At 47.5% G+C, this 113,884-nt stretch overlaps 1 protein-coding gene and 1 long non-coding RNA gene across 3 annotated transcripts; one reads left to right on the forward strand and one right to left on the reverse strand.

The window, feature by feature from the left end:
* Positions 1 to 7,129: 7,129 nt before the first annotated feature.
* Positions 7,130 to 66,929, forward strand: LOC109262396 (xanthine dehydrogenase/oxidase). 2 transcript variants are annotated; one of them, XM_053891031.1, is made up of 36 exons: positions 7,130 to 7,261; positions 13,635 to 13,692; positions 16,554 to 16,650; positions 18,075 to 18,183; positions 20,180 to 20,306; positions 21,265 to 21,326; positions 24,435 to 24,503; positions 24,829 to 24,918; positions 26,051 to 26,192; positions 28,869 to 28,961; positions 29,567 to 29,718; positions 30,768 to 30,861; positions 32,218 to 32,327; positions 34,633 to 34,817; positions 36,492 to 36,666; positions 38,381 to 38,464; positions 39,920 to 40,089; positions 42,180 to 42,303; positions 43,920 to 44,039; positions 44,507 to 44,603; positions 45,554 to 45,678; positions 46,463 to 46,596; positions 47,015 to 47,102; positions 48,220 to 48,306; positions 53,524 to 53,715; positions 53,884 to 54,029; positions 54,823 to 54,904; positions 55,457 to 55,552; positions 56,846 to 56,974; positions 57,643 to 57,717; positions 59,206 to 59,258; positions 60,948 to 61,062; positions 62,094 to 62,159; positions 62,423 to 62,611; positions 64,145 to 64,321; positions 65,951 to 66,929. In XM_053891031.1, the coding sequence occupies exons 1-36, from the start codon at positions 7,220 to 7,222 to the stop codon at positions 65,999 to 66,001; spliced, it is 4,005 nt and encodes a 1,334-aa protein (XP_053747006.1). In that variant the 5' UTR covers positions 7,130 to 7,219; the 3' UTR covers positions 66,002 to 66,929. The 2 variants fall into 2 exon arrangements, with proteins under 2 accessions (XP_053747006.1, XP_053747007.1); XM_053891032.1 differs by having other exon boundaries at positions 24,832 to 24,918.
* LOC128773668 (uncharacterized) lies at positions 27,436 to 28,108 on the reverse strand. The gene is made up of 3 exons (XR_008418053.1): positions 28,007 to 28,108; positions 27,677 to 27,765; positions 27,436 to 27,623 (listed from the first exon to the last, which is right to left on the reverse strand). It is a non-coding gene; the product is annotated as an uncharacterized LOC128773668 (long non-coding RNA).
* Positions 66,930 to 113,884: the final 46,955 nt, after the last annotated feature.

Here is a 113,884-nt window from a genome sequence, read left to right on the forward strand (position 1 = left end):
ACACACACACACACAAGGAATAGATGATGCTAGATCCTAGGTGTGCTTTGGTCTGGGTGTTGAAAGTGGTTTGACAGATTAGAGGAAAAAAAAAGAAAAAAAACAGGGGGGTGGGGGAAAAAAAAGGAAATCATTTGAGAATTTGAAAAAATGAATACACTGAAGTAGACTAAAATGAGATGATGGGGGTAAAATAGAATTTGAAAAAGTATAAACAAAAGTAAAGAATACAGTAGAAAAAAATAAAGGAAAATATTTTTGATAAAAATTAAAAAGAAATATGAATTTTTTCATTGTCTGTTTTTAAGAAAAAAGAAAAGAAAAAAGAGAAAAAAGATAAGAAAAACGGAAAAAGAAAAGAAAAAATCATTTGAAAATTTGAAAAAGTGAATACACTGGAGTAGACAAAATAAAATTAGTAAAATAGAATTTAAAAAATTACATATAAGCAAAAAATATAGTAAGAAAAATTAAATAAAAATATTTTTAAAAAGGATTGAAAGTAAAAATGAAGTTTTTCTCTTCCTGCATTCAAGAAAAAGAAAAGAATTTAAAAGAGAGAATGGAAAAAGAAAAAACAACTGAATAGATGAAACTGCTAACAGATTGAAGTAGGACTGAAATTGCTTCGTTTCCCCTAGAGGTGAGTCCACGTAGCTCTTTAAATTCCATAAATTAGCGCGCGGTGAGGCTTGTGTTCTTGAAGAGCCAAGTTGGCCCAGTGGGCGGGGCTCAGTGTAACAGCTCTGCTCTCCACTAGATGGCGCTGCTAGCGTACCGGGTGAGGTGCTCATAGTTGCGTATGTGCATGCGCGGGTTTTGGGACAATGGCGCCCTCCAGCTAGTCTGTTCTCCCGGATCAGCAATCGCGCACTGTCCTCTGTCTTCAGTTCTTGTCACTCCCCACTTTTTCACTGTCTGTAACCAGACCCCAGGCAGTACCTCTCTCCCAAGTTTTGTCTCAGAGGCGGCTGTTTTCCCCGGCCCTTTACTTCCGAAGGACTGCGGCTTTGACCCGTTCCCCCCTCTGTGGGAGGGTCTCACTGAACAATGGCTGAATGAGCAATGGCCCAATGCCGGCTGCACCCAGGAACGCCCGCTGGACCCTGCTGTTGCTGGTGTCCTGAGACTGCGGCCAGGTGCCACCCACCCCAGAAAAGGTTCGCGAGATAGTGTAGCAGCAGCGTTTCAGTGATTATGGAAAATCACAACGCACATCTGGCACCAGGTTTCACCCTTAATGACCTTGTTCCAGCACCAGCGAATGTGGCCGTTCTCTGGGGTCTTGCTGGGCCCAGGTTGTCTCACAGCCGCTACCAAATGTCCTTCCAGCCGTGGAACTGCTCTTCCCCTTGTGGCCCAAGAACCTCCCGCACCCCACTCTGCTCCTGGGGATTTGCCCTTCCCACCAGAGCACCACCAGGTATCGAGCTGCAGAGTTGCACTCTAAGCTCCCCTTGTTTACAGTCTTAATGGAATTTAATCCCTCTCCTTTCTCCTTTCTCCTTTCTCCCTTTTTAGTTCAGTCCCTGCGGCTGTTCCCAAGTTTCCGCTTTCTCTCCAGCTGCTTTCAGGGGTGGGGGGAGGTGCTTTTCTTCTATTCTCCCTCCCCTGTCTCTGTCCTCTCCCTGCACAGAAAAGCACCTCCTACCCTCAGAGGTTTCTCTCTCCCCCAGTTCACCTCTCTGCACTGTATACCTCCTGAATTCTGTGGTTTAAGGTGTGCAGATTGTTGTGTTAATCCTCAGATCAGTTTTCTAGGTGTGCAGGATGGTTTAGTGTTGGTCTGGCTATATATCATGGACGCGAGACAGACAAAAAACTTCCATACTGTTTCGCCATCTTGGCTCCTCCTAGATTGATTTTTTAAAGCACTTGGGCTAACTGGAAGTTCTGCCATTTTCAGTGTGTGACTTCCAAGGTCACCCTGGGCATTGACATTAGTGATCAGACAGTGAGAGAGAGAGAGTGGGAGCCAGGATACTGTGAACACCACATTTGGGCATATTATATTCGTGAGAACCCAGTCATAGGGCTGCCTCGCATACAAGGGGATGGGAAATGGTGAGTGACCTCCCAGCAGAAACTCTTCATTAGAGAAGGAGGGCATGAACATTTGGTGAAAAGGTAGACATGTCTGCCATACTTACATTCTCTTGGGTGCAGAGAGAATAGGGTGCAGACAATAAACACGTAAGTAGGTACATTGTATAGTATTTCAGATGATAATAAGGAAAACAAGTCAGGTGAGAGGAATAGGAGGTGCAAACAAATTGTGCAAATAATTTTCCTACATGGCTACTCATTGGGCCATATTGTCTACATAGCAAATGTGAGTTGATTCTTTGCATGAGCTACAAGTAAGGACTCTCCTTCCTGCTTTGTGCTGGAGCTCTCAGATTGGAAAGAGAGACCTTACATTCTGTCCAGACAAGCCCATATTGTCCTCCACAAATGCCCCCAGGGTTACAGAGTTTATTGAGTACAAAAGACGTTATCAAAAAACATAACAGATGCAGACATATAAAGTGGGTTTAAATTGCTTCTGGGCTTTTTCTATTCCTTGAGCTTTTGTGTGCCTGCAGTAACTGACCTAGGGTGAAATTCAGAAGCTTTTAGTTTTGACTCAGTTCCTTTTTCGATAATACCAACTTCTTGATTCTAGAAGGATCTACTTCCCAGATGTGTGTAGAATATCAAGGGTTGATTTCCTCCAAAGTAATAAAGGATGACTTGTTGCTGACGAATACTAGCTGGTTACCTAATATCAACAATAGAAGGTTAGTTGGAAAGGAGCTAGGAAGGAACTGAATGTTGCTAATAACATGGAAGAAAGTTCTGTTATTCAATGAGAGTCAGGGGGACCTAGTGGGCATTATGCTAAGTGAGAAAAGTCAGATTGAGAAAGCCAAATACCATATGACTTCAGTTATATGGGGAATCTAAAGAAACAAAAGAAGTGAACAAACAAACACAAATCAGAATCGGATCTATCCATACAGAGACCTGCTGGTTGCCAGGGGGAGGGCAGTAGAGGGATGGGCAAATGGGTGAAGGGGTGTGGGAAGTGCGGGCTTCTAGTTATGGAAGGAATAAGTGATGCAGATGACAAGTACAGCATAGGGAATGTAGTCAATGATATCGTAATAGTGTCATATGGTGACAGAAGGGAGCTACGCCTGTGGTGAGCACAGCACAATATACAGAGGCATTTAATACCTACGTATATGGTTGAAACCAATGTAATCTGTGCCAACTATACTAAAAAAAAATCTAATGAATCAAGAAAAAAGTCAGGGGCTTAGACATTTCTGAAAATACACCCTATGCCTTGCATCGTGGGCTCACCCAATAAGCATTTATTGATCCTTCTTGCACACCTGGCAGTACACTAGGCCCCGGCGACACAGCAGTGACGCAGTTCTGCTCCCCCACCCAGGGCTCACCACCCAGGCGTGGAAGACACTTCAGCCACCAGCAGGCTGGATTCCAGCTGCACTGAGAATGCCACGCTGACAGTCCTGCGTGTATGCTCCACGTTAGGGGAGAACCGTTGAAGAGATGATTTCTCTGCTGGGGAGTGGGTAACAGACAAGCGTGCTGTGGCATTATTGGCAAGTCAACCTCTTTGCCCCTCATCTTCTTTGTCTGGAAAGAGGAGATAATAATAACTTCCCTGCCCATCTTGCAGGGCTGCTATAAAGATCAAATGAAATCATAATACGCTATTCAGGTGTCAAGAATGTGATTAGGGCTGGATAACAATCTAGATGTCTGGGAGCACACGGGAAGGCAGGTCCTGCACAGCGATGTTCCGGGAACATAGCAAAATCTTGAATCCAGCATGAGCATATCTAAGAGGGAGACCAGTCTTAGGAAAGAAACAAAAAACAAAAACAAACTTCATAAAAGAAACCCACCTCCCCCCCGCAAAAAACAAACAAACAAACAAACAAAAAACAAACAACCTGAGTAATGGAATATTTTGCAAGAAAAGTGATTCTTTTTTTCTTATCATTTATTTGCTATTGAGAGACAGAGAGAGACAAAGCATGAGCATGGGAAGTGCAGAGAGAGGAGGAGACACAGAATCTGAAGCAGGCTCCAGGTTCTGTGCTGTTAGCATAGAGCCTGACACAGGGCTCGAACCCATCAACCACAAGATCATGCCAGGTACCCCTGTTTTTTTCTTTTCAAGTGAAGTTTGTCAAAAGTGAAAAAAAACAAAACAAAAAGAGAAAATGCCCTAAGGTACAGATCAAAATGCAAATTCAGGTGTGAAGCAAAGAAAGGAGCCCCCCATGGAGTGAGGCAGCCCAGGCTGGTTCAGGACTGGCAGGAGGACTTCTGCAGGCATCAGGACCTGCCAGGACATGTGTGTGGCCTGCCTGCCCGAGAACCCCTCCAAAGTAATAGAGGCTCGACAGCTGTTGTCTGGCCCTGAGCAGACCTCCAGAGAATATTCCAAAAGTTCTCCTGAATTGCTTTTCCTCCAGGGGGTGCTTGGACCCAAGGGAGCTCACTGTTCCAGAAATAAGGACTTCTCTTGGCAGTGTTTTCATTCTTCACTCTAGTGATTTCCCACAAGTGTTGTTCCAGAAGGGAAGATGCTTCTGTTCAGGGGGCCTCAGGACTCATTTGGCTTTTCTGTGGACTTTGAGACTTCACGTGCCCACACAGTGTCTATTATAAACCAAGGCATTCCTTAGGGAAAACAGGGTAAGTTCACATAGCGTAAGCCATAGTGGCCCTATTTCAAGCACCGAGATCCCATTCATTCAGCCCAAATTTGAGAATTCATCCTAACATTGAAAGCATATGCAGGAGATCTTCAGCTTGGGGATGTGGGGGGAGGAAATGCTTACTTTGGACTGTTTTCTTCTAATTTGTGACATGTTGAAAACTTACAGAGAAGGAAATGGTCCTTGTTTTCTGTTGGATAATGAGCAACCATAGAAAGTCAAAGTTTTGCCAAATCTCAGTATTACGGAGATAAACCAGTTACTATAGTTAGTACAGAAATAAAACCTGAATGACAACAAAGGCCCTTATTAAAAATTTATTTCACTTTTGTTTTTTTAATGCTCACAGTAACAGAGGAATTTCACGTCTAGATAGAGAAAGAGGCTGAAGGTCAGTTGCCTAACCTGGGTCTCATTTAATTCTTACTAGATGGGATTCTTACAAAGTAGGCAGTCACCCCCATTTCATAAATGAGATTGAGACCAAGAGAGTGATTTTTGCCAAAGGTCACACAGCAGTTCTAGAGCGATTATTTAAGCCTGATTACCCAACCCTCAACACTGAGCTCTTTCCTCTGCCCCCCACCTTTACATTGAGAGTCTCCTAGGACTTTGGCTGCAGTCTAGCCAGGAGGAAGTAAAGGGCTTGCAAAACTGGTTGGATCAGTGGATAGAGGAAAAGCCTGTCAACCACAGAGATGTGAGTGTGGTCAGGGAGTATTGCCCTAGTATGAAATACCACCCAGACTCAGTCCTTCTACCTCTCCCCACCTCCTTCCTCCTTCTTCCTTTTGGAGCACTTCTCAATCTTGCCTCTATTGACATTTAAAGACCAGATAATTCTCTGTTTTGTGTGTGTGTGTGTGTGTGTGTGTGTGTGTGTGTGTGGCGGGGGGGGGGGGGGGTGTTGTCCTCTGCATTGCAGGGTGTTTAGTAGCATCCCCAGCCCCCAATTTCTTATCCACTGGATGCCAGTAGCACCTCTCAGTCATGGTAAGGACATGGGAATATTTCCTCCCGCCAACCCCCCAGTTAAGAGCCATTGTTTTATGGTGACGGGTCATCCCACTTTGTCCTGGACTGAGAGGTTGGTCCCAGTATGAGTGTTTAAAGCAGGATAGTGGGGACCAAACAGGGACGCTTGGTCACCCTACAAGTGAGATTTCATCTCCTGCTTAAATAAAGTCTGTGGAGCAAGAGGGCATTGTGTTGACAGTGTCCTGGCAGTCTGCGGTTTCAGTGAGCTGTTGCTACGCCGACTACTTCTGCCTGATCCTCCTTTCTTCCTCCAGGTAGCCTGCGAGGGGCTCAGAGGAAGTGACTTCCTTCAAGTGACCTCCATCAGAGAGGCTGGCTGAGTAGCCATGTGCGTTGTTAGAGGACTGAAGAAGACGGGCGGGAACACTCGTGTGTGTACACGTGTGTGAGCTGGGAGGCACAGGTGGGTGCTGACCACAGAGAGCCTATGGCGCCGTCCAGGTGGGCGACGTTCAGGTGTGTTCACACCAGAAATTGATACTGGATGGGAGAAGGCTTTCAGCTCTGTGTTAAGTTGGCCTGTGCCTCTATGGTGTGGCTGTTTTAATTTATTGATATTGATATTGGTTTATTGTTGATATTTTGAAATATTCTTAGGAGTTACTCTGGGAGCCAATGAGAGGCCTTTCCCTGAGAGAAATAAACAAAAGAAAAACTTCAAAAATCGTTTGTTATCAGGATGATTTTTCTTGTGCTGTTGAGAATACAGGTGCAATAGTTGGAAATATTTGGGTTCTTGGCAAACTTACCAAGTACTACTAAAACGTATCATTTGCCTCTCAGGCACTCAGCTCTTGGGGTCATGCATATACCCATTTACAGGATGAAACCAGCTGAGTTCTGAAGACAACAATGCTGAGGTCCAATGCTAGGTTTTGCTTCTGGATCACTGGGCTCCGTGGCTTGTGACCCCTGTGGTCCTCCAGGCTGTGGGAGAATGAGTCCTTTGTCTAAGTGCTGAGTCTGGGTTGCTGTAAACCTGAATGGTAAAATGACAAGTGTGGACGTGGAGGGTGTGGGTCATTTCTACTACCGTGGCTCTGCACATGGCCCTTCTTCCTTCTGTGGCTGCAGCAGCAGGGAGAAGAAGCAGGTTCCATGAGGGCAGTGCTAATGACAGCAGGTCACCTGGCGGCAAGGCCCTCCCCTTCCCGGTTTCTGGGTTTCTTCACGGTCCTTCCACTGTGCTCTTTGACACAGGTGTGGGGAGGGCGATTTACCATGTAGGAGTGTTTGCATTTTTCTTGATTATGTAAACCGGTAGCTTTTGCCAAGAACACCCTGTGCCCTGAGGCTCTAGGCTGGTTTCTTCCCATTGGCTGGCCAGGTTTTATTTTATTGGGAGGTGTAGTTTCCAAGTTGTCAAGGGGCCATACCTGCTGGTGCCTCTTTGGAGCAAAGCACCTGGAGGCAGGGGGCCCACACCCCACCCCGTAACAATGACAGTGGATGAGTTGGTTTTCTTTGTGAATGGCAAAAAGGTAAGATCGAGCTGGCCTTTGGTCTGGCTTCTCCGCTCCCCCGAACGGAAGTTTGTCCTTTGGAAGAGGCCTGTTCTCTCTTTCCTATTCTCTTTCTCTCTCTCCCCTCTTTCTCTTTCTCCCTCCAAAGCCTTGCTGCATTTGGGGTAACACTGGGGAGAGAAAACCTTCTCAGAGCTAGAACACAGTCAAAACACTCCAGGGGCAAAGGAGTGGGGGGGAGGCAGGCGAGAAGAGCGGTCTGAGTTGCCAGCGACTCTGCAGCAGCAGAGACCCTGGCACAAAGCCGGAAAAGGGCACAGGGTCCTTCCTGGGTGAGACTGGAGGTCACCCACCACGCCTCTGTCTTTGTGTTTATTCCAACACATCCTGAGGCTTTCGTTGTTGTCTTTACTGAGAGAAGGAGCAGGAACTTGTTTTCTTGCTAATACCGGGATAGAAGAAGTTCTTAGCCTTTGATTCAGATATTTCACATACGTAAATGTGACAGCTAACTTGTGAGGACATTTACTGACATCTTGTGGCAAGCCACAGGTTTTTGTTGTTTTTTTCCTCCCGTAAGGGGCATGTTTCTCTCCCCTCTCCCCCTCCCCAGTATTGCAATAAATGTTTCTAGTCTCTTACTTTGATAAAATTGCCCCTTGGGTGACCTCCATTTTTACATAGGGATGTGGAGAAGGTAGGGGTTGTGGAGCAGAGGGGGCCTTATGATGTGGGTACCAGTCTTCCAGGCACAGCAAGGCTATGAATCTTTGCCAATTTCACTGCAGGTGAGGGGTGGGGGGGTGTAAGCACGTGCCTAGTCACATCCCCTTCCCCCCACCACTGCTGGGGTACCCTGGCCTGCTCCGGAAACTCAGTAGGGAATGAGAGGGACAGTAAAAGGACAGCCATAGTTTTATCTTGTAAATGGCCATGTGTCCAAGGTGCCCAACCCCCTCCAAACAAGGGTAGTTTTATCTGTTTTGCTCTATTGGCACTTTTGAGTTGAGAGATTGGGTGAGAGTTTGAGGTAATTTTCAAGAACGAAAATGTACTTCACAGGGCGGGTAGTGGTTAAATTGTCAGGATGTGTTTGTGTGACTAGCAAGGGAATTGCATGAGCCATGGCAACATCCATGCTCTGAAGACCGTCGGGTTCAGTTTGAGTGGTGCCACCGGGAGGCACTGAGGATGAGGTCAGCCGTGTTCTTCCGGGTTCTTGTGTCTCTCCCTGTAGATTTCTTTTCAGGACTGGCATCTGGCAGCTAGCCATGAGGCAGGGCAAACTTCCCTGTTGACGCTTGTGAGACTTTGGCATCTGACATTTCCAACAACTTTGTTGCACTCAGCGGTTGCGTTGGAGAGTGTCAAGAAACAGTAGAGTTGGCCTTCTGGAAGGGTTACCCGCACAAAGCATCTTCTGTGGCATTTTTCTGGTCAATGTTTGCGAGTGAGCACCTGGATTCAGTGACTTCCAAGGCCGTGTCTTAGTCTCAGATTCTATTATTTGTTATGCCATCAGTTTGTGTGTGACAGGACAAGATTCTGCTCTTCTTTGGGGATGGTGTGCTGTGACCCACTGGATCTGAAAAGGACATTTCAGGGTCCAACTGGCTTGGCAAAGCTGTGTCCCACGTATTTTCGTTTCACTTTAGAAGAGCAATTTCAAACTTCTAGATGGTGTCATCACATCAAACTCTACTATCCCTGGAAGCTTTTCCTATTGTCAGTGTCTGTGATGCATACTCAGGTTCTAAGTTATAAACCTGTGGCCTCTTGAGAATCTGCTAGAAAGGGGGAGAGGCAGTATAAGAAGTGATGAGGTGAAAGCATTGCTTGGGAAACAAGACCAAGCAGGGATTCCCAGGCAGATCAAGGCAGCTGTGAATAAGTTTGTTTCCATTTCTATTTCCAAGATCTTTCTATATCTAACTCTTTTGGTGTTGGATATTATGCAGAGAACTTACCAGAGAAGCCGCTGGAATTGGTGACTCACTCTTTTTTTCTTTAAAATTTTTAATGTTTATTCCTGAAATAAAGAGAGAGAGAGAGAGAGAGAGAGAGAGAGAGAGAGAGAGAGAGAGAATGAGCGGGGGAGAGCAGAGAGAGAGACACACACACACACAGAATCTGAAGCAGACTCCAGGCTCTGAGCTCTGAGCACAGAGCGCGATGCGGGGCTCAAACCCACCAACCGCAAGGTCAGGACCTGAGGCAAATTCAGAGGCTTAACCGACTGAGCCACTCAGGCACCCCAGAAATTAGTGACTCACTCTTAAATGTAAGCCTCTTATTCTCCCTGTGTGAGATCGTCCAGGACTCTGTCTCCACCAGCTCGGGTTCTGGACAGGGTATAAGATGCCACTGATCAAATACCTCAAGTGTTTTCTGTGGCAGTGATGGGCCTTGATGACCAGTGTCATATCCTCTGTTGTAGAGTCAGAGTTGGAGGGAAAGAAAGAACTGCCAAGGATTTTGGTGTTATCGTAGTGACAGTCATTTTGGTGGGTGGGATTCTAGAGGCAGTGACTCTGTTTCGTGGAGATTGAGGCACCTGGAGGAATCTGGCAGCTTTGGCACGTAGGGGGCAGCCAAAGGTGTCCACGAGTGATCCCCACAAGAAGCAGGTGGCAGCTACAGAGAGCCTCTCAGTGGCTTCCACTCACTCACTCACTCACCCCCATTTACAAGCTCCTCTGTGGACTAAGCCTGTGGGGTATGTACACACTAGAGGAATATGATCTCTAAGACCAGGCATCAGCCATTCAGGAGCTTGTGAACCAGTTAAGGAGAAGGATTTTCATTCGGCAAAGTAATATATTGCAAAATGTGTTTCACAGAAAACTCTCCCCATGAGATCCTCTTTTCAGATATTCTTTTTCTTTTTTAGAAGAGGGTGTATTTGTTTATTTTTTTTTAATGCCTGCCCAGAATTTTATTTTATTATTATTTTTTAATATAATTTATGGTCAAGTTAGCTAACATACAGTGTATACAGTGTGCTCTTGGTTTTGGGGGTAGATTCCCATGATTCATCACTTACATACAACACCCAGTGCTCATCCCAACAAGTGCCCTCCTCAATGCCCATCACCCATTTCCCTCCCCCTACCCCGCCTTCTTAAACCACTTAGCACAGTGTTGGCACGTAGCAGGTGCCCAATTAATGAGGACAGAATGAGTGAATGAGTACTAAAAGCCCTTAGAAATCCTCTACTGAAGAAGTTTAGTTTGTAAACTTTGCACTTTGAAATTATCTTAAATTTGCCTAAAACGTTGTAAGAAGAATACAAAGAGATATTACAGACTACTCACATTCACCAACTTAACATTTTGTCACATTTTACTTTATCATTAACTTTGTCATTCTCTCTCTCTGTACGTACACACACATACACCCACGCACACACACACGTCGAGATGTTTATATGGTACACACACGTATTAGATTTTTATGTATCTATTTATAGATATGCATGTAGATATATAGATGTATATAAGTACCTAATTAATTTTATATATTTATTTATGTATGTAATTATAGGAATAAATACATAGAGTATACAATTTTCTTCTTGAACCATTTGAGGGTAAATTTCTGATCTAATGCCATTTTACCTCTTAAACCAAGCGTAAGAATATTCTTATAGAGCCAGTGTCTCTAAAAATCAGGGAATGTGGTATTGACCTAACACTATTATCTAATCTGCCACCCCTCTGCAGCATATTCCAATGTCCCCAATAATGTCATTTTTAACTTCTCCTAGGGTCCCAGGGTCATACCACGGCAGGGTCCCAAGCCCGGGACCCAGGGTCATACTCCGGCAGTTGGTCGCCATGTCTGTTAGTTTCCCTCGAGCCAGAATGGCTCCTTAGCTTTCCTTGTCTTTTGTGACACTGAAGTTTATGAAGAGACTAGACCATTATTTCTTAGAATGTCTCTCATTTTGAGTTTGTGTCATGCTTTCTTTTGATTAGATTCAGAGTCTGCATTTTGGGCAGGAATTCCAGAGAAGCGATAAGTGGTTCTCAGTGCGTTGCATCAGGAGGCACATGGTGTCAGTCTCCTCCATTATTTGGGATGCAAACTCTGATCACTTGGTTATGGTGGCATCCACCAGTTTTCTCTAATGTAAGATTACTTTTTTACTCTTTAGAGTTAATCAATAATCCATAAGAAGATCCTCTGAGTCTATGAAACTATCTTGATCATCAACCTTTCACCCACTAGTTTTAGCTCCCATTGATGTTTCTTGACTTGGTCAGTTATTGTGCTGATTGCAAGATTAGGCTAACTGTATTCATTAATTGGAATTGTTCTGTCAGAAAGAACTTTGTTTCTCTCCAATCTGTTTATTTATTAGTTACCACTTTGGACTCATTAATTTTAGTTTTATTTAATGGGTTATAACCCATTAGAGCTATTATTTGTTTTGATGCTTAAATTTTATCAGAGCAATCTGCCGAACCCAGCATTTCCTAAGCTCATATCCCCACGAAGCGTCTGTCCTTCCGAATGCCCACTGGCGTCCTGTCGAGAGAGGATTCTGTGGAGTTTGCCGGAGCAACCCTATAGCTGTGCTGTGAGAGTGGTGCAGCCATTCTCTGTAGGAATTCAAGGAAGGTGGGACCAGGTGTGCCTGGAGTGATATAAAAAGTCTTTGCTGGAGAGGTTCACTGGAGTATAAAGTCTAGATTGTCAGGAAAGTAGAAGAGGAAAAGGCTGAAAATGAAGATTAGTAACATAATGGAAAAAGGCTTTGGAAGACAGTCTAAAGAACTTGGATGTTATCTTGAACATATGGGAAGGCACGGAAGGCACAGAACAGGGGACAGATGTGATGAAAACCGAATTGGATGATAAGCAGAAGCTACAATTTGGGGGGTAGTAGTAAGCTAAGAGGTTTCTTCCTGCAGGAAAGGAGGTAGGAATCTTTATTTGTGTGTTTATGACTTCTCTGAGAGAAAAGAAATAGCTCCTTGTGTGCACTTTGTAACCAGGACTTTGGACAAACTGGATCTGTGGGGTGTAATAAAAGAAAGCTAATTTGTTTTTCTACTTTCCTTGAAACTTTCTTCAAGGGGCAAATTCTGTCAGTTTTATGACTTGTTGGGTTTCTCCTAATCAATAAAGCAGTGCTGTGGTCATTTCTAAGTTTCCATACACAGTCTCAGTTCAGGATAGAGAGGTGAGGATAGCAAGAAAGTTCTCATCTAATCAGTGCTGGTTAAGATGGCTTCCCACCACGGGGAGCATTCAACTGTAAGTCTCACGACATCGGGCATGTGCTTTCCTCTGGCCTGCAGCTCTTCCTCAGTCTCCAGTTTAGGGAGGACTACTCCACACAGACTCTGTTGGAGGTCCCATCACCCTCTGCAGTCAGCGTTCTGGGGATGATTTAAACAACTCCACACCAACTTTCCCTCTTCTGCATGGACTACACTAGGTCCTCAGGCAACCCTCCACATCCTCTGCTTTCCCAAACTCTGAGAGTGCTCACCAATTCCAATGCTGCCATTTCTTCTTCAGTAAGCCTATCTCTAGCTTTTAGATATGCAGACCGCTATATCCCCTGTCTACAAGGGCTGTATGTTAGCTTCACATGTAGGGCTATGGAAGCCCCTCACAAAGTTTGAGGTGTGAGATACCTCCTCTCCTCAAGCTTAAGAAGATGTAAGTCTCACAGTACCATTCTCTGGAAAGAAATCCTTGTAACAAAATTCTCTTTAATCATCCTAATCACCCAAACCCTATTACCCTTGATAACATATGATGAATGTGAGTAGTGAAATAGGTTGTCATGGATTTCCTTTGACTATTTGCACTGAAAACTGGTACCTCACTTTGTAGACCACATTTTCATCTTGTTGAATATATCATTTGTGGACCTTTGGGTTGAGATCTCCTCCACATCTCACATGTGTTGATGTTATTGACTGTGCTAGCCCAACACACACAATACTCCCTGTGACCACAGGCCAACAGACTGGCTCTCTACCGTCTGAGAATGTACATGCTGGGAGGCATAGCCAGAGACCTGCATGCTGCCATTCTTAGCTGTCCCTGGCATTCACAGGTGTGACCTAACAGCTGGAAATGAGATGTTTGACTTTAAGGGGGCTCTGCCTTGGCCAGCCCAACACGGCAGGTGCAATACCTAAGCCCTCCGTGGTAGGTGCAGAGCAAAGCACTAAGACTTTTAGATTTGGAAAATATCAACATGTACACAGAACGGCTTGTAGTTCATATGTTCATTCTTGTGGAATTATCAAGAAAAAGACCTTGGTTTTCATGGTATATTTAGCACATCCCTATTAACTCCACATTCTTGGGCGAGACAATGGGTAAGTATACCTAGGATATCTTTTCTTTTTGTTTTTACTCTTATAGGTGGTGGAGAAGAATGCGGACCCAGAAACAACCCTTTTGTCCTACCTGAGAAGAAAATGTATCCTGACTTTGGAGGGGGAGGAGGCGATGGGGACTCATTCTCTAGGCCTTATGTCACTTTCTAGTGATGGGTGGGAGGCCGTGAAGTGTGGAGGACAGAGCCCTAGAGTCTGGCTCTGGGCCCCTGTATTGTAGCTCTGTCACTCAGCAGCTGTGTGACTCTGGGAAGTCATCTGAACTTTCCAGGTGTAAAATTATCAGCTGTCCAATGAGAGGATTCTTCCTGATGTTTCTTAAGATCTCTTCCAGGTAAGACTCAAGTGATGCCAGGGTTTAATCCAGGGCATGTAAAATGAAGAGCTGTGAATGGCCCTCATTAGTCTGGTAAGCCATTCCCCTTGAGGAGGGGGCCTTCCTCAAGAGATCCCTGTGGACCCATAGAGGGCTTCCTGGCAATCTTCCCAGCTCTGTGAAGACAGAGGGAAGGTCGGAGGAAGGGGTGTTCTTTGGGAAAGGATGCCTGAGTTGGGGAACTGTATAGAGGTGCCATCCATTGTGGAGATGGTGGGCCCCAGGAGGCACGGGACAGTGGAGTCCCGAGGGGCCCTTGGGATGCTCCTCTTCTCCCTCAGCGCAGGCAAGGTTCTGTAATATCTAATACCTTGTGGTCTTTGAAGGTAGGAAAGTACTCTGAGACCCTAGAACAGAAACAACAGAGACAATATGATAGGAGGTGGCATTTAAAGAGCATTTACTATATGTAGGTGGAGTTCAAGGTGATTTTCATACCTGATGTCACTGATGTCCATAGCAATTCCTTTGACAGAGGAGGAAGTGAGGCTGGCACATGAGAAGGTCCTGCTTCTTGCTCATGTTCTGGGCAAATGCTAACAGAGCCCAGGCTAAAGCCCAGAGCCAGGCTCTTAACCTCCCGACCATACTGGAAACTATTCAGGGTTGGTTGCCGGGATGATGCTCATCCTGACCTCCTCTCACCCCAGGGGCAGGGATGTCCAGTGGCTCATTCAGGTGATACGTCCTGGGACAACAAAGGATTTTTTCAGTTCTCACAAAAACAAGTCTGAAGTCCATGGCCTTACCTCTAGTTCACTCACCTCTTACCGGATGGTGTCTGGCTCTCGTGTACTTTGTCCTGGATTTTCCATCTGGAGAGCGCAAGTCTGGAGTTTCACAGCACATGAACTTGGTGGCTCTTTTGCAGAGGTGGAATCACTCAGTAGGCTCAGAAGACTGCACAGAAGTCTATTTCCAGCCTCTCTACCTGGGAGGTCTGAGAAGAGAGGCACATTCTCAGAGATGGTTGACATGAGATTTAGTTTTCTCATAAGGTGTCAAAGGCCAAAAATTCTCAGAAATGTCTGATCATAGCAATTGCTAGTTTAAAGGTCGAATCTTAAATGAAATCCCAAATGAAAGTTTTCACATATATGAAGGCCAGGTGGCTTCTTGATGTTGGTGGGGAGACTTCATTTCTGGGAGTTCTGGGAAAGAAAGAAAGAAAGAAAGAAAGAAAGAAAGAGGGAAAGAAGGAAGGAAGGAAGGAAGGAAGGAAGGAAGGAAAGAAAGAAGGAAAGAAAGGAAAGAAACAAAGAAAGGAAAGAAAGAGCCCAGTCTTGATCTCTACCCTGGATTCCAGAAAGATCCCTAGGCTAGAAGATTTTGTTAGACTTTGGGCTCCTACCATTGGTTTCCATGTGCCTCTATATTGTCTGAATTGCTGCTAATGACATATATTCTGATGAGTGAGAAGAATAACTTAGGGCACAAAGAGCATTTCCCAAATGTGTTTTGAAAGAGGTAGCTGCATGGTGAAAGAGGAGCCCCCAGATCTGGAGTCAGATGATAGTGTTTAGGCCCTAACACAAGGGAAATTGAAGGTCTGTGTTGCCTTGCAGGGCTCACATTACGTCCTGGGCCTCAGTTTGTTTTGTTTTGTTTTAATCTGTGGGGAAATAGTACCTCCTACCCCACTTGCTCACGAAATTATTGTGAAGATCAAATGTTCCCATGGGTGTATTTTTCAAGTGTAAGATACTATATCATCATTAGTTATTAATTTCATCTTGCCAGTGTGGGAAATGACCAGTGATAATGAACTCCCTCTTTGGCAGATAGCTGGATGGCTTAGAGGCCTGCACCCTACTGGGAAAGCAGGCACATAGATGGTGTGTCTCAGGCAAAGGGGCTGCTTTAAGTGCTGTTCTCTAGAATAGCCTATTCCTTAGGTGTGTTAACAAACTCAAAGTTATCAACTCCTGCCAGTGTATGTAAGAGATGGCTCCAATAGTGGTCCCCAACCTCAAAGAATCTTCCTTTTAATTTATGTTCACATAGCCTATGGGTGGATATTCAAAAGCCCCTCATCCAACCCTAATTTTGGTTCCTGGACTTCATCAACCCAAAAGGTTCAAGGTGAAGAGTTGGGACTCAGTAGGTCCAGAAGAGATCAAAGTCTCTTTCCGGCCGGAGTGGATTCATTGCATACCCAGCCAGGATGATGTGAGGGCTGCCCCACATGCTCAGCCTTTTAGGTGCCAGATTCACCAGCCCAGTGAGACCACAGGGTTGGGAGCCTAGAAGAGCATGCCAGGAAGACCCCGCAGTCAAGAAAAGTCTCCAGGATTGGAGAGCATTGGGACCCCAGTCCCAGGGAATACTTGGGTGCTGTCTGATGGGACCCTGATACCTTTCTTCTGTGCAGTGGGGATGATCCCATTCTCTGCCTTCCGGGGTGCAGTGCAGGCTTTTCTGGAGACAGAGGCTGTGTGGGTCTGCTACCTCCTTGGGTTGAGGGGCTTGAGCCTATGTGGGGCGATGGCTGGCTCTGCACATGCACTTCCCAGTGGCCCAGCAAAGACACTTCTGTGAGTTCATGTTCCTTAACCCTTGACCATCCAGTGGGGCTGAGCGGGACCAAGCTGGGCTGTGGAGAAGGGGGCTGCGGGGCTTGCACGGTGATGCTTTCCAAGTATGATCGTTTCCAGAACAAGATCATGTATCCTTTGCCGGCTACCTGATTGTCCATGCAAGGACTGTGATGCAGGGGTCAGGTTGTGAGTGTGTGTGTGCATGTGTGTGTGTGCATGCACACGAGACCTTTCTTGATGTTGATTTATTTTTGAGAAAGAGAGAGACAGAGCATGATGGGCAAGGGGCAGAGAGAGAGGGAGACACAGAATCCGAAGAAGGCTCCAGGCTTGAGCTGTCAGCACAGAGCCTGAGGCGGGGCTCGAACTAACAAACTGCAAGATCATAACCTGAGCCAAAGTCAGAGGCTTAACTGACTGAGCCACCCAGGCTCTCCTGAGACCTTTCTAAGATCCAGATTAATTTCCCATCCCACGAAATGCTTTACTTGGTCTCAACTGCCTATGGGATAAAGTCCAATCACTGTGCTTAGCACTCATGGCCCATAGAGGAAGGTGTGCCCCACCTTTCCATCTCCAGCTTTCTCCCTTCGTGGGACCAGCATCCCATCCTTGGGACAACTATGGACTCCTAACACTCTCTTCCCGCTGATTTCCTGGTCTTTGCATAAGTTGTTATACAAGTCTTAGAGTGCCCTTTTTCTAGGCCTTCTTTACTTGGCTAACTCTTGCTAGGTCTTTTGGACTGGGTAAAATATTACCTCCTCCGGGAAGCCTTCCTTGACCTCCTAAGGTTGGGTTGGGTACCCCTTGTCTGTGCAGGTCCCACAGCACCCTGTGCTCAGCCCTCCTGAAACGCTTACTATAAACTCTTTAGATTGCATCTTTATGCTGGCTTCTATTTTCCTGAGTTGACCGCAGACTTCTAAAGAGCATTGTACACACCTCCATTTCCTCAGCCCCCAGCAGAATGCCTGGCATGTGACTGGCCCTCAGTAACTGATGTTGAGTCAATGGATGAGGGGTTCATAGAAAAATGGATATCAGGAAGCTCTGTGTAAAGGGCTGTTGTCTCATGTTCCCCGGGGACTGCCCCTCCCTGTTCCCCACAGAGCATGGGAGAAAAGGAGGTAGCTGAGAGCTGGGGAGCAAAAGGGACTGGAGCTTCTGAAACTGCAGAGAGGCTTCAGAAGGGCCCTACAGAGAGAGGAGCATGCGCTGTGCCTGGAACCTGTGGCAACTTCCTCTTGACTCAGCCTCCAGGGTCGGGCTAAGAGGTGACTGCGGGTAACCCTGGCGCCCGTACTCCAGCTCGGAGGCCTAGGATGCACTGATGCATGCTCCATAGGACCCTGCAGGGGCTCGTGTCTCCCCGGGGCATGGCGGGGGGGGGGGCTTCCTTTGTTGCTAGCCCAGAGTCCTTGGTGGAGGCTTGAGGACAGCTGCGGAAGAGGCCAGAATGTAACGTAGAGTGAGGAGTAATGACACAAAGCATCTCAAAGTCTCTGATGGCCTGTGTGAACAATGAAATGACCTTAATCTGGGGCTCCAGCCACTTTTCTGTCAATGCCTGCCTGGCCCCCATCTGTTCTTTGCATCATGTTGCCGTGACGACTGTGGAAGGAATAGGAAGCACCAAGTCGAGGCTGCATCCTGTGCAGGTAACTGGAGGAAACAAAAGCTCAGGCCAGGGCTACAGACTTTCTTGGGAATGTGAGGCTGAGTGTCACTGCCAGGCTGGGAGGCGCTGTGGCCCCGTCACCTCTCCATCTCCTCTGGGGGTGGTGAGGTGGAAAGATGAGGCCCCAGGTCTAAAGCTCCCTCCTGGGACCATTACATGACCCCGAGGGAACCACGAGGTCAACCAGATCTGGTGGCCAGGGCAGTCGGGTCATGCCAGACCCGGAGGGGGGAGCGGCGATGGATCTCCCCACCCAGTCCCCCGAGTGTGCTTAGGGAACCCCTGTCATCTCATATTCAAGATTCCAAAAGCTCTGTGTTCTTGATTAAGAAGCCTGCCTATTCCCTGCTCCCTCAAATGGTAATCCCATGGCTCCTCTCATGTCCTGCCTGCAGAAAATACAGATGTGAGCTACAATGCCTCTATCGTCACTAACATGGAGGTTAGGATGGGCTTAAGAAGAGAATAGAGGCATCTGAATGTCTGACCGAGGCTTTTTTCCTGATGGTATCAGGCCACCTGGCAGTGGATGGAAATTAGGTACAAAGAGTGGACAGTAATCTGAGAGGTTTTGTGGAGAGAATCCTATGCTTTGGGGTAACGTGGAAGGAAATGACAGCAGAGCACTGTGGGAAGGGAAGGCCATTGTTTCCAGAGTTCTTTGTGTGGGGAAACTGATGCAGGGCTCTTCTGGACATTATAGTCACAGAAGGTACCAGAGGCAGGCCCACTGGCCGTTTGAGGTGACATGTTGCTCAGATCGTGCCTTTCTTGGACACTTTTACGTGAATGTGGGGCCAGGGCCTCTGGCTGAGCAAGCTGGCTGTATTCTAGGGGAGGCGTGTCCTGACCAGTCACCTGAGGTCACAGGAGTAATGGTTCACCTCTATGGCTTCCTTTCTTAGGGAGCAATAGGAGGAAATCATTAAACTTTTCCAACCAGCAGGAGATGTTAGAGGGTTAATTCTAGCCTTGTAATTTGCTTTGAAACAAGCAGATGAAAGACAGAACAGTTTAACCACAGGGATCATGTCTGAATAATCAGCCAAAACCCTCATTTCCAATGGTACAGATTCTTATTCCCAATGCACTTATTTTGGCCCCAAGTAAGTTGTAGAGCCATATTTCACTTCTGCTTTTCCATTGGCTTTTTTCTTGTGGTTCCTATGACACTACGCTTTGCTCGAATTCCTCCTACTTCCAAGTTGGCGCCCACGTTCATCTCATTCTTAATAAACGCTGATTGAGGGGCGCCAGGGTGGCTCAGTTGGTTAAGCCTCTGACCTCGGCTCAGGTCATGATCTCACAGTTCTTGGGTTCGAGCCCTGTGTCGGGCTCTGTGCAGACAGCTCAGAGCCTGGAGCCTGCTTCGGATTCTGTGTGTCCCTCTCTCTCTGACCCTCCCCTGCTCACACTCTGTCTCTGCCTGTCTCTGAAAAGTGAATAAACATAAAAAATGTTTTTAAACTGCTGATTGATTTGGATTGCAGGCTAGTGTATTAAAAGAATATGACACAGCTCTTCCATTCACCATGTGCGATTTTGGCTAAATCTTTTAAAACTCTGGGCCTGCTTCGTCCTGTGTTCAGTGCAAAGAATGGAGGGTGAGAAGCCCTTCCGGTTCTACTGGTCAGTTTTCTTTGAAGAGGCTTTTCTGTGAATAACTAGCATCGGTCGACTACCTGTTATGTGCCAAGTGTGATAATGTCAAGGGTGTCATGTGAATTATGTCATTAAATCCTCACCACAGCCCCAGAGATAAGTACTAGGGTGGTCGTCATGATACAGATGAGGGGCCTGTGGCTCCCGAGAGGGTTGGTAGCCTGGCCAAGGCCACAGTCAGCACTAAGACTGACTTTGTGCAGTGACTGCTACCCCACGCCACCTGTCGACGTGGACTGGCTTCAGCTGGGTCATCTAGAGAGCCTGAGAGCGTTTGTGCCAATGCATATGTCTACGTGGTCTGTCCCTTTTAGGAGAGAATTGCCAAAAGCCATGGCTCCCAGTGCGGGTTCTGCACCCCTGGCATCGTCATGAGCATGTACACGCTGCTCCGGAACCAGCCTGAGCCCACCATTGAGGAGATTGAGGATGCCTTCCAAGGTACGGGCCTGGAGGCACAGCCTAAGGGGTCGAATAGCAGCTGGGGCTCTCGGAGGTTAGGGAAGGGCCAGAGTGTCAGTCAGGAATGGGTTGGGATATGGGGCACTGCCTTTTGGAGGAAAGGCTCAGGTACCCAGCGTGGTGGCTACGGTCTGCTGGGAGCTTAGCCTCAGGGCTCTCTGAGAGCCCTCTCTGAGAAGAACACTCACATGGTCTGGAGACCTCCTGGGTCTCCTGCCTTAGTGTTCATCTTCCCAGGGTGTCCTTCAGTGCTCGGAAGGGGTAGCACTGCCTGGTTGGCACAGGAGGAGATCATGTGGAAAATTCCACAGAGGCTAGTCACGTGGCTTCCATTCTTCTCAGCTTTTATTAGACAGGATCCTGCAAAGGCCACTTAATGAGGATAGTGGCTGTGATTCTGAGCCTTGGGCAGGAACTGGCTTCCCACTTGGCCTTTTGTGAATGGGTCCAGGACCCTGGGCATGGTGTCTGTGCCTCTGAATTGAACACAGAAGACTTGCGTCCTTTCACCATTTCAATTCATCATTGACTCAATCAGTTGTATCGAGTCCTATCATATGTCAGACACTATACAAGGTACAAGGGACACAGGGATGTCCCAGGGGATGAAAGATGGTCTCTACGCTCACGGAGTTTGCAGTCTGAATGGGAAGAGAGATTATAATGTAGTTTGATAAACTCATTGAGAAGGCCATGACCAGACACCAGGGGAGCGCTCAGAAGACACCTGATTCGGTCTGGGCAGTGTAGGAAGGCTTCCTGGAAGAAGTGATAGATGTTTTGAAGTCAGAAATACGAGGAGGAGGACAGGGTGTTCCAGGCAGAGACAACAGAATATGTAAAGTGAGTATTCAACTGAGCCAGGAGTAAAGTCACAAGCCCCTCACCTGCCCCCGGTGCCTGTGCTGACAATGCAGCTTTGTCCCTTGGCCCACAGGAAACCTGTGTCGCTGCACGGGCTACAGACCCATCCTCCAGGGCTTCCGGACCTTCGCCAGGGTAAGTGGGGGCTCTGGGACAGCTCCTCAAGCAGCGACACTCCACAATCCCAGTTGGCAGGGTCCAAGGGCCCCTGGAGGAAGAGGAAAAGGGGGGATGGCCAGCTGGTGGATCTACCTGCATTGGACTCCGTTGTCTTTGTTCCATCCACGTCAGTAGCACGAGGACTTCCCTTCCAGGGAAGGCTTGTTCCTGGAAGAAGCACGATGCCCAAGGCTAATTTCCTCCAGGGCATTTGGGTCTGACAGTGCTCTTGTGGCCCAGGTGCTGAGCCCTGGTGTTAAGTAACAACCCAGCCCACCCCGCAGCTGCGCCTCTCCTCCTTCCTCTCCCAGCTGCTTTCCGTGGTTGGCACTCTGTGGGGCCTATAAACCTGCTAATGAGGTCTCCAGACAGTGTGTGAATCCCTGCAGTGTTCGTACACCTCCGAGGGAGAAGTCTGGGGCTGGCTGTGCGGGCGCTGATTACATAAACACGACACACACCTGCCATCTGCCAGGGGAGGCGGACAGAGGGCTGGCCTCTCCCTTCTTGGCTTCTCTCCCCAGCTTCTACCTGGCCCCCCAACAGGGTCGAGTTGACTCTGACCCCAATCAAACCGTCTCATCTCAATTTAATTTTGGGTTGGGGGCAGAGTCAGATGCCTTTCACTGACCTTTCGGGGTGCTACATTAGGAAAAGGATATTGTATCCAGATGACCACAAAGAGTAGAGACACAGACAGAGCCTATGGGAGGGAGGGCAGCCCACTCTGCTGAAGGCGTTTGATGACAAAGAACAAGGAGGTGCGGATTTAAATGAAAAAGATCCAAAGACTCCTCCAGTCTTGGAGTCTGCAGACCTGGGTTCAAATCCTAGTCTTTCACTTACCCGATGTATGACCCTGGGCAATTTCCTTGTTTCTCAAATGGGGATTATAATGGCACATACAATATTATAACGTTATAATAATACATATATAATTATAATAATATTACGAAATTATAATAATGCCTATAATAATTCTTATAGTGTTTGTGGAAAGTACTTCTTGTAAAGCCCTTAGAACAGTGCCTGGCACATCTTAAATATTAAGTATTTCTTCTCTCACGCAATATTTGATCTACATAAATTGCTCAAGCTTCCCTGAGAGCCAAGGATTGTTAATCTCGCCCACGTATTTATTTCTTAAGAGGCTTCTCAAAGAGCTACAATCTTATCAGCCCTCCTACTTTCTGAAAAAGTGAAGGGCTTTTGAGTGTAGTAGATGGTTATGTCCCTTCTCAGGGTTGGAGTTTTATCATCGTTGAAATGGTCCTCGACCAGCTGCCAGGCGGTGTAGAGCTGAGTGGCCTGAGCTCCCCAAATGACTCGCACACAGGGTGTGCTCAGAAGCTCATGCACACCAGTCGTTGGAGACCCCTAGACCCCTGTCCCCAAGGTCTTATTCAGAGCCTTTGAACTCTGACTTTACCCACCATTCTAACAAACCTGCCTACCTCATTTTCATGCCCATAGCACACATTAGGTAAGTGAAGAGGATTTGCCAGAAGGAGGCACACTGTTCACAGCAAGAAATGGCACTGTCCATCTAGCAGCAGGGAAGGAAATGGAGGAACAGTAAAACGAGCACAAGCCTAGTAGTCTAGTACGCTGAGAAAAGGAGAAATCTCTCCAGGGGAGAAAAACCCAGCCTTATCCAACCTCATTGACATTAGACATTGAGGGAGTGACACATTATTGTACATCCCAGTAATTTATGTCATGGCCATGGCAATGGATTATCAAGAAGAACAATGTCAGGAAGAATGAGCTGACACTTCATCCGGAAAGGGTACTTTGGTGAAATATGTCCTTCCCCTGCCAAGCACCGGGTGAGCGAGGCCGATGGCTTGCTGTATGCAGGTTCCCTTGCTTTGGTTAGGGCCTGGTGATTCTCCTGCATCACCCCTCTCCAGGAAGACAGCTGAGAAGAGACACTACAGGGACATTTATTTCTTCCAGAGGAAAAGGCAAGGCCATGGTGGGAGGGTCCAGAGGAGACAGCACTGTGACATCCAAGGCAAGGCTGTGAGTGCAGAAGGTGGCTGTGCACAGGGCAGCATGTGCAGGGGCTAAGGCCAGGGCAGGGTTCTCTGTTGGTGACAGGTCTAACAGCACTTTCTTAAAGGCCATACTTTCAGCCTCCGTGGCCCTTTGGGGACTTTTCTGGGCCCACTAGTGGGGGTGTGACTCATCCCTTGGGAACTGGCAGCACGGAATGGTGTTTCCCATGATTCAAGTGCAGAAGGGCCACCCCAGACCTGCTGCTGTAGGAACTGGCTGCCTTGGAGGGGTGCCCGGGGCAATGTCTGGGAATTTCTCCCACCTTTGTCTCTGAGCATGATTCCATGATTCTAGAGTGTCTCCCAGGTCCTGAGCTGAGACTCCCGTCTTCTCAGGATGGATCACTCAGGTGGACCCACCCCTTCCCCACCCTCATTTCCTTCGTTCTGGGAGCTCTACCCTGTGCTCTGCCCCTGGCACCCTGAAAGATCTTGAGCTAGTCTTTCCCCAGGGTGATGGGTCATCAGACCTGTACCCATCCTCAAGCATAGGATCACAGTGAGGAAGGAAGTATGTCTAGCTTTCGTGAGGTCATCTGGTACACTGGCTGGACACCTCTTTGAACCCAACACTGGGCCCAGACATGCTTTGAAGGAGCTCCACAAGACCCCAGCCTGGAAAGAGGCCATCCGGGCCCCCTCAGAGCTTGACTGATGTAGAAGTAGAGGCTCTTGGGGGCCCAGAGAATAAAGGGAGAAAATGGAGCTAAAGATATGTTTTGGTAGAGTAGGACTTAGCTTTAATAGAGACATTTTCTCAAAATTTCCTGGTGCTTCCAGGAGAGATCTTACTTGTCTAGTCATGAGTGACTTAGTCTCCATCAACCAAGAAAGGGAGAGTGGTTAGAGCAGAGGTCTTCCGTCTGCGCAGAGGTCAGTGGAATGGGAGCGGCTGGCGGCTGTTTCTACTGATGCTGGCACAGCAGCAGGCCTCAATTTCGTTGAGTATTCACGATCCAGCATCTGTAGCTTCTGTGCAAACTCTTTGCAAATATTTCTGTGTGAATATCTGTCATCTTTCTAGGATGGTGGGTGCTGCGGAGGAAGTGGGAACGACCTGAACTGTTGCATGAACCAGAAGACAGACCACAAGGTGAGTGGGACCTCCTTTCTCTGGAAGCCTGGGGGCCAATCTCAGATCCAAGGAGCAGCGGACTCTCTTCACAACCTCAGCAGTGCGGCCAGAAGAGGAAACGTTGATGCCCACCCTGAGTGGGGGGTGAATGTGCACATTAGCCCCGGGGCCTCTGGCAAGACCTCCTTGTTCCTGCCTCCCAGGAGCAGCACGGCCTCCCGCCAAGCCTGCTGGGGTGGGGGTGGGGAGGTGCAAACAAGCTCGCTTGGACAAAGGATTGGGTAGATCATACAGGTGTTTTAGAGGAGGAGATGAGGTATCACTCATCTGTTCCCTTTCCCAGCAGATCACTCTCTCGGCATCTCTATTCAACCCGGAGGAGTTCATGCCCCTGGATCCCACCCAGGAACCCATCTTCCCCCCAGAGTTGCTGGTAGGTGATGCCCCGCGGAGAGGCCCCGCTAAGTCTGTGTGCCATGAGCCCCTGGAGACCCACTTTATTCATACCAATGGGGACCTTTGTGTCCTTGTCCTTTGGGTTTTCCTTTCTCCTTCTGACACTGGAGGTCAAGTCCCTCTGTCACATACTCCCAAAGGGACCCACACTTGTCGCACACATGTCACTCTGAGCACAGAGAGTGGATCCCTCCAGGACCCTGTGTAGAGTAACAGGTGCTCCAGAAGCATCTGCTGACCTGGCTACGTCGGATGTAAAAGTAAGTCCCTTAGCACCCATTCTCCTCCTTGCAAGCAGTCCATTATTTTACAAACCAACCACAAAGAAGCAAAGCTGTACTCAGAGGGCACAATGCATGGCTTGCTGCTCTGGTTTAAGGGCACTCTCACACCCACCCTCCCACCGTGACGATTCTGCTTCTTCGCTCCCACATTCATGGCAAGGAAAGAATCGTGCCTCTCTCTAAGTTCCCGAGTGCAGATTCCCTGGGGGTGTTGAGCACATGAAGACAGCCTGTTGAGTCCAATGGGACAGAAGGAAGGGCTTTGGGGCAGGCCACCGGCACACCTTTCTCTGGATCGTGCAACCTTGAACAAACTGTCAGTTTGATTTGGGGTTTCTCTCGCCCAGCCCCACGTCACCCCTCACACACTAGAACCAGCCTCTGCTGCGTTCCCTCCTGACACCCCTTCCTTTGCTACCTCGTCCCCCCCACACCTTGTCCACTGCACCTGCTGGGGACAGCGGGGGTGGGGCAGGGGGCACTGCACTGAACCTGGGCTTTTGGTCCGAACAGTTCAGGTCACCTGGTGGCAGGTGAAGGTCCCATAACCTCCTGGGTCCTCAGGTTCATCCCGCACCTGTGAAAGGTGGGGCTAACGATGCTTCCTCCCCGGAGGTCTCCTAAAGCCTAAGTGAGATCATGTGTGTGCCACGTCCTCCCTGCCTCAGTACATGCAAGTTCCCCTCCCTTCTCCCCGGACCTGGATCCTCGTTCTGAATTCAGTATTGAACGAATCAGTAGAAGACTAGACCCCTTTGGGGACCTAAATTCATCAGGGAATGGCCGTAGGAAGGAGACTGTGTGGCAAGAAACTACATTTTCCAGAGGCTGAAAGATACTCCTCAGAAGCAGCTGCGTTTTGAAGGCGAGCGAGTGACCTGGATCCAGGCCTCAACCCTGCAGGAGCTGCTGGACCTCAAAGCCCAGGACCCCGAGGCCAAGCTGGTGGTGGGGAACACGGAGATCGGTGAGAGCGGGCCCGGCCTGCAGCCTGCAGGGGGCCAGTCTGCCTGGGCAACCCCACACTGGCTGTGTGTCCTCAGGAAACTTGCTTTTCCTCCCCTGGCCCTGGTTCCCATTATATACAGGGAGGAATAACACCTCCTCAAAGGGCTGTTCTGAGTATTGGATGAGATCCTTACTGACCGCTCTCCGGAAACACGTCAGGTGCCAGCTATGTGCCGGGAACTGTGGGAGGAGCTGGGCTACCCAGATCAGTGTCTTCGTTCGTTCTCTGGAGTACCTCCCAGTGGAAGTGAGGGGGGAGCAGTGGAAGTCAAGGTTCTAGGCCAGTGACAGATGCTAGGGGTTCCAGAAATGACATTCTCTCGTCCCCCACTTTTTCTGGGGGGTGATGTGGTAAAGGGAAAGGAGAGATGTGCCAATGTGACTGTGTCTGTGTTGCCAACAACTGTGGCCACCGGCCCTGTTCCTGCCACCACCTGGGACGTGAAGCTCACAATACGTGAATGGGCCAGGGTGGCTGGGGGATGTGTAGCTCTCTTCCCCAGTGCTCGAAGGGACGGAAGCAGAGGTGCCCAGGTCGCTGCTAATGTCCATCCGTTCCTGGAGCTGGCTTGGCCCTTTTCTCCTTTGCTGGCTCCCAAGCCCAGGGAGGCTCCAAGGAGAGGATCGTGGCATAGCCAAGGTCTTAGAGGACCTCTGGTTTCGGGGCAATCGACATACTTTTAAGCCACCACAACCATCCTGTGGGAGACTCCTGGCTGTTGTTCTGGAAAGAGTCCCCTGGGTCCTGGGTTTTTGTTGGATCTGAGGACACAGAGAGGAGGGCCTGGCTTGGCTCTAAGCTAGCAGAGTACAGATGCGGCCCTGGCCCCGTGAGCACAGGTGTGGCACAGAGACCCCATGTGCAGTAACGTGGACACGCTGGGATGGCAGGGTGGCCTGTGAGATGTGCCTCAGGTGATGTGGTCCTGAGGGTCTGCGTAGCTGTGGCCCTGGGGTCCAGGGCAGCATGAGTTAAAGTGGAGGACGACTGTCTGGAAGAGTCTTTGATCTCCTTTGACATGTGACATGTTCCTTGTCATGGGTCACCTAACATCCTGGACCCAGTTAGATTCTAATAGAAGGGAATCCATAAACATTTCATGAGCTCCAAGTGAGAGGGAATTTCTTACGACCACTCCCTCTGCCTCACCCCTTCTCCCTTATATATACATGCAACAGTGTAACCACTGACAGCCAGGGTAGGGTGCTGGGGAAGCCGGGCATAGAGAGAACCTTGTCAAGACAGGCCACGGATGGCCTCTGTCTGCAGTCTTTATCCTGGGAACCGGTATTCAAACAGGCCAGACTCCTCAAAGCCTGAGCCACCCATCAGACACTCTGAATAGCCCCCGAGAGGGTGGGGAGGATGGGCAGACATTTCTTTTTGAACCTTCCCAAGCCCCCGAGAGGGTGGGGAGGATGGACAGACATTTCTTTTTGAACCTTCCCATCTGTAGGTCTGTGAGAGGGGCTGGGAGGTGCAGAGCTAACCAGGTCTCAGGAACAGAACAGAGGGGCGTCTGTTCACAGACCTTTCAACGTTTTTTTGTTTGTTTTTTTTTTTTTAATTTATTTTTGGGACAGAGAGAGACAGAGCATGAACGGGGGAGGGGCAGAGAGAGAGGGAGTCACAGAATCGGAAACAGGCTCCAGGCTCCGAGCCATCAGCCCAGAGCCTGACGCGGGGCTCGAACTCACGGACCGCGAGATCGTGACCTGGCTGAAGTCGGACGCTTAACCGACTGCGCCACCCAGGCGCCCCTGTTCACAGACCTTTCTAACTTGACAGAAGGCCGGTAGAGACGTGTGGTCCTGCAAAGTCCTGCTCAGGCAGGTGTCGGGGACCAGGAGGCAGATTTGATGTTTTCTCTCTCAGACGATTTTCCTTTTTGTCTGAATGCTAGACTTTCGTATTATTAGGACTATTATACCCCAACTCTAAGAATTGTCTGTTCTTAGCTGTGTAATGTGGGCAAGAGCCTCACCTTCCTGTGCCTCAGTTTCTCTTTCTATAAACTGAAAATCACAGTATCTCCCAAGGCTATTGTGAGGATTTAATGAGTTAAAACATGTAAAGTGCTTACACGGGTTCCTGACATATTTTAGCATGCTGCGGCTTCATCTATTATCCCCCACCCCTGTCCCATACACAGACACACACTCAACACACAGGTTAATTCACATTTCATCTCATTTAACACTAAAAGACACGTCAGCAGGGCCTACGGTGGTTCCATGTGTGCGAAGTGTGTATGACAGGATCAAGCAGGCTCTCCTTACTGAAGAGCAGAAAATCTGAAGGTGTTGAAGGTCCAAGCACAGAGTCAGAAAGCTAAATTAAAAAAAAAGGAAGCTTTTCTGGTGATAAAAGAAATCAAAAGGCAAAAAAGAATTTCATCTCATCTAAATTCCACTAGGATTTTTGGGGGGAGGGAGAGAAAGACAAGTTTGCCGGCTGATAGTGTGGAAACTGCACTGAACCCCACATCTTATCTCCTGCACCTGCCAGTCCTAAGACACCCACAGAGCATGATGCGATCGTGAATATGTCATAGGTCCTGTGTGCGTGGTGGGAACAATGCCGAGGCCCGCCTGGTAGAAGCCTGTTAACTTCGGGTTTCTTGTTTTTCTCAAGGCATTGAGATGAAATTTAAGAATAAGCTGTTTCCTAAGATGGTCTGCCCAGCCTGGATCCCTGAGCTGAATTCAGTGGAGCATGGACCTGAGGGTAAGGAGGGGTTTGCCCTGAGCCCACGGAAGGCTGTGATGCTGCGGATGGGTCCCTTGGGAGGGGTGGCCGGTGCCAGGAGAGCCTCTCCTTTGGCTCCACTGCCACCTGCTTCTCCTGGAGCTGCCTTGCGTGGGGAGCAGGGACCCCCTTCATTGCCTTCCTCCACTGAGCATCTGTGGCAGACTGCCAGTGGGCAAGGGGGGCTATGAGATTCTCCACAGTCATTCTCAATCCTGGCTCCACATTAGAATCGCTCACAGGGGGAGGGGGTCAGTGCTGGGAGATCTTGGGCACTTTCAAAAAAAAACAGGACTTCTCCCTCAGAGATCTGATTTTATTGAGACGAGAACCACTGGTTTAGAGAAGAGAGCATTCTGGTTGTAGGATCAAGAGGGCTGTGGTTCAGTCCTGGCTGGTGTATTAGCTGGGTGGCATGGGGCAAGTCACTTCACCTCTCTGGGCATTAATTTCCTCATCCTTATAAGGATGTGAGAGCTGGTTCATCGTCACTCAGGTACCAGTAAAGCGTCGTAGGGGCTGTGTGTCCAAGTGTTTTCTGAACTGTGAAGGGAATCGCTGTTTTTCTGCGCATGTGTTCCCAGGTATCTCCTTCGGAGCCTCGTGTCCCTTGAGCTTTGTGGAAAAGACGCTGCTCGATGCAGTCGCCAACCTTCCTGCCCACCAAACAGAGGTGTTCAAAGGTGTTTTGGAGCAGCTGCGCTGGTTTGCTGGCAAGCAGGTCAAGTCTGTGGCGGTGAGTCCCTGTTCAGGAGCCCTCAAGGCTGAGGTCATGGGGCCTTTTGTCACAAGGCAGATGCGCTAGTCTGTCGTCTGCTGAAGATCTGGTGCGCCCAAAACTCTAGTGTTTAGAACTTGTGGGGTGTTTGTTAAAAATGCAGTTTCCTGGGCACTGCTCTCAGAGATTCCGACTCAGTAGGGCTGGGATGGAGCCCCAAAGGTGCTTCTGGGGAAGGGGGCCTGCGGGTCACTCTTGGAAGCACATGCTGTGTGCCTCAGTCTTTACCCCTGAGGTTGGCAAGATGGAGCCTCCTGCCCACCTTGTTCCTGAACTTGGCTGAAGCTATCAGCAAGTGGGTGAGAGATTGAGCCAAATGTAGTCTTGGACTACCTTTCATCGTTGGGGGGAGAGCCAGAGGTAGACACCCCCAGAGAGGAGGGAGGGGTCCAGCTGTTGACTGTTCACAACTAAACTCCAGACTAGCCCCCAGGTTCCCCATTTGCTAGCGGCATTCACACACCCAGGACCATTGGCGGCTCACAACAGCTGACGGTGTAGGGTTGGCGGGGGTGGGGGTGGGGGAAGGAAAGCCACCCCGTCCATTCTATTTTGTTGTTTTCAATTAGAACAAAACCCAAAGGAAACAGCCCCCACCCCGTTCCCTCACCCTACCCCAAGCACCTGACACCTCTGATTGTGGCTGAGTAGACAGAAGCTCAGAAAGCTCCACTAAATTCTCCAGCTGGGTGGGGATCTACTTCCAGGAAGTATTTGCTTGCATCATGTGATAAACCACCTCAACCCTTTCAGAAAAAGTTTGGATGAAATTGAGCAGATTTCAAGGAGCTGACCCACATTACCGACAAGTAAATTTTAGAGCTGAGATCCAATCCCAAGTGTTCGGATCTCAGGTTTTGCACGTGGTTCTGGATGCTTGAGTTCCGCCGGTCTTGTGCCTTCAGTGAGCAGGTGTCCCCCACCTGCCCTGTGTTCTGCAGCCTGCTGTGAGAGCAAGGTTTTCCTGGGTGGGCTGGGCTCTCACGCACACTCTCTGCTTGCTCTAGTCCATCGGAGGGAACATCATCACCGCCAGCCCCATCTCTGACCTCAACCCTGTGTTCATGGCCAGTGGGGCCAAGCTGACCATCGTGTCCACAGGTGAGAGCTACGTCATGCAGAAGTCAGGAAAGAGGGCCCCACGGGGGAGAAGGCTCACAAGATAGGTGACTTTTTGGAGAGACAGGGCCCACAATTCAATGACCCAGCCGTCCTAAGGTTTGGATCCCTGGGAACTGCAAGGGAGATATACCCAGATTGGGGGCCAGGAGAGCCAGACCATTTCCTTATTAAGAATTCCCAACAGGATCTGTCACCTAGAAGCCTTACCTAGTAGTGTGCTAGAGCCAGAATGCACTGGCTCACCACAGCCCACAGCTGGATTTTCAGGGAGTCTGTGAGTGTTTGATAGACATGGCCATTATTAAAAATTGAATTGTAGAAACTTACAATAAAATAAATTACATTAAAAATAAAGGTAATAAGTGCTCAAAATTCATCACGTCCTAATATTTGAGTTTATTTTACTATTGCCCATGCCCTTAGAGTTATTCCCATCTGTTATATCTGTAGAGTGGAAATGCTAAGTAATGATATGCTGCTATGCACCGTCCTTGTTGGAGGGTCCTCGAGACCATCCCAGTTTTGATGACTCCTAGGAAGTCAGGGAGGACTCCCAGGACTCAGCCTATCGTCATACTTATGGCTATGACTTATTAAGTGGGAGGACACAAAGTAAACTTGGCAAAGTGAGGAGGGACCTGGGGCACAGTCTGGAGGAATCCAGGCACAAGCTTCCAGAGACTTCTCCCGGTGGCATCACACAGGACACACATCATTCCCTCAGTCACAAGCTGCATTGTGATAACGCACGTGAAGTGTTGTCTGCCGGGGAAGCTCGTCAGAGACTGAACAGCTAGGGCTTTTTGGGGGGTTGTTTGCGTAGCCCTTCTTGGCAGGTACCAAAAGCCCAGGCACCCAGACAGAAAGCAGATGTTCAGCATAAACCACGCTGTTTGTATGAACAGTTTAGACACAGTCAGTCGTCTTACCGGGGAATCTGCTGAAATGCAAGTTCCCAGAAGACAGCCATGGCCAACCATTGTAGGCAGTCCTTTCAGAGGACAGCAGGTGTGTCGTGTCAACTCTTTGCCACCCTCTTTCCAACTTCATGTTCACTGATGTCACTCCGGGAGCCTGAAATTGGCTATGGTGGGAGTATTGATACCGTAGAAATTAGCAAGTACTGCAAATCTGGACTCCCTCCGCCCACACATAGTCCATTGTTAAACATTCACCAGCACATCCCTGCGTAAGGATTTTAGATGGAGGACCTTGGCCCTAATTGTGCCAGCACTGCCCTCTGACTGTGGGTACCAGAGACCAGGATGGGGAATTTACCGGTGCCTCGTTCTCTGCTTTCTCACACTGGCCGCTCTGCATCCGGCCTGTGTACAGGCACCAGGAGGACGGTTCGGATGGATCACACCTTCTTCCCCGCGTACAGAAAGACCCTGCTAGCTCCGGAGGAGATACTGCTTTCCATCGAGATCCCCTACAGCAGGGAGGTGAGCTGCTCAGGAGCGTCCCATGTCACTCTTACCGCAGCGAGGCTCCAGACAAGAGACCAGAGTCTGCCTCGGGGACCAAGCTCAGCATCTCTCAACTTTAACAAAGTCTCTGAACACTGCCTTTCACCAGCCATAGTGTTCTCTGGGCAATGAAGAGCTTCAGGGCAGGGAAGAGGGCATTCCATGGACTCATGGCACGTGATCATGGGCAAATCGTTTCAGATTTCTGAGCTTCAGCTTGTTCGTCTGTAAACGGACACAGTGTTCCCTACCCGGGAGGTTATTGTGAGGATTGAAATCAGGTATGCCTAAGGTTCCAGGCCGATGTCCAGAAACCAGTGGGGATCTCCATCTGGTAGCTAGCAACATGATTTCAAGAGCACATCCCGCCACTGAGCACTTCTGCCCCAGGTCAGAGGAGACTGGGGCTTGCACGCTGAGTGGAGGGGCTGCCCGTGGGTCGGGCCCACACATGTTGATGAGGTGTTTATTTGCTGACCTTGCTCTGAGTTGGCGTGGTTGCATTTCTGCTCATGGGAGTTTTTCTGTCCTGTTGAGGCAAGTCTGGGCACTTCTGGCTGCCTCGCTGTTGTTCCTGGGGGCTCGTGGTGGCGTCACCAGGTGCCTTTCTCTCCTCCCTCACCAGCTACACATTCCATAATGGGCCGTGTAGAAAAGTGATCTGTGTGAGGCTGGGAAAGCAGCTGTGATGGAGAGTATTAGGAGTTTTACCCAGGTAGCGCTTGAGCGCGCGTTACGAGGCATGTTCGCCCTTGCTAATTTTGGCCCCCTTAATGAGAATGCTAATTAAATTAGAGCCATGATGTCCCTGAGGTGGTTTCTTACTGATTTTCTAGCTTGTCCTTATAGACCATTTTGAGCAGTGATTCCCAGACTTTTTGTATTTCACAGATCAGTAAATTTTCCTCTTTTTAATTATGAGTTGGAGAAGGGAGGAGGGAACAGGCATACAAGAGTCCAGTTTTTATTTTGCCAGATAGGGACATTAGCCAAAAACATTTCATAGGGGCGCCTGGGTGGCTCAGTCAGCTAAGCTTCTGACTTCAGCTCAGGTCACGATCTCACGGTTTGTGAGTGCAAGCCCCACATCGGGCTCTCTGCTGTCAGCACAGAGCCCGCTTCAGATCTTCTGTCCCTCTCTCTCTGTCTCTGTCCCTCCTCTGCTCATTCTGTCTCTCTCTCAAAAATAAATAAATACACTGAAGAAAATCTTTAAAAACAAAAACCATGTCATGACAGAAAGGAGATTTTAATACCCAGAAGTAGGGAGGATTTCTCAAGAAAGGACAGCTGCCAATCTGACACTGACATGGCGTGGCACCCCAGTGGACACGTCACCGTGGACTGGCACAGTCCTGTTCCAGAACCAAGCGCAGACTTCCAGGCTCACGGTCCCGGGGCCATGCTTGACATCGGGAATCCGGACTAGCGTCATGGTCAGGAGGAAGCCCGATGACTTCTTTGAACAGAAGCTTGTGGCCAGTGTGGGCGTCCACAGTGAGCCTCGTTGGGCTTTCTCAACAACGCTTCCCTTAAGCCTCTGCCTTTGACGTTAATCAGAATTTGCGGTGCCAGGTGGGTTCAGACCTCAAGCAGAACCTGGCCAGAAAGGGCTTGATATGAGATCGTTCTTACCTGGAAAGTGAGTCATGCGGCCCTCCTATCCTGACAGACAGGGCCTGCCTGGAGCCCAGTGGGAAATGTGTGCTCAAAGCACAAAGGGAGCTAGTGTTTCATAGTGTGGTTCATTCTTTCAGGAAGCAAGGTTTCTAACCGTGAACAATAGACCAGTGGGAGAGACAAGCTAGAGAGAGCACGTGCACAGGCGTGGGTGAGGGTGCATTTCACACTCCCGGTGGCATCTCGTTGTATCTGCTCGAGAGGCAGTTAAGCCAACAGAGGTTTGGGCACAGCCGAGAGGCTGGGTGGGCTCTGAAGCTGGGCGCCAGGATGGGAGGACTGGGGGCTGGGGGACCCTGAGCAGCCTTTGTGAACATGTCTTTCCTCTTCCCAACCCTGCTCTCCTTTTCCTTGACTTTGGGTGTTCCTGACTGACAGGGGAAATTTCTCCCCTTTCCTGGCTTCTGGGAGTGTTGTCCGGGCCTCGTGCTGAGCACGGGACAGTCGGCGCTGCCACATCTTTGAGTCCCACCGGCAGCCCCTTGCGGGGTTGCCATGGCCCTGTCCCTTCACCTGCCCTTTCACCCTTGTGCTTCAGCCTCACCATCTGCAGTTGTAGCAAATGCAGGGGAGAAGCAGGAACCTTTCTCTTGTTTTGCAGGGTGAGTATTTCTCAGCCTTTAAGCAGGCCTCTCGGAGAGAAGATGATATCGCCAAGGTGACCAGCGGCATGAGGGTCCTGTTCAACCCGGGAACCGCGCAGGTGAAGGAGCTGGCCCTTTGCTACGGCGGAATGCACGACAGAACCGTCTCGGCCCTCAAGACCACGCGGAAGCAGATAGCAAAGTGAGAGCTGCCGGCAGAGTGAAACGACCAGTGCCGCTCCGACTCCCGCAGTGCTGCTAGCTGCCGGGACTGCCGGCGGCGTTACTCTTGCTCCCGCTACAGCCATGACTTCCGCCCTTACCGGGGTTACCGCTGCTGCCACCCTGACTGCCGCTACCCGTAGCTCGATTCCTGGTAGCATGGCTGTTGCTGCGCTGGTTCCACCCTGCCTGCTACGGCTCCGCTGCTCTTGGTACCGCTGGGCCCGCCGTTGCTGCGGCCACGAGCGGCCACCGTTGCCACTGCTCTCACGGCTGGGCCTCTACTGCAATTACTGAGGCTGGCACTACTCACACTGGTACTGCTGCTTCTGTTGCTACTCTTCCCGCTGCTGTCACTGCTGCTGTTTCTGCCACCGTCACTCCTCGGACTAGTGTTGCCGCTGTGGCTTCCACTGCTGTTCCCAGTGATGCCACCACTGCAGTCTCTCTACCGCTGATGCTCCTATTGCGGCTCTACTCTTCCTGCGGCTCCTCCCGAGAGTACTGCCGACAGCGTTCCTGCTGCCACTGTGTGAATGCTGTTGCTGCCACCGTTGTGTGTGTCCCCACCGTGACTCTCGCCACGACTCACGGTTGTGCCTCTGCTGCTCCTCCCACTACTAGTCACCAGCGCTGCTGCTACTGCTCTCACCACTGTTCCTCTTTCCATGACTTCTACGCCTTCTGCTTTTGCTTCTACCACGGCTGTTACTTCTGCTGCTCCTGTTCTGGCCACTGCTAGTATCCCTCCTGCGGTATTGCTGCTGCCCCTCCCGCTGCACTCTGACTGTGGCTACTCCTACTACCGTGGCTAGTGTGTGGCAGCAGTTATCCTGAGCCCTTCCCCAGCGCTGGCCGAATCTTCCCGTGCCTCAGTTTCCTCATCGGTAAAGGAGTATACAGATTTTCCATGCTACACTTTTACATGCTACACTTTTACATGGAAATGAAAAGTGATCTTTCGTAAAAAGCACGGAGGACATTGCTTAGGGCGTTATAAGGACTGAATAGATTTAGTTAGTATAATTTTGTGGTCGTTTTAACATTGTGTCTATTTTTATTTGTATTATTTCTGTATGTATGTATTTATTTATATTTATTTTTATATTTTAGCGAGAGACAGAGAGAGAGAGAGAGAGAGAGAGAATCTTAAGAAGTGGGGCTGACCTGAGCGGAAATGAAGAGTTGGGTGCTCAACCGACTGAGCCATCAAGGCACCCAAATTGTGTCTAGTTTTAAATTTTAGGAAACTGAGGGGTGCCCGGGTGCCTCACTCGGTTAAGTGTCTGACTTTGGCTTGATCTCAGGGTCATGATCTCAGGGCTCATGAGTTTGAGCTCGCATCGGGCTCTGTGCCGACAGTGCGGAGCCTGGAGCCTGCTTCAGATTCCTAGTGTCCCTCCCTCTCTGCCCCTCCCATGCTTGACTTGCATCTCTCTCTCTCAAAAACAGAGAAACATTGAAAAAAGGTTTTTTGAAAAAGATGAGGAAACTAAGGCTCAAGCAAGTAACTTACCTAAAGTTACAAAAGTATAAGTATCCAAGCCAAATTTTGAACCAAGTTTCATATGACTACGGCCCTGTGCCTACCACCCCACACAAGTGATTCTGATGGCTGAGTAGGAGCGCTCTCCCACCTTCTGCTCTCTGGCAGTTTCTGGAACGAGGAGCTGCTGCAGAACGTGTGTGCGGGCCTGGCGGAGGAGTTGTCCCTGGCCCCCAACGCCCCTGGCGGCATGGTGGAGTTTCGGCGTACCCTCACCCTCAGCTTCTTCTTCAAGTTCTACCTGACAGTGCTTCAGAAACTGGGCATACAGAACTCGAAAGATGTGAGTGTGGGGTGTGGGCAAGATACAGACTGTCTGCAGGACTTTTGTTTGGGAATTTAGGAAGCCAGTCTGAGGGAGGGGTACGGTGGACCAGGTGGTAAATTGGCTTCTCCCTTCTGACATCTAAGGACAGAGGAGCCTTTGCTCCAAGGACACACGGCCCAGGGAGCCACATGGAGATGGGAACCAACGGGATGGTCGAGAGGCAGAACACTGAACTGGGCGTCAACGACTAGGGTTCTGGTCCCTCCCTTGAAACTTGAATAGGTCACAACTCTCTTTAAGTCTCAGTTGGGAAATCTGCTGATCTGGGTGGTAGACCAGATGATCCTTTTGACAGGCTAGCTGTTTCAACTGTGGTTTTGTACTTAGAATGGAACGTGGAGTGAGATGAGAAGGTAGAGGGTGGAATGAGAATGTAATGGGTGCTGCTGCAGTCAGGAGACAGTGGTCACGGAGAGGGTGTGCATTCTGGAAAGGGTGTGGCTGAGCGGAAGCCCAGCTCCCCATATTGGTTCATTAAGCATTTACTTTGCACCGTCTATGCATAACATTGCACTTGGCCCCGGGGGCAGCCTCGTGTGGGAGAGAATGTGATCACTAAAGGCCAGCCTAGAGTGACAACTGATCAGATGGCGTGGGGAGTGCAAAGGAGAGAAGCTTCCACAGATGTGGGGACCGCAGACAGAAATCCCTCTTTAAAAAGCATCCCTAATAGCTTTCTTCTTTTTCTTTTTAAAAAGCATTTGTTTATTTATTTTGTTGGATAGAGAGAGAGAGTCCATGCATGCACGTGAGCGGGCAGGGGCAGAGAGAGAATCCCAAGTAGGCTCTGCACTGACAGCACAGAACCCAACGTGGGGCTCGACCTCAGAACTGTGAGATCATGACCTGAGCTGAAAGCAAGGGTCAGATGCTTAATTGACTGAGCCACCCAGGCACCTTGAGTTTTTTCTGATTATAAGAGTAATACATTTCCTGTGGCAAACTTAAAAATACAGAAATATATTAAAAATTAAAATAGAAAATAAAAAACATTTCAACTTTTTAAATAAAAAATTAAATACTTTTTTTATTACTTTTCTTTTTAATTAAATAGCTTTTCTCTCAGATTCTAGAGGAAACCACTGCTACTAGTCTTGCTTTTTCCTCTGATCTTTTTCCTACATTCATTTGTCCGTCTTCTGTCATTCTCTCTTTTCTCTTTCTTTCTATCTCTCCTTCCATCCCTCTCTCTGTATACCTGTCATCTTCCTATCTTTTGATCTGGACACATCATTTTCTAAACAGATTTAGGGTCATGCTGCATATAGAGTTTTCCATTTCCCCTGATTCTGTTGAGATTATATTGTGCGCATTTTCCATATCATTAAATATTTCCCATAGAAACGAGGAGGAAGAAGGTTTCCAGCAAGGCAAGGAGAGAGAGAGAGCAGCGTGAATAAATGCAGGAGGGAGGGAAACCATTTGGTGTGTTGGAGGAAGCACAAACATTCACCATGCAGGCTGCAGGGGTGGGAAGGGGCCCGAGGCTGTTATAAAATGCTGGGCTCTCAGAGCCCACGTTCTGATGTTGAGATAGATCCAGCCGGCACGAGGCGTGTACGATGAGGAGGTGAGGGGAACAGTTGTTACTGTTGCCACTTGAGGACAACCAAGGGTGGGATCAATGATAGAACTAGTCATGATCACTACTGTTAACTTACCTCCACAGAAGTGCGGCAAGCTGGACCCCACCCATGCCAGTGCCACCTTACTCTTTCAGAAAGACCCTCCAGCCAACGTCCAGCTCTTCCAAGTGAGTATACCTGATGTATGGCTGATATCACAGGCCCTTGCAGGGCACATCAGATGATGCTGACCTTTGGTGAATGACTGACTTGAGTCGTATGTAGGTGCTTAAAGCTCCTACTGCTTTGCATAAATATCCGGTGAAGAAAATGGGAATCGTATTAATGTCAATGAAGCTCTTTTCCTCCTTCCGTACCTAAATTTTGTCTCTCTTGAGATTACTCTCATCTTCACCTGCTCCTTAAAGAATAAAAAAAAAACTGTTGTCCCGATTTTGTCTTTTCTGGTGCCTCTGTGGGGCTGATGTGCAAAGCCAGGAGTTCTCCTGGCCATAACAACAAAACAACAACTTTCTGTCAATGGCAGGTTTTTGAGAAGCACTAGGTAAAGGGTCAACTTTCTCTGTAGACACTTTGGGTTTTGTGGGCCCTATAGTTTCAGTTGATGCTCCTCAACTTTGTCATTATAGCATAAAAGCAACCAGAGGTAATACGTAAATGAATGTGTGTGGTATGTACCAAGAAAACTTTATTTATAGAAGCAGGCAGTGGGCCAGATTTGGCCCACAGGCCACAACTTGTGGAACCATGCAGTAGAGGCTAGTGGTCCAGAGTGTGAACTCTGGGCTCCACTGCCAGGACTTGAATTCAAACTCTGCCAGTTTGTAACTGTGTAACCTTCGACAAGTCACTTCCTCTCTGTGGCTTTTGGGCAAGTTAATTATGCCTACCTGCAAGTGTCCCTATGATGGCACCTGTTTCCTAGGATGGTTCTGAGGATTAAATGTGTTAGTAAAAGTAAATAGCTTAGATTAGCTCCTGGGATATATTAAATACTCAGTGACATGTTAGCCATTATTATTATGTCTTTGAAAAACCACATACAACAGAATTTTGTTACAAATCCATTTTGGAACACTTTGGCAAGTACAGAAAGATATAAAGAAGAAACAAAAATGACCCCAAGATCCCACCTCCAAGAGAAAATCATGATATTTTTGTTGACTTCTTTCCTTTTTTTCCTTTGCATATATGGACATTGACATGCTATGTTTATAACATACATATTTTTCCTACAGAATTCAAATCATCATGCGCACACACAATGTTTTATGTCCTGTGTTTACATGTAATGTGAACATTCTTGCCTTCTAATTTAAAGTCTTCAAAAGTATGTCTTAATAGTTGCATACTGTTTGATTGGATGCACGTAGCACCAGCTTTTTACTCCACCCCCCACGAGTGCACATTGAGGTTCTTCTTTAGTTATTTATTTTTCCCCCCGTATGGGGACACTGTGACCACCTCTGCTCTGCCGGTCTGTTCCTTTGCCCTGTGTCCCTCCTGCCTCCTCCGTCTTCACTCAGGTTTGCTTTGGCCTGAAGCTCCCTGCAGTTTCCCCAGGCCTGTAGGGAAACAGTGTCTTATGCAGCTCAGCTTGACTGATGACCATGTTGTTCCAGGAGGTGCCCAAGGGTCAGTGCGAGGAGGACATGGTGGGTCGGCCCCTGCCCCACCTGGCCGCGGCCATGCAAGCGTCTGGGGAGGCCGTGTACTGTGACGACATCCCTCGCTACGAGAATGAGCTGTCCCTCCGGTTGGTCACCAGCACCCGGGCCCACGCCAAGATCAAGTGAGTGGAGTAAATATCCTGAGGGAGGAGGGTGCTGGGAAGCTCCTCCAGGGCCTTCCAGTCTAGAGAGGGACTGGGAACTCACCTGAAAACCAGCCTGGAAAGGAGCGGGAGAGGTTAGGGACTCAGTGGTGCCTGGCAGGGTGAGGGGATGCTGTTGGAGGCATAGGCAGGGGCCAGAACAGGAGAGCCTCGGAATGCTGAACCGGGACATTGCACTTGAGCCAAAAAGCAGTGAGGAGCTTTTAACAGGAGCAGGTCAGCTCTGCACTTTGATATTGGGCTAAACTTCAATGCAGTATTTCAGGAGAACTTGAGTCAGCACTAAGGGGAAGAGCGTGGCGTTAGAGTCAGACCGACCCGAGATCGAGTCTCTGTTCCAGTGTTTACCAGCTGTGACCTTGGCCTGGGATGCCTAAGCTCACAGTTTCTCTATTCATAGCCGGGTGTTTTCATGATGATCAGTGACAGAGTCTGCAAGGACCTAGCAGAGAAGAGCCACCTGTGCCCGTCTGTTGAATTTGGAGAGCCCAAATGACAAGCATCGCCACTTCTATAATAATAGTAATACCCAACACTCATGTGGCACTTAATATTTGCTGTGGCCTTTAAAGCATTTTCCATACATTGGCAGCTTTACTCCTCACAACAACCCTACAGGCAGGTCCTGTTATGATCCCCATGTTCCAGATGAGGAAGCTGAGGCACAAGGGCGGTAAGTTACGTGCCCGAGGTCACAGAGTTGGTAAGCAGCGAAGCGGGAGTTTGAAGCCAGGCAGCATTAGCAGCCGAGCTGTGCTGCCTCTTGATGTTCAGGCCAGAGACTGCATTGATCTCCTGGTGGGCATCAGACACATATCCTGTTGAACAGAGCAGCTAGGAGAAACCCTCCCTTGGGCGCTGCCACTGCTGGGATTAGGGATCCCGTCTCCCCATCATTGGTTTTTCCCTCTGCCGCTCCTAGCTGCCTGGAGATAGGCTGCAGGAATGGTAACCTGGACACCGAGAAAACTTAACAGGTAAGTAAAGTCTTCCAGCTCTCTGAAAAAACTGTTTCAGACGATGTGGTTGCCATCTCTAGGGTAAATTCATTTGCTTTATCCTTGTCTTGAGCCCACACTGACCACACTGGCCACGATCCACATTGTCTCCGTTCTTTGCTCCATCTGAGCGATGTGTGAATGGATGGAGGAGGGTGGGGGGCTCTGTAGTAACGGCAGTGACCTGGACTTTCCCGGCTGCGTGCACTTGGAAAGAAGCGAGGACCTGGCTTTGGCTCTTCATAACCTAACCTCAGTCCTAATCCCACCTACGTTGCTCTCTGCTGGGTGACTTTGGAAAAGCTGCTCAATTTCACTGAGCTTGAGTTGCCCCAAAAGTAGAAGGAGGATAATGATGATGACGTTCTGGGCTCTGGTGAGGTTTGCCTGTTGGAAGTTGCTCGGCCCTTCAGAGTGGTTTCCATACCTTTCTGTGAGGTGCCTCTGCTCTATCTCCCCTTGGGGGCCCGGGCCATAGTGAGCAGAACATAGTAGAGACTGTTATTAGTGAAACAGTCTCCAGGTGTTCTCCCTCTCGGGCCTGATGATGGCCGGGCTGCCCTGCTCTTCTGGGATAGCTTCATGAAGGTGGGGAGACAAATTTGACTGTGTGACGATGTTCAGGGACATTCGATCAGTGGTGCAGCAAGGGCCCAAAAGTGATGATTCTGTGTGGGTATTAGCTGTGATGTGGGTATGAGCTGGAGCTCTCAAGAGTAAATGCTACTCACTGTGATGTGGTTCCGTAGTAGAAGGTCCATGGGGGTGGGCCTGTCCTGTTCATTTTTTGTTCTCCACAGCACTCAGCATGGTGGCCTTCACAGGGTACGTATTTCATGAGCATTTGCAGAATAGGATAGGGTAGGATAGCCTATGGAATGTAGGCTAGGATAGAATATAGAATCTGGAAAAGATAGCATAGACTAGTGGATGGAGAAGGAAGGAATTTGAGTGGAGGAAAAATCAACATGAGGACAGTGGTATCCAGTTGGTGGTGGGTCTTCTGCTTCAGTTTCCCACCTGGGCCCCTCACTGTGCTCATTCTTGCAGGTCCATAGATACTTCAGAAGCTCAGAAGGTGCCAGGGTTTGTCTGCTTTATCTCTGCTGATGATGTTCCCGGGAGTAATATAACTGGAATTGGTAATGATGAAATGGTATTTGCAAAGGATAAGGTATGTGTTGGATTTTGTTTTTAGATATGAAGTTAGTGGAATGGGCACTTGAGTTTCAGTTTGTGCTCATTCCTCCAAATCCTTAATCTTAAAAAGATTACACATTGGTACATACTGTGGCCTTCATCGTGCAGGGTGATCAGTACAGGGATGGAATCGGTCTGGTGACACTTTTAACTTTCACTTATGTTTACTTGTTTATTTCATTGTTGGTGGCTTGTTGCACATGTTAGGATGACTCCAGGCCAAACTGGTATTAAAACAAGACTGGTGATTATTTTTTAAACTGCCAGTTAGGTTCTTCAGGGGATAAATAGCTCCTTTGTGAAAAGAAAATAAAAATATGGTAAACAAACTACCAGAATAAAAATCACAATGTTGTCACTATGTGTATTGAAAATTCACTTACATGAAAATTCATCTATTGATATCAAGCATATATGGAGTTTTGACACACACACACGCACGCATACATGTTTCGAAACTTTCAAGGTGGAAGTCACTTGACAATTTTAATACAGTTCAAATGCAAATTGGAGATGAGTTGGCGTTGCCTAAGGGCATATTCACTTTATTATTAATGTACAAGAGAAAGAGAGAATAAAAAACTACAACTATGAGACACAAGGACTCCATTTAACAAGAGAACAAATTGCTTTTGCAAATTTCGAGAACCTCTAAGACTACTGCTAACATGATGGTTAGTGAGAATTAGCTGGGATAAACCACCACAGCCCAATCAATTAAGTTAACAACTCAACTGGGTCCTCAAGAGATAACTATCAGAGACAGTATGGCTTTCTACTGTCAGAAACCTCATATTGCAAAGTGATGAGTTGGACAATTTTTTTTTGGTTCATGTTTGGGGATTTTTGGAAGAAAAATGCCTCTGAAGGAATGGAATCATTAAGTGGTGAGAAAATGACAATCATTGTTCTGAAAATCTAACAAAAACTGGTTTATTTATCAAGTCTGAGAACCCAAATTTGGGAAATACTGCTTCTGGGCATCTAGATGAAGTGCAAGACATGATTGCTGCCTTTGAGAAACTTTAGGTGTAAATCTGGAAACAGAAATTCAAAGGGAGAGGGGTGCTAGAAAGAAAATGGAACTGGAAGCCAGGGCCTGAGATTTAGTCATGGTCTATTAATGAGCCAAGGCAAGGCTATGATCTTGTCTTCTGGGTCTGCGTCTCTAGACCTGAAGAACAAGGGTGTTGGAGTGCATCTGAGTCAACAAATAGACTTCATGCTTCCATACCATCCATTCTGCTCACGGCGACATGACTAATCAATCACCACTTTCCATCCTGGGCAACTTCTCAACAAGCTGCCAGCGGTAAATCATGAAATTGGTCCCTGAGATAAAGCGAGTTTGCCATCTTGATACTCGTGATCTCCAAGTCCTAGTCCAGTTCCACTACTTCTAAATCCTCAATGAAGAAGCACATAATCCCAAACAGTAGGACAAAGACATGCCAAGATCCCAGAGGCATTCCTGGATGTCCCTTAAGGAAACTGTGGGGGCAAGGACTTCCTTCGCCTTTTGGGCAATCCAAAATCGTTTGCTTCATGAGGAGTGCATTATATGCTTTAACAGTTTGGCTCGGTTCCCAGGTGACTTGCATTGGGCACATCATTGGTGCTGTGGTCACCGACACCCGAGAACATGCCCAGAGAGCTGCTCAAGCGGTGAGAATCACCTATGAAGATCTTCCAGCCATTATCACAATAGAGGTAACTGAGAAAGGACTGCATGGGGAGGGGTGAGCCCCCTGTCCCTGGAGGCGCCTTTACTGGGATACTTTAGAGGGGGTTCCAGCAGCAGGTGGGATTCGATTAGACAGGAAGAGGTAAACCCTTCAGCCCCAGGATTGTGTGTTCTTTGGAAAACTTCCCCATCATGATCCCAGACTCAGTCTGCCAGAGGCCAGACTAGGTCCCTCCTTCCAATGCCAGCTCCCATTGGTTCCTTGAGGGACTCTACTTTTCCTCAAGATCCAAGCGTGTCCAACTATCTCTGAGGAAATGGAGGCACATGGCCCCAGGCTACATGCAAGCTTACTTGAAGTCTGTGTAGGACCCTTGTACAGATGCCTGTGTGAGAAGAGGGAGGGTGGTTGCAACAACCTCTCTTCCCTCTGGTGGGAATGACCTTCCTTCTCCTGAAAGTCTGGTCACTGAATCGTCTTTGTGGTCCTCAGGATGCTATAGCAAAAGACTCCTTTTATGAGCCTGAGCTGAAGATAGAGAAAGGAAACCTCACGAAGGGGTTTTCGGAAGCAGACAACATTGTTTCAGGTACGGCCGTGCCATATAGTCCTGGGGTATGGGCTGGCCCTGGTTTATGAATTAAATTCAAGAGCTGGACCTTGAGTCCTGGAGCAGGGGAGTGAATTTTTAACAGAAGAGTCCTCCTGATGTTTGTAGCAAAATAGTGGACAATTGGCAGGGAAAGACCCTCTCTCATTTTTTTAAAATTTAAATGTTTATTTATTTTTGAGAGAGAGAGAGAGAGAGAGAGAGCATAGGCTGGGGAGGGGTAGAGAGAGAGGGAGACACAGATTTGGAAGCAGGCTCCAGGCTCTGAGCTGTCTGCACAGAGCCCTACGAAGGGCTCGAACTCACCAACCAGGATCATGACCTGAGCCGAAGTCGAACGCTTCATTGACTGAGCCACCCAGGTGCCCCTAGACCCTCTGCCATCTTAATGTCCACCTCCTGTCTCTAGGTTACATATGTGTATGTGGTTCTGGGTAGCTGGGAAGGCTGTCTGGGGAATTAGTGGCTACAGGTCCTGGCCCTCCCTGTGGGCCTGTGGGGCACCCGTCTGCTGGTGACATCCCTTTGGGTATTGTTTCCTACATTGTCCATAGTGTATTCCTAAGCCACTGGTGAGTCAACTCTCCAACTGGCCTAATAGCTTCCGTTCCAGAAGGTGCTCTCATTTTTAGCTTTTCAGTCACATCTGTTAATTCCTTCTTTACCATTCTCCAAATTTTACCAAAGAGTTTGAAGGTCTGCAGTGAAAGAAAGCTTCATGCCTGATGCATTTTGGTATCATTCTGGTTTCTTTGTTGGGGTGGGGGATTTGTCTCCCCCAGGTGGCTAAGGCTTTGAGACCCTTTTCACCCCTGCTGGGAACTAGAGGTACCTGTGTGTGAGCAGCTGGTTGCTGCCCAGGGCCCTGGGGAAGTGCACTCTCCTTCAGCAAACTCTGGATCACCATGGGGGTCACATTGCCTCCCCAGGCGAGTTGTACATTGGTGGCCAAGAGCACTTCTACCTGGAGACTCACTGCACCATCGCTGTCCCCAAAGGCGAGGCAGGGGAGATGGAGCTCTTTGTGTCTACACAGAATACCATGAAGACCCAGGTACCGTCCTGTGGGTCAGCTCCAGGGCCTGGGCACGGCACTGGGGAGCTTCTGGCCGACTAGGAGCTGGCGATGTAGGACATGGGAAAAGGGAGATCTGGGCTGGTCCAGAAGGGGATCTGAGGGTAGTGGTCCTGGAGCCAGACCCTATCAACAAACAAGCTTGTGTCACTGAGTTGTGACATAACCTTTCTTGGTTTCCTCTTCCATACAATGGGCCTGGTAGGGTGTTGTAATGACTAGTTGTTTACTACTAGGATGGCATCTAATAAGAGTTGGTTTTTATTTTTCCAGTGAGATATGGCCTTGGTCAAATCATATCTGATCTCAGGCTCCTCATCTGTAAAACGTGGGTGATGGGTTTAGTGATAGCCACAGAGACCACTAAATTATCTGTGGCAGCTCAAATATGGTGGCTCCCCATTTCTCTATTGCTGGTAAGGCGACAGTACTGGCCAGCATTGTGGGCAGCTGGTCCTACCCCCGCAACTCACCAGTTCTTGGCTGGATGAAATGAACTTTGGCTCTGAAAGTCTGCTGTGGCCAGCCGCTGACCCCCCTTGCTAGAAACAAGTGTCTGAATTCAGTCTGCACTGACTAATGAGTGTTAGACTTCAGCACCTCGAGATCAAGGGCTGCCTGGGGAGGTGAGGGGGATTCCGGAATCAAGGAATTTCAGAATTGACGGCACTAAGTAGGCTTGCGGAGGGCGGGCGGCTCTAGGTCAGGGTGAGGTAAGTCCAGATGATGTGTTCAGTGCAAGTAATTTTTCTTTTGTCCACAGAGCTTTGTTGCAAACATGTTGGGGGTTCCGGCAAACCGGATTTTGGTCCGGGTGAAGAGAATGGGAGGAGGCTTTGGAGGGAAAGACACCCGGAGCAGTCTGGTGTCTACAGCAGTGGCCCTGGCTGCATACAAGTGAGTCCCCCTAGCCAGCTCAGAGGAGGAGAATAAGGCTGCCTCTGCCAAGAAGGCTTTCTGGATTTCTCCCTTTTAGAAGTAGATTTCTCTTGCTTTGAATTGTCACAGCCTTCTGCTTTTAGAACTCTTAGGCATTGGGGTGAGGGTAACACCACGTGTTTCTTTGTGTTCGATGCATGGATCCATGTTTAGCCTCCCCTGCCTGGCTGTGAGGGCCCTCAAGGCAAGGGCACACATCATATCCTTACATTCCCCATGTGTCCAGCAGCTTTATTTCTAGACAGTGAAGCAACCCAGCTCCAGTCCGCTTGTGCGCCAGGTGGAAAAAGAAGTCTCCCTTGCTTCCTCCCTGAGACCCAAGGACTGGGCTGTTGCAGAACCTCCAAGGGTGCTAACCCTCTGATGCCTCCCTTAGGACGGGCCGCCCCGTGCGCTGCATGCTGGATCGTGATGAGGACATGCTGATAACTGGTGGCAGACATCCCTTCTTGGCCAGATACAAGGTTCTAGTTGTCGGGAGCTATGTCGGGGCGGAAGGGGAATGCCATCTCACTGGGAAACCTGGAGATGAAGATCCAGGGATCTTGGGATGTTCTCTTATGTTTTTCACGAATACTTGTAGAAGTTGAAAGAAGAAATAGCAATGGGAAAAATTTAAATCTGCCAACAGCAACATAGAAAGGTGAGGCTGGCCGGCCACCTCCCTAGTGAGGTCACAGCGTGGTGTTTACACCTTTTGTGAATTTTCTCTGGCCCGTACCTAGTCTTTCTCCTCTCGGGCTCAGAAGCATGAGTTTTCAGTAGCCCTGGGGTAAATCCCTCCTGCAGAATGACCTAATGTGTTCATAGCCAGATGCAAAGATCAGAATGACTACTTTATAATTTACAGTGAGAAATAAAGCTTCCAGGTTGTTAGGGTGGGCACCTGCTCCACCAGACCAGGGGTGGCGGTCCCTTTGCTGAGTCTCTGTGGATGACCAGCATCCTGTCCCTCTAAACACTAGTACAACCTGACAGATCCCAGTCTGGGAGCCCTTTCTCTCCATTAGGTGGCTTTGAACATTCCCCCTGTGACCTCTTCTCGTTTTGTTTCCTGATTGAACTCCCCTGAAGGGATTATATTTCCCTTCTTCCCAAATTCTTGCAGACCTGAAGAAAGTCCCAGGTCCTTACTTATGAAACGGCCTATAAAATTTGTTCTGATGGCTACCTAAGGTCAGGGATGTGAAAGCACATTCCTGCTTGTTGTGCACATTCCTGGTTGCTGTGGCTTGCTGGCCAAAATGTGTGAGGCATATCTCCAGTATCTCTCTGTTTCTCTTCCTGGCTCTCCCCTTTCTGCTTCCTCACTCCCTCTCGTAGAACCAGAGCCAGTGGTACTAGGTTCTAGGTAGAAGGAAGGGGGAGCATGGGGAGAGGGTGTGTCCAGAGTTGAGGACCCATGGAGCGTCACTGGAGAGATGTCAGGTCCTCTCTGCTTCACCTGTTAGCTCCAGTGACTTTGTTTTCATGGTATGATGTCTTGTTCTTTCTGCTTCCTCCAGGTAGCATAAGTGGGAGAGGATGACTCGGGTTAGGTGGAGGAAGGGGCTATCGAGAACTCACTCTCGTTTTCATCAGGTTGGCTTCATGAAGACTGGGAGGGTTGTGGCTCTGAAGGTGGAACACTACAGCAATGCGGGGAACACCCTGGATCTCTCCCAGTATGTAAGTAGGGTGCGCACCTGCATGAGGGGAGTGACTGGGAGGTCATGGGCAGGCCCCACAGCCCCATAGGTACAGGCCTCCTCACTTCCTGCCTGGGACTATTGCAGTAGCCTCCCCATTGGTCTCCACCTTCAGGCTTTCTACCCCTGGTTAAATTCTAAAGCACAGAGATAATCCTATTACTTTTCTCATTGGAAGTTCTTCCTTTGGGGTGTTGGGTGGCACAGTCAGTTAAGCATCATCATCGGATTTCACTTCAGGTCATGATCTCACGGTCTGAGATCGAGTCTTGCATCAAAAAAAAAAAAAAAAAAAGAAATCATAGTAATAATAAAAAGAAAAGGAAATCCTTCCTTATTTTTCAGATATTTTGCCAAGCAAGCCAAATGACTTACAAAACTTTATGCAGATTATGGTGACATTGTGTATATGTGTCTGTAAAATGAAAATATACCTCTGTTTTACATATATATACACATATATATGTATATATATATATGTATTATATATATAATGATGTGCATGGAAAATTCCAAAAGAACATACACTAAACAGTGATTAGATGGGATGAAGGTGAGGGGATCACTCACTATCATTTTCTGTGTAACACATTTTTCGTGGTGTTTGAATTTTAAGTAATGAATTTCTTTCTTCTTTTTTTTGGTAACAGTTTCACTGAAATATACAATTTAAGGGTTTTTAGTAAATATTAAGAATTATGTAACCATTATCATACTGTAATTTTCGAACACTTCCATTACCTGAACGTCATCTCTTTCCATCACTCCCGTTCTCACCCGCTACCCAGCCCAGACATCCACCAATCTACTTTCTGTCTTTATAGATTGTCCTCTTGTAGTCCATTCATATAAATAGACTCATACACTGTGTAATCTTTTGTGTTTGACTTTTTTTCTCAGGTTCAATTATTTATTTATAGTTTTATTTATTTAAGTGATCTCTGCATCCAGCGTGGGGCTCAAACTCACAGCCCTGAGATCAAGAGTCGCACGTTTCTCTGACTGAGCCAGCCAGGCGCCCCTCAGGATAATATTTTAAGATTCCTTAGTCCTTCATTCTTTTCTCTTGATGATATTTCATTATATGGATAGGCCATTTTTTGTTTTCTACTCACCACTGAAGAGACTTTTGAGTTGTTCCTAGTTTTCAGCTTTTATGGATAAGGCTACATTGAACATTCTCATACTAGTCTTGTATAGACATGAAATTTTGTTAATTTGTGTTAACTTTGTGTTAATTTTGTTGATTTTGAAATTAGCAGTTACCTTTGTGGTATTACTTTTTATAATTTTTTTAAATCCAAAAATTATAACCATACTAGGTACAAACGTGTAGACTTTTCTTATAAAAGTCAGTCAGACATTTCAGGGCAAACAGAAGTTCCTGTTAGTCCCCACTCCCCATGCCACTCCTCCTTGCTAGGGGCTAACCGGTTCCATTATAAAACTTCACACTTCAGATGCAGTGTAAAAACTGCTCAAAATAAGCAACACATTTAGTCTTCTCACCATTTGCAACCTGGGCCTCTAGGTGTTTTGGAAAAATCAGGTTGAAAAAGATACAGTGCTTGTCCCCAAAGATCTTAGAAGCTTTTAAATCCAATCCAGCGAACATTTATTGAGCGCCTAGGGTGGCAACATAAAGAAGAATAGATGGCATTGTTTCTGCCCCGGGAGGTTCATGGTTCGGTGGGGGAGACAGATAATAAAAGACAAAATGAAATAGAAGTACGAGTTAGAGTGCTAAGGGAAAGCAAAAACGGAATTAATTGAGACATACTCAAAACATCTAGGATGACTAAGACTAAAATAATCAAGGGCACAAAAAGCAGCCTGTCTGAGAGAGAGAATATACATGGGAAGTAAACCAAACCCAAAATGAAACGAACAAATAAAAGCTGCCATTGATCTCATCAGGAAGATGAGTTATTACACCTTCAAGAAAGAATAGGAGGCCATAAACATGAAGCATTTGGAGAATAAAAACTAACTCTGGTGAGATAAAACTCTGAAAGCAAAAGGGTTGAAAGACACTTCAGCAAATCTCTCCAAACAAAAGAAAAAAAATACAGAAAAATTGGAAAGAAAATACAATGAAATTCAAGGACTAGTCCAGGAGACCCAAACGATAGAAGTTTCAGAGAGAAAGAATGGAAACAAGAGAGAGGAGGCAACTATCAAGAAGTAACTCAAGAAATCTCCCCAACTATGGAACTGGAGAGTGTTATGCTAAGTGAAATGAGCCATGCAGAGAAAGACAGATACCATATGGTTTCACTCTTATGTGGATCCTGAGAAACTTAACAGAAACCCATGGGGGAGGGGAAGGAAAAAAAAAAAGAGGTTAGAGTGGAAGAGAGCCAAAGCATAAGAGACTCTTAAAAACTGAGAACAAACTGAGGGTTGATGGAGGGTGGGAGGGAGGGGAGGGTGGGTGATGGGTATTGAGGAGGGCACCTTTTGGGATGAGCACTGGGTGTTGTATGGAAACCAATTTGACAATAAACTTCATATATTGAAAAAAAAAAAAAAAAGAAATCTCCCCAAACTAATGGGCATACACTTTAAGGTTAAAAGAGCCGATCCAGTAACAAGCACAATGAAGGAAAACAGAACTATGCTAAGTTATATCACTGTGAACTTGGAGAAACCTGGAGATAAACATTTTACAACTTGCAGGGAGGAGAAAAACACAACTATTTCCAAGAACTGGAAAGACATCGATTGGATTTGTCAATACTGGAGAGCTCGAATGCACTACCAAAATGCCTTCAGAATGTTGAGGGAAACCGGAAAACCTAATTCCAACCAAGAATCCTATATATAACCAAATCATCAGTTAAGGGTAAGAGTAGAAGAAAGACATTTCAGACATGCAAGTTTCAAAAATGTACTTCACGAAGTATTAGACTCTTTAAACTACTTGCCATACAACTTCAATGGGAAAAGAAACTGCTTTAAAAAGAATTCAAGGGTGCCTGGGTGGCTCAGTCGGTTAAACGTCTGACTTTGGCTCAGGTCATGATCTCGCAGTTTGTGAGTTCGAGCCCCGCATCAGGCTCTGTGCTGACAGCTCAGAGCCTGGAGCCTGTCTCATATTCTGTGTCTCCCTCCCTCTCTCTGACCCACCCCTGTTCATGCTCTGTCTCTCTCTGTCTCAAAAATCAATAAACTTTAAAAAAAATTTTTAAAAAAACACAAAATGAAATAGAAGTACAAGTTAGACAGAGTGCTAAGGGAAAGCAAAAACGGAATTAATTGAGACATACTCAAAACATTTAGGATGACTAAGACTAAAATAATCAAGGGCACGAAAAGCAGCCTGTCTGAGAGAGAGAATATACGTGGGAAGTAAACCAAACCCAAAATGAAACGAACAAATAAAAGCTGCCATTGATCTCATCAGGAAGATGAGTTATTACACCTTCAAGAAAGAATAGGAGGCCATAAACATGAAGCATTTGGAGAATAAAAACTAACTCTGGTGAGATAAAACTCTGAAAGCAAAAGGGTTGAAAGACACTTCAGCAAATCTCTCCAAACAGAAGAAAAAAAATACAGAAAAATTGGAAAGAAAATACAATGAAATTCGAGGACTAGTCCAGGAGACCCAAACGATAGAAGTTTCAGAGAGAAAGAATGGAAACAAGAGAGAGGAGGCACCTATCAAGAAGTAACTCAAGAAATCTCCCCAAACTATGGAACTGGAGAGTGTTATGCTAAGTGAAATGAGCCACACAGAGAAAGACAGATACCATATGGTTTCACTCTTATGTGGATCCTGAGAAACTTAACAGAAACCCATGGGGGAGGGGAAGGAAAAAAAAAAAAGAGGTTAGAGTGGAAGAGAGCCAAAGCATAAGAGACTCTTAAAAACTGAGAACAAACTGAGGGTTGATGGAGGGTGGGAGGGAGGGGAGGGTGGGTGATGGGTATTGAGGAGGGCACCTTTTGGGATGAGCACTGGGTGTTGTATGGAAACCAATTTGACAATAAACTTCATATATTGAAAAAAAAAAAAGAAATCTCCTCAAACTAATGGGCATACACTTTAAGGTTAAAAGAGCCGATCCAGTAACAAGCACAATGAAGGAAAATAGAACTGTGCTAAGTTATATCACTGTGAACTTGGAGAAACCTGGAGATAAACATTTTACAACTTGCAGGGAGGAGAAAAACATAACTATTTCCAAGAACTGGAAAGACATCGATTGGATTTGTCAATACTGGAGAGCTCGAATGCACTACCAAAATGCCTTCAGAATGTTGAGGGAAACCGGAAAACCTAATTCCAACCAAGAATCCTATATATATCCAAATCATTAGTTAAGGGTAAGAGTAGAAGAAAGACATTTCAGACATGCAAGTTTCAAAAATGTACTTCACGAAGTATTAGACTCTTTAAACTACTTGCCATACAACTTCAATGGGAAAAGAAACTGCTTTAAAAAGAATTCAAGGGTGCCTGGGTGGCTCAGTCGGTTAAGCGTCTGACTTTGGCTCAGGACATGATCTCGTGGTCCGTGAGTTCGAGCCCTGCATCAGGCTCTGTGCTGACAGCTCTGAGCCTGGAGCCTGCTTCAGATTCTGTCTCCCTCTCTCTTCCCCTCCCCCACTTGTGCTCTATCTCTCTATCACTCAAGAAAATAAATAAACATTAAAAAATTAAAAATAATTCGTAAAATCACCTCTTTTTTAATTTCTTTTTTAAGAGAGGCAACTGACCAGTCCTAACTGGGGAGTCTGGGAAGGGCTTCCCCAGGGAGGAACTGAATGAGGATGTTAGTAGATGGGAAACGTGCAGGGGAGGGCGGGCATATCAGGTGAGAGTAACATATAGTCAGAAGAGAGGAAAAAATATATTGGGGAAAAGTCATAAAGAGTCTTGAGTTCCATGCTGAAAGATGTATGAACTTTACTCCGAAAAGATTAAGTGCCATTTTTAAGCAAGAGGTTGACACGAAATGACCTTATGTTGTAGTTTGAGGCAGAGATTAGAGGAGGGAGAGACACAGAGGCCAGGAGCCCAGTAAGGAGTCTGTTGCCGTATCAGAGAAGAAATAATTTGGGCCTGAGGAGGAGCAGTGACCAGTGGGGCTGGAAAGACAAGGATGGGTGCAGCCCTCAACATCCCTTTCTTGAGGAGCCAATGAAATCGGTGCACTGCTCTCTCCCATTTTGGTTTCCTCTGCTGCAGATAATGGAACGAGCTCTATTCCACATAGACAACAGTTATAACGTCCCCAACATCCGGGGCACTGGGCGGATGTGCAAGACCAACCTGCCCTCCAACACAGCCTTCAGGGGCTTTGGGGGGCCCCAGGCAATGCTCATTGCCGAGTATTGGATGAGTGAAGTCGCAGTGACCTGTGGGCTGCCGGCAGAGGAAGTAAGCTGGGAATTTGGTGGCACAGGTTCACCTACTTTGAGGGGACAGTGATTTGTGTCTTGGGCATTTCCCATGGGGGCAGAGGAGAGGGGTTGGATCCTTAACTTTAGGTTGTATCCGTTCATCTCTTGCCACCAACAAGGCCTCAGTGTCTCTCTCCTTGCAAAGGTGCGAAGGAAAAACATGTATAAGGAAGGGGACCTGACCCACTTCAACCAGAAGCTTGAGGGGTTCAACTTGTTCAGGTGCTGGGATGAATGCCTAGCAAGCTCTCAGTATCATGCCCGGAAGAGGGAGGTTGACAAGTTCAACGAGTAAGCACCGGGAGGGGAGGAGTCTGATATTCTGGCATTCTTTCGGGTTTCATATTCCACAGCCCATTTGCCATACTCAGAATACCAAGCTAGTAAGGTGCTTGAGGGTGCTGAGTTTGCTGACCACTCCCAGCCTTCTCTTTAAGATACTCAAATGATTTGTTCAGCCTAGGGGCAGATGGGCATATACAGCCTGCACTCAGTATAGCCCATCAATATGGTTCACTTTTACACTCATCTGCTGTTGGGGCACACCAGTCGAGGACTAAGAATACCACAGTTTTACAGTGGCCTCTAACATGAATCTATCACTGTGACCTTACGGTTACTCCATCTCCTTGGGCCCCAGTTTCAGCATCTGCAAAGTGGGGGTAATTACACTGGCCCTGATTCCTCACTGAGGTGCCCAGAAAACCAAACAGAAAGCACAGAGAAGGTGTTACCACTATCATCAGTGAGTGTCATAAGTGACTGTCTTCCCTGGTACAATCACAGTCCAAGGTCACCAGGGCACCCTGACTCTGCCTGAGCTCCATTCTGGGAGGAAGTGATGATACTTTCAAGTGCAGACCCTCAGGGTTGGGTCCTCCTTCAGCAGAGCTGAAGAACACAAATCGCACCCCTTTTTCATTTGGTTTACCCAACTGGGGCACAACTCAGTTATGATAAGTACCATGTGGGCTGCTCCAAGGATGCCTTGTTCCAACTTTACAAAGATGTTGACTGAAACTACATCTGAGCTGACACAACCATGATAGAAAAGGTTCTATGAGACTCTTCCTTTTTTCTCCAGGGAGAATTGTTGGAAGAAGAGAGGGTTGTCCATAATTCCTACCAAGTATGGAGTAAGCTTCTCTATTCCTTTTCTAAATCAGGTAAGTGCCTTATATAATTTTCTGCGTCTCCACTGGGCTGGGGCCCCATTTCCCCCTCTGACTGCACTATCACATGGGAAAGGCCATTGTGGCTGGTACCAGAGCAGAGTGGAGGGGCTCTCTGCTGTTTAAATGGACTTGAACTTGCATATCCCTATTTGTCCAGGATGTCACAGGTCAGTGAAGGCAGCACGAGACTCAGAGATCTGGGGTCAACTCTCAGGTCTCCTTCTTCCTGACTAAAGGGCTACAGACAGCTACTCTGCCTTTCTGATCCTATGGCTTCATCTAAAAATGAGCACAAAGACATTTGACCTCCTTCCCTCTGTGGAAGACACACAGAAAGAGAGAGAGTGGAAATTTTTCGGGAACTATTGAAGGGCTACATGATTAAATCACAAGATTCACGGTGCTTTAATTTGAGTCTGAGGCTTTAATCCAAAATGCTGCTTCTGGTTTTCTTTCTCCTGGGCTCCAGAAATATTGGCCCCAAGCATCTGGCTGAGTTAGGATTGACCCAATTTTGTGTTTGGAATCCTTCTCTTCCTGTAGGCAGGAGCCCTGGTTCACGTGTATACAGATGGCTCTGTGCTGCTGATCCATGGAGGCACTGAGATGGGCCAAGGTCTTCACACCAAGATGGTCCAGGTGAGCAGCCTGCACATGGGGGCGGGGGGGGGGTCCTCTCCGACATCATGGCATCCATGTGAGGGAGGATGCTATAAGCAAGTGAGTGGTGGCACACCTTAGAAGCAGAAGCCGGCCTCAGCTGTGGTCGGTCCCGGCTCTGCTGCCCATTTTCGTGTGACCTCGGGCAAGTCTTCTCCCTTCTTGGACTCTGTGTCTTCCTCTGTGCAAAGCGGTTGGCCGGGTGACCACTCAGGTCACTTCCGTTACCCACATTCTAGGGCTGTGGGGTTGTGTTGGTTTACAAATTGCTCGGGAGCTTCTTGGGAGTAATCTGAAACTGGCCCCTGGACTCAGAGGGCAGAGGCAGACAGAAAAAAGAGGCCCAGGTTGGCAGGTCACAGTTCTAAGATGCAAAGGGAACTTACATGAGAGGCTTGCCTTGGGTGGCAGCAAGACGAATGGATCCCTACCCCCGCCCACCAATCTTAAACGTTTGTAGGGAGAGAGGCCTCAACTGGGTTTAGCCAAGGTACTGTGCAGGTGTTCTCAATCCCACGTCATCATCTCGAGGCTGTGTCCTAGAAGCAGCATCCAAGAGCCAGAAAGGCAAGCAGAACCCACATTCCAAGGACAGGGGAAGTGGTGAGGAGCCTCTGATCCTTTGAGTCCAGCTCATGGGTCAACTGGTGGTCACATTAAAAAACAAAAAAGGTTACTTATTTATTTTGAGAGAGATAGAGCATGAGCAGGGGAGGGACTAAGAGAGAGGGAGAGAGAGTTCTGCACTGTCAGTGTGCAGAGCCTGACTCGGGGCTTAAACTCATGAACTGTGAGATCATGACCTGTGCTGAAACCAGGAGTCAGACGCTTAACCAACTGAGCCCCGGGGAGCCCCCTGGTTGGTCACATATTTTTGATGACCTTGCCTAACACTGTGTAAGTGGCTGTGTTGTGTGTATAAAGGCTTCCCCCACACAGAGGAGCTAGGACATTGGAACTGGAGTAGAGTTGGAACACCTGCTTAGCTTATGGACTGGCCAGAGTAGATTTTTTAAAAAGCCAAGGTTAGCTTTAGAAAGGTTAGCTAGTCACCATTAGGTTTATGAATTTTTTTTTTTTTGTAGCAAAATCACTCCATAAAGTTTTGCTTCCAATTGAGACAGATATAAGAACATCCCAGTCTCAGTGGGCTTATGGCTTATAAAATTATTATATTGCCTGTAATGGTGAACCTTAAACGGTCTTGGGGAGAAGGCAGCCAAGCCCCATGCCAAGCCCTCCCTGAGAAAGTGATGTTGTCTCTTTTCTCAGGTGGCCAGCAGAGCACTGAAAATCCCCACCTCTAAGATTTACATCAGCGAGACAAGCACGAACACCGTGCCTAACACGTCTCCCACAGCTGCCTCCGTCAGCACTGACCTCAACGGACAGGCCATCTATGTAAGGAGCCTGGGGAGCCAGCAGAGCTGAGGGCCAGTCAAGGGCTTTGGGCCCAGAGCGCTCCCTGGGGTGGAAGCTGGAATGGTCCTTATAGGCTCTTTGGCTGTGGCCATGCCTTTGGCTGTCTTATCCAAGAGAATGCTGTTCCTCCCAACACCATGTTGAAAGAGAGACCTAAAAGCCACAATCACTTCTGTCAAAGTCAAGAAGGATGAGTGTAGGATGGGGAGGAGACTTGGAGGGTCCCAGGGGGCGTTCTGCAAAGACATACTCCCCAGTGTTAGAACTGGCCACAAGACCATGGACTGAATTTGGAATTCGATTTTGCAGCTGGCCAGGTCAGACCAACTCACTTCTCTTTCCACATAGAGGCTGTAATTAACAGATGAGTTTGATGGGAGAAGTCACTTCCTTTGGGTTCCCTCAAATATTTCATCTTCTGTAGCCTAAGAATCGGGTGTTCTCCCAGCAAGGGCCAATGCCCGTTCCTGTGGCAGGGTCCTGGAGTGGAAGCCACCCAGTCATTCCTAAGAGGGTGGCAAGACTATTTGAGTGGCACCTTGGGCACAGCATTACTTGGAGGTAGCCTTGCTGAAGCCCTTGGGGTTTTGCCTGGGCCAGGAGATACGGAAGACTGATATGTCTGGTGTGTGGGCATGTGTTCTTAGGAAGCTTGTCAGACCATTCTGAAAAGGCTGGAACCCTTCAAGAAAAAGAATCCCAGTGGCTCCTGGGAAGACTGGGTAAGTCTGAGCTGATCCAACGTGCTTTTGAAGAGGAGAGAAATTAAAGGCAGGTTCTCTGTCCCTGCCGCAGCAGGAATAGGTCACGATCTAGTCCCAGAGGCAGAGAAGCTGAGTGTTCCATAGGGTTCCACAGCACAAGTAAATGCTCCACCTTGCTGGGCCCTTTTCTCTAGGGTTTTCATAGTGGAGGGAAGGCACTGGAGGAAAACTTCTGAGCCAGGATCTTGACAACCCCATGGCGACTGGGGGTTTGGCTGCCCTGAGCCTGAGAAGGTAGGGTGACCGCTGAAGGTGCCTGACTCGGGCCTGGTTCCATACCCCGCTTGTCCTGAGGCTTGAGGAGTCTGGTTTTCCTCAAACCTGCTCTCTGAGGGCTGCTTCGCAGTACTTCCCCTTCCTCAGCTCTGGAGTCTGGGTCCACTGAGGCTCCATCTGTGAAGGAGTGGGGAAAAAGACATTTCCCAAGAGTTTATATCCTTCCTGTGGTTTTTTACAAGTGTCAGGCAAGCCACTCTTCTCATCACAAGAATGAGTCCAGTTCTCTGGTTTCTGGTTTGGTGCCTGTGTGTCAGGAACCCTCAGAGGGAAGCGGTAAGGAAGTCTCTCTCGGGGGGCAGGCGGGGGGCTTCATCTCTTCCAACAAGCAGACATCTCAGTGGCAGCCCTGCTTTACCATCTCCCAGAGTAGAGTTGGGGTGGGAAAGTGAGCACAGTGGGAACATAGAAAATGAGCCCACACCTGACCCACCTCAGATTGTACTAGTCTCCCTCCATAGACTCAAAGAAAATAGCTATTTTTCTCAGACCCACTCGCCTTATTGTGCCGCACGTGACCTCTACTTCCCTTCCACACTCACAGATACCGCACACATATACCCCACGAATGTAGGTTGATTTTGGTAGTTTGGATTTTAGCGAGGAGACCCGGAGAGGCAAACTTGAGCTGGTCGTTGAGGGGAGAAAAGGATCGGGAGAGATACAATGCAGGAACCACACGAATGGAGGTGCAGAGGTGTGGGAACATGGAGGGACTAAAATACATGAGTTTGGCTGGCATGGTGATGACACGTGGGCAACATAAAGCCAGAGAGAGGATTGGGGTCCTTAATGTGAAGCATTTGCTCTATGGACAATGGGGAGTCAGCCAAAGTTACAGAGTAGGGGAGTGATGTAGGCAGTATGGTATGTTAAGATGCTCACTGTGATTGGGTTGGGCTACCTGGCAGCGTGGGGAGGCTATGTGATGGGGGAGGAGGCTACTGTAGTCCCCCAGGCTTCCAATGGCGGGGACCTAGTGCAGGTGAGAGCACAGTGCGGTCACCCAGTGCAATGAGAATGTGAGGCAGGGTGTGGAAGCGAGGACCACTGGTACAAATAGTCAGTCAGCTTCCGGAGGAGAAGGGGAAGCTCATGAAAACTTAGTGCTGGGTCAGGGATTCTGGCACCCATGCTCAGCCCTTCCTGTTGTCTCTTTCCTCTCTTCAGGTCACAGCTGCCTACCTGGACGCAGTGAGCTTGTCTGCTACCGGGTTTTATACGTAAGGACAGTGCTGCTGTCACCCACCTCACAAACTGTGGTCATCCTAGCCTCTGAAGTCCCCTCCCGCACCAAATGCTCTCAGCCTTTGGTCAGGAGAGAGCAGTCCCACCGAGACGCTTCAGTGGACTTGTGCCAATTTCAATTGAAAGAAGCTCTGGAATACCTGGCTTTGCCAACCTATGTGCCAAGGAGGCAAAAGCATGAGCTGCCATTAAGAGAAGACCTGTGTTCTAGTTCTGGTCTTAAAGTGTACCATTCCATTTGGAGAAATGAGGGATTCTCTCTGAGCCCTTTTCCTCATTTATGACGTGGTGGGACCATCCCTCCCTCGGCATTCCCCTAGACCCAGGGCTGTCTGCTGTGTGGCGTTACCCTTGTGTGTTAGTTACTCTGCTGTGTGCGTTGCCTTTCTTTACGGAGGCTTTCCTGGGACAGAAAGAGAGGAAGATTTAGAACACGTGGTCTCGTTACAAAGTGCAGAGTTCAGGGGAACTTGACGTGGGACTTGGAAAAGAGCACACGCCTTCTGCTACTTTGAACTCCAGTAGCAGTACGAAGAGCTAGAGACCCCGCCCAGCTGATGTAAAGGCTGGAAGAAGATGGGATCCAATTTGCTATCTCCCATAATGTTCTAGTTTTCTCTGGAGAATTTAATTAGGACCTTTTCTTTCACAGATCAGTGGGTTTGGAAAAATAGTTCAGTATGCATTTTAGGCAAAGTCACGTTTTGCCAGTGCTCTTTGGGTTATGTGACATTTGACCTGCACAGGCAGAGATTAGAACAGATGTTCTCGGATGTTCTCGTTCCGTTGTCAGAGTTGGTAAGACTGGGTAGGATACAGGAACACCCAGGTGAAGATGATGACCTGGTGGGTTCTCCTGGGAGAAGCCTTTTCCCTCAGCTCCAAGTTGGTTTTGTTTTCATGCAGATTCCGATCCCTTCAGCTCAGGTTATTTCTGTGTCATGCGTAGAAAAACGGAGAGGCAGAGTACTGTGAATTCCAGGTGGGAGAATATGCACGCACACACGTGTGGCTCGTGTGAACTTGGAATTGTATAAGATACTCAGGATCAAAGAAGAAAAATGTAGAAGAGAGCATCTGCTTTTATGAATAGCACTTTCCCCGAATCATTTGTTGACACCGAGAAGGGGCCAGTAGCCAAGGAGAAATGCAGGCAAGGGGTTAAAGGTACACCCAGGCTGACATGAGATGCTGACCTTAACTCTCCCCTGGAGAAAGGTGAGCAGCCCAGGAGGTGGCACAGGCAGGGGCTTTGGTTCTGAGAGCTTGAACTCTAATCCAACACTTACTTTGGGTGTGGCTTTCGTGTCCTTCGTGAACTTGGGCAAATGTGTCACCTGCTTCTACCACATAGAGGCGGGCACACAGATACTATACACCCCTGGGCTGTACAGAAGGCGTCACATAAGGGCCATTGGCAGATCCTAGCAGACATGAGGCAAGAAACTCTGGAATACCTGGGTTTCATTAGCAGGTCCAAAATATTAAAAATATGTGGACTCTTTTGAAGGGCAGCTGAATGAATAAGTAAAACCTGTGGAGTCTTAGGATTTTGTGGGACAAGCTGTGTGTGTGTGTGTGTGTGTGTGTGTGTGTGTGTGTGTGTAGGTGGGGGGGCATGTTAATCTTAATACATATGCAGTGTTTTCTGTTTTCTCCTCCAGAACACCCAACATTGGCTACAGCTTTGAGACGAACTCTGGGAATCCCTTCCACTACTTCAGCTATGGGGTGGCTTGCTCTGAAGTGGAAATCGACTGCTTAACAGGGGATCATAAAGTAAGGAGTTTGCAAAATCTTAGTACTAAGTTAGGGGAAAGAGAAGAGAAACAAGTGAGTTGCAAACATCAAGAGCCAGTAGAGACACACTTTCTGGTTGGGAGAATAATGTGTGATGTCACAGCCTGGCAAACTTCCGATGAAGGACCAGAGAGTAAATATTTGAGGCTCTCTGGGCCACAAAGACTCTGCCTCAACTACTCAATTCCATCACTGTAGCATAAGATCAGCCATGGATGTATGCAAATAAATGGGCATGGCTGTGTTCCAGTACGATGTGATTTGTGCACACTGAATGTGAATTTCTCATAGTTTTCACATGTTGCAACATATTCTTATTTTTGTCAGTCATCTAAAACCGTAAACACCATTGGGGCACCTGGGTGGCTCAGTCGGTTAACGTCCGGCTTCGGCTCAGGTCATGATGTCACGGTTGATGGATTTGGACCCCACATTCAGCTCTGTGCTAATAGCTCGGAGCCTGGAGCCTGCTTCAGACTCTATGTCTCCCTCTCTCTCTATCCCTGCCCTGCTCGTACTCTGTCTCTCTCTCTCTCACAAATAAACAAAACATTCCAAAATTTTTAAGAAAACGTAAACACCATAATTAGCTCACAGGGCCTACAAAAACAGGGCACACACTGAAATCAGCCTATGGAATGTAGTTTGTTGTCCCCTTCCTTACACTATCTGTCCAGACTCAGGTTCCAAGCCCCAGGAGCCTGGGAACCAGCCTTCCTGCTCATGGGTGTGTGTGTGTTTGTGTGTGTGTGCCCACAGTTCCTTCTTATCGCCTGAAGAGTGTGGCCACTCCCTTCCCCTGCCTAGTGGTCACAGACTCAAACCTCGGCATTCACGATGCCAGTGCAGACTGACAGGGATAGGATCACCCTGCCTGAGCATGCCCGGGGCACGCTGCTTCTGAAAGTCCTATCTGGGTTGACACAATAATTTAAGGGTCACTGCGCCCCATCTATCATTCCGCACATTCCTTTCTTCTCACACTATTTGTATTTTGCCATCCACTTTAGAACCTCCGCACAGACATTGTCATGGATGTCGGCACCAGTCTGAACCCTGCCATTGATATTGGACAGGTAAGGCACATGGGTGACCAGGGTGGTCATGGACTTGGCCAACCTTCAGTGCTAATGCCTTCGCTCTGCCTATACCACTGCCTGGTGAAGGCCCAGATAGCTGATCCCAGGCCGGGCAGGAGCCAGCTGGGCTGTCTGCAGAGGGCTGTTTTCAGCTTCTTTCCACGCCCACTCCCCGTGGGGCTTGGCGCCTATTGTGGGAAGCGGTATCTGTCCTTGGGGAGGGGTAGGCAGAGTGGCCATGGTCTCTGTCTGGCCTGCAGGTAGAAGGGGCGTTTGTCCAGGGCCTTGGCCTGTTCACCCTGGAGGAGCTGCACTACTCCCCGGAGGGGAGCCTGCACACCCGTGGCCCCAGCACCTACAAGATCCCTGCGTTTGGCAGCATCCCCAGTGAGTTCAGGGTGTCGCTGCTCCGTGACTGTCCCAACAAGAAGGCCATCTATGCATCCAAGGTACTGTTGCCCTGGGTCTGCACTGTGGGAGGACATGGGGGTAAGACCCACCTACCCCATGGGTCTTCAGGGGGCTTGTCTGGAAGAGGCCAGGGTGCTTGACACGAGTTTTGGCGAGGATGGTGGAGCGATGGGCAGTCCCTGCCTGGGAAAAAGAAAACTGGGATGACACCAGCTCTGTGTGGTCAAAGCCAGCTCCTTTGGGTGCACTCGGAGAGATTCCTTTAATCCAGTCCTGTAGGTCAAGTCCTGACCGACATCTATGTCTCAGGTGTGCATCTTGAGCTTGGTCCTAAAGAGGACCCCACAGGTACACACCCCTCCCTGTTATCCCTTAAAAATAGCACATTCACGGGGCGCCTGGATGGCGCAGTCGGTTAAGCGTCCGACTTCAGCCAGGTCACGATCTCGCGGTCCGTGAGTTCGAGCCCCGCATCAGGCTCTGGGCTGATGGCTCAGAGCCTGGAGCCTGTTTCCGATTCTGTGTCTCCCTCTCTCTCTGCCCCTCCCCCGTTCATGGTCTGTCTCTCTCTGTCCCAAAAATAAATAAAAAACGTTGAAAAAAAAAAATTAAAAAAAAAAAATAGCACATTCACTGCAGATGGGGCAATACTTCTGTGCAATCCCTTGTGCCTCCTTCAGTGGCTGGCACCTGACTTGAAACTTGATCTGCACGTCTCAAGGATTAGAGTCATCCCTTATTTCCTCCCGGTCCCCAGTAATTATGAAAAATGGTTGAAAATCCCATAAGCTGATTGATACAGTCCTAATCAAAGAAGGAAAACACATAATCACTTGTAACCAATGAAACATACCCATTTGTTCCTTTCATGATTTACTTCACTGTGGTTGGGTCTGGGACACTTTTTGATCTCGCCATCGACTCTCACGCTTTAGCATGCCTTGGGATCACTGCAGGCTCATGATAAAAATACATTTTGGTGAGACCTGTCCCTAGAAATTTGGTTCAGGAGGGCTGGAGTAGGACCCTGCAACATGCATTTTTAATAAGCATCTCTAGTACTTTTGATACATGGAATTTCTGGTCAGTGCTTTGGGGGAACAAAACCAACTCTGCTAGTAAATGTTTAATTCCTATTGGTCGTGATGCCTAGATTCCAGATGACGTTGTAAGTATAATTAGGGTGCCTACAAGTATAATTAAGGTGCCTGTAAATGTGGGTGTCAGAGTTGCAGGTAGAGGATTCCCCCAGCCTTATAACTGCGAGGAAAGGGTCCAAATTCAGGTCAGACACTTTGTCCATAAAATATAATTATTTAAAACAGCTTTGAATGGTGCATTTTCTTTGCATGGTGTCATCAGAGAAAAGTGATACAGTAAGAGTTGAGAATGCCATGGAGGTTGAGTCATTTACCAGATTGATCTCAGCCCTGAAGAATTATGAGCAGCCTTCCTGCCTTGCTGGCTGTGACCCGCTGGGGCTGGCTGGGGTTCCTGGCATCTCCAGCCCTCCTGGCGCAGAGGCTGGGGTCCTGTTGCCTGACTCCCTGTCCTGCGCTCTGTCTGCCCAGGCTGTCGGCGAACCGCCCCTCTTCCTGGCAGCCTCCATCTTCTTCGCCATCAAGGATGCCATCCATGCAGCTCGAGCTGGGAACCCGGATTGTAAGGCAAAGAAGCTTTTCCAGCTAAACAGCCCCGCCACCCCGGAGAAGATCCGCAATGCCTGCGTGGACCAGTTCACCAGGCTGGTATGAGGCCCCTCGAGCACCCACTCCGTTGGGGGGAGGCCGGGCAGAGGCGGCCCATGCAGAGAGGAGAGCGGGATGCCAGGCTGTCTGTCCACTGGGCAGCCTTGGGTCCTCGCTGCCTTCCTTGTGCCATTGAGGCACCTCCTCGAACTTGCTGGAAAAGAGCAAGAAATGAAGTTTGTAGCTGGGCTTCCTTAGAGGAAAGAGGGCTCTTTGGTGCACAGCTGTCAGCCACAGATTTAATTTTTTCCCTTGAAGATGAGGGTGATGGGTAAACGTCCGGAAGAGCCTAGTCTTTAGCGTCCATCACTAGCACTTTGGGGACCCTTCTTTGCGAAAGCCACCGTGTGAGTGCTGTGGAGACGGAGACGAAAAGGGGAGTTAAGGAATTGATTAGATGCACCACGTTCGTTCTGAGATGACCACGTGCCATACCGATGCTGGCACACACGGAGCCCACAGAGACTTTGTGGTATTTTAGGAAACCAGCTAATCGTATTATGTGGTGGCTGGTTATGACCTTAGTGTACGTAGCAGCATGTAGCAGGAATTCTGTGGTCTTTGGACCATGGGAAGCGCTTCCATGATACTTGTAGTGCGCAACGCCTGGCCACAGAGGACCATGCAGGGACAGATTCTTCCCCTGTTGCCTCTGAGTTGTGCTGAAGTGGGCTCCGCCCACACAGGACCCTCCAACTGCCTTTACAACAGCAGCCCCTGTTGAGTTAGCAGAGCCAGATTCTTCCTGATAACCCAAGTTGGATTTCCTCCTGGGTATTTGATAGAAGATTTATTGGGCCTTTTTGGTTTAGAGGTGAAATGGGTACTCGTGGACCGAAAGGGTTCCAGGGATGGGAGGTTGCGGGAGAAGTCTTGAAAGCAGGCCAATCTGCCTTTTCAGGCCTCAGCACCAAGGGTGAGGGAGACTGAGGGGTCCCCAGGTAGGCCACTGTCATCTGCCAATAGCTTTAGCTATGGGGTAAGACCACCAGACCACGTGTCGAGTTTCTAGGCAGTGAGGATGCCCACAACTCTGCAGCAACCTTCCCACAGCCCAGAACCTTCTCACCATGGCCACATGCTGACAGTTTCCCAAACCCCTTCCCTGGGAAACGAGGTGCTGCCTGGCTCCCGATAAGCTTACCCAGGTGGCCAAGTTAGCTCCTTGAAAAGAATCTGATGCAGAACTCATTGATTTAATGAAACCCTCCAGGACCTCGGACCTAAAGCACAGATTCTGACCCAAGCCCCTTTGCTCTGTTATAACACACCAGTGAGTTAAATCCCTGCAGCAGGTTTGCATGAGTAACTGATTCTATGACCCAACCATGATTTCACGGACTGTGTGTAGCACGTGTGAAGGGACCACTTTCATATTTGGTCATTCCTGTGGCTTCGGGGCCTACTAGAGTGCCTCCCACATGGGAAGTGCTTGGCAAAACAAAGGAATGACTAGGCAGTTAGGGGGCCCTGCCCTGGGGGCACTCCCAACAGCTGAGACTGCACAGGGATGGCTGGCCTTGGAATGGTGGCCGGCAGTGGTGGGAGGTGGCATGGGCATCCGAGTGGGCAACGTGTCCTGTGCTATGGGAAGACCCCAGCGATGAGTTTTCTATCATTCCTTCCTAGTGTGTCACTGGCACTGCAGAAAGCTGTAAGCCCTGGTCTGTGAGGGTCTGACGAGAAAGCCCCCAGCAGAGTCTGCTTATGCTGCGCGGGAGTTTCCATGGAGCATGAGACATGCCTGCAGAACATGATCTATACATGTCATGGGGTGACAGTGCTGTGAGTCATCAGGATGATGTCTGGAAGCACACGGAATGCATTGGAAGATTTTGTTTTGTTTTCGCTGAAGATTTTGATCAAAAATATGGTTTGCAAACATAATGATAAGCAAATTCAGAACTCTGAGGCCACGTGGCTAATATGCAATGAGAGTCTTTGTATGTCTGCTTTAATCATGTATGTCAAATAGGTGTACGTGCTCTGTCCCAGCTCACAGGCAAGGCTGTACAACCTCAGGTGCTGACAGTGTCTGTCCTTCAAAGAAGATGCCCCCCCAGCCTCCGGAAGTTTCCATCCTAAACCAGAGTCTTCCCTTCAAACCAATGAACATCACATTATAACCGCTGACCCATAGTCAACTTTGCAATGGGACAGTGGGGTGAGATTCAAATCCCTAACCACCTTTGATCATTGAAGAGAATAGACACTGAAACGAATTCAAGGTTAATCTAACCGTGTTAAGTGGCAGCAAGGAAATTATTCTATAGCATCCAAAGCCGACCAACCCATTTACTGAGCACCTACAATGTGCTAGGTTTCTTTCTCTTCCCCTTTGTACAGTAAAAGAAATCAGGTTTAAAATGTTTCACTCAAGGGGCTCCTGGGTGGCTCAGTTGGTTCAATGTCTGATTCTTGATTTCGGCTCAGGTCATGATGTCACGGTTCGTGAGATCGAGCCCCGCGCCGGGCTCTGTGCTGACAGTGCACAGAGCCTGATTGGGACCTTCTCTCTCTCTCTCTCCCTCTGTCTCTGCCTCTCCCATGTGCATGTTCTCTCTGTCTCTCGAAACCAACAAACTTTATAAAAAATTAAAAATCTTCATTCATTGCCAGAGTAATTTCCATTTAGAAATCATGCAACCAAAAGCAAGATCAGCCCGAAGAATCACAGACAAGAAGCCTGGGTTCTCATCCCAGCTGCGTCTCTATCTGTGTGACCTCAGTCTGTCACTTCTCTTTTCTGTGCTTTTCCTTACTCTAGAAGGAGAGAACTGGACTGGACTAATCCCTAAGGCCTTCCCTGGCTCTGAAAGTCTATAAATATACGACCCGAAAACTCTAGTTACATAAGGGCTCTGCAGCTATCAGAGACGTGGCTCCCTTACTGTGATGTGACATCTGGGCTTATTGAACTCTGCTTCGATTCTCCCAAGTTCTTGAAGTTGGTGAAGAGCACAGGAGAGGAGCAAGCATCCCTCTAGCTGTTCCAACAGGTGATTTCATCGCTGTATGGTGCTGGGTGAACGATGTGACATCGTCCTGCGCCTTCACTGCTCCAAACACCCAACCTTGTCCCAGATGGGGCCATGGCTCTGGCCATGGAGGGAGAACAGGGCAAACCATACAGTTGAGCCCAGCGCTTGATGCCACTAAGAAATGAAATGGTCAACTTGTTGGCATGTGAGAAATGCTTATTAACCATCATGATCTCACCAAATGGGAATATCTGCCATATCTTAGCTTCATTTCTAGAGAACACAGGCACACAAAACACTCACACACATGCACTCACACTACACACACACACTTTCTTACAAAATTCCTTTCCTCAGAATAGTCTAGATATGCCAGCCATGTTACAGCACAGTTAAAAGTGAGGAATATTTTATTTTATTTTATTTTATTTTATTTTATTTTATTTTATATGTAATTTATTGTCAAATTGGTTTCCATACAACAATCAGTGCTCATCCCAACAGGTGTCCTCCTCAATGCCCATCACCCATTTTCCCCTCACCCCACCCCCCACCCCCAACCCTCAGTTTGTTCTCAGTATTTAAGAGTCTCTTATAGTTTGCCTCCTTCCCTCTCTGTAATTCCCCCCCCCCACCATTCTCCTCCCCCCTGGTCTTCTGTGCAGTTTCTCAGGATCCACATATGAGTGAAAACATATGGTATCTGTCTTTCTTTCCTGACTTATTTCACTCAGCATAACACTCTCCGGTTCCATCCACATTACTACAAATGGCCGGATTTCATTCTTTAAAAGTGAGTAACATTTTAAGTTGAACTAATAGTTCCATGGAGATCCATGCAGGTCCGTTTCATTGACTATCTGGAATGTTCTAGAACATTAGGACAGTAGCCCAAGATGGAGATGTGTCAGCTGTTATTAGCCAGGCTGTAAGCACTGGATAATGACTGTGAATTCTCTCCTGAGTTTAGCAACAGAGGCAAGGCAGGGTGGTTAAGAAAATCAAACAAGCGAGCGCTCTGTGCGCTGTACATCACTGTTATGCCGAGGTGGTGTTCTCAGACACCTGGCCTTGCCCTGCTGTCCTAACCTGTAAACCTTCTGGAGTCTGTGAGGCAGGGTGCCTGGTGTTCCTGCCAACAGCGCCTGCAGTTTCGCACCGCGACCTGCAGAGGGCGGAAGACGACCGGAAAGGAGACCAAAGCCTCCAGGGGCACCACCTCTGGGATCAGTTACCAGGGAACTGACTGAGCATCTCGGAGTGGACCGAGTGTCTTCAAAGGCCCCTCCAGGAGTTGGACCTAAAGCCGACTTAGGGCTTCAGAATGGCAAAATCTCCGCCAAAGAGCCCGTGGCAGTGAGCTTTTGATGCGGGGCTAGTATGGGGAAGGGAAAGGCAAATCTTCTTTCCTGAGCGTCTGCAACTTGCCAGATGCCACATTTCGTGCTTTACCTGCAGGGTTTCCTTGAACCCTCCCAGGGGCCTTAAGAAGTGTTCACTGAATCTCTGAAGGAGAAGCCCTACCCGCAACTCCACAGAGGACTTTCCATTCGGGGGTGTTTACTGCTGGGGAAACACCACAGGCGGTGCCCTCAGCGAGCCTGCTGTAGACCGGGAGTCGTTGAGCCTGACAGCGCGGACTCGGGCTCAGGAGGCTGGCAGAGGCTGCCGGAGGCCCCTGGATGCTATCTCTTCCGCCAGAGGCGGTGTTGGGTTGTAACGCTGGCGTGGCCAAGCTGCTGAACTGTTGTCCAAAGGCAGCCGAGGAACGTGGCCCTACTCCAGAGCTGGGGTGGCTGGAGGGCCAGGATGGAGACGACAGGATGCATGGAGATCACAGGAGGAACCCCAGGCAAAGGCTGGGAACAGAAAGGGGCCTAGCCTATCGGTTTAGGACTGGGAACATCCCTGAGGCTTGGTTATTTTTATCTCTAGCCTAGGGGGAGCCTGGAAACCATTTGCTGCCTATTTTAGGTCCTGGGATAAGGCTATTTGGAACATGTAGCTTCCTGGACCTGCTGAAGCTTGACATCACCCTGCGGCCCCTGGGCCCGGGGGCCTGCCCTTTCGTTTTGTCTCTATCCTGAATTGGAAGAGTACGCGTTCCCAAGGCAGGAGACAGATCTTGTGACAATCTTGTCACCTGCAACACAGCAGCCCATGGATGGAAGGGGAAATATGAGGCTTTGCCCTTGAACTGGCCCAGCCCTGGTCTTGCACCATCCCCCAGACCAACTCAGCGCTCTGGAGTGTGGGTACCATCAAGGTCAAGCTCTTTGTGTCAGACCTGAGAAACCTAAGCCCAGAGAGGGTAATTGACTTGTTTGGGGTCCCACAGCCCTTCAGCGTGAGACACAGGCTTACGACAAGGGTGCCAGATTCCTGGTCCAGACTCTCTAAATCACACCTCTGCTCATCAAGTGGGCCTTCTCTTATGCAAATGGGTCAGATTTCTGGGGGGTCAGATAGAAATCCAGTTATGCTGGTTGGGAAGAAGATATGGAAGGCTTGGGGCCCAAGACAAACACTGTGGCAAGGGGGGCAGGATGCTAAAATGGGATTCTTTCTTAAGCCCCACGGATTGGAATAAAACAGTAAGTGGAAAACATTCCCCTCATTCCGGAGTGAGATGCTCAGTCACCTACGCAAGACTTGTAGAGGGGGTGGCTGGAAACGGAGTCATTTAGCTCATCCCCTACCTCCAGGAAACAAAGGGTTGAAATGGAATTTGAGAGATTGGAGAGAGAGGATTTCTCTGAAGAGAGCAAGCTGTACATCCTCCCTGCCAAAGAGGAGAGAGAGGGGTGGGGTGGGAGGGGGAGAGAGAGAGTGTGTGTGTATCATAGGGGGAAGGTCTCCCCAACCAGGCCATTGGAGGGGGAGTTTCCAGTGGACCACTCAAGGACCCAAACCGTGACCGTTGCTTGAGAAGCTGTGGTTGGATGAGCCAGAAGCAGCAGGAAGGGAGTGTGAGCGAGCCACACATTCTCCAGTGTCCAGGCAAGGGTACCGGTGTGACCACAGGGGACGTCGAAGGTTACTCTGCATCTTGTTTACACTTGGCTTTTCCATCTTTAAAAAATTTTTTTTACATTTAATTTTTGGGAGAAAGAGAGAGAGAGAACAAGAAAGAGTGAGAGAGAGGGAGAGAGGGAGCCCGAGTAGGGGTGGGACAGAGAAAGAGAGAGACACACAGAATCGGAAGCAGGTTCCAGGCTCTGAGCTGTCAGCACAGAGCCTGATGCAGGGCTCAAACTCACGGACTGTGACATCATGACCCGAGCTGAAGTGGGACGCTTAACCGACTGAGCCACCCAGGCACCCCAATAGTTTCTCAACTTTTATTTTTTATTTTTTTTATTTTTTAATAATTTGAAATCCTTTTTTATTATTTATTTTTTTTCATAGGGAATTGATTGTCAAAATGGTTTCCATACAACAAGCAGTGCTCATCCCAACAGGTGCCCTCCTCAATGCCCATCACCCACTTTCCCCTCCCTCCCACCCCCCATCAACCCTCAGTTTAGTCTCAGTTTTTAGGAGTCTCTTATGGTTTGCCTCCCTCCCTCTCTGTAACTTTTTTTTTTCTTTCCCTCCCCCCTGGTCTTCTTTTAAGTTTCTCAGGATCCACATAAGAGTGGAAACCTATGGTATCTTTCTCTGTATGACTTATTTCACTTAGCATAACACTGTCCAGTTCCATCCATGTTGCTACAAAAGGCCATATTTCATTCTTTCTCATTGCCACATAGTATTCCATTGTGTATATAAACCACAATTTCTGTATCCATTCATCAGTTGATGGACATTTAGGCTCTTTCCACAATTTGGCTATTGTTGAGAGTGCTGCTATAAACATTAGGGTACAAGTGCTCCTATGCATCAGCACTCCTGTATCCCTTGGGTAAATTCCTAGCAGTGCTACTGCTGGGTCATAGGGTAGATCTTTTTTTAATGTTTTGAGGAAGCTCCACACTGTTTTCCAGAGAGGCTGCAGCAGTTTGCGTTCCCAACAGTGCAAGAGGGGTCTCGTTTCTCCACATCCTCGCCAGCATCTATGGTCTCCTGATTTGTTCATTTTAGCCACTCTGACTGGCATGAGGTTATCTCAGTGTGGTTTTGATTTGTATTTCCCTGGTGAGGAGTGATGTTGAGCATCTGTAATGTGCCTGTTGGCCATCTGGATGTCTTCTTTAGAGAAGTGTCTATTCATGCCTTCTGCCCATGTCTTCATTGGATTATTTGTTTTCTTGGGTGTGGAGTTTGGTGAGTTCTTTATAGATTTTGGATACTAGCCCTTTGTCCGATATGTCGTTTGCAAATATCTTTTCCCATTCTGTCAGTTGCCTTTTTGTTTTGTTGATTGTTTCCTTTGCAGTGCAGAAGCTTTTTATCTTCATGAGGTCCCAATATTTCATTTTTGCTTTTAATTCCCTTGCCTTTGGGGATGTGTCAAGTAAGAAATTGCTGCGGCTGAGGTCAGAGAGGTTTTTTCCTGCTTTCACTTCTAGGGTTTTGATGGTTTCCTGTCTCACATTCAGGTCCTTTATGCATTTTGAGTTTATTTTTGTGAATGGTGTAAGAAAGTCGTCTAGTTTCATTCTTCTGCATGTCGCTTTCTAGTTCTCCCAGCACTATTTGTTAAAGAGACTGTCTTGGGGCGCCTGGGTGGCTCAGTCGGTTAAGCGTCCGACTTCAGCTCAGGTCACGATCTCACGGTCTGTGAGTTCGAGCCCCGCGTCGGGCTCTGGGCTGATGGCTCAGAGCCTGGAGCCTGCTTCTGATTCTGTGTCTGCCTCTCTCTCTGCCCCTGCCCTGTTCATGCTCTGTCTCAAAAATAAATAAAACGTTAAAAAAAAAAAAAAAGAGAGACTGTCTTTTTTCCATTGGATATTCTTTCCTGCTTTGTCAAAGATTAGTTGGCCATACTTTTATGGGTCCAATTCTGGAGTCTCTCTTCTATTCCATTGGTCTATGTGTCTGTTTTTGTGCCAATACCATACTGTCTTGAGGATTAGAGCTTTGTGGTAGAGGCTAAAGTCTGGGATTGTGGTGCCTTCCGCTTTGGTCCTCTTCAATATTACTTTGGCTATTTGGGGTCTTTTGTGGTTCCATAGAAATTTTAGGATTGCTTGTTCTAGCTTCGAGAAGAATGCTGGTGCAATTTTGTTTGGGATTGCATTGAATGTGTAGATTGCGTTGGGTGGTATTGATAGTTTAACAATATTTATTCTGCCAATCCGTGAGCATGGAATGTTTTTCCACTTCTTTATATCTTCTTTAATTTCTTCATAAGCTTTCTATAGTTTTCAGCATACAGATCTTTTATATCTTTGGTTAGGTTTATTCCTAGGTATTTTATGCTTCTTGGTGCAACTGTGAATGGGATCAGTTTCTTTATGTGTCTTCCTGTTGCTTCATCATTAGTGTAGAAGAATGCAACTGATTTCTGTACATTAATTTTGTATCCTGCAACTTTGCTGAATTCATGTATCAGTTCTAGCAGTCTTTTGGTGGAGTCTTTTGGGTTTATCAGTTTTTCGTCTGTTAAATGTTAGCTATTCTAGTGGTGGATGGATATGATTTTACAACACACTCATGCACAAGTACTGTGCATTGCATCTGGATATACACATAGAAAATATACAAACATGAATGGGAAGGATGGACACCGACCTCAGGACACTGACTACCTCCAGGCTGAGAGGAAAGCCTGAGGGTAGAAGTTACAACAGAAGGCTTCGCGATACTCACAACATTAATTTTTAAACACGGCAAAGAAACATTTTTAGAACTGGGTGGGAAGTGTATGTGTGTCTTCGAGTTTTCTCCATGTTACTTAGGTTTGATTTATACTATAATTAATTTTTTTCATTTAAGGAAAAAAGCTCTTAGAAGAAAAACGACACCCTTCATACGGAAGCAAACGAAGTCACAGTGTATCTGGTTATAAAATACACCACTTGAAACTTGGCTAATAGATCAGACATTCCCCTCCTGGGTATAACTGTGTGAATATATAGAAATGTTTTAAGAAACTGTAGTACAGAATAAATAATAGGACTAGAAGCAAATATTAAAGGTGGACATCTTCATAATACATGTATATATTGCAAGGAGGGTAATTCCTCATGCTTGGTGATACCTCTCGAGTGTCCATTTAGAAAAAGACTGGGAGATCATGACCCGAGCCGAAGTCGGGTGCTTAACCAACTGAGCCACCCAGCCGCTCAGGTAATTGTGACATTTTTAACCTGCCCACTGTCTTTAGCAAAGGAAACATTTATTTACTATTCATACGCTGTCAGCACACAGAGAAGAACCTTGAATGCATCCACTGGGATCTCTGTCTCCCACCACGCCCTCATCACTGAGTGCCGCCGTTTCCCCTGCTTGGAACAGTCTAGGCGGTGTTATTCCTGAAGAGTCCGATATTTACTTGTACTCATGTTTAGCTTTGGTTTTCTCATCCCGGCTTTCATAACCCACTCCTTCCTTCTGCGTTCACTTTCCTTCTTTCAGAAACACATCCTTTAGCAGTTTTTTTCAGACATTATAAATGGTCAACTCAGTCTTTTGTAAAAATGTCTTTATTTTTTCCTTCCTTCTCAAATAATGCTTTCGCTGGGCACTGCATTACAGGTGGCAGTGGTGTCTCCCAATCCTTGGACCATGTTTTTTTGATGTCAACCTAAGGGTCGTTCCTTGGCAGGTAAAATATCCCTCTCACTAACTGCTTTTATTCTTCTTCTTTTTTTTTATTAGCTTTTTTGAATAATTCCTTTTTTAAATTTTTTTATTTTTAAAAATTTACATCTAAATTAGTTACCATATCATGCAATAATGATTTCAGGAGTAGATTCCTTAGTGCCCCTTACCCATTTAGCCCACCCCCCCTCCCACAACCCCTCCAGCAACCCTCAGTTTGTTCTCCATATTTATGAGTCTATTCTGTTTTGTCCCCCTCCCTGTTTTTATATTATTTTTGTTTCCCTTCCCTTATGTTCATCTGTTTTGTGTCTTAAAGTCCTCATAGGAGTGAAGTCATATCATTTTTGTCTTTCTCTAATTTCACTTAGCATAATACCCTCCAGTTCCATTCATTAGTTGCAAATGGCAAGATTTCCTTCTTTTTGATTGCCAAGTAATCCTCCATTGTACATATATACCACATTTTCTTTATCCATTCATCCATCTAGGGACATTTGGGCTCTTTCCATACTTTGGCTATTGTTAATAGTACTGCTATAAACATGGGGGTGCATGTGTCCCTTTGAAACAGCACACCTGTATCCCTTAGATAAATGCCTAGTAGTGCAAATGCTGGGTCGGAGGGTAGTTCTATTTTTAGTTTTTTGAGGAACCTCCATACTGTTTTCCAGAGTGGCTGCACCAGTTTGCATTCCCACCAACAGTGCAAAAGAGATCCTCTTTCTCTGAATCCTCGCCAATGTCTGTTGTTGCCTGAGTTGTTAATGTTAGCCATTCTGACAGGTGTGAAGTGGTATCTCATTGTGATTTTGATTTGTGTTTCCCTGATGATTAGTGATGTGGAGTATTTTTTCATGTGTTGGTTGGCCATCTGGAGGTCTTCTCTGGAGTAGTGTCTATTCATGTCTTTTGCCCATTTCTTCACTGGATTATTTGTTTTTTGGGTGTTGAGTTTGATAAGTTCTTTATAGATTATGGATACTAACCCTTTATCTGATATGTCATTTCCAAGTATCTTCTCCCATTCTGTCAGTTGCCTTTTAGTTTTGCTGATTGTTTCCTTTGTTGTGCAGAAGGTTTTTATTTTGATGAGGTCCCAGTAGCTCATTTTTGCTTTTCTTTCCCTTGCCTCCGGAGGTATGTTGAGTAAGAAGTTACTGCGGCCCGGATCAAAGAGGTTTTTGCCTGCTTTCTCCTCAAGGATTGTGATGGCTTCCTGTCTTACACTGAGGTCTTTCATCCATTTTGAGTTTGTCTTTGTGTATGGTGTATGGTCCAGGTTCATTCTTCTGCATGTCGCTGTCCAGTTTTCCCAGCACCACTTGCTGAAGAGACTGTCTTGATTCCTTCGGATATTCTTTCCTGCTTTGTTAAAGATTAGTTGGCCATACATTTGTGGGTCTGTGTCTGGGTCTCTATTCTGTTCCATTGATCTGAGTGTCTGTTCTTGTGCCAGTACCATATTGTCTTGATGATTACAGCTTTGTAGTGTAGCTTGAAGTCTGGGATTGTGATGCCTCCTGCTTTGGTTTTCTTTTTCAAGATTGCTTTGGCTATTCGGGGTCTTTTCTGGTTCCATACAAATTTTAGGATTGCTTGTTCTAGCTCTGTGAAGAATACTGGTGTTATTTTGATAAGGATTGCATTGAATATGTAGATTGCTTTGAGTAGTATTGACATTTTAACTATATTTGTTCTTCCTATCCAGGAGCATGGAATCTTTTTCCATTTTTTGTGTCTTCTTCAATTTCTTTCATAAACTTTCTATAGTTTTCAGTGTATAGATTTTTCACCTCTTTGGTTAGATTTATTCCTAGGTATTTTATGGTTTTTGGTGCAATTGTAAATGGGATCGATTCCTTGATTTCTGTTTCTTTTGCTTCATTGTTAGTGTATAGGAATGCAACCGATTTCTGTGCATTGATTTTATATCCTGCAACTTTGCTGAATTCATGAATCAGTTCTAACAGTTTTTTTGGTGGAATCTTTTGGGTTTTACATGTAGAGTATCATGTCATCTGCGAAGAGTGAAAGTTTGATCTCCTCCTGGCCGATATGGATGCATTTTATTTCTTTGTGTTGTCTGATTGCAGAGGCTAAGACTTCCAATACTGTGTTGAATAAAAATGGCGAGAGTGGGCATCCCTGTCTTGTTCCTGGCCTCAGGGCGAAAGCTCTCACTTTTTCCCCATCAAGGATGATATTAGCGTTGGGTTGTTCATATATGGCTTTTATGATCTCGAGGTATGCTCCTTCTATCCCTAGTTTCTTGAGGGTTTTTATTAAGAAAGGATGCTGTTTTTTTCAAATGCTTTCTCTGCATCTATTGAGAGGATCATATGGTTCTTGTCCTTTCTTTTATTGACGTGATGAATCACATTGATTGTTTTGCAGATATTGAACTAGCCCTGCATCCCAGGTATGAATCCCGCTTGGTCATGGTGAAAAATTTTTTTAAAGCATTGTTGGATCCGGTTGGCTAATACCTTGTTGAGAATTTTTGCATCCATGTTCATCAGGGAAATTGGTCTATAGTTCTCCTTTTTAGTGGGGTCTCTGTCTGGTTTGGGAATCAAGGTAATGCTGGCTTCATAGAAAGAGTTTGGAAGTTTTCCTTCCATTTCTATTTTTTGGAACAGTTTCAAGAGAATAGGTATTAACTCTTCTTAAATGTTTGGTAGAATTTCCCTGGAAAGCTATCAGGCCCTGGACTCTTATTTTTTGGTAGATTTTTGATTACTAATTCTATTTCCTTACTGGTTATGGATCTGTTCAAATATTCTATTTCTTCCTGTTTCAGTTTTGGTAGTGTATATGTTTCTAGGAATTTGTCCATTTCTTCCAGATTGCCCATTTTATTGGCATAAAATTTCTCATAATATTCTCTTATTATTGTTTTTATTTCTGTTGTATTGGTTGTGATCTCTCCTCTTTCGTTCTTGATTTTATTTATTTGGGTCCTTTCCTTTTTCTTCTTGATCAAACTGGCTATGGTTTATCAGTTTTGTTAATTCTTTCAAAGAACCAGCTTCTGGTTTCATTGATCTGTTCTACTGGTTTTTTTTTGGGGGGGGTTGATAGCATTAATTTCTTCTCTAATCTTTATTATTTCCTGTCTTCTGCTGGTTTGGGGTTTTATTTGCTGTTCTTTTTCCAGCTCCTTAAGGTGTAAGGTTAGGATGTGTATCTGAGATCTTTCTTCCTTCTTTAGGAAGGCCTGGATTCCTATACACTTTCCTCTTATGACCACCTTTTCTGCCTCCAAGAGGTTTTGGGTTGTGGTGTTATCATTTTCATTGACTTCCATATACTTTTTAATTTCCTCTTTAACTGCTTGGTTAGCCCATTCATTCCTTAGTAGGATGTTCTTCAGTCTCATCTGATATACTCATCTCAATACTTTATACCGCTGGATACAGTATTTGTTACCTTTCCAAATTTTTTCTTGTGGTTGATTTCGAGTTTCATAGCATTGTGGTCTGAAAATATGCACGGTATGATCTCGATCTTTGTGTACTTACTTAGGGCTGATTTGTGTCCCAGTATATGGTATATTCTGGAGAACGTTCCATGTGCACTGGAGAAGAATGTATATTCTGCTGCTTTAGGATGAAATGTTCTGAACATATCTGTTAAGTGCATCTGGTCCAGTGTGTCATTCAAAGCCATTGTTTCCTTGTTGATTTTTTGATTAGATGATCTATCCATTGCTGTGAGTGGGGTGCTGAAGTCTCCTACTATTATGGTATTACTATCGATGAGTTTCTTTATGTTTGTGATTAATTGGTTTATGTATTTGGTTGCTTCTGCCTTTGGACCATAAATGTTTACAACTGTTAGGTCTTCTTGGTGGATAGACCCCTTGATTATGGTATAATGCCCTTCTCCATCTCTCGATACAGTCTTTATTTTAAAGTCTAGATTGTCTGATATGAGTATGGCTACTCTGACTTTCTTTCGTTGGCCATTAGCATGATAGATGGTTATCCATCCCCTTATTTTCAATCTGAAGGTGTCTTTAGATCTAAGTGGGTCTCTTGTAAACAGCATATAGATGGATCTTGTTTTCTTATCCATTTTGTTACCCTGTGTCTTTTGATTGGAGCATTGAGTCCATTGACATTTAGAGTGAGTACTGAAAGATATGAATTTATTGCCATTATGATGCTTATAAAGTTGGAATTTCTGGTGGTGTTCTCTGGTCCTCTTTGATCTTTTGTTGCTTTGGTATATATGTGTATATATATATGTATATATATATATTTTTTGTTGTTGTTGTTTATCTGGGAAACTTTTTATCTCTCCTTCTATTTTGAATAACAGCCTTGCTGGACAAAGAATCCTTGTCTGCATATTTTTCTGATTCTAGCTGCTTTTCTTCTGTTAAGATATTTTATTTTAGGGTGTTCCATTATCTAGGTAGGGAGAAACTTTTTATTTATTTTTTATAAATATATATTTATTTTGGGGGTGGGGAACAGAGAGAGGGAGGGAGAGAATCCCAATCAGGCTCTGATGTCAGCACAGAGTCTGATGCAGGACTTGAACTCACAAACCGTGAGATAATGACCTGAGCCAAAGTTGGACGCTTAACCCACTGAGCCACCCAGGTGTCCTGGTATGGAGAAGCTTTTACTTTATTATGCTAGGGATTTAGTTTCTTCATTCCCATGTCGACATCAAAGGATGTTGGTGGGGGTCTACTCTACATAGTCACTCAGAGTCCAAGGATAACACAGGCCCCCCCATCTGGTAGTTGCACCAACTGGGTTAGGAATCTCTTTTTGGAGCTCTTGCTCTCGACATTCTGACTTTGAGTTCCCTTTTCTTTTCCAGAACTTGGGGGTTTCCCCTTCTCTCTTTTGAGCTCAGCTGGGTGCTAAATGATTTTACATTTTCTACATTTATATCCATTTGAAGCAGCAGAAGAACATTCCTTTAATTAAAACTTCACGTTGCCAGAAGTTGAATGTTTTAAGAGGTTATATTCTAAAACATTTTAGATCCCAACTTTCCTATTTATTTTGTGTACGAATTTACATCTCAGAGCCAACTGCCAGAGCGCTCAGATTCCAAGCATCCCAAAATTAGCATATCCTATTTCTGCACATTCTGGGTTTTCTTAGGCTGTCAGTTTCCATCATCAGTCGGCTACTCCTCTGGATATCTGCAAATATTTCTGGGGTCCATTACCACAGCAATTCATTTTATTAAACAATAGCCACCCATAGAGGTCATGGGACATCCTTCCAGCAAAAATTTAACAGTGTTTACCTATGAGGTATGTGCTATGCCCTGGAAGGAAAATAAAGATGAGGAAGCCTCAGATACAGCCCCAAGTAGCACACAGTCTGGTAGGAGAGAGAGGACATGTATGTAAATAACCTTTATATAGGTGGACCATGATAATGGCTGAAGAAACTCAGGAGCAGCAGAATGCTTTGAGGATTCAGAGGGGACACACTCATTTATAGATGGAGAAACCAGAGAAGGCTTCATGGAAGTGGTGTTTGTACTGGTGCTCAAGGATGGTGTGTTAGCTTTCCATTGTTAGCCTAACAAGTTACCACAAGTTTAGTGCCGGACACAACACCTTGTAAGGTACAGCACAGGGCTATAGTGAACAATACTGCATAGCCTGTTTGAAAGCTGCTAAGAGAGTTACTGTGATGAAGTTCTGTAGGTCAGAAGTGCGAGTACAGTGAGGCTCCTCTGGGTCCCTTGCTTAGTTTCACAAGGTCAAAATCAAGGTGTTGGGAGGGCTGTGTTCCGTTCTGGAGCCCCTGGGGATGAATCTCACTCAGGTTGCTTAGTTCCTTGTGGTAATAGGACCGAGGTCCCATATCCCTGCCAGCTGTCATCTGGGGGCCTGTCTTTGCTTCTAGAGGCCACCACATTCCCGCCTGTGCTTTATATGTCACCCTCTTCAGCAGTGGGAGGTGAGTCCCTCTCAGGCTTTTAATCTCTCCTTCTGTTACATCTCTTCTGACCCCAGCTGGAGAAAGTTCTCTGCTCTTAAGGGCTCCTGTGATCATATCTCCACCTGGAGAGTCTAGGCAACTCTCCCTGTTTTCAGGTCTGTAACCTACATTGCACCTGCAGAGTCCCCTTTGCCATGCAAGGTAACTAACATGTTTACAGGATCCTGGAATTAGGGCGTGGGCATCTTTGGAGCACCATCACCTTGCCTACCCCTGATGGTTAGAATTTACACATGCTGGGCCATGTCAGAGGGTTCCTCGTGCAGAGGGAATGGAGAGGACAAACCGTGGAGGCAGGAGACCACGTGCAAGGAGAGTGAGAACAGCTGGCTTTTCTAGAGTATAAAATGGCCAGCTTCCTCCAAATGATGAGATACGTGGGCAAGCTCTTGGGTAGAGTCAGACCTTTTGAACGAGAGTAAGGCAGCCACAGACCCCCGAGGGCCTGGAGAGTGACGTGCCGTTGCATCAGCACTGCGGGTGAAATTGCTGTGGTAGCGCTTCTACGCTTCCTGCGCAGATTTCCTTCCTCGCGATTTAACCGTGTAAAAGCTGGGCGCCTTCAGTAAGTAACTTTTACATATTATTACATATCCGTTGCACAAAGTAGTGACCAATCAGAAGAACGTAATAATCACCCATCACCCGAAACTCTCAGAACTGTTGCTATGTGATATGCTAATGCTAATGCTTTGTGAGATGCCTTTAAAAGTTAGTAATGCATGCACTCAGCTTTCCATGTCTATTAATATTTTCTCTCGATGTTATTTTTAATGGCTATGTGGTTTTCTATTGTATGGGTGGCACCACAGTTTGTTTACTGCGTTCCCCGATGTTGACATTTGGCTCCGTCCCAAGTTGTTTTACTATCATAAACAACTCTGAGATGAACACGACAAGAGTTGTTTTTACGGGGCATGTTGACCAGGATGTCAGCAGACCCTCGGCGGGACTGCAGAGGGGGGCCTGGGTGTGGTCCCAGCTGTAGGGTGTGTGGCCCCTCGCCCAGTTTCTTCACCCAGGCCTCTCGGCTGTGCCCAGGTGTGTGGTTTGTTGTTAACTTGATCCAGCTGCTCCTGAGGGTTCTGCCTGGGACCCTGGAGCTGTGGCAGGAGGAGGGGCGTGGAGCAGGGGCTGAGGGCTACGGAGGGCAGTGGGAGCTCAGGTGCGGGGGGGGGGGGGGGACCTGATGGGTGTGGGGGGCTGGGCAGGCCCAGAGTCCTGGTGAGAGGGGGCCCCTAGGGAGACCCAGCCGAGCTTCCCAGGAGGCCTCTTGGAAGTTGTTTCCCTTGGAAGGAAAGGGAAGAAAACAGCAAAGGCATGTTGCTTTAACAGGCTGTAGGGAGGATGAACAAACCGTGGCTGCAGGCTGTAACTAGGACAGTGACAATATTTGTGCTTCCTTGGCTGCTTCCAACTCCTGCTACCCTGTTTTCTCCTCCCCTGCCTCCAGCTGCCTGAGCAAAATGGAAGGTCTGAGTGGGAGACCGCACAGGGATCTTTCTGGGGCCATGGAAACATTCTGTTAAATGGGGTGTGCGTTTTGCATCTATTAAAACTCACGGAATGGTGCACTTAAGGGCTATGTATTTCACTGCATATAAATGATCCTCAATATTTAACAAAAAAATTAAGGGTTCTACGTTTGCAAACCAGTAGGATCTTGCGATTTTTGTGCAAGGGAACATAAATGGTTTAAGGCGGAGTACAAACAGGAAGGAAGGCCCAGGAGGGGCTGACCTCCTCGGTATCCAAGTGAGGGGATCCCTGGTGAGAGGCTCAGTGTAGTGGGCTCTGACCCTCAGCCCTCATCTGCACGAAGGAGACAAAGCCTGCCTTGCAGGGGGGTGCTGTGGTGCAGGTTTAAGATCCTGTATAAGACAGCCGAGCACCGGGTGTGACGAAGGACAGGGAGTGAACATGTGGGAACCATTCCTAAAACTTTGCCAGGGATATCAGGCTGCCACTGTGCTCTGTGATTCCCTATGCAGGATGGGGAAGAGTCAAGGGGCCCCCTGGGAAGAGGGGAAAGAAGCTAGACCTGGGGATGCTTCTAAGTATTTCTGAGTGCCAGGAAAACCCCCATCCAGGACTGCTACCCTGTGCCTTGGCAGGGTGGGCACTAGGGGAAGGGGCGAGTGGGGAAAGACTCTAAGGGGGCGAGGCAGGGCCCCAAGGACTTGGCAGTTCTGACCGAAGGAGGTAGCACGGGGTGCAAAGCCAGCAAAAGGGAAGGGCCGCGTAGCTCCTCGTGGCGCAGTGCTGGTCACATGACTCTTCTTGAGGCCGGCCAGCCCCACCCTTTATTCTGCCGCCTGTAAAATAAACCTGGTTACAACAATAAAGTATTAATCTAAAGTAAATTTTGGAGAGATTATAGAAATACACATCTACTTTAGCTTTAATATTATTCATATTTGAACAGCAAGCTGCACGTGTTAAAGTCTAGTTCCTGAGAACACACGTATAGGCTATGCTTGTGTTGACATCTGTACCTCCTACGTACTATAGGGCTCACCACGCACCCTGTAATAAGTTAAATCAACAACGATGAACCAACCGTAAGTTATTACCAAAGGCTTAGAAGAGCAGCAATTTAAAATCATGACAACAGGGGCGATCCTCTGATTATAGTGAGTCCTTCTAAACCTACTGGGGACCTGCAGTGAGTTTTTTGGACACATGCCTCATAGAGTCCACAGGATGGCCTTGTACTGCATGGCTGCCCTCTTCCTGGGGAGAACAGTGAGTTGGGGTCCACTGTAAAACTGAGTAAATTTCATTAAAATTTTTTTAAAAATTTATTTTTGAGAGAGATACATAGAGCGTGAGTCAGGGAGGGGCAGAGAGAGAGGGAGACAGAATCCGATGCAGGCTCCAGGCTGTGAGCGGTCAGCACAGAGCCCAATGTGGGCTGGAAACCACGAACCCGGTGAGACCACGACCTGAGCCGAAGTTGGATGCTGAACCGACTGAGCCACCCAGGTGTCCCTAAAACTTAGTAAGTTAATTTTTTTTTTATTAGAGAGAGAGAGAGAAAGCATAAGTGGGGGAGAGGGACAGAAGGAGACAGAGAATCTCCACACTCAGCATGGAGCCCAATTCAGGGCTCAATCCCACAACCCCTGGGATCATGACCTGAGCCAAAATCAAGAGACACTGAACCAACTGAGCCACCCACGTGCCCCAAACCTTAGTAAATTTTTAACGTGAGTTTACAAATCCCAAATAATAGTAATTCACTTAATAACTCATTAGATAGGTATTTGCTAAGTAATCTTTTGATGTAAAATGAAATTATATACAAATGAAAGGGAGGGTCGGTGAGTGATTTACCAGAACCCTCCCAGCACTCCATGGGACTAAATATTATACACTGCAAAGCCTTGGCCTTGAGCCATGGACTTGCCTCAGCTGGTTATTGAAAATGCAGCTTCTAGCCCCCCGCCCCCCCTTGGAGAGATTATAGGAGTTAAAAGTGGGATCTAGGAATCTGCACTTTAAACAAGCTCTTGAAGGGATGCTAATGTTAAATGGTCCACAAGTAGGAAATGATTGAGAATGCCCTGAAAAAGAGGGGGTCACTCTAGGCCAGGTGCCGTGCACACCTGCTATTCTGAGAATGTCTCCAGCATGCCTGTGTGTTTCTTTATGAGTTTTGGGTGGATCGGGGGTTAGGCTGGTTCCTACAGCCAGAGGCAGGGAAGGCAGTGAGGAAGGGCCCAAACACGGTGGGCTCTCTATTTGGGAGGAATGTTGTGGTTGGTCAATGAGTGGTGGCAGCCTAGAGAGAACTCAGGGCCTCTCACTGAGGGTGGGGCTGAGGGATGAGAGACTTAGAAGTTGAGGAGAGAGGGGGAGAGGGAGAGCACCATGGAGAAGGCCGGAAGTCCTAGGGGAAGTAGCAAAGGAAAAGTAATGCACACAGCACCAATTACCTACCTCATTCACAGCTCTGAGCTGGGCATTAGCATACCCTCCTACATGTGGGGAGATGGTGCTAGGCAAGGTTAACCAATTGGCTAAAATGAATATGGATGTCAGGTTTCCATTCCAGGCTCATACAGTTCCTGAGCTCTTCTCTTTACCTAATGCTTCGTAAAGCAAGTAAATGATTTGTAGCCACTCCAGCCAATGTTTTATCAGTATTTTATTCATGCACCCGGCATGATTGAGCTTCTACTAAGTGTGAGGCGCTGAGATAAGGGCAGGGGTTTGATTGGTAAATTAAAAAGACACTTTCCGAGACTGAGTTACGTGTAACTCTAACTTTGCAAATAGTTGCAAGAACTAAAAAGGAAAATCACAGCCTTCATAAGCAAGACAGCAGGGGCTCTTAATTTAGACTGGGGGAATCAGAAAAGTCTCTGCAAGAATGTGATATTTGAGCTGAGACTTGAAAGATGGGTAGGAATTAGCCAAGCTCAAGTGTGAAGAAGAATGTTCCAGAACTATACTCCCCAAAGGAACTTTCTGTGATGATAGAAATATTCCATATCTGTGCAATCCAACATGGTAGCCACAAGACACATGTGATGATTGAGCACTTGAAATCTGTCTAGTGTGACCGAGGAACTGAAGTCTTTTTTTTTTTTAATGCTTTATTTTGATTTCTGAGAGAGAGAGAAAGAGAGTGAACTAGTGGGAGAGGGGCAGAGAGAGAGGGAGACAGAGGATCCAAAGTGGGCTCTGTGCTGACAGCAGCAAGTCTGATGCGTGGCTTGAACTCATGAGCCATGAGATCATGACCTGAGCTGAAGTCAGATGCTCAACTAATTGAGCCACCCAGGCACCCCAAGGAACTGAATTTCTAATTTTATTTAATTTCAGTTGATTTGAATATATATATATATATATATATATATATATATATATAGAGAGAGAGAGAGAGAGAGAGAGAGAGAGAGAGAGAGAGAATGAGAATGAGAATGCGTCACATGTGTCTAGTGGCCATTATATTGGGCAGCACATCTCTAGAGCCAAGTGAAAGTTTGTGCAAAGCACTTGAGTTCAAAAAGGCTTCTAGAATGTTGGGTAAAAGGGGGAGGCAGGAGGCGGGAGCAGGCAAGGCCTGGAGGGAATGGTGTTCAGAGTGCAGGCACCTGTGGGCTTCATGGGGTTTTCAGTTTTATAGCTATGGGGACATTGAAGGGTTTTGAGAAGAGGAATACCGTGGTCAGTTTTATATTTTAAGAAAATTGCTCAGGCACCTGGGTGGCTCATTTGGATTGAGCATCTGACTTTGGCTCAGGTCGTGATCTCACAGCTCGTGGGTTTAGGCTCTGCGTCGGGCTCTGTCCTGACAGCATGGAGCCTGGAGCCTGCTTTGAGTTCTGTGTCTCCCTCTCCTTCTGCCCCTCCCCTTCTCATGCTCTGTCTCTCACTCTGCCCTGTGGCAAAAGCATTATAGCAGGTGAAAGTGGGAGAAGAGAAACCAAGGATGAAGAGATGCTGGTGGTTCACTGGAAATGATGACAAGTGGGTGGATTTGTGGTCTAGTTTTCAGGTAGAATTGATGGAACCCATGGTTTGAAAGGCATAGAATCTGGCTTCCTAGATCTGTGTTGTCTAATATGGTAGCCACCAGCCCCTGTGGCGACTCACATTTAAATTCATTAAAATAAATGGTGTTGCTTGCCTGCACTGGGCACATTTCATGGGCTCAGTGACCACACGCGCCCCCTGGCTGCCATTATGGGACAGCGAAGCTTTAGTGACCTTTCCCACCATCGCAGAAACCTCTACTGGATAGTGCTGAGGTCACTAGGAAAAGTATTTACAGTAGGATCTAGAAGAGATCAAAGAGGTCATCAAGTCAAACACCTTCATGTTAGAGGTGATGGGCCAGAGGACGCTCAGCTGATGTCCCTAGAGTGGTACATACACCAGGTTCTCAGCCAGCAGCCTCCTCCACTCGCAAGCTTTGTAAGCATCACTGGCAGAAACACCAGCTTCCCAAAGGGTTTTGCTTCTCAAGGGAAAAGCCTTGCTTCAAGAACAAGAACAGAGCACTTCTTGCTTTTCCCCAAGTTTTGTCCGGAGGAGGGGGATGGGAGCAGGGGAGAAGGGCACGCGGATGGCCTGATGACCCCATTGACAGAAGGTTAAGTAAAGAGCTACTGGCAGTGGCTGAGTAAGCAAAGCCCTCTGGAAGTCTCAGGCCTGATTCTGATTCAGACCATTTAATCATTGCATAGTAGCCTGGAGAAGGAAGAGTGAGATACAAACAGCAAGACGCAACCGCCATTATTGTTTCTAGCTAGCATGGCCCAGTGCTGGAGGCCCAGGGACCAGGGTTTCCATCCCTTCTGCAGAAAAGAACTCACGGCCTTCTGAGACCACATTGCACACAGCAGGGCCCATTTTGTCATTCAGCCCCATACCCTCGCTTGGTGTCTCCAAAGACATCCCAAAGAAGTGGGTTCCAAAGAACTACCACCGGCTTACACTTTACATATGAGTCTAGACCCCAAGTAGGTCTTGTTTCCAGAGAAGCAAAAAGAAAAACAATAAGGAAAAAAAAAACCTGAGCTAGCAAAGCTTCCTGGTGACTTGGTAATTCTGGGAACAATGAAGTGAGTACACAGGAAGTAGGTAAAAAGAGAAAGAAAAAAAAAAGCCTTGTTTTTGTCACCTCTGAGCTTTTGGTTATGGTCAGGGCTTAGTTTCAGATAAGTCAGGTGGTAGAAGGGGAGGGGGAGGCTGCCTGAGAGCGGGCTTGGGAAGTTGAGGAACACACAGTGGAAGCCAGCAGATGTCTAAGGGCCTGTGATGCTCCAGGACTTTGACTTGCTGAACCTGAGACAGCTTCCCTGTGGACAGTGGCATGGGTTTCTCTCCATCTCCCCTCCCAGCTCAGGCTGCTCAGGACTACAGGACTCAGGTTCGTGGCTCACAGCAGACCGCCATATTCCCCCTTGATGAAGGCAGGTGTGTTCTGATGGCCTTTCAGCTTCTCCTGCCACTCTCTGCCTTCTTGGACTATGGGCAGACGACCCATTACTATGACACAGTAATATGTCCTCTCCTTCAGTCAACGCTTGGATTCACATCTCTCCTATTAGTGTTGTCATCAGTGTTTGAACAGGACAACCATTAGCTGAGCGCTGTGTGCTGGGCACTGTGGTGAATGCTTCTCATGCATTAGCTCAAATAAACATCTCAATACTCTGTAGGACTATGTTATCTCCACTTTACCAGTGAGGAAAGTGAGGCTCAGAAAAGTTAGAGCAACCATATGATCCAGCAATAGCGTTCTTCAGTATTTACTCAAATGAGCTGAAAACTTATGTCCACACAGAAACCTGCACATGGATGTTTATAGCAGCTTTATTCATAATTGCCAAAACTTGGAAGCAACCAAGATGTCCTTCAGTAGGTGGAGAGATAAATAAACTGTGGTATAGCTAAACAGTGGAATATTATTCAGTGCTAACAAGAAATGAGTTATCAACTCATGAAAAGACATGGGGAAACCTTAAATAGATATTACTAAGTGAAAAAAGCCAACCTGATAAGGCTACATATTGTAGGATTCCAACTATATCCCATTGTGGAAAAGGCAAAACGATGAAGACAATAAAAAGACAAGTGGTTGCCAGGGGTTCAGGGGAGGGATGGATGAATAGGTGGGACACAGAATTTCCAGGACAGTGAAATCATTCCCTATGACACTATAATGGTGGATACGTATCATTTTTTATTTGTCCAAATCCACAGAATGTACAATACAAAATGAACCCTGATGTAGGCTGTTGGCTCTGGGTGACGATTTGTCAGTGTAGGGTTCATTGATTGTAACAGATATGCTGTTCTGAAGGGGGAGGCTGTTGCAGGGATTGAGGTATATAGAATGCTGTGATTTCCATTCAAGTTTTCTGTGAACCTAAGAGTGCTCTAAAAAATAAAGTCCATATTAAAAAATGTTTAAGTACCCGTCCAAGGTCATAGCACTAGTGAACAAGGGGACTGGGACCCAAGTGCTGGACTCTTTAATTCCAAATACAGTAAAACCTTGGATTGTGAGTAACTTCTGCAAGTGTTCTGTAAGATGAGCAAACATTTCTAGTAAATTTTAACTTGATAAATGAGGGATGTCTTGTAATATGAGTAGTACATGATGCCAAATGTCACATGATCACAACTGCATCGATGGTTCTTGAAATTCGGTTTGATAAACAAATGCTTTGGATTACAGGCATGCTTCTGGAATGAATTATGCTCACAAACCAAGGTTGTTCTGTACCATATCCTTCACCTTCATGCTATCCCACCTCACTGTAGTCTTTCGTACCTCACAAGTAGTTTTATTTTTCACTGTGATTCCATGATGTGGCGATTAATTCCATTTTCCAGATAAGGAAGTAGGCTCAGAGAGCCTAGCCAACTCACTTGAGTCACCAACTTGATGGGGGAGTAGCTGAGTGGGAACTTGAATCTATGTCAGCGGATTCAAAACTCTGTTCTTATCAGATAACACCTTGACCCTCTGATCTAGAAACTCAGTTGGCCTCGAAACACAAAGTAGTGTCTTGACTGATTGCCTCTACCTCCCAGGTACTACATTGCCCCATGTTGAGTTATTCCATCAGCTGCTGAAAGTGGATGGAGCCCTGTGAGTCCAGGACTTGGGTCATGTCTCCACCAAGGCAAGATGCACAAAAAACAGCTTTGTCACTGGTCCACACCCTGAATAAAGGGGTGTGTGATAAATGCAGAGAAGGGATCAGGGATGTAACTGAGCTCCCTTCACTTCTCACCAGAGAAGGCTCAGTTCTTCCTGTGAAGATAATGTGATTCTGGGCTGGCCAGACCTCCTGGTTTTGTGGGGGGAAACTTGCAACAGGGATGGAGAGTCTCTTTGGAAACACTGGTAACATTCAGGACTCCCTTCTTTCTGTGTCCCCTCTTTAGAGGGAAGTTTGACAATGCCTTCTCCTCCTCTGTGGGCTGAGAATGTGCCTGAAATAAATCCTGACTACATTGGTCTTCCCCTCCTCCTTGTCTTTCTTCCCTTTGCTTCTAGGTCATGCCCCCTTCCCTGTTCACTCAGGAAAGATGGAGGCTGCTGGCCATGTCTGTAGGATTCCATGTCTTTCAGGCTGGCACCTCTCTTTCTTGGCCAAAATCTACACTCTAGCTCAATGATTTCACTGTTCTATGGGGCGGTGGGGGGACAACCTGCAAGACAGTAAAATATTGAGTGCACAGCCACCCTGCTGTGGAAGAGGAACTCAAAACTTAAGGTGATAACCATTGAGGCTGCCAATGTGGAGTTAGGCAGGTTGTGCACTCTCCAAAGGTGGATGGTGGGGGAAGGAGTGATGAGTGGGGTCTGAGATAGAGACCTGCGTGTCTTGACCGAGCCGTGCCACCTCAGTCCAGAGAGGTGTATCTAATAAACACAGAAGTGCCAGGTGGCCTGAGGTGGTTTAAAGAGCAATGGTGATCACTGTTCATAATCAGCATTACTGTTATTTTTATTCCTAAATACTATTTGGCATAGCATGGAAAGGGGCTGGGCTTGGGAGTCATGTCCTGGGTTCAATCTAACTTCTCCACGTACCAGAGGTAAGAACTTTGTAAGTCTCTTGGCCTCAATGCATCACCCCAAAATGCTTCCAAATACATATGTTCATAAACACACACATACACACACACACACACACACACACACACACACACACACACACACACACACCCCAAAGAACAAAGGCTCTGTAAGGAAAGCAAAGCATGGGTCACCATTCTTGTTTAACAGAGGTAAAGTTAAGTGATTTGCCCAAGGGCACTGAGTTGTAAATGGTAGAGAAAGGATGGAAGCTGGTCTTCTCTCTTGGCTCCAGCGCAGCTCACCCCCACCCCCACGTGCACACAAAGTGCTTCATACCTGTGTGTACCAGCATGATGTTCAGAGCACTCACATGTTCATTATCTTCTGTGAGTCTCAAGGAGAAGCAGGTGAGGAGGATGGTGGATGCATTTAGGGTGATCAGATGTCTGTTTTATCCAACACTAGGGCATGCGTATCCAGCATTAGCCACGAGTACAGTTAGGGAACACAGTTCACCAGCCATTTGCTGAACGATATTCTTTAGTTTTTGCATAGACCTTTGCAGTTCCAAATGTACTTCCAAATATAATATTGAAGATCTTGTTTGATCTCTACAGCTCAGGAAGGAAGTGGCTGTTTTGCAGATCAGGAGGTGGGGGCTGTGAGGAGCAGGCTGGCCGGAGTGCGCCCATCTGAAGGGCCAGAAGTGCCACCCAAATGGCGTTATAGTGCTGAGCCGGCACCTTCCCCAGGACACCCTTTGCCAACTCCATGGCTGCCTTTCTGTGTATCTCTGTATCCCCACCTATTCTCTCTCTCCCTCTCTTCCCTTCACACACACACACACACACACACACACGCATGCACACACTCTCTCTCACACATTCACACTCACTCACACATCATTAGGCTATAGACTTGGACCTCCCGCCCCCCGACCTGGCCACAAACACACATCCTAGAGGTGGGATGTAGACTTTGGCCCCCTCCATACATGTACACACACACACACACACACACACACACACACACACACACACACCAGCTGTGGGGTGTAGGCTTGGACCACAGCCTGCTCCCTCCAGGGTGGAAACTTTCCTTTGCCTCAGCCCCTCTCCAGGGCTGGCTGTCCCCTACACACAGACCCGGGCCTGTCCTCATCCTGAAAAGGCAAGGAAGGTACTGGAAGCTAGAGTCGTGGAGGAGGCATCGGGGAAGCAAACATACCAACTTCTCGACTTGGTGGTCACATAGGCTTTTCTGTTTTTACTTCATTGGACTTGACAGCTATCAGGGAAATACACAGAACTTAGTTGGGTTTCTTTCTAAGAAAGAATCAACAGGGGCGCCTGGGTGGCTCAATCGGTTGAGTGTCCAACTTTGGCTCAGGTCATGATCTCGCAGTTCATGAGTTCAAGCCCCGCTTTGGGCTCTGTGCTGACAGCTCAAAGCCTGGAGCCTGTTTCAGATTCTGTGCCTCCCTTTTTCTCTCTGACCCTCCCCCGTTCATGCTCTGTCTCTCTCTGTCTCAAAAATAAATAAACGTTAAAAAAAAAAAAAAGAATCAACAGTCCTCCTATATCATGTCTTCTAGGACCTTCCAAGCCCCAGAAACACTTCTGTTTGCAGTCTCCTCACCAAAGGCCCTCAGAGCAAGGCATGAACGCCCTGTGGAAGAGCTCTGGATATTTTCAGTCATGGAACGTTCATGTGACCTGGAATGGGAAAGGGCTTAGGGGGAGCTCTGTGGGTTTTCTCTTATTCCTAGACCCTCAGTGGAGCAGAAATTCCAGGCTGTGTGTATTTTTTTTAAAGGTTAATTTATTTTTGAGAGAAAGTGGCAGGGTAGGGTAGAGAGAGGGAGACACGGAATCTTGAAGCAGGTTCCAGGCTCTGAGCTGTCAGCACAGAGCCTGATGCAGGGCTCAAACTCACGGACCATGAGATCATGACCTAAGCCAAAGTCAGACGCTTAACTGACTGAGCCACCCAGGAGCCCCTGCGTTGTGTGTATTTAGAGAAGGCCACAGGAACCCTGAGAGAGGAAGGTAACACACTGGCCTCCATTCTGATGGGTACCTGGGAGTGCAGAGGCTTCTCCTTTCTATTCCTGATGCTCCAAACCCAGGACTCTGTCCAGGGGCTCCCCTAGCTGTGCCAGGGAGAGAGGGGAACCCGGCAGCAGAGTCTCTCATGGGCCTGGCTTTGGACCTAAACTGTTACCCACATCTGCCCCTGCCAAGTCTGCAGGTATTTCCAGAATGTCTCTTGTGGGTGTGCTGTGCTTTCCTCAGCCCCGGGGGAAATTGCTGAACTCTGGGTCACTTAAGGAGGGACCTAAGAGATGGTGATGCCAGCCTGGCCCCTGGTGCATAGGACTACCCAGTAAATACTCAGGAAGTGGGTACTTATTCCTGGCTGATATCAATAGCCTGTTGCTGACTCTGTATGTGAGCTTTCATTCCAGCCCCAGCTATAGCTACACCAGGCCACATGGCAGCCCCCAAGGGTGTGAAAAGAACAGAAAGCAGGCATCACGGTCTGCTGATTTAATTACTGCTCTACAGAGCAGCCGAGGTTTGGTCTGGAAAGCTCCTAATGGCAGGTCTGTCTGTGCAACAAGAGCAGACATTGTGAGCTTTAAATAAGGGGTTGACAGGCCACTGCTCACAGCAGTGTCAGACCAGCCAGTCAAGGCAGACTCCTCTGGCTTCCGCTCACTTTCTTTTTGGCCTCAGGCATCAGGCGTGGTGCTCAGATGAGCTCCACACTGGCCTGGAGGAGCCTGTGGCCAGGATGGGTAGAGTGAGATGGGCCAGCCCCTCTGCGAAAGCCGAGGCTCTATTGTGATGTCCAAAATGTGCATGTTCTTTTCATTTATCCACTCAAACGTTTATCAAGCTCCTAGTGTTTGCCAAATGCTGTCCTTCCCTGGGGATGTGATTGTGAATGGGGTCCTTTCCTGGGGATGTGATCGTGAATGGTGAATCTGGTGGTGAATGGTCAAACACCCTGTCTTTGTGAGACTTTTTGTTCTCCAGTGCACTTCAGCTGGTGCTTGTGCCTGGCTGTGAGTTCACGGAACAAAGGAGGGCTCTCCAGCCAGTGTTCTTGTGCATTATGTGGAATTTGGCCCCAGGTCTAAGGTGACTTCAGTGTTGACCCTCAAAACCCCCAGTGAAGGAGTGTGGTCCTGTTTGCATCCTACTCCCCAGGCAAATCATGGCTGCCCTACATGGCCCGAGGGGCCAGTCAGTCCAGTGGCCACAGCTCATGCTCCTCCAGGTGGCCACTTTGTGCATATGCGTGTGTGTGGTTGGGTAATTTCATTTGTGTTCAAGCTAGAGGTCAGTGCCTCATTTATCCCACTTAGTTGTTTTTTTTTTCTCCTAAATCGGGATTATTTTCTTTTTCTTGATCAAGTTGAAGGCCTTGCTTTTTCTTTCTTTTTATGATGCTAGTGTAACTTTATTTAAAAAATTTTTAATTTAGAGATAGTTGACATGTAACATTATATAAGTTTCAGGTGTGCAACATAATGATGTGTGTGAGAGAGAGAGAGAGAGAGAAAGTGAGAAATGATCACAATATGTCTGTTTAACATCCACAACCACACATAGTTACATTTTCTGCTTTCTGGCCCAGATGGCCAAACACACACAGCATGTGTTTGGTGGAGGAAGGGCAAACTTTTCTCTGTAAGGACTGGCTGTTATTTCAGATCTTCTCAGGGAGGAAACTCCTAGGCAGCCGACGCATTTCCCGGGGCATGTATGTAGACTGAACTGTAGGATGTCATGACCCATCCGCTTGCATCGGGGCTGTTCAGAGATGCCACGCAAGGCCTCTGTCAGGGCTCTGGGGGCTGCCCCGCTCCACCCCTCCTTCCACCCAAGCCAGCGAGAAGCAGCCACGCCATCTCCCCACGGACCGCTCTGGGTACACATCCCTTCCTTTGGCCCCCATGGCATTGCTCTTGTCCTTGAAGCCTTCAGTCTGGTATGGCTGAGAGTGAAGAACCGTGCAATGCGGTGATGTTAGCATGTAGAGGATTCAGACAGGACACCTGAACACCAAGGGATCAGATGGCCGGTTCCCTCTCTCTGTGTTATTCTCCATTTACTCTCCCAATTTCTTGTCTCACATGCTTTCATTTGAAACTAATAATGAGGGCCAACTCCGTGTCGGGTGCTGCATTTGTATGAATTGTTTGGCCCAGTATCTCCATGATCTGACCTCAGATCTCCTGCCCTAGTCACTGCAGTATGCAGACCCTCCAGGACAGGTGATGCCCATGTCATGCATGCCTCATTCACGGTCAAGGCTAAACTTTGTCCTTGAACCTGTCATTCAATTAGTTCAAGAAGGTGGCTGACATTTTTTTGTTTCTTGCTTGTAAGACCTGAGGCTCTACCTCTCCATGCCCTTGGGTGAAACCTGCCCAGGCCTATAGCCCACAGGTCTCATAAGCATCACTTGCCTTTTCTAGATCCACCATCATAGATGCCCCCAAAAGGGACCCTCCCTAGGAGGGGGGTGATGGCAAAACTACCCATGAAGTCCTGCTCCAATGTCCATTCTCTGCATGATCTTTAGGCAAGTTCATAAAGCCTCAGTTTCATCATCTGGGAAATGGAAGTAAAATGAGAATCTACCTCATGCTGCTGTTGCTGAATTATATGCCGTATCTTGCTGTAGGCATTTAGCAGAGTTGACACATAATAAGCACTCAACAATTACTTACCTATTATAGGTCCACAGCCTGTTATCTACAGCTATAAAGTAGAAAAAGCTCTGAAAATTGTATGGTTGGTGTCAAAACTCATTTGGAAGCAAAGCCTATCCTGAAGTGGCACACAGCTATATTTAGAAACGCTAATGAGCGAGTGCTCTGGAGCCCGCAGGGGCTGTTACATGATGTACACGCCGCATTCCCCGTCTAAACTCTGAAGCATTCTGAATTCTGAAACACACCTGGTTCCCAGGGTTTCAGATAAGGGATTGTGAACCTGGACTACTTAGAAGTGCAGAGTCAGTATGTCCTCTGACTGACTTTCAGTAGCAGTGACTGTCAGCTCTGGAACTCTGAGAGCCAAAATCCTAGAAGGAATGGAATTAACTCTTTTCTCCTAGAAGAAGTCACAGATGGGTAGTGAAGGGCAGAAAGGACCAGGGGTGAGGCCGTCAGTTGAAACAATATATTTCTTGCTTCTTTGCTCTTGTGATCATTGGAGAGTTTCTACAGGGATCTGGTCCTGGAAGAGAACTATCTTTTCAGCCCATTTCCGTTCCCAGATCCCAGGGTGCTCTGGTCACTTTCTGCTTGTTCAGTGTTTTGCTAGGCAGAGCTGGGGAAAGGAAAGCAGAACAATTGTCTTGTCTCCAGTAATCTCTGCTCTTACTGAGGATAAAGGGTGTGCACTCTTGAAACAGGTGGGAAATATGTTAGAAGATTAGGTTAGATCAGAATATATTAGAAGATTAAGAAATCAATGTTCAAGTGAGTAACAGAACTAGTAAGTACTGTATGTAGGAGTCCAGAAAGGGACCCCCAGGGTGGAGGGGCTAATCTAAGGCCAGTTAAGTCTTAGAAAAGCCCATGGAAGGAGGAATAAAGGAGAGAAGAAGCAGCACTGACATTGGAACAGAAGGAAAAGTGGAGACTTTGGAACTCAGTCTATACCCCTTGAGTCCCAGCTGTGTGGTTTGGACAACCTAGCTAACTTTTCTGAGCCTCCGCTTCCTCACCTCTAAAGTAGAGATAGAGATAGTTGATCTCACTCCAGCTACGGTTATTATACATGTTAGGTAAAATACTATATGTAAAGAGTTATCAGAACACCCCTTCTTCTTTTGGTGGCCATTGTCCTTGCCCTTTGTCTTTCAGAATCTTAGCTCTCATTGGTTCCATGGCAAAGGCATATCAGCCAGGAGGAAACAAATAACCAAACAACCATTCAATTGGTCAAAACCTCGAACAGATCTGCCTCTCCCCCCACCCCACCCCCCAGGGCAACATTTGACAGCTCTCTGGCACTCAGCCCCTCCCATCGCTGTAGTGAAGTCATGTCTTCCATCACACAGTGGACTGGGAGAAGCGGTTGGCCAGTGGAACTTTGCCCTCAAGTCAGAGATATTTGCTCTCAGGAGATCTCATTTTATTTTCTTCTTAGGACCTCTTGGCCTATTGACACACAGCACCACCCCATGAGAATATTCCCCATAGATGCCAATTGTCCTGCTATCTTGATTCCAATGTCCCTGTCCAGCTTCAATAGGTCATAAAAATACCCAAACTATATAAATCCTACATATCAACTAGGGGAGAGGTCAAGGGGAAATGTAAAACAAAGGAGAGCAGAGGTTATCCTGGTAGAAATGCAGGGTGAGAGAAGGCTGAACCTTATCTAATATAGTAGGAAAAGGGGAAGAAATAGCCGCCAGGGAGGAGTTAACACCAGAGCCAGCCACCCAAGCAGGGAGCTCAGGAAGGCTGTCTCAGTTCTGAGGGGAAGCATCCGCACCCCAATATCAACACTTTGGAGAGCTGGAACAGAGATGGCTTTGGCCGAAGGGAAGCTTTCATAGTATAGCAGCAGGAGTCTGGGAGCATTATCATCATCATCTAGCTTCATGAAGGATGAAGGTTCACAAGGATCCTTTCTCTTGCGGGGGCTGGTCAGGAAGAGCACATGGGCCTCTGTGGCCGGTGACAGTGGGGACAGCAGTCTGGCTCACGTAGACAGGATGCTTGGTGGTTTAGATGCAGAGATTGGGGGATTTTGAACACTGAACTGAGACTTCATCTGCAGTCACTGGGGTGCCGTTGGGCATTGTTGAGAGAGCTAACTTGGTGACTAAAAATGGTGTGAAAGGAGCCCTGTGATGACAGGTGAGTGTGAATGTTTAAATGAGGAAGGGAAAGAAGTCAGGGAAACTAGTAGGAATAAAAAGGAAAGGATGGGCCCTGGTGAATTTTTGTTTGTTTGTTTATTCCAATTTGTTTTATGTTATTTTATCCACTTAAGTTTTTATATGATTTACTGAGGTGAAATTCACATGCAATTAACCATTGTAGAGGGAACAATTCAGTTGCACTTAGAATAGTCATAATGTTGTGTAACCACCACCTTTCTCAAGTTGTAAACTTCTCCGTTACTCCAAAGTAAGACCCTGTACCCATGAGACAGTTTCTCTCCATTGCCTTCTCCCTCCAGCCCCTGGTAGCCACCAGCAGTCTTCTTTCTTTATGGATTTATCCCTGTGAGATGTCGCATCAATGGAATCACACAGTATGTGACTTCTGGTTTCTGGCATCTTTCACTCAACATGTTTTTGAGTTTCATCCACATTGTAGCACATATCAGTACTTCATTCCTTTTAAGGGCTGAATAGTATTCCATTATGTGGATAGACCAGATTTGTTTACTCGTTCATCTTTAGTGGACATTTGGGGTGTTCCACAATTTGGCTATTGTGGACAGTCAGTAAGAACATATGTGTACAATCCTGATGACATTTAAAAAAATTTATTTATTTATTTTGAGACAGAGAGAGAGAGCAGGGGAGGGGAAGAGAGAGAATACCAAGCAGGCTCCACGCTGTCAGTTCAGAGCCCAATGCAGGGCTTGAACCCACAAACCATGAGATCATGACCCGAGCTGAAACCAAGAGTTGGACGCTTAACTGACTATGCCATCCAGGCACCCCTCCCCCTCCTGATGACATTTGGAAGATGACTTTAATGCTGTGTCTTTGTGTGTACTTTGCCTGGATGCTGTGAACCTCTGACATGTACTTCAGAGGTTAGGGGCCCAATTTTAGTCACTGGTGAGCCAGGACACTGGCATCAGTAGGCAGAAGAAGCTATATATTGAATATCCCCCATCCTGTTGGAACAGCTCCAAGTCAGCTCAAGAAGCCTGGGAGAGCGGGAGAGCACCGTCTGGTCGCAAGCACCTTAGGTTGGGGTCAGAAGGCAGGCCAGTTTTTAAGTGGTGGCCCTGCCACTCCCAGGCTGGGCAGTAGCTTGTACGTCTCTCAGGGTGTGCCGTGACCCCTGCTGGCCTTCCTCATAGTGCTGTTGAAAGGCTGAAGGACCTGTCTTCTGGAGGGGCTTCTCAAGCAGTCAAGGATCACGAATTTGTGCTCTATTATTTCCCTGTTAGGTGATGTGCAAGCTGACACTTCTGAGTCACCCTCTGTACACGCATGTGTTAGTCACAAGGCGTTATTTGCAAGTATTAGAAAATGAACATGTTCAGAAGGCGACTGGGTAGCCCACAGAATTGGAGAAATGAATAATCGGGCTCACAAGGGCAGGGACTGCACAAGAACCGGGTCATTTTTCTGCCTTGCATGGCTCCACTCAAGGTTCCCGCTCCCAGGAGAGGGTCTGGATGATGGGCTACTCACTGGACCAGGGGAGGGCAAGACTTCCTGACTGAAAGCTCCATCAGGCCTGCCCCCTGGGGGGGGAGGAGGTGGCTCTCCAAATGCAAACAAGGGAGCTGGGACCAGAAGGAAGAGGAAGTGAATGCTGGGAGGCCCCAGAACCTCAAATGTCCACCAGAGACAGTCTTCGAATGGTTTGTGCAGAAGCCAGCTGGGGCTCTGGTGCTGCCCTTCTGTGCCACGTTACGCACGTGAGGTCCAACAGCTCTGCCCGAGAAGTTTGGACCAAATGGCATCTGGCAACTAAAAATACCCTGGGCTCCGGGGAACCAGCAGAAAGAGGTCTTCCGAAGCCAGCCAAGGTCCTCGATGTATGTAGGAAACTATTAATCACACCCTGTGATTCTTCTTGGCAGGAGTTGTCTTTACACTTTAAAAATAAATCAATGTGAACTGAGGCCCACTGGCCCCTCCTTTCTTTAATTATCCATGCCGGAAATAGTTGGTAACCCCCCCCCCACTGTCCATGCCCCCCACCCTCCAGCAGGGTGCCCTGCTCCATGGGAAAACAAGAATTTCTTATCAGGTCAACAGGAAATTCTATTTTTATTGATGTTAGAATTAAAAACACCAAAGGGAGAGAAAGCACTCTCCTATCCGAGGCGGGCACTAAATTTATCCCCTCCCTGAGGCGCTCCCCTTCGAAATCATTAACTCCCAGCGCTCAGTCCTGGGTTTGCTCCCAGGCACGGTGACGCAGGAGATGTGACATCCTGACTTGTTTTTTCCCTCTAACCTGGGGCAGCAGTGCTGCCATGAAGGTCACATGTGGCTGCAGGAGGGCCGTGCTCCATGCAGGCCATGGTCAGGCCTGGGGAGCTACGCCAGAGATGCTCACAAATCTGCTGAGACAGCTACCTCAGAGGTCCTGGCCAAGAGTGGCCCTTCAGCGCCAACACTCCCTTCCCCCAAACAGTTAGGAGAACGGCATTGGTTTGCTGTGAGAAACCAGCCTCAGGAAGATCAGGGAAGGAAAGCCAACATTTACTGAGGCCTGACTGTGTGCCTGAGGATGTACCTGGCAGGGCCAGGCCTTTCGATCTTCCCAGCAGCCGTCAAGTCACATCAGCACCTTCCCCATTTTACAGGGGAAAGAGCAGAGACTCAGAGGATTCTCGGGCATTGGAACCTGGGTCAACTCGATTCCAGAACCCACACTCTTTTCTCTTTACCACCAATATCTTGTTTAACATCCTGCTGCAGTTCAGAAGCCAAGCTAATGGAACCAGTGGCCACTAGTGGGGGCGCTGCTGGCTGGGGGAGGGGCAGCCCTGCAGGACTCCTTTCTCTTGGAAGGGACATCTGTCTGTTGTGCAGGGAGGCTGCCTCCGCTTGGCTTTCAGTGTAGCACAAATAAGCACCTCCTGCAGAGGGTGGTAAGAAATTCTCTCAACATGCAGCTTGCTTAGACTGAAAGTCACGTGACTCCTTATAACGCTGCTAATGTACCCTGAGCCTTTTGTCTGGGATTGGTATAAACCAACATCTTATTTGCTTGCCGAGTGGCACTTTTTGGTCTCTTCTGGGTTTTGTTTTGGTTCAGTTTGGTTTTGGTTTTAGCGGTACAGCTAAAAGAATGTTGCATAACACCTAGGCTTTAACTCCACCTTGGAGGCTGGGATCTTGATGGAATTCACTTCTCATCTTGGGGCTTCAGTTTCCTCATCTGTAGTAATAAGAGGCTGTTACAGCTGTGCCCTCAATCCAGAGGCCACGAGTCACAAGTGAGTACCCTAAATGTGACTCATCTAAACTGCGATGTGCTGTAAAATGTAAAACACACGCTGACTTTCAAAGATAGCGTCCCCCGAAAGAATGTAAACTTTCTCAATAGTAATTATATTGATTACCTGTCAAAATGATATTAGTTTGGGTGTAATGGGTTAAATAAAATGTATTATTCAAATTAATTTTACCTGCCTATTTGTTTTTACTAATGTGGCTATTAGATCATTTGAAATATATATATGTGATGAGAGTGGTTCTCACGGGCAGGTCGAATTACACCTCCTGGGTTCCTTTCCATCTGTGGTCTGGTCAGTTAACTTGTGCAGCCTCAGGTGGAAGGGGAGCTTCACTGAAGGCTCTTGAGGCGGCAGGGACCCCCGCCTCTGGCTCTTCCTCCTCTGCTGTTGCTCCTATGTCCTCCACGTTGCTGGCTCACAGTGGAAAGGGGCAAGTCCACAGCTGCCAGTGTCCTTGTGAACCGGTGTCTGTGGCAAAATGTTTGCTCTGACAGGCACTGCACCAGCTCGCGGGATCTCTGCCCCCAGTAAGAAGAGGTCACCCGTACTCTGAGATCCTTCCTGCTCTGGGGTTGACCACCGCCTTAAGAATGCGAGGCATGTGGCTAATGGCTGAGGGGCAGCCCCAACTTTGCCACCGTGTTCAGGAGTATGAGATAGTCTGCCACATGTTAGAACCATGATAAGTGTCTTAACTTCCAAAGAATTGGTTCTTTTTGCGCAGAGATGACCTAGAGAAAGGAGATCAAACGACAAAAGAAAAGGGCTTAAGAGCTAGTCCTGGACAGAAACACAATGACCCGGTTAAAAGGCTGAAAGTCTTAGGATACTCAAGAATGGGGGTGTGATAAGAAAAGACAAAAGAAGCCCCCTCGGGACGAAGCAAGCCCACACCTCTCCTTGTAGGGCACACCTACTGCCAAGAAACAGGTACTTTTGCAGCATCAGTTAAGGTCTGTGAAGGTTCATTCAGGGAGGGACAGCTAACGGCAGGGTCTGGTAGATGAGACCAGCAGAAGCTCCTGCCTGTGGGCAACTGTGAGAGGACCTAGAAGGTGGGAAGGGAGATTCGAGGGTGGGTCAGCGCCTCTGCCTGGCCTTTGCCCCACCTGGAGAAAGCAGTGTTGGTCATTCCCACGGGAGAGCTGGGATACGCCAAAGACCACTGTGGATCACATCGTAAGTGCCTCCTCTGTGCAAGGCATGTAGTGAACGCTGTGGGGAAGATCATGCACACAGAGGGGCACATAGCAAGGCAGACTCAGAGGGGTTTTTGTCCCATGTTCTCATTCTAGAAGAGGAGAAACTGAGGCCTGTGAGCAGGAGTGACTTACTTAGGATCACATAGCTATGTCATGGTGGGGAGGGGTTGGGATCCCAGACTCCTGTTTTAGGTCCTTGTCTCACGGATCTACAGGATGGTGTCAGGAAAGAAGCATTGGACCAGAGGTTAGGGGAACCTAGTTCTAGACCTGAGTCTCTATTAATGACGGGACCTTGGGCAAGTCCTTTCACTTCTCCCAAGCCTTAGTTTCCTTGCCTGTGAAGCAGAGGATGGGACTAGGTGGCCTCTTAGGTCTCCAGTTACGGCCATCAGGACAAACTAGATTTTGCCGTGATGACAAACACCCTGCAAATCTCGGTGGCTCAGGAAACGAGGGCGACTTGGAGAGCCAGGAGGAGGGGCGTGTGCCTTATCTTCTAGGCCCTGAAAGTTCTGAGCAGGTCTGTGAACTTGTAAAGCAGTGTGGGGATGGCACCAGCAGCGCCAGAGAAGGGGTGGGGGAGACCAGGTAGGAGGCCACCGCTATCCTCGGAGCAGGAGGTGATGGGGAGGGGGGGTTGGTAGTTGACGGTGTATAAGGAGGAGGAGGGAGAAATAAATATAAGCAGGAGGTTTTGAGTTCATGTGACTAGAAGAAAGGGGTGTTATCTACAGAACGAAGGAAATCAGGATAGGGAGCTGGTCTGGAGTGAGGGAGGTGGGAAGGTGCCCTCAGCTCTAGAAGGGGGGGTCTGCTCTCTTCTCCAGGGAGGACAGAAGGCAAGGGAGTGTGTGGAGAGCCCTAGACAATTGTCGAATGTGCAGGTGGGCTGAAGCCGTCCCCCTGGGTGTGAAATTTCAAGCCAGTTTTCCCAGAACCCCCAGAGGGGATCCTCTAGCTGTCCAGCCTGGGCTGTCTGAGCATGTGCAGATGCCCTGAAGGGCACCCTGTGACTTTCCTGAGAGGGAAAAGGGGTAAGTCCGAAGGCTTGGGGGGGCTCCCTCCTGAACTCTAAGGTGAGAATCAGGCTGAGTGACAGGAAGGATACTTCTTCCCGGTCTAGAATCATGGCCAAAGGGATGGGCAAAGTGCCTTGACAAACGAAGGGCAACCCCATGCATCAGATATCCCTTCTCACTCCCGACTGGCCATTTTGTGCATTTTGTCCAGATCTCAACTTGCCATTTCTAAAGCAATGGCCCTGAGTTAATCTAGAAAAGATGTTGACACACCCTCTCAACCCCTGCTGCTTGTGAGGATCCGAGACTCGGAGGATAATTACTTAAAGTAATAATGAAAAGCAAAACAGGAAATTCTTATCTGTTTTGGCAGGAAATTCTTTAGCTGCATGGAAGGTGCTGCTCTGGGGGTTGGTGCCCTCCAGGAACTGTTTGGAAATGATTTATGGTTCAAGATGGTGCCAGTCCTTTCTCAACCCACCACAGTAGACAAGGGAGGGATAAGCTGGACCCTGGGAAGCAGAGCCTGCCCTATCTCGGAATGTGCGTTGCTGTTGATAACACGTTCATTGTCTCCACTCATAAGTTATGGTCCTGTTTTCGTCTTGCCCCTGGAATGGGACATGCCAAATTCAGGCAAAATAAAGATGTTCCATTTCAAACTTGTTCCTTAGTATATACTTATGAGGAGTCTGAGGTAGTATGACTTAGGTGGGGAAGGTTTACATTTATTGAGGACACATGAGGTCCATGTACTGTGACCCTTATACACATGTCGTGTTGTCTTCTCTAATTCTGGGTGTTATTTTCCCCAATCTCATGGATGTGAAAATTGAGGCTCACTGACATTAAGTAATCTGGCTTAAGTCACATAAGTAGTAAAGCTTAGAACCAGAAGAAATGATGCTTTCAGTAGACTCTGAATTATCTGAATCTACTGTGTCCACGACACCTGGTGTTATGGGCTGAACTGTGTCCCTTCCAAAATTCATATGTGGACTCACCCCCAGTACCTCAGAATATGACTGTATGTGGAGATACGGTTTTCAGGAGGTAATTAAGGTTAAATGAGATCGTTAGTGTGAGTCCGAATTCAATGTGACTGGTGTTCTTATAAAAAAGAAGCCATCGGGACACAGAGAACAAAGGAAAGACTATATGAAGATACATGGAGAAGATGAGCCAAAGAGAAAGGCCTCAGAAGAAACCATTGCCCCTTGATCTTGGACTGCCAGTCTCTAGGACCGTGAGGATATGAATTTCTGTTGCTCAGGCTACCCAGTCTGTGGGACTGCATTATGGCTGTCCCAGCAGCCTCATACCGCTAGTCTCTTTCTGTGTCTCATTACCTGTTGGGCGTTATGTCCCTCTGTTGGCTCCTTGAACACTTTTTATTGCACTTTTATCTCAGAATTTGCATCAGGACAAGGCCAGTGTTGAAAACAGTCTGAGGCTCATCTTGAGCTGAGGATCACAGAAGATCTGTGTTTGCGCCTGCCTTGTCCACAGGCCCTCGGCTCTCCCCTGACATCTGAACAAAGTGTTGCTTGTGGTCAGAAGATCTACATTCCCTTAGCAGGCCTGCCATAAACTGGCAAGCTCTTCTACTCTCTCAGCAGCTTTCTAGATCCCTATTTGTTTGCTTGGCAAAGGTTTTGTTTTTAACTGATTTTTTTTTTAATGTTTATTTATTTTGAAAGAGAGAGAGCAAGCTTGTGCATGTGACTTCAAGCAGGGGGGAGGGGCAGAAAGAGAGGGAGAAAGAGAATCTCAAGCAGGTTCTGCACTGTCAGCGCAGAGCTCAACATGGGGCTCGAGCCCACAAACCATGAGATCACGACCTGAGCTGAAACCAAGAGTTGGAGGCTTGAGTGAGCCACCCAGCTGCCCTGCTTTTGACTGATTTTTAAGTATCTCCCTATTAAAGGACACACATTCTCCAGCTCACCACAAGCCAGTAGGTCTATTGTCTTAGAGCTCTCTGCTTGACTTGTCTCCATTCAGGTCTACACCACGTCTGGCTCCCACAGCCTCTGTTATGGGATTCTAGGATGGTTTAGCACACAACATATACCATGTGCTTGGCCTCATAGGTAGCAGACTTCTCACGGCCAGAGCACAGTCTGCCACCATGACATGTTCTCTGTGACCAGTGCTTTGCCCCTGGTGTGCTGCCATCTTGTCTGTCTTCACACCTCCGACTTACTTCAAACTTCTGTCTTCACGAACTTGTCTCTGCTCACATTGTTTTTATACCTAGGTTAGCATTGACTGGGTTATAGACTCTGCACAGGTCTGACTGACCTTAGCGATTCCACATTTGTTCATTAATTTATTCATCCATTCAACAGATCTTTATTGCTAGGCTTTCCAGTATGTCTTTTTTAACTGATTATTTCCTCCTGTGCTGCCAACTTATTTATGGCATGTCTAAGAATTTACAATTCCTTTTTTTAAGGTTTTCATTTTTTTTTTTTTTTTTGAGAGAGAGAAACAGAAAGCATAAGCAGGGGAGGGGCAGAGAGAGAGGGAGAGAGAAAGAATCCACACTGTCAGTGCAGAGCCCTATGCGGGGCTTGAACTCACAAACTGTAAGGTCATGACTGGGACTGAAGTCAGACGCTCCACCGACTGAGCCACCCAGGTGCCCCAAGAATTTAGAATTCTTTATAGTGTGTCTAAGAATTTTGTTTATCCTTCTCATTCGATTAGGCTGGCCCTGGGCAGTAGGTGTTACACCCATTTTACAGATATAGGAATGAAGGCTTAGACATCTTGAATTACTTATCCAGAGGCACATGGCTAACAGCAGCACAGCCAGGGCTGTTCCTGATTTTCTAGACACCTTGTTTTCTTCTAACTCCTGCAGGTATAAAGGGGAGAGGTTTGTCAGCTTTGGAGAAGTTCCTAAACTCTGAGAGAAGATTCACTACACAGGAATTGTGTGCCTAACCCATGCTCCTGGGAAGCCACTGTAGAAAAAAGTGGGTCCCAGATGGGAGAGGCTGGGTATGACACAGTGTCAAAGGGAGATTTCAGGATGTGAGCTCCATAGCGATGTCACCAAATGGGAGGGGAGGAAGGGTGAGGGGACATTCTAGAACGTCTTTGGGCATGCTGCGGGCCCGGGTGCTTCCTGCCCCTGCAGCATTTCGGAGAAGCCTGGCCTGGGGCCTCGGCTCCCAGGAGCTGTATTTGTCAGGAACTGAGGAGTCACAATGAAAGCCTGAGTTAGAGAGTTGAAGAGTTGGAGAGCAGAGAGCTGGAAGGTCAGTGACCAGAAGGCTCTAGATAATTCAGTGAGCCAATCAAGAGCATGAAATGAGAATTAGCATAGACATCCAGACTTCACCCTGCGCCAAACTCATTGAGCAATTGAGAATGTGTTTCTATAATTCATACACCCACGTGTCCTTTGTGCACCAGGATGCTTCTCGGTAGCATGAAAATGGGCGTATAGAGAGAATTCATTGTCCTTTTTCGCTTAGCCTTTCTGCCTCTTCCAGGATCCTATAAATCTCTCTCTCCATCCCCATACTGTCCTATTTGCATTTTGTAGGATGACTTATTTATCTGGGTTTGCCTGGGTCTTTGCCAGTTTTAGCACTGAAAGTCCCGCATCCCAGGAAACTTCTCAGTTCTGGGAAAACCAGGATGGTAGGTCACCCTAAAGATTTTTCCCTCCACTGGCTCCTTCCTCACCTGCGAACAGGCCCAAGACTCCTCTTCTTTAAACAATTCTGCTTCCCCTTGATGTCCTATTCCACTCCCTTTCACCTATGGATTGCTAGACTTCTTCCACATGGAATCCATAATCTCACTATGTCCCTTTACTTTCCAGACAACTCCTGAACCTTCCCTATCGAACTTCACCAGCCCTCATTCTTGATAACCACTGGGTTCTGGGATCCCATTTTCTCCTTCTGGCTCTGAAGCTGCTGCTTCTCTGTCTCAGGTCTAGGGCATGAGTGCTCCCTCTGCTCTCTCTCTGCCTATTTGCAACACCCCTACAGGCTCAGGTCTTGGCCCTGTGCCCTCACTGATCTGCACAAATGCCTATACGGGTCGAGCAGGCAGGTAAGGTGATCTATTAGGCAGACTAAGTAAGGATAGGAAGAACTGGAGATGATGTGCTCCATCTAGAGAGGTTTTCACATTAGCAGGTTTTCATGAGAATTGGCCACCCTTGGTTTGAGTGCACAACTTTTTTTTTTTAACGTTTGTTCAGTTTTGAGAGACCGAGCCAGACAGAGAATGAGCAGGGAAGGGCAGAGAGAGAGGGAGACACAGAATCAGAAGCAGGCTCCAGGCTCTGAGCTGTCAGCACAGAGCCTGACGTGGGGCTTGAACCCACGAACTGAGATATCATGACCTGAGCTGAAGTCAGACGCTTAACCCACTGAGCCACCCAGGCGCCCCTTCAGTGCACAACTTTTGAAGTTTGGCTATTACATGAATTAAGGAGAAGGAGACCTTATCAACCAACCTGGGAATAGAATATTTCCACCCAAAAGCATAGAAGGAAATCTGGATATATCTTTGGCAAGAACTCTGAGTTTTTGGAAATCTCCTGTCCTTGACTTGGGAGAAGAGTTCTTGTCCTTACATTGGCATGAGAAGGCTCTCTCTTCACCTGCCTTTGTACCCTCCCCACCCCCAACCCCTGACAAGTAATCAAGTTCCTAATTACAAGGCTCTCACAGTACAGCCAGGACCCTGATGGGGACAGGTAAGAACCAGCTGGTCAAATCCTGGGAGCTCTGTTCACATGGAAAGCAATTCTCCTAGTTGATAAAGGCCTTTTCACTCATCACAGGCTCATTCATTTTTCCGTTGGAATTCAGGGGCAGAACGGTGCACTCCAGTGAGTGATGATGGTCGGAAACTAATGAACAGGTAGATCACACCAAATTGCAGACATGAACAAGGTCAACAGCTTGATTGGTTAAGCTATTTTTAGTATCCAGTGTTAAAGTCTAGAAAGGACTTTGAAGAATAGTTTGTCTATTCTTTTTGTCTCTAGTGGAGCTGTATGAAAAAAATCTCCAATTTTCTATATTCTAATTCCTATTTCTCTGAGTTCACGTCCTTTTCTCCTGAAAAAAAGACAAAAACAACAAAACAAAACAGAAAACCTCCTTCGTTCTTTTATTAAGCATTTTTTTTTGTGTTTAAAAAAAAAACTATATAGTTGGATATAAAACAGGTAAAAGGTATACTTTTTATCCTTAAAAGTCTCCAATTACAGATGGAAAGACAAGGCATACATAAGAATAACAACTCTTGAAAAGACTTCCTGTTGCTTTTCCTAGACTTGCCGTTTAATGGATGTCAAATTTGAGCAAGTAACTCTGACATCTCATCTGAGACTTTTTAAGTTTCTTGCCTGTCTAATAGGCGTCATAAGACTGCTTACATTACGAGGCTGTTCTGGGGTCCAGATAGCCTGGTATACAGTAAGTACTTAACAAATGTTAGCGATCATTAATAACTTTAATTCTTACAAAAGTTCTGGGGGTAAAAGCATCATTGTCTTTATTTTATAGGTGAAGAACACTAATATTTAGTCACTCGGGGCTAATATATGGTAGATTTGGGCTTCCAGCTTGGGTCTCTGACTCCCTAGAATCAGTAGTTATGCACAGCTGGATGAGTACCTTCCCCATGCAGGGTAATAGTGCCTCCATAACACCAAGAGCTTCTGGAAAGTAAACTAGAAGGCTTTTGTGCTTGGGGAGGTGAATTTCACAACTGGTCCAAAAGTAAGTGATGGTTTTAGAAGTTGAGGTTATGTAGGTTTCTGGGCAACTGGAGTCTCCAGTGGGGAAAGGGAGCCACTGACATCAGGCACCAGCTTGCCTTCCAAGATCTGTCCTTGTCGCCTTTGCCTGCCTCAATTTCAGAGGATAGAAGAGGCACAAGGTTTGAGTATGGGAGAACTGGAGAACTCTCCTCTAGTGGCCAGAACCTCAGGCTTCCCAGCACTGTTGTGTGTCCCACACAGCCCTGCTGTGCTGGAAACTTCCCTGGTGGCAGACCTCCCGGGACTCAATTGTCCCAATTTGTACAGCACCAAACACCCAGCCTCAGGTTAGTCCAGGTGGTTTAGGAGGAAACAACAGGCACAGGAAACTCTAGCCTGCCTTCTGGTACCATATAGTCTGGTTGGCAGACAAAACAAAGACACTTGAGACCCTTAATAAGCAGTTCAGCTTTTTGTTATTAGATGCTGACTTTGTGGGTATTATCAAGTTCAGGAAATGGAGAGCCACTGTGGACTTGGAACCGGGGCTGAAAAGAGGGGAAAGTGGTGACAGCCAGAACGGGCTCATTCCCTGGCCATTTTGTGTGGAAGCGTGTCCAGCAGGCAGGGCCGGGAGGGAAGGGTATAGAGCCATGCCTTGGCCCCAGTGCTACAAAGAAGGGAGGGGGAGGAAGGCGATTGCTATTTATTGAGCACGTCTTCTGTGCAGTTCCATTGCAGACATCCTCCAGTTTTATTCTCGGGACAACCCTGTGACAGTGGGTTAATTATCTGTAGTTTACAGATGGGGTTCAGAGAAGGGTTCAATTACCTGCCCAGATGATATGCCGCAGAGGCACTGGTAATGCGCTTGGTGGCCTTGAGAGAGGACTGTTTCATAATATGTAAACATCATCCTGAATCTTCAAATTGCTCAGCTGGAGGCACTTTTCAAAGTTGCTTTTCCAAAGCCAGAATTGCTTAATAGAAGCAGGATTGGAAGGTTCTGTTATGGCATTTTGCAAAGTTGTTCCTGAGGACTCTCCAGAGCTTTGGTACCACTTAGAGAACCAGGACAAAACTGTTAACACACACATGCACAAATAAACACACACAAGGCACACACACAGATGAACACAGACTCTCTCTCTCTCTCTCTCTCTCTCTCTCTCTCTCTCTCACACACACACACACACACACACACACACACACACACACACACAGAGATGCTGAATCCCTGTAGACACTGCAGTACTCCCAATACATACTTTGCCAAAAATGTTGGATTAGGGCCAGAAACTACAATAACTGAAATAACTTTGTAAGAAACCCTTGCAGCCTTGCGGGCAGTGGGAAAAGCCAGGGGAAGGGCATTAGAAGGATTCTCTTACTTTTCTTGCTTGTTTAATGTTCACAGAGAAAAGAAGCAGTCTGAAATTGATCACCCTCTCCAACCCAAGCTCTTTTTTCATTAAAAAAAAAAAAAAAAAAACAAAAAAAAACCAAGACAATGGTTTGAGACACATGAATGATACATTTGGTTTTCAAAGGAAATTTTATTTTTGCATTGGGAGACATTTAAAGACTTTTTTTTAGACTTATCTAGAGAGTTGCATTTCCTGAGCTGTAAAGGAAAATTCTTTCCCTTCTCGCAACTTATCTCCTTTTCTTTCAACAACAAGTCATCTTGAGTAATTTTTTTTCCATGCCCAGACCAAACGGGACCCACACCAAAGAGAAGTGACCTCAATTAAAGAACCAAAGTGGGGTGCTGAGAAGGGGGTCTGGGGACAAGGGAAACCCTGTGTGCCCAAGATGAGTTGCCCTTGTAAAGATAAGGACATTGCAGATAATTAATTAGATGAGTATCTATTTACATCTTTTCTCTTTTCTAGACCCAAATTCCTCCAACTCGAAACTCAATCCCTCACAATACCCAACAATCATGCATTTTATTTTGCCTACATGAGATAGGAAAGAGCCAGGGAACCCAGCTGGTTGACCCCAGAGTTCATGCCCACAGTGTGTCTGTCAACACTGCATAGAGGTATTGAGCTCCACATGTACAGGGAGGGCCTGACTTCTTTCTTCCTTTCTTAAAATTAATAAACTATTTTCAGAGAAGTTTTAGGTTCACAGCAAAACTGAGCAGAAAGTACAGAGTTCCCATTATACTGCCTGTTCCCACGCAGACACCTGCTCCCCTCTCTCAGCACCCCACACAGCACGGTCCATTGTTACATAGGATGAGCCTATGCTGATGCATCGTCATCATGCAAAGCCCACAGTTGACATTAGCTTGCTCCTCGTGTCCCACATTCTATGGGTTTTGACAAGTGTGTATTGACCCTACTTTCTTTTCTGATACAGTTCTATGTGCCTGTTGATAAGGCAAAGTATTGTAATAACCAGATAGTGACTGCAGGAAGATAATGCATCCAGAAGAAATAGGTCCTGACATGTGGGTGGCCAGGGACAGTCATAAGGTGACAGAACTCCATTGGTGGGTGTCTGAGGCTGCATGGACACGATGATTTCCAAGGGCCCATGCAGCTCCAGGTTCTGCGGTTCTACAACCTGGCCATCCACAGTCAGGAACAGACCTATGAAGCCGTATTCCATGGGGGCGCTGCTCCCCCATTCTGCCCACTCTGCCCAACAAATCTTTATCATAATGATCAGTTGGGATTCATGGTGTCCAGGCTTCTACTTATTTGATAGTATCTTTTTAAAAAAAAATTTTTAATGTGTATTTATTTCAGAGACAGAGAGAAACAGAGCATGAGTGGGGGGAGGGGCATAGAGGGAGACTCAGAATCTGAAACAGGCTCCAGGCTCTGAGCTGTCAGCACAGAGCCCAATGTGGGACTCAAACCCACGAACCATGAGATCATGACCTGAGCCGAAGTCAGACGCTTAACCGACTGAGCCACCCAGGCGCCCGTTTGATAGTATCTTAAGAGGATTGTTTCTTGCCACACTTTGCAAAGATGATAAAATGATTGAGTGTATGGAATAAGATCTGCATGGCTTATTACGCTATTAACTGTGTATAGCATATCATTGTTTATATAATAAGCTTCATATAATATGCAATATGATTAAATTATTAAATCTGATCCAGTATTAAATCTGATTCCCATCACCAGGGCTTTTATATCAAATGTAGGAACGTTAAAGCATCTATATGCAGTCATCTGAGCTCCCGCTTAAGGACAGCCTCTCCACCCGTTTTGTTCCTCAGGACGCGTCCTTCCTTCTAATGCTTACTTCTTGAGAAGCCGGGGCTGGAGTTGCGGCCCAGGAAAGAATACTGTCTCCCCCGACTACTGAACTCTGTCTCTCTCAGAGCTGTGGCACGTCCCAGAATGCGAGGGATTTGCTTTTGGTAAGAAGGGCAGAAATTACAGATTGAGGATGGCTTGCAAAATGGTGTCATTCTGCGCAGAGTGAGAGTCTTGCGGCCTCTCACTCGTAAACAGCCTTCTGGCTGGAGCCACCTGAGGTGTAATTCCGAAACTATCTCTGGCTTTTCCCATGGCTCCAGCTTCTCCCAGTAACTCAAAGCGGCCTGCCAAGTGGGGTCTGGTGCCCCGTGGCACTCATTCCCTGGCAAGGCTGCTGCCCCTATTTACATGGTCAGCTTACTAGTCCCCGTGAGGCCATCCCGATCTGATTTGCCACGGAGGCATTGGCTGTTCAATTATGCCAACCCGCATTTATTGAGCAGCTCCTGTTTGCCGGGCCCTCTGCTGTAGGTTGGGTGCCCCGGGGGAGCCAACTCTGAGATGGAGTTTAGCATGCAGGAAGTTTGTTAGAGAATGCTCTTGGGTTCAACACTGGGAAAGGGGAGGGGAAGGAGGCAGAGTGGGCGGAGGCGGTCACCCTGCTGCCGTGTGGTCACGAGGGCTCAGCTAACCCGCCGGGAGTTCCGAAGCCCGGATGGCCCAGCACAGCTATTCCAGGTTGGGGGATATTTCCTCACTGACCACTCAAGGATGCAGCTGTCCCGGGAAGAGGGTGTGGCCCCCACGGAAGCAGATTTCTGCAGCCGAGAGCAATTTCTGGGGTCAGCCGGAAGTTGAGGGCTGGCAGCTAGCAGGACTGCCTGCGGCAGGGGCAATAAACACTCCAGGACGACTTAGGGGGTGCGGCGAGGCAGCCACAGGACCGTGCTCGGCGCTCTGTGCCCTTAAGGAGCTTATTGTCTGGATGGCAGAGTTCAGTAATGCCAATGACAAAGCTAGCAGGCGGTGGCAGGCAGATGGAGGGGAAGAGGGTGGAGGGAGACGGGTCACATCTGCTTGGGGAGAGTATTTGGTCTTTTAATTTTTTTAATGGGTATTTATTTTTGAGAGAGAGCGAGACGGAGCACAAGTGGGAGAGGGGCAGAGAGAGAGGAGACACAGAATCCGAAGCAGGCTCCAGGCTCCGAGCTGTCCGCACAGGGCCCGACACAGAGCTCGAACTCATGGACCGTGAGACCATGACCTGAGCCGAAGTCAGAGGCTCAACCGATTGAGCCCCCCAGGCATCCCTTGGGGACAGCATTTGAATTGAGTCTTGGAAAATACTGCCTCGAGTTTTGTCATTACCCTGTCCAGGTAGCCTGATTGAAATGGTTGGTGCATGAAGTGGGGCTTCGTTTACACAGACCACTGAGCCCAAATCCCAAACTAGACGTGAAGTCCGTCCCTGGGACTGAGGAGTGCCGTCTGGTCCAGTGCTGTGGCTCAGAGGCGGTTTGCTTGCTTTCTCTTTATCTCAAGAAGTTCCAGGAAATGTCGCTGAAGAGTTCAGGGCTGCTGTTATCTCAGGCCTCACTTCCTGTGGCCACTGGACACGCCAGGGTATCAAGAGGACAAGCCGCATCTGTTCTGGGGCCTAGGCAGCGACTCTGCTCTGGGACAAGAGTGCCAGCTGACCTCCCTGGAGTGAATTCTGTCTTTTTGTTCCGCGGCATGTTCCTGAGGAGTAGGATTTTCTGCAATGAGGGGAATTACTGTGGAGCTGTGGAGGCATTTAGGAAGCAGATAAGATCCAGAGGGGAAGGCTGCATGTGAGCAGGTGCCGGCATGGGGTCCTGCCTGACCCTGCCTGACCCTGACGCTCTCACCTTCTGCGCTGCCACATTGCCAGGAACCTCTCTCACTGGGCTCCTGCTTCACTCCTAGCTGGGATTGACCTGTGCCCAGAGTCCCAGCAGCAGCAGATCCCACGGTCACACGAGCAGACCCTTGGTTCCCCAGATTGGCAGAGCGAGCCCCAGAGCAGACCCTTGCGAACGGTGCGTGTGTATGTGTGCGCGTGTGGGGGTGTCGCTGGCCTGCACAGGACAGAAGCCCGGTCAGGAGAAGGGAGGTGCTCTGGCCTCCTGGGATGGGGGTGGGAAGGAGAGCAGGAGCAACAGGGAAGAAGGTGGCAGTGGCCTAGAAGGGAAACCTGGACCGAAGTCACATTTTACCAGTTTCGTCATTATGCCAATACGTGTGAGATTTTCTCCAAGGTGAACCGAACCCCGGTCCTGCCCCAAGATGGGACTGGGGTGCAGTGAGGGTCATCTCTCTACACTGAGCTGGCCTTTGCTACTTAAACAAGGATTGAGAAATGCTAGGAAAAGACACTGGCTGGCAGAAAAGGAGCCTTCACCTTACACAACAGCGTGATCTGGAAACTTTGTGGAGGAAGAGGTTTGCCATCTGGGTTGTGTATTCAGTGTGCCCCGGGGTCAGCTGTCACCTGTGAAATTCTCGGGTGGCCTGCATGGGAGTCCATCATGTCGCCACCCTCCCCTGCCAAAACCCACCTGGATGGGTGCTTCTTGAGCATCCACAGCCCGCTGTCAGCACGAGCTCACGGTGGCCAGGAGGCCAGGCAGGGGCCACAGAGGGCCAGGCCTGCAGGTCCCCATCAGTCTCCCCACCCCGGGCCACCATTCAGATATGCAAGCACTCTTCTTCTTCCCCGATCCTCCACAGTCCCTTTCTTCTCTGCGCCTTTCCAGGGCTTTCCTTCCTGCCTCCACAGTCCCTTTCTTCTCTGTGCCTTTCCAGGGCTTTCCTTCCTGTCCGTGGGATTCTCACCCCTTCTGGAAACGAACCTCTTCTCACCTCTTCTAGCAACATCAACAGCACTCACACATGCGTTAGTATTCTGGGGAAACTGTCCCTC

Source organism: Panthera pardus, unplaced genomic scaffold, assembly GCF_024362965.1.
Source record: "Panthera pardus isolate Hobbes unplaced genomic scaffold, ASM2436296v1 HiC_scaffold_26, whole genome shotgun sequence".
Taxonomy (NCBI): domain Eukaryota; kingdom Metazoa; phylum Chordata; class Mammalia; order Carnivora; family Felidae; genus Panthera; species Panthera pardus.

Coding starts and splice junctions, on each gene's coding strand:
- LOC109262396 (XM_053891031.1), top strand. CDS start 7,220: ATGACAGTGGATGAGTTGGTTTTCTTTGTGAATGGCAAAAAG. Junction 30,862..32,217: donor GCTGACCATCGTGTCCACAG/GTGAGAGCTACG, acceptor GCCTGTGTACAG/GCACCAGGAGGACGGTTCGG. Junction 40,090..42,179: donor CGGGCCCACGCCAAGATCAA/GTGAGTGGAGTA, acceptor TCATTCTTGCAG/GTCCATAGATACTTCAGAAG.